The 126058-nt window shown below is 46.0% G+C and overlaps 2 protein-coding genes across 2 annotated transcripts; one reads left to right on the top strand and one right to left on the bottom strand.

The window, feature by feature from the left end:
- The first annotated feature begins 875 nt into the window (after positions 1-875).
- SLC4A5 (solute carrier family 4 member 5) lies at positions 876-84725 on the top strand. The gene is made up of 25 exons (XM_067532322.1): positions 876-906; positions 18845-18974; positions 30279-30439; positions 34085-34240; positions 38173-38268; positions 41246-41301; positions 46556-46713; positions 47878-47965; positions 48421-48575; positions 49128-49286; positions 50250-50424; positions 50955-51088; positions 51810-52081; positions 58332-58393; positions 59524-59724; positions 61320-61433; positions 64191-64352; positions 66352-66530; positions 68570-68642; positions 71130-71198; positions 73303-73476; positions 74234-74395; positions 76317-76401; positions 80451-80518; positions 84243-84725. Coding segments are annotated over exons 1-24 (3057 nt in total). The 5' UTR covers positions 876-905; the 3' UTR covers positions 80486-80518; positions 84243-84725.
- Positions 84726-88396: 3671 nt separating this feature from the next.
- Positions 88397-99423, bottom strand: MTHFD2 (methylenetetrahydrofolate dehydrogenase (NADP+ dependent) 2, methenyltetrahydrofolate cyclohydrolase). The gene is made up of 8 exons (XM_067532306.1): positions 99238-99423; positions 94474-94658; positions 93882-94004; positions 92950-93102; positions 92750-92857; positions 92265-92357; positions 90478-90603; positions 88397-89729 (listed from the first exon to the last, which is right to left on the bottom strand). The coding sequence occupies exons 1-8, from the start codon at positions 99378-99380 to the stop codon at positions 89590-89592; spliced, it is 1071 nt and encodes a 356-aa protein (XP_067388407.1). The 5' UTR covers positions 99381-99423; the 3' UTR covers positions 88397-89589.
- Positions 99424-126058: the final 26635 nt, after the last annotated feature.

Here is a 126058-nt window from a genome sequence, read left to right on the forward strand (position 1 = left end):
CACACACACAACTAAGTAACACAGACTTATCGTTGTCATAGATAAATTTTTTTACTCTTATAGTAAACGTAAGGGGGACATGAACATTTTTACTTCAAAAAAGGAGCCGCCAACCGGGGAGGGTTGAGAAACACTGCCTTAGACTTCCGACTAGATAGCTGCTGCCTGGTATTGAGCACCCACAACTCCTACTGAAGTCTGTGGAAGCTGTAGCTACTCAACATGTCTCAGAATAGGGCCTTTCAATTGTTCTGAAGGCTCCCTGGAAAGGTAATATTCTTTGGAGTAAAGGAATAGAGAAGTGATGCTAGATTTCACTCAAAATTCCAGGCCAAATGGATAAAATTTGTCATATTTCCATCTAAATAAGTAAAAGCATCCTTTGTGGAGGTGACACATGGTCCAGTGGGGAGGCGTGTAATGGTGCTAAGGGTTCCTGTGCATCTCGGGGTGCTGATGAGAGACAACCCCCTAGGTCCTGCCCTCTTGTGGCATCGATGGGTTTGGAAGTAGCCAGACATCCTTGTTAGCAAGACAGTAATGTTTGGTGTTTCAGGCATAATGGGAGATGGGAGGGGAGAGAGTAGGTGTTTCAATCACTCTGGAAGAGCTGGCTTTGATCCTCAAGTGAAAAGCACCGAGGTTTCTACGCCCATTGTGTTAAACTGGAGCTCTGCTTCTGCATGATAGATTTCTTTTTCCTCTCCATTGCAGATTACCATTCCATTTACATCGGGGTGCCAATGCCGCGAGGTTACAGAAGGAAGAGGCGCAGGCGGCGATCCGCCGCCAGCCGGGACAAAACGAGTGAGAACGAAAGACACTATGAGCACCAGGACCAATCAGATACCGACGACGGAGGGCAGGCGAGCTACGACAATGGAACAGACAATGCCAGCAGAACGAGTAAGTCCCAGTTGTGCCATCCCTTGAAGTCAAGAAGAGATGGATTTGGGTTCTGACTATATAAGGAAATTTCCTGAGGGAGCCTCTGTGGTCCTCTATAGACTGTACATTTTTTCAACACATTTTCATCAAAAATGCATTTTTTGGGGCTTGAAACTATTAATTGATTCAGGTTGAATCCAACGAATAGTTTAAAAATAGTAGAAGCATTTTCTTTTGGCTTTTTGATTCAAAATGGTGTTTTGATTCCAAATATGGCTAATTGGAGAAGAAGAAAAAAAAGACAAAGAATAGTGAAAAACACCTGAAATGGCTGAATCTAAATGAAAAATTCAAAAACAAAATCATTTCAAATTGACTGAAAACATTTTGGTTGAGTCTAAATGAATCAAAACACTGAAAAAAAATTCATTTAGAGGTAAATAGAAACATTTGTTGATTGAAAATGAAATTTTTTCAGCTTTTCAATTGGGTGAAAACTTTTGAAAAAGTTTCATTTTGGTTCAAATTGAACCAGAATTTATATATCTTATGGTCAGGAAACTTTTCTCCTGATATTGAGCATAATTTCATCCAACTGCTCATAGCTATGCCCTATGTACTAACCACACTAAATAAATTTTTCTCCATACTGTACGTTTATAAACCCACCCACTGGCTGAATGTACATTCTGTGTTTAATGTATTCCCTGTAATGGCTGGTCCACATAAGAGTACAAGAGCCTATTACTGCTAATAGCAAATGGCTGTACTCCTCTAATTCAAATGGCAGCAGTCCTTGCTTTTAGTGCTGAAGGTTCTGGGTTCTTTCTCTGCTGATGAAACCTAGTAAATGACGTAGCATTTACCACCACTAGGTACAATTGTGGTCTCTTCTAAGCTTTTCTAAATGTTACCAAAAACAGAAAGAACCTGGATTTTTCAGGTCCCATCACACCAGCAATTGGAAAACACGTCTTTTTATTTATAAGCAGAGGAGATTTGATGTGTGAGCATTTGAAAGAGAGTCAGTATGTAATGCAGCAAGGTAATTTCAGTGCTCTTTTTTCAAAGTGGGGTTGTGCTGTAAGTAATTCATGTTATTTCCTACTCCTTACTAAATAATAGAGTTAATTAATAGCTCAAATTTCTGGTCATGAAGCATGACTATATGCAGTGCCATTTTGCTGACCATTTTCTGATGGGGGTTTTTGCATTTTTTCCATCCTAACTTAATTGCAATATTGGTAAAGTGCTTTGAGATCTACTGATATAAAGCACTATATCAGAGCTAAGTATTATTATTATTTCTCCTAGTTTATTATTCCAATTGCAGTAGTATCCAGGAACCACAGCTGAGGATCCAAGGCCCCATTGTGCTATGTACTATACAGACAAATAACAAAGACAGTCCCTGTCCCAGGGAGGTCACAGACTAGATGTCAGACAGGATGCAACAGGTGAATGGAGTAGACAAGCAGGGTGGGGAGGAGGGTGAGTTAGAAGAATGATCAGAATTTAGCAGACAATGTATTCATCACTCTAATATATTCAAGGTGTCATATAATCATAGTTCTTAGAAACAGGAAAGACCCTATTGTGTCACACCTAGTCCATTTCTTGGCCAGAGTAAGATTGTTCCTTTCAGTCTATTCCCTGGAGCCTTGTCCAGTCTAGTTTTTAAAGCTCCTTAGTAAAGATTAACATTTTACATAGCAAAATAGCTGTCAATCTCTGATTTAGCCGCCAATATAGATTTTCTCTCCTTTTTTTTTTTTTGGGGTTGTTTATGAGTACACAAACCAAACCGCTATAGGAGCTGGATCACAAAAAGTGACAGGACTAGGGGGGTTGTTTTTCAATCCAGGCCTCTCTTTAGGGCACAATTTTGTACTCACAATAGATTATCCTTGCAATTCATTCATGCTTTTCACTGGCAAAGCATTCCAGCAATTCTCTGGCAAAACTGCACTTGTAAAACCAGAGTACCAGTCTGCAGATCACGCCAGTAATTCCTTATACTGAAACTATTTGTTTCCTTTCACTTGGCAAAGCATAGTGTCCCAGTTACTTGTTCAGCACGACTTACCTATCAATTCAGTGCAATAAAGCTAGATCATCACAAAACTGTAGGATAAATAAGGCAGGCTTGTCTTCTGTTTGACTGTCTCCAGTGAATGGTGCTGGAAATGGTAAAGGGGTTGTGTCCCATGTTTCTGACTGGCTGGTTCAGGGGAGTACAGTCCTTTGTAGTTGTTGTAAGTTGTTTCTGAATAAGGCAGAGTTTGCAAGGCATATGTTCACAAATATCTATTTGAAACAATCTCCAAAGCACTTAGTGGAACACTCTAAACCTGCAGAGAATCCTGAACTTACCTTCCTTACCTTGAAGGAAGTAAACCCTGTGTAATATTCCTGATGAATGTCAATATCTGAAAATGTGGCCCAGCGTGCATATGATGCAATATAAAGAAATACTAACGCATGAGGCATATGGAGAATCCAAAACATTTAGGATTTAAACCAGTTAAGGTGGGGCCTATTCAGCAGTTCCAACTCATTACTTTGGCAGAACTCCGATTGACTTCAGTGGGATTTTTGCCCGAGTAGAGAGGCATAGGGCTCTGACCAGGCTTGGAGTAAATATGTGCAGCATTTCTGAAATTGTAGGGATTATATCAAAACCTGTGCTGCTGTTCCCGTCCTCCCACCTCTTTCTCTCATTCCCCCTCTCTCATTCACTCACACACACACACACCAGTGTGCTCACCTCTTACACAGGCATCTCGGTGGATTTGGTAACTTCACGTCATGAGAGCCGCAGAGAGAGGAAAGTGCTTTATATTCTCTATAATCTGCTTATTAAGCCACGGAGTTTAACAAGCCTGAGTGGATAAAGAAGGAAGTTTGGGGTGTACATTTGTTTAGCGGGGAGTAAATGGGGGAAAGAATGCAAACCATTCCAGGTAAGGACTGTTCTCCATGCTATTTCTATTCTCTTTCCAGTCTTAAAAATCTTGGTATTCATGGGCTTTGCTGCTTCTTTACAAAAGCAATTTCTTAACTGATCTAGGGGCCAGTTAAACACAACAGCAATGTTTCTGTTTGCAAGTGTAAGAGCAATTGATTAACAATACTGTGTGGCATCTTAGAATCTGATGTGCTTGCTAAAAATAATCTTTTTGATAGCAAACACAACTTATTCACCTCTGAGGGGTCAGAAAGGTGCTTTTGACCAGGGTATCTGTCCCTTCCACCCTAACAAAGAACATACTGTGAGGGATACTGAGCCTGAAAAATGTGGCACAGCTGACCCCCAAAAATATAACAAAGGGAGTTTAGCAGTACATGCATGCTGGAGAGAGAGCCTTCCATTTTGTAGCCTGTTGCTGCCTCACAGTGTTCGGGAAGTGGGATAGAAGAGGTGAATTGCACATAGAATGGGATGTTGGTCTCTTAGAAAGAAGGATAACTTAGAGCTGTGGGCTGAGATTTTCAATGATCCTAAGAAATGTGGACATCCAGGTCCCATTAAAATTAATGGAAATTGGGCATCTAAATCTTCTAAATGGTTCTCAGTCCTGAGGTTCAATAAGTGCTACAGCTGGGATGCTTTACTGTAAAGGGCAGCTAGTTGCAAGAATTATCTCCATTGAACAACCGGTCTTGCTGCTATCTTCCTTTTAAGGGGCAAGGAATGGAAAGCAAAAGGGAAAAGGCCATTCATTGTATGTTTAGATTGTGCTGCAAAATGAGAACTACAGAAAATGAATGTTTCTTTTGAAGGAAGGGCTGGATGATTACAATAGCCAGTCACCATTAAATAGTGAGCATTTCAAACTGATGCTAGGTGCTTGTTAGTTATTTCCTATACCACGTCTAGCTGAAAACTGCAGTAACTTCAGATAACATTGTGTGCTCCCCATCGGCATGTACTGCTTTTATTCTTTTAATAGCAACCATTTTTTGTATATATGATACACAAGAAAAGTAAGACCAGACTTGGCCTTTGTTTTGCAAAACCGCATCAGCTGGGATTTTTATACTTTCAGGAAAGGTTTGGGAAGTAGTTCTGTGGGCTTGGTGCATTTCTAAAATGCATGCAATACCAATATTGCATTTTGTTGTTCCGTGCAACTATCCGTTTTAATGTAATCAACCTGTTTTATCAGTAGTATTAATTCTGAACTAAATCTTCATCTCTGGAAAGATGGGGGCCAGATTCTGATCTCACTGTGGTTTAAATTAGGGGTAACTCCACTAAAGTCAGTGGAGTTGCACCAATATAAAGCTGGTTAAGAGAGATCAAAATCTGTCATATTGACAATATCTTTAATTCTTCATGCTTTTCTTTTAAATTACATGAATGTGATCGCTATGCCTCCCAAACAGTGGATCTCTTTATGACCTTTGGTAAAGTTCCTAGCATAAGTGTATGCATTCTGGTTTAGCTTTAGTGCATTGCCTTTCAAAAATGCAAAACTCTGCAAGCATTTCTGTCACTTTTTCTCAGACAGTGCAAAAAGCTTTTATTAAATTGACCATTAGCATCTTACGTTCTCTTAACATAGCACAATGACTCCAGTAGCAAATTGAGGGAGCGTTCTAGTGACGATAGCTTTAATAAAGCTGAGCTCTCAAAGCCTTGCAAGAATCTTGCATCGGTGCTTCTTTGGTCATGCCCAGTTTGCATACTCAAAAATAAATCACCATTAAATGTCCTGCTAACTGAACATCTGGTATCTACATTGACTAAGTTAAATGATGCATCAGCTTTACCAGCTGAGAAAAATGAGTAAGCTCCAGACAAGTGCCTGAAACTCTGGCCAGGCTAAGACAGGTTTCATTTATTTCAAAGGGGGAAAAAGATCCCTCAGGTGCATAAATACCAAACATTCTCTCCAGCAGCTTCCTGCCCCCGCTGCTCAGTGAAGTCCTATCCATGTTGATTTAGCAAATGACTCTTTGTTCGGGTCAGTGACCCCGGACAGGAGAACAATGTGACTAAGAGTCTAGAGGAGGAAGAGACCTGAAAAATGATCTTAAGACCTTCCACTTGCATGATGTTGAATGACTAGGTGTGCTGTGAATGGAGGGAAGGCAGCAGCTCAAGGATCTCAGCAAACTGCACAGTCCAGAAAGTACGTGTTATGTGTAGACAGATCGGCTTAGACCTTAAGCCTGGGGGGGGGGGGGGGAACCCTCTTTTCTAGCTAAATATTCTCCTTTGTCTTTTGTTTTCTTCTGTGGCTGACCTTTTTCTTTTCACAAATGCACTCAAAATAGGAAGTTACAAAGTTAAACCACCTTTAGGTACTGATGTGGTCTCCATCACTGTCATATCTAAGCACCTCACAGTCTTTCATGCATTTATCCTCAAAGCCCCTCTGTGAGGCAGGGCAGTGCGAGTATCCCCATTGTACAGATGGGGGAACGGAGGCATAGAGAGGCTAAGTGACTTGCCTAAGGTCACACAGGAAATCTGTGGCGGAGCAGGTCTCCGAAGTCAAAGGCTAGTACTAAGAGATGAGTAGGTCCAGCCTGGAGAAAAGAAGGTGTTTAGAACTTTGTTTAGAACTTTGCAAAGGGATGTTACACAGGTAGAAAAAAATTCCTCTGTCAATAGGCACAGAAGAAAGGTGACGTGGCGAAGCTAGAGCAGGGAAAATGTAGATTAGATGATAATAAGACTAAAGTAGTTACTGTATGTGACGGGAGACGTTTCCAAGGGCAGTTGTGGATTGCCCTCAATGAAGAAATTCCAGGCTAGGGCTAGTATAGGTGCTTCTGTCAAGGATAATATAGGAATAATTAACTCTGTACTTGCACATGGTGCAAGGGACAGGCTGCAGAGTGGCTGGCAGCGGGGACTACAATACAGAATAGTTCTTGTCCATCTCTCACTTGGCGTCACAGCCTCGGTAGTGTGTGGCCCTCAAAGGGTCCCAACTAGCCAGAGCTCTGCACCCTCGGGGAAAAGGTCATCCCCCTCCAGCTGAGAGAGCTGAATAGAATTGAAGCTGCCACCCAATTCCTCCCACTTCCCAAGGGCAAAGCCTAAGAGCTCCCACCTCTCCAGCCCTTCTAGATTATGTGGCAATTGGGCCCGGGGAATGACATAAAGGGAGGCATACGCATGACGTCCCAGGGTGGGGAGGGGGGTTCTTCCCTGACTGTCAGCCAAGGAAAGACTGAATGGGTCACTCAGCTCCCTGGCTGACAGCTCTGAAATAGTGCCCAGCCAGGAAGGATAGACATTGCTAAAGATACTTTCCCTGTCACCATAGGGAGGGGAAGAAGGGATGGAGATGATATCCTCCTCCACCTTAAGGACAGGTTCCATTCCCTCTCTGTACCCTTCATGATCCCTGCAGGGCAAAATTCCCAGTTACGCAGGTCAAAGGGCCAAATTCTAGGCCTGTGTAAGTCAGCTGCAAAAACTCCTACTGAACTCAAGGGGACCCAGATGTGACCCCATACCCTGAGCAACCACAGTGAAGTCAACACATTTACACTGTGGTAACTGAGATCAGAATCTGCCCTACTGTTCACAAAGCACTTTGAAGGTGTAAATGGCTGGGGATGGGGGTTGATGTAGATTTTTATGCTTTTCAGGACAAGGACCTGTCTGGGTCGGTGGGTGTTCTGTGAAGCACCTAGCTGGCTGCCATATAATAATAATAGTTGTTATTTTTAACCTATGTAATTATTCCTCTCAGAAGGATGATGTTTCACATACAGCTTCCCCATTGATTTGGGGGAGAGGGGTCTAATCTTTTGCCTAACAGAACCTGCACTGGCCCTACTGCCATCAGGAAGTTCCATGGCCAGAGGAGGAGGGCTTTTTTTGTTTTATGCATGTACAGAGCCTAGCACAGTGGAGTCTCGAACCCTGCTTATGGTCGCTTGTTACCACAATGCAAAGAATACATAATAACAATAAGGGTGCAGAGTTAGCACCTCCTCAAATGACTGTAGAATTACAATAGAATGGGACTGATAGCATCCTTGTTCTCATGTCCATGCGCTCCCCATGCTATTGCAATGCTAAGGGATCAGATCAGAGGTTGCTACTGGCCTCTTAGATTACATCCTCAGCTTTTATCCCAGCTTTGCTTTTCTAGAGAGGTTCTGAAATGTACCTAATGTAGGTAGGTTGTGAACTCTCTGGGGTTGTCTATTCCTTTGTGTTTATGCAGCACCTAGCACGACAGACCCCCTGATTCCAGCCAGAGCCTCAGAGCACTACCATAATACACATATTAAATGATTAATAGGAATAACCAAGCCTCTGAAGTGGAATAAGTGCTTGACAATAGTGCCTTAGCCCTGGTGGTGTGGCTTAAGGTTCTTAAGCAGTAAAGCAGGCTAAACTATAATGCAATGGACATCCTATTCTTTCATGGCAGTTATGAATTCTGCTTCACCTGACTTTTATGGAAGGGAAAAACAGTATTTCTAGCTGTAACAGGAGATTTCTTTTTGCACGCGCACACACACACACACACACACACACACACGCCAATTTAATTAGCTCCTTTGACCGACTTTCTTATTCCCAAATTATAGAGCTGTGGGATTCTGTGAACAAAGACATTTTCATAAATGGATTAACTTCTGACATATTAAGAGAATGCTAAAATCCAACAGTTTATTAAAATACACTGTGTTTGAAGAGACCGATATGTGGTTGTGTTAAACCCCTGTTTAAACAACTCACCAACAACAGAGGAGGAGACAACCATCCCAACCCAAACCAGCATCTCTGCACCTTTGTGGAAGTTCCTATCCTTGTGTCCATGTTACTTAGCGAATGCCACAGTGATCAGGAGAAAAAATCGGTTCTAACAGTATAAACCCTTCTGGGCACAGGGACTGTGTCTTTATTTTGTAATGTGCCAAAAGTATTATCAGCATGTTAGAAATAATAATTGTAACATGGGCCAATCCAGGAGTCCTTACTCAGGCAAAATTTCTGCTGACTTCAGTGCAGGAGTTTTGAATCAGGATTTGGTCCTACAAGCATAGGTCTAAACTCCCCGCTTAGCTTTGCGGAGCACACTTCTCTGAAGGTTCTTCTCTTCTATGTATGTGTAACTCGGGTGCATGCGTGGAGAGGAGAATAGGCGTGAAGAGATTCTCCTCTGCAGTTTGGAGAGGAAAGTTAGCCACCAAGTTAGGGATACAAAAAAGTTCCTCCATTTGCAACAATGTCTGTTCCAAGCGTGATTCTTCATAGGCCAGTCAGAAGGGAATATTAAAGGAGCTGGAGATGGTTTCTCTTCATAACGGGAGAAAGATAATCAAAAGGTTAAAGCACAGAATCAGGAGACCTATGTTTTATTCCTGACTCTGCCCCAAATTCTGGTCCTCTGGAGATGGGAGCTGTTAGGAGAACATGGCTGGATGGATATGGACAGGCTTACTATGTAACCTTGGGCAAGTCCAGTAACCCTGATATTCTTCCATTTCCTCCCTTGTAAAACAGAGGGGCAAAGCCCTGCCTAGCTCATGGGAGCGTTGTGATGCGTAATTAACAAATAATTATAAAGTGCTTTGAGACCCTTGAGTGGGGGGCACTGTGGAAGTGCAGAGTATTATAATTACTACTGGATTGATCCCAGCTGGCATGTAGAATGTGTGCGTCGCTCTTGTTTGGGGGGGATTGTTGTCCTTTACCCAGTTTTGGAGGTGGAGTGTTTCTTTGGATAAGTGTGCCATGTAATATTAAGTGTATAAAAGGGGAAACACTAACAAGGGGGAGAGAAATGTCGGAGAGAGGATGGTCATGTCCACTAAGTATAAGTGGTGTGATCATTGTAGGATCTACAATATATACATTGATTGAAGGCTTGTCGACATGAGAGAGTTGCACTGGTAGAACTTAAATCTCTTTCTAAACCAATATAAACCAGTGCAAAAGGCTGTGTGGACATTTACTTCAGTATAGGGGTGGCTTATTTAGGACCAAAATAAGCGTATCCATGGAACTTTTTACACCAGTTTCATTCTATTGGTTTCAGTTCACACCTCAAGTTATACCGGTGCAACCTCCTCGTGTGGATGAGTCCTGAGTGAGTTTTTCTGAAATTGTCTCTTTCTCCATCTCACGTTCATTCTCTATTTTCATGAGTTATTGCTGTGGGCCAGAACCTCATTCAGTGTAAACTGGCATTGCTCCATTGGCTTCACTGAACCTGAGTAAATATCTTCAATGGAGTAACACTGATTCAGCCCAGCCAAGAATCTGGCCCTCTGTCTGATTTTTGTCCTGTATAAGGACAGGCCATTACTCCCCAGAAGGGGATATAACACATCCTGGGTAAAATTTTCAAAACCGCCTAATGAATGGGAGTTAGTCGCCTAAAACCTTTGGAGAATCTTGGCCTTAGTAGCCTACATCCCACTGCAAGAGGACGTAGGGCGTGTCTCTACTGCAGTCACGGGGTAAGATTACAGTTCAGGTAGGTCCCAGAGCAGCGACTCCCATGCTGAAGATTGCACTGCCACAGCTTCATGGATCCAGGACCCAAGCCAGATCGATTAAAACTAGCTTAGTAGATCAGCTTGATCTGCAGTCCCATCCTGTGACTGCAGTATAGACGTACCCTGTCATTGGGGGTAACGTGTGCAAAAAAGCACCTCTCTGTATGATTCCGGTGTGACCACACCTTGAGTGTTGTGTTCATTTCTGTTCATCTTGTATCTCAAAGGATACTGATGATGAACAGGAGGGAGTTCTGAAAGCAGAAAGAAAAATGATCGTGGAGGGGGCAGGTTTAAGAGAAAAGATGAAAAGAAGTAGTGACACTTGGCTAAAGTGACAACAAAGGGGCAGTCAGAATCACCTGGAAATACTTGAACAATGTAAGCACCCAGGAGCAGGGAAGGATCATCTAAAGCAGTTGAATGAATGAATGAATGAAGAGAATATTAGGCTGAATATCAGAAGGGCTTCCTGACAGTGAGATGATTGGTTTGTGGAATAGTCTCCCAAGGGAAGGGGTGGGAATTTATAAACTAGATTGGACAAAACACTAGCAAATGTGATGAAGGCAGCAATCCTGCAGTGGCAGGGAAAGAGACTGGATCTTCAGGGAAGTGTTGCTAACACTTAGGAGTGTACCCTATGTTTGTTTTCTCCATTCATTCATTCTTCCCCATCTCAATGGGATTTGGGTGCTTCAATACTTGGCCCATGTCACTTACCTTTTTTATTCCAACTGTCTATAACGGGAAAGACCAAATGTTTCCATGCCCTTTTCTCAGGTGCTGATTATTAGAAAGGAAAAAAATTTGTGACTTTTAAAGTTAGATTAGACAAGTCATATACGCTATGAGCAAACAATCCAATTCTAGAAGTACTGGAATTAAGTAGGCTGGAAATTTTCTCACAATTAACATTGTTGTTCTGCCTAAATTATATATGTTGTGGCCTATGTGCCTGTTGGTATAACCACTCGGCAGAGAGAAAAAAAGTGTCTCCATCCATTTTGACTCTCCTGTTGATGTCCCCCCCTAAACACAGCTTCAGAGCTCCTGCGTTTTCACTCCTGGTCTCCTCCTACTCAATTACATAAGTTGTTGCATCTCTGGACATGCCATGTGATAAGATACAAGTACCGCCTTGAAGTTGGCCCAAGGATCTCTCCCTTGGGAATCCCACAGTGGTATTACCTCTGAACAAAGGTGTTCCTCCGCGGCAGGCATTTTTCAGCTGTTTGGAAGCGGACCCAAATAGCACGAGTGAATGGCATTCCAACACTCGGGTACATGGCACGCTCTTCTGCCAGATTCCTAGCGAGAGTCTTGTGGCCTGCAATAACTGGTGTGTTCTGCTCAGTATAAAGTAGACCCTTAAATGAACAGATTATTAAGGAATCTTAAGAACAGGGAAAGCCTCCTGACCCAACATGACTGCCCTTATTTGGCAGATCCCACCTTCCTGCTTTTCCTACTATCTCCTGCAAATCCCCGAGAAATAGACAACGGTCTCGGATTACCGTAGCAGACCTGAGATTCAGTGCAGAATTCACAGGAAGGGAGGGATGTAGATAGTGCTGCCTCTTTCATCCCTCAGCATCTTTGTTTTCCAGCCAAGGCTCCATAGGAGACTCAGATCCCCCAGCCATATGTGGTTCCTACATAGCCCTTCGGTAGCAGCTACCTACCTGTGCTGAATCACCAACTTCCTTGACTGCCTTGACTGATAGCATGAACAGTTAAGGCTCCGTGTGGACCTCCTAGTGACAGGTAGGCTCTGGCCACTTTGTCACTGCAAGTCTGTATCAGTGGTCCACATACAGGGGATAGAACTGGGGACCTCCAAAGTTTCATAGATTTCATCAGTTCCAAGGCCGGAAGGGACCATTATGATCACTTAGTCTGACCTTTCTGGAGAACTTCCCCAGAATAATTTCTAGAGCAGATCTCTTACTAAACATCGAATCTTGATTTTAAAATTGTCGGTGATAGAGAATCCACAATGCCCCTTAGTAAATGGTTCCAATGGTTCATTACTCACAGTGTTAAAAAAGTACACCTTATTTCCAGTCTGAATTTGTCTAACTTCACTTGGATTGTGTGATACCTTTCTCTGCTAAATTGAATTAAATATTTGTTCCCTATGTAGGTACTTATAGACTAAAATCAAGTCACATTGTAGCCTTCTTTTTGTTAAGCTAAAAAGATTGAGCTCCATGTATCTATCACTATAAGGCATGTTTTCTAATCCTTTAATCATTCTTGTGGCTCTTCTCCAATTTATCAACATCCTTCTTGAATTGTGGACACCAGATTCGGACACAGTATTCCAGCAGTGGTCTCACTAATGCCAAATACAGAGGGAAAAATCACCTCTCTACTTTGACCCTGTTTGTGCATCCAAGGACTGCATTAACTCTTTTGACCACAGTGTCACACTGGGAGCTCATGTTCAGCTGATTATCCACCACAACCCCCAAATATTGTGCTAAAAGCACAGATTGCTACCATTTGAGCTAAAGAACCCACACTCCCTAGCTAGATAACAAACTCCTATCTTCTGTAAATCGGGCAGAGGGGGATCTGTAACACACTGACCAATGGATTACACCTACATGTTTAGAAGCCAGCATGGGCTCTGGTTGAATTGGTCATGATACCTGGAACTTCTTTATTTGCTAAGTTTCAGTGCCCTTCCTAGCAACTTATTCCATAGTTCATTCCTTGAGCATAGTATTTCCCCGATTAGCCCCATTTTAATTCTACTTTCCTAATTTTTAGCTTCCGGCCCTAGTTGAGAATCAGTCACCTGGAAGAATTATCTCAATCAGCTTTATCAATTGTCATTCATAACATTCAAGTTGTTATAAGTCACCTCAAGGCCATCTCTTTTGCCATGGCTCCTCCACATTGCCTCCATTTATGGAAAAGTCCTATACAGTGTAATAGGGATGGAAACAATAGGGGTTTATAGAAATGTAATAGGGCTCCCTAGAAATTATTCTGAAAAGTCTATAGAATTTCATAATGAATGTGATCCTTTGTGTAGGTTTTCTAACATTGCGTCTACACTGATACTAATTCGAATTAACAAATTCGAATTAGGCGCTACGCCATTTGCAGAGGTGGTCTTATTAAGTCGATTTTACAGGCACCTTAATTCGAATTAACAGTGGTGCCAGTGTAGATGCGGGAGTAATTCATTCGAATTAAGGGACTTTAAATCGACCTAAGTCGCCAGTGTAGACCAGGCCTGGACCATCTGATAGAATTCTACAGCAGGGAGATATAATTAGCTCTCAAATTCAATACGATAGTTCAGGTGACCTATATAAAGTTTCTCGTGTTCTATCACATTAAACAGGGTGGTACCAAAACTACAGAAACATGACCACTTTCTATTCTTCTACAAGACTTTTTCATAAATTAGAGACTAGAGAATTGTTACCATCTTGGTTACCTGTGCTAGGTCTCCTCAAACAGCTGCCTATTTTGAGCTGTGAATGTTAACTCCTAGACCTTTTCTACACTGACAATTTTATTAAAATCTCCTGCTGTGATTATTGCACCAGTTCCCTACACCAGAAATAGCGATGATGGGAAAGCTAGCATAGACCAGGCATCAGGTGGTTTTACCGCCATGTTGCCTAGTTCTGCTCTGAGCAGAGTTAGAAAAAACAGCTTTTCAACATCAGCGCTCCCACTGATGCCACTACCAGCAGAATTTAGCTGGTGTTAGCAGCAGAAGGAGAAATAATAATATCTAGCTTTTATCTAACGCTTTTCATCAGTAGATCTCAAAGTTCCTTCATTATCCCCATTTTACAGATGGGGAAACTGAGGCACAGAGAGGTGAAGTGACTTGCCAAATAGCAGAACCAGGAATAGAACCCAGGTTTCCTGAGTCCCAGTCCAGTGCTAACCACCTAGCCACACTCCTTGCAAAAGCATTTGAGGCTGTTAAGTGCTTCACTCCCTTAGCCACTGGAAAATGCCTTCTATTTACAAAAATGCTTCTAGCATAGAACAAGCTGGAGAACGTTGGCATTTTACAGACAAATGTATGCTTTGCTGTGGGGAGAAGGAATGCGTGTTGTGAAGATCCCAAAAACAAAGCTCTGGGCTTAATGCAAGGATCACTGTGTGAAATTCTACGCCCTGTGCTATGTAGGAGGTCAGACTAGTTGATCAGAATGGTCTCTCTGAAATGCCATTCAAAGAGGGAGCAGTTTCATTTCAGCTGGAATTTTAACATGGCAAAAGTTCCTGCAGCAACCACGACAGAGTAGAGAATTGTTGGGAGCATCTATTGATAGCCTGTATTCTTGGTTTTCTGTCTTAAGTTGTCATGTGGTGTTGGTAGGGGCCGTGAAACAGCTGTCATGTTCCACACCAGAAACACCTCTGTTTCGGTAGGGAGTGAATGATTCCCAGTTATGTGGTGTGGGGAAGTTTGTCAATCACTTTTGGTGTTATGACACTATGTTGGATAATACTGTACTATTATTAAAACTGATACTTTTCTAACTCCCTGAAACTTGTATGTAATGACAGCCGCTGTTAGAATTAATCTGAATGATTGTCGTGGTGGCTGCTTTTCAGAAGGGGGAAGAAGAGGCTATTTAATTGGATATTATTAACCATGCTTCTTATTTACCACTCAGACAGTGCTTTCCATCCAAGCTCCTTACAAAAAAGGAGTCTTGGTGTCTCCATTTCATAGGTGGGGAAAGTTATTTGCTCAAGATCACGCAGAGAGTCAGTGGCAGAGTCAGGGCTTAAACGCAGGTTTCCTAGGTCCTGCTCCAGTGCCCTAAACCCTGGGTTACACTGCCTCTCTATAACGCAGTTATCTAGAGCCTTTCATCTTCAAAATACCTACAGCAAACCAGGGTGGGAGGTAAGCACTCCTCCCGTTTGACAGATGGAGGCACTAAATTAATAGTTAATTCATCATCATTAGGAGTCTTTAAATCACAACTGGATGCTTTTCCAAAAAAACTGCCAATATAGCCTTGGTGTTTCCCTGTGTTCCCCTGCCTGTGTGTCTCCTTATGTTGTCTCTTCTTTTATACTTAGATTGTCAGCTCTTTGGCGCAGGGGCCATCTTTTTGTTCTGTGTTTGTATAGCACCTAGCTCAACAGGGGACTGGTCTGTGACTAGGGTGGGCTCCTAGGTGCTATGTTGATACAAATAAAAATATTAGTAATAGTTCAGGGAATAGGATTCAGTAGTGCTCACTTACACAGTGGGGATAGATAAGCCCCATCCACTTCAGGAATCGTTCGGTGAAATTATCTGGCCTGTGCTGCATGGAAAGTCAGGCTACTTTATCATAATAGGCCCGTCTGGCCTTAGAATCTAAGAAATGTTGTCTCCATAGGTAAGAGAGACCATTAGCACTCAGGAATTCATGGCTTCCAGCCCAGTATTCAGACCACTAGGCCATGTCTCTCCTAGCCTGGTTAAAATAGCATTCATTCCTAATCTCACACACATCAGCAGTGGGTTAGCATTGCGCTGGCTTTTGTCAGCCGCCTTGCACGCTGCCAAGAGATCTAAAAGCATGTGAACACAGAGATTTAAGAGAAAATCCACCAAGCTTGCTTAGCAATAGAGCAAGCAATTGGGAGGGCAAGTGTGCTCTCCCCCTCTCTGCCCCCCCTCACATGGCTACAGGGAATGCATTAGAGTCACTCAGGCTGAACAATTCAAAGGGAATGAACCGGCTGTATCGGTAATTAAAAATGTCCTGTGCCACTGAGATTTCTGTCCGCATCCTTGGGTGACATACCACAGCCAGAGGCCTAAGCTTACTCTGACGCAGCCACTCAATAGCGGAGGTTGTCTCGACTTTTCTTTTTCCCCCGATGCTTAGTGGGAACCAAAGTTAATTTGTTATGACAGGCACATTAGGCTTTGCTCCTGAGGCTTGAGCCATAAGGAAAGCAAGAAAGGGAAACTCTGAGGTAGAGAAAAAGGAATAAAGAGGAACTCTCAGATACAGAGCAAAAAACTCTGAGAAACTCTCTCTCTCTCTCTCTTGATCTCAGAGTTTCACTTTCTTTCTGAGATTGAGAGACAGAAAATGCTGAGAAATAAAAAGAAAGAAAACCCCAGAATAGATTTAGAGAGAGAGAGAGAGCCCTGAAATAGATAGATTTGAATTTGATGGGTGGACGGATAACTCCCACCTTCTTCAACATCACAGCAGAAAAAAAGACTATCACTTCCAACACAAAAACACTGGGTCAATTTCTACAGCTCTCACTCAAGCAAAACTCCCAGTGACAACCTCATGTTTCGGCTCAATGTCAGGAGGAAAATAAAGAGTGGAAAAGGAGGCAAAAAAATTTTCCCCTATGTTAGAGGCTGGGATTTCTTGTTTCTTACCAGGTTGTGTTGCTGGTAAAAGGTGCAGGTTTGGCAGTTCTGGACACTGAAGTCCTGTGTTTAGATGCAGAGCAGGCACAGCACAGCGCATAGGCAGTGACAGAGCAAGCTTCTTAACATCCCTCCCTGAGCGAGGGGTGGGAGTGTGACCCATACAATCCTTGACTTCTCAACTGAAGCCGCCAACATGATGGGATGGAAAGGGCAGTTGTGCAGTAGGACTGGACTGCACCAAACTCATTTCACGTAGTCCACCAAGCAGGTGGTGGTAACTGTCAGTCACTCCTCAACCCGGGCTGGATTCTAGCTGGTAACTTGGAGGTTAAAAGCTCTGTATCGAATTATCAATCCCCTGAACCATCCGCTGTTGCAAAGCCAGAATTTCTTACTGAAAGGGTGGAACCCCCACAGCCTTCCTAACCCAGGAACCTGCCCCCTAGAACCGAAAGGAAATACAAAGAGCATCACTGTGTATGTATAGTGTCTCATCACATTTCTCCCCCAGGTCCAAAGAGTTCAAAAGCTCAGTCTGTAAGTATTTACCTGGGGATAGCTGGGGGCCCTTCAATCTGGTGAGCAAAGGCAGAACAAGATCCAATGGCTGAAAGCTGGCGCTAGATAAATTTGTGTTAGAAATATAGCACAAATTTTAACAATGTGGGCAATTAACCATTCAAACAACTTCCCTGGGTAATGTGGTGGATTTTCCATCACTTGTTGTCTTTAAACCAAGATTGGATGTCTCTTCCTGAAAAATGTATGTGCTAGCTCAACACAAATATGGGCTTGGTGCGGGAGGTGAAATTCTATGGCCTGTGTATTGCAGGAAATCAGACTAGATGATCATAATGGTCCTTTCTGGCCTTAAATTCAATGTGTGAAATGTTGGCCCCTCTGAAATCAATGTCAAAATTCCCATTGACTTAAAAGAGGCCAGGATTTCACCCTCTGAATCTAGCTGGTGGCAATATCCACTGATGACCAAAATCAAGAGAGTGCCCTCCATTCATTACTTTTGCCAGTTGTTCCATATTTCAAGCCTTCTTTGTGTGAGGAAACTTGACCTGAATTGCTTATCGACTTGGCCTTCCCTGCTCCTCAATGGGCCTCTTGTTTCTGAACGAGTTGTTCCCTGAAATAGCTTATTGTCCTCAAAATGTCCTTTTCACTTCAGGATCTTAGATACAATCCCCTCCTCCACCGCTCTGGAGAAACAGAGTTTTGTGGGTCAGGACTGCCTAATCTTTCTGCCCCAAAAATGCTGAATCACTTTTGTTTGCCATCAGAATTTCCCCTTCAGCCTTTGCTGCGTCTTTCCTAGAAAACTAGAGCCAAGGTGGTGCAGCTTAGGCTACATGGATGAACTGCTGCAACTGCATTTTTGGCAGTGAAGAACTCTGCTGCAATCGCAGCAGTTCAAGATTCCCAATGAGGTCTCCCCAAGTCTAATTTGCAGCGTGAGCAAAACGTAAAAGAAATCCAAGATTGTTTCCCCAACAGACGGCTAGACTGATTTGGTTAAATAACTGATCTGAATCTCCACCCAAAACTCAAACTCCATCCCACAAAACGGTTTGGAAAAACAAACTCCATTTCCATTTTCTTGCTTCAGTTCCTGGTTCTGGCCAGGGGTGAGTTTGAAAGGACCAAATTATCACAAGCAAAGCTGCTCTCTTAGTATTTCTTGCCTGGCTGGGTGTATTTCACTTGATCAGTTCCTGCCATTGCATGGGCCTCGTGCATTGGTGCACCTCAGTCGCTCCTGTTCTCTACCTGTGGCACACAGTGATTTAGTCTCTTGAAGTCTATAGTACTTTGGTCTAATTCTGGTTGCTGGGCTTGCTCTGCAAATGCTGGGTGTGGTTGGTGGACTGGTCTATACAGGAGGTCAGAGTTATGATATGGTGATCCCTTCTAACCTTGAACTCTGTGAGTCCATGGCTAGAACCAGGACATACTGAGATCCCCACCAGAAAGCGCATTTCTCACAGGGTTCCTTGGGTGATTTCCAAGCCAGATTAGTGTGGGAACCGTCACCAGTTGCCCAGAGTTAAATGTACTCTTTTTACCTCCTCGCTTTAGTGTCTCCAGCTGCTGAACGCCTTCGGTACATCCTGGGTGAAGATGATGATCCTCCAAACCCCACCCTGTTCACTGAGATGGACACACTGCAGCATGATGGGGAAGAAATGGAGTGGAAAGAATCTGCCAGGTGAGGAAATGACAGGTCACCGGTGCTGGTGATTCAGTAGGCAGTAATAGTAGTATTTATATGTATTGTGTAGCGCTTCAGAGCACCCATTGTGCTAGGTGCTGTGCAAACCCAGAACAAAATGATGGTCCCTGTCCCATACAGCTTCCAGTCCAAGTAAGTCAGCACTGACCTAGTGCCCCCAGCGGAGACTTAGGAGACACTGCTGCTGGAGGTGCCGTTGATGATTCAGTAGATCACGTTTTTCCCTGAGTTAATACTTCGCCATTTCTCTCCCGCCTTGGGATAGGGCCACTCTCTTGCTAGGAATGCGTTCTTTCTGAGATGTAGTACCAATGTCTGGGCTCCTGCATTATAGATCTCAAGGTCCTTTTTGCAAAAGATTGACTGCATTAACTCTAGCCAAATTCCAGCATAGTTAATTATATTCTGCCTCCCCATTCTTCTTTTCTTCGACTGTGTCCTAAAAATTCCCACCATTGCTCCCACTAGTTCAGCTCCATCAGTGGCAGTATTGGTGAGAGCCTTAAGGTAGATGGCTTCAGGAAGTCTCTCTCATTTTAAGCATCATGTCCTCTAAACCAGCTCGGAGCAGGTATAGATGACACAGTGGTAAGCCTTGTGTATGTTAGCACTACCAATGACGGCACATTTTAAGGGGGAAAAAATCAGAGTGTAGACAAGGCAATAAGTACCCTATTGTGTAGTGTTGCTGTGCACTGTTGATCAATTCTGACATTCCACCCCAGACGGAGTTGCATTTCTGTGCTGGATGAAGTGATTCTGCTATGTGCATAGTTAGTAAAGTAACTATAGAAATGTAGTGAACCGTTATAATATGATCTCCGGTAAAATTATACAAAAGAGAGAAATTCACAAATTGCTTGCCACCATGGCGAAATAACGCATGGAGCTTTCACAGGAGACACTCAGTGTCTTCATGTCAGTGGTGGTGTTGAGACTAAACACACTGGCTACATCTATTAATCGATCCTCAAATTGAAGTGGGGTGATTTGTTTTGAAATTGATTAGAAAATAGCAAGTATGGGCAGTTCAGTGCTTGACCATGCAAAGTGACACAAATCCTGAAAGAGGGGCGATGTCAAACCTGATGGCTAGAAACACAGCAGGTGCTTGGAGCCCACTCCAGAACTGAAAAACTCTGTGATGGTTGGGAAGAGCCTACTGTGTATATTCTGGGGCAAAAGGCAATATGTCTATATTATTAGTATTTCACTAGTCCCTAGATCACTAGTCAGAGATCATAGCTCCATTGTGCTAGGCACGGCATAGACACACAACAAAAAATAATGAACCCTGCTCCCAAAGGACTCACATTCTAAAGATAAGTTAAGGGATGTGTCAATACAGTTTACAGATTTAGGAAGCACAAGGTAATAATAAGATATTTACAGCCTTGCCAACCCTGGCAGTTTTATTTTGCAATATTTGGTGCATTTCTTAAAGCCCCTGCTTCTGGAGGCATATGATTAGGTGAGAATCTCAGCTGTCATTTTTTTTGGGGGGGGTTCTTTTTTTTTAAGTAAGTTTCTAGCCCTTGAGGTTGTAAGGGCCTAATGCAGGTTGCTCTAATCAAAGACAAGTTGAAGGAAGCTTGGTTATGTTGGTATGGGCGTATCTGGCAGATACCAGAGTGCTATATCAGTAGGATAGTTCTTGCAATGACTATGGATGGAAGATGAACAAGAGGGAGACCAAAGACTAGGTACATGGACCAAATATCAGCAGACCTCAGAGAAACCAATCTGCATAACCGCCTGGCATATGATCATGAGTTTTGGAAGAAGGTTATAAAAGTTGCTGACTTCAAATAGGGATGTGGCAAGAAAGGAGTTTCTAGCCCTCATGGTTGCAGAGGAAAAAAGCAAACACTAAAGGCTCCGCCACCAGACAGCAAATAAAAAGACCCCAAGTTTTATTAATTTAATATCCTTGGTCTGGGCAAGGCTGCAGTTACAAATAGAACTGGATTAAAAATTGTTTTTTCTTTTGGTGAATAGTTTATTCACCGAAAAATGCAGTTTCAGATAAATAGCTGAGATTCTCAAGCAGAACTGTTTGCAAGTTTAAGTCAAATTCAGAGAATAGTTTCAGCCAAAAAAGGGGGGGAGAAGGGTATTCCAAAAAAGTCTAAAAAGAACATTTCAACTTTTTGTTTCAAAATGACATTTTATATGGAAATGTAGCTGGATTTTACTTTAAAAAGACAAAAAAAAGAGTATAAAAAAAACCAAAAATTAAACAGCATGTTTTGTCTCAGGTTGAAAGAAACATTTATTCGACCCGAAATGTTTTGTTTTTTTCCAGTTTATCATTTCAGTAAGAAAAAACAAAAGATTGTCATTTCAGGCTGACCTAAAGGGAACATTTTTTGGATTTTTCATTTTGACAACCAAACTGGAAAATCAATGATGTGCCTAGCTCCAACTCTGAAGAGTGTGATAGGCAGCAGTCACAGCACGTGACTCCTGGGCTGGATCTCAAGCACATGCTGGGCAGGCGGCTTCAGTTTCATTTCTCCAGCCTCTGCCTCGCATCATGAATGGATTTAAGATTTGAAGCTGTTACTATTCCTGGTAACCCGTGAAACAAGAGTGCAGTAGAATAGAATGGCATGGACATTGCATAGAATTGGCATAGCATAACATCATATGGACCTGGCATAGCATGGCATGGAACTGACATAGTATGCCATAGAAAATGGGTGCATTTGACACCCTCTGTTACACCATTTGGAAATGATTCCACCACATGTCAAGACAGTGAAAAAATCAAGCCCAACCCATCTATTATTTCTGCTTTCTCACTTTCCATGGGCAGCCGAAGAGTTAACATGCTCTACTATTCCAGATCTTTTAAAAAAAAAAAAAAAAAAAAAAGAAAAGAAAAAGCCCAAAACTTTTAATAAAAGTATTAGAGGAACCACAAATAGTGTTCGCTTTATGAATTATGAGCTTAACCAAGGAAAAAAATCTCAAATCCATTTGGAATTTTCTCTTCCTAGCATAAGTTTTGTAAGCATTATTAGTTCTTTTTTTTTTTTTCTTCTTTTTTTTTTTCCGGGTGAGCTTCATTCTTTGAAAAAGGAGTCACTATTGCGCCAGGGATTTAGATGGCTGTTTGAGCTCAGCTGAGCCCTTTCTCTTTTGTAACACAAAGGGATTTGTGTGTGTTATGCCATTTTGAATGGGATCGATGGGATGAGGTCAGGCAGTTAATAGGATAGATTTTTATTAACTCTGTCTCTCTCTCTCTCGGCCACGTGCACTGGTGGCATCCCACTTGTGCCGTATAATGACCTTGTCTAATGTGTGCTTATGGCCAGCGCAAACGGATGTACTTACTTTCTGGTGCCTAGGGATTTACGTGTGCAGCTATGGGAACAATGAGATGCGCACACAGTGTCCCACTGACCCCTTTGTTCTGTACCAACTAGTGTGGTGCCTCTCAGCCACCAGAGTGCCAAGCAGATGTGGGTGGTCCAGTGGCTCGTGTTTAGGACTCAGAAGACCTGGGTTCAAATCCATGCTCTGCCCCAGATATCCCTTGGGATTTAGGAGCCTAACCACTATTGATTTAAATGGGAGTTAAGTGCCTAAATGTTTTTAAGGATCGGGGCCCATGTGCCATAATTTGCCATCTGTAAAATGAAGATAACACTTCCCTGCCTCCTAGGGATGTGGTGAGGATAAATATATTAAAGACTGTAACATTTTCAGGTACTTCATATTGGGGATGGTATGATTTCTATCTACCTACGATAGAAAGAGGTTACTAAGGCTACGTTTACACTGACGGCAGCAAAATCGCCGCCGCCCGATTGATCTTTCAGGATCAACTGAGCGGCCAGTGACCTGCTCAATCGATCAGGAAGTCAACTGAGTAAGTCCACCCCTTCAAGTAGCGCAGCGCTGAGTCGATGGGAATGCTGTTCCCGTCGGCTCAGCACAGTGTGAACAGCACACAGAAGGGAAGCTGAGCAGTCGACGTCAGTTACGCAAACTATTCTGCATAGTTTGCGTAACTCCTGTCAACTGCCGCCGAATTGCGTGGTCAGTGTGAACCAGCCCTGAGAAATGGTCAAATCTCCCCATCACCAAGAAAACGTTCACCTTGCCAAAACCTAGTGGCATCCTAAAACCCATAGTTTCTTGACATGACCCCAGTCTTTTTTGCATGCAAAAACTTACTGGATTCAAGGTGCAGAAGGAAATCACAGTTACTGAGTGTTAAAAGTTCTTGAACCACTGGGCAAGGGGTTGTGTTCCCAGCTCTGGGGAGGGAGTGTGGTCTAGTGGTTAAAAGAGGGGACTGGGAATTGACTCCCGGTTTCTATTCCCAACTCCAGGAAGGAAGTGTTCTCTAGTGGTTAGAGGAGACAACTGGGAGTCAAGACAGAGGATCTTGCCACTGACTTGCTGTGTGACCCTTAGGCAAGACACTTCCTCTTCCTCCATCTCAGCATCTGTAACCTCAAGTAGGATTAGAGAAGTTACTTTATCTCTCTATTTGGCACTGCTGCTGGAATACTGTGTCCAGTTCTGGTGTCCACAAGAAGGATGTTGACAGGTTGGAGAGAGTTCAGAGAAGAGCCACCAGAATGAATAAAGGATTAGAAAACCTGCCTTATAGTGATAGACTCAAGGAGCTCAAATCATTTAGTTTCAGAGAAGGTTAAGGGATGACTTGATCATAGTTAATGGGCTTGTCTACATGATGCAGTGGTCCATACTATAGGGGTGTAAATTCTAATGCGCACTGGCATGGTTGCGTACTAAACTGGCATTGGACATTGTGAAGGCTGTTGTTTGGGCAACTGATTTAGTTAACTTTCCTTCTGTTTTTGGAAGCAGGTCATTTAGACCAATTGTCCTAGAGGCCAATGTGTTTACATGGCCTAAAAGTCATCAGCACGGCTGACACTAATCAGCCCTTTCATTTGGAGTCTCATTCAACAAGGAGTGAACAGGCGGTGGAGACTGGACTCGCTTCTCACCCCGTCAGAGCTGGTTCAGGCACATTAGAGAGGTAGCGTGGGGAGAACGTTACAATGCTACTGGCTGTGATGGAGATAGAGGGCTTCAGTCTCCAGGGGCAGCCCAGGACCTTAGGTGGGCATTTCCACTGCAGGTTTAGAAGCTGCCAAATTGCAGGCTCTGTGTTTCCTCTTTCCTGGAACAGGAGTTCACAGCTTCTTTAGCTGCCGGGAGCCAGCTCTGTTGCTGCATGAGCACTACCTGCAAATAAAACCTTGGCAAGCCTAAACAGGAAACTTCATCTTCAGAGCCAAGCAGCCATCAAGACACTGCAGGCTTGGCTCCGGGAGTCTAACCTGGGTAGAAAGCTGACTGTGCACAAATGCCAAGGGTGAGGCACTGGACGTTAGATTGCCACATCTGGGTTAATGATGCTTGTAAATTACACTTGCTGTGCTGATGATGACGACGATGCTTTGTCCTTCTCCCACCCCACCTCTTCCCCAGCCTGTGTCGTGTCTGTTCACATCATAAACTCTTCTTTGGGGCAGCGACTGTCTTCAGAATGTGTTTGTATAGCATCTGGCACAATGGGTCCCTGAGCTCACTTGGGTACCCTAGGTGCAACTATCACACAAACGATGAAACATAATAGGCCAAAGGCAACAAGGACTCATGCTTCATTGCAGGGGTCGGGAAGGAATCTTTCTGTCCTCAGCAAGAACTGTAGCTTGTAAAGGGGCTTTGAGGGGGGGGATCTTCTTCCTTTGAAGCCGTAGTGGGCAGATCTTTATCTGGTGTAATTCTCAAAGCTCCATTGACTTGGCCTTCCATGCCGTGCTCACCTTTGTGGAATCTGAGCAGGGAATGAAGCCATGGCAGAGCACCTGACCCAAGCCAGGTTGGCGATTTAGCCGGTTGAGTCAGATCTGCAGAATGGAGTAGCAGGTGCAGGGGGGGATGAATGCACAAGTCTTTCACCTTTGCAATCCAGAGTTGAAATCCTGCCTTGGGTGACAAGCAAAAATAAGTTTGAGCTTCTTGTGCTATTGCCTTTGGGCGCATCAAAAAATCACCATACAGTCAGGGGCAGTCCCTGCTCAGAAGGTGAAATAGCAAGGGAGTTGCAGGACAGGAATGCACAGCTGCGTGGGCTGGGGAGTCCAGCTCTAAAGCGACAGGGTGTGCTGCAGATCAGTATTAAGGAGTGTTGGCAGTGCTGGGTGAGGAGGGGCCAGTTCAGGACTTGGGAATATCAGCACTGCTGCATGAGATCACACGACTAGAACGTATAGGGGTGAGTCAGTTGAGTACAGAATTGAGGATCCCGGCACAGGACTGAGATGCATTGGTAGAGGTGGATAGCAGTGCACTTCGCAAATCTACTGTGTACGTGCTAACCTAGCTTTGTAAGAGCTTGAATATTAGCATTGCTAGCGAAACCACTTGCAACACCCCAATCAGCTTTCGTCTCGCACAATCGGAGCTTAACATTGTGGTAGTTCCTAAAGTCGAATGGCAGAGCATGCTGTGAGAGTACTTACTGAAGTACTACGGGTGGGCAGGTGTGGGCTTGCCCACATTTAAAAGCACCTCCCCTCATCCTAAGGGGTGGAGCCACCAGACCCAGGCATCAACTAAGCTCTGGGGATGACCAATGAGAGAAGCTGCTGCAATGCACAATACTGGAGCGCTGCATGATACTGGGACTGATAATTGCAACTGAGAAAATGCACGTCTCCAGGTGGCTTCATATCTTGCCATCAGTGGGCTCTCGGCCAGCCTCAGTATGGCAGGCATCTTACTCAGTGGCCATAAATCTCTTGGTCAGTACTGATGCAAATAATGTGACTGAGATGTACATACATTTAGCAATGGCTTTTGCAGCTCTTATTAAAGGGATATTGAGTGGTCTAGTGAGTAGAGCAGGGGATTTGGTGTTGGGAATACTGGATTCTAATCCTGATTTGGGGGGGAGGGAGTGTTGCCTAGTCGTTAGAGCAGGGAGGGGATACTCCTTAGTTGTATTCCCAGCTCTGGAATTAGATTTAGTGATTAGAGCACTTGGTTGCATTGTGATGTGGTGATGTTTGTGTCAGTGTCAGGATGCTATATCGTGGATGACGCAGGATAGTTTTCTGGTGTAAATGTTACAGGAGACCTAAAGCTGACCTATTGTGAGGGTTCATTAACAAATATCTGTAAAGTGCTTTGACATCACTGAGTGAAAGGTGCTATGGAGCTGCATAGGGGAGAGAAGAAAAATACAACAAACCAGGCCTTTTCCCTTTCTGAATAACAACTGCACATTGATGCTCTTTAAAACGTTTCTTGAGTTTCTCCTAAATAAAGCTCCACAATATCTCCCAACTCTGTTCCAGTATAGCACTCTCTGTTTTATGTGTTTATGTAAAATGCTATTCATTGATTAACTTTCTCTAGTTTTAATAAGCACCATTTTGCATTCATATAGCATTTTTTGTTCTAAGATCTCCAAGTGCCTTCCAAAGGTGAGTAACTATTATGGTTGCCCTCTGACAGGAGGGAAAACTGAGGCACAGGAGAGTTTAAGGGTGAAATTTTCTCTTTTTGGGGTGCTTCAGATTTCTGAGCCCTATTTGGGGCTGTTTATCAGAGGTGTTGCACTCCTGCAGCTCTCATTGTCTTGGGTGATCAGCACTTCCTAATAAAGGCCCTGTTATGTCTCAGGTTTGGCACAGAAAACTGAGGCATCCAGAGGCCATTCGTGGCTTGCCCAGATCCCACATTAATTCCATGTTAGAGCTGGGACTAGAAACCGGGTCCTTGACTCCTCTTGTGCTCTAACCACTACACTACACTGTCTCCTTCTCCTGATGCATTAATGTTTGTTAACCAGGCTTTACAATCCATCATATAGCAATAGTAGTACAGAGCGACAGCCATCATACTTTTTAATCTCTTCCTGCAAAATCCATCACCTCATCCCATGAGTGAGGTAACAGTAGCCTGATGCCTTGCCCTGAATTGGGTTTACAGCACCCAGAATCTATTTCCTTTCTTTACTGCTAGGGCCTGGTCTACACTGGCAATGGTGGTCGATGTAGCGCCGCTTATGTCGACCCTCTAAAGTATGCACCTCCACTGGCACATAAGTTCCGTCGATTTAAAGCGCGGTAAAAGTTGACCTAATAAAACCACCTCTGCAAGTGGCGTAGCGCTGAATCCGAATTCCATGGGTCGAATTTGCGTCAGTGTAGGCAGACCGCAACGTAAATGCCATTGGCCTCTGGGTGGTATCCCATAATGCCCTGTTGTGACTGCTCTGGACCTTCGCGCTCTGCTGTAACGTGGCCACGTAAACAGGAAATAGCTCCTCCCCTCAAGCCCTGGGAAATTTTGAATGTCCATTTCTGATTTAGACAGCGTGGAGAGAGCTGTGTAGCTGAACTGTTCATGGCGACTGCATGGCCCAAACGCGCTTCAGCTTGGAGTCGACCAGAGGTCTTGAATCTCATTGGCCTGTGGGGCGAAGAGTCTGTTCTGGCTCCGCTTTGAGCCAGCAAAAGAAATTTAGATATATATGAGAAGATATCTCGCAGCATGTTGGAGAAGGGGCACAACAGGGATGCGTAGCAGTGCCGTGTTAAGATCAAAGAGCTGAGGCAGGCTTATCAGAAAACTAGGGAAGCTAACAGCCATTCTGGCTCCTCACCAGAAGTATCCCTTCTGGTTTATGTACTCTGTGGCAAGGTGGTCAGGTGCTAGGATAGGGATATGTGTGCCATCTATTGCCCCACCACAGTTTGGGAACCCCATTGCGGCAAACCCGTCCACTATATCCTGCACGTTTCCCAAAGGCACTACTCTTCTTAGCAGAAGCCTATTGATGGCCCTGTACGTTTGCATCACAGCAGCTCCAACAGTGGATTTACTGACTATGAATTGATTCGCAACTGACCGGTAGCAGTCTGGGGTTGCCAGATTCTACAGAGCGATGGCCATTCACTTCTCCACCGTCAGAGCTGGTCTCAAGCAAGTATTCACACACTTCAAGGCTGGGGACAGCTCCATGCAAAGATCAAAGAAAGTGGCCTTTAGCATACGAAAGTTCTGCAGCCACTGCTCGTCATCCCACAGCTTCATAACAATGTGATCCCACCAATCTGTGCTTGTTTCCCGGGACTAAAACTGCCACTCCACGGACCGAAGACGATGCATGACAGTCTGCAGCATGCAGGAATTGTTCCACTCTATGGCTTGTAGCAGGGCGGCCTCAGTAACATCGCTATTTTCCATGCTGGGGCTCCTCTCTTGCCTTTGAAAATACTGCAGGATAAACCTTGAGGTATTTGTGATGCTCACAATGATGGTGCAGAGCTGAGCGGGCTCCATGTCTCTCCGACAACGGCGTGCACATGGCATAGGAAAACGGCGCAAAAAAGCATTTGCAGTTTGTTTGGGACAAGAAGGGAGGGGGTGGGAGCACGTTGCATCATGGGAGGACGACAGGCTTCCCGAAAGCCTCTGCAGCTAGTTGCACTGTGGAATAGCTACCCATGGTGCACTGCTTTGAATATCGACCCAAGTGTGGCGAGTGAGGACGCAAGAGCCCAGCACAAGGACCGTGGTATGATCACACTCCTGCGACTTCTAAAATTCAGCTGGTGAAAGTCGATTTAAAGTAAATCAACTTCAGGTTGCAGTGTAGATATACCCTAGGTGGACAAATGCTACTTTACTCTGTTGGTATCTAAATTAGTTTTCCTATTGGGCCAAAGGCACTGAGGTGTGTCAATCTGCCTCCCCCCTATAGTTTGGATCTCTGATCCCGGTAAATGCCAACCTCAAGGAGCTACTGGGGAGAAGGAACCACCAGATATTTCCCTGAAACTGTAGCCTGGATAATCCAGAGCTGTTTCCAGTATTTCCAGGCAGATTTAGCATATACTCTGTTGCTACTATTTTTTTTTAAAAGCCCTTGTTGTCCTCTGTTCTTTCCCTCTGTCCCCACTGCAGTGACATGAGCCAAAATCCAAGTTGTACCAATTAAAAGCTGCCAGGTTAAACCCTAGACTGACTAATCCATGAGAATCCATGGAGCTGGGAATCTGCAAACCTGATTTAAAGGAATAGCGGCTTTATTTCCAAAATAAATGCAGGCAGCTTGCCGAGAATTACTTGTGCTTAGTTGGAGCATGAGTCATATTCTCAGGGAGCCTGCAGAGATCTGCTCTGATTCATTTATTTGTTTTACTCTTCACTATGAATGTTAAGAAACTGATGCAGAACATTAAAAGCAGAACAGTTTTTTTTAAGGGAGGGAGCGTTGTCTAGTGATTGGAGCAGGAAGTCAGGACTCTGCGGTTCTCTTCTCAGGTCTGGTAGAAAAGCATGGTCTAACAGTTGGAGAAGGGACTGGAAGTCAAGACTCCTGTGGTCTGTTCCCAGATCTGGGAAGGGATAGCGGGTCTAACGGTTGGAGCAAAGGACTGGGAGAGAAAGATCCTAGATTCTTTTCTGCCACTGACTCACTGTGTGATGTCAGGTTCGCTCAGCATCCCAATTTAGTCACTGCAAAATAGTATAAGAGTGCCTGTCTCAGAGTTAATTAACAGGGGTCGCTAAAACACTCCAATCTCCGTGGGTGAGGGAGGTGTTATATAAAAGCTGCGTCCCTGGGGATGAAACTTTGCTTATTCAACATGCTGCATTCTCTCGCTTCCCATTTCTCATTTTCCTAATGCTGAAATCCTTGGCATATAATGTAGTCAAAATTTAATTAACCCTCCATTGAAATGACTAGCATGTACATGTGAAGTATTATCTCTCCTTTTTTAAAAAAGATCGTTAAAAACCATCTATGGGTTGGACTCATGAAAGGAGTGTCTTATATAACATAGTCCTAATACTGCTGGTAAATGTCTTGTAAAATTCCTCTAACTGTGCAGCTCTGCCAATGCACCACCTGACCTAGGAATCGTCTAGCTACTCCAGCACTAAACCACCCTCTGCCAATGCCCCTCAGTCCTCAGCTGTTACAGTCCTGGGCTCCTCCAGGACTCTACCAAAGCACCTCAGCTCTTGCTGAAGCAATGGTTGCTAATCCAGTTTATTACTTATAAATGTATCTAACTGTAAAATGCACACTGTATAGACCGTATAGTAGCTGCATTGCGATAGATCTGTTCTGTTCAAGTTCTTACACTGTGCCCATCACCTTGGCACTTGATCACCTGATTGATACACCATTTGGACAGATGTGCAATTTACCGGCCATGCATTTGTACGCTGTACTGATCACAACCGTGGCTATTGTTGTTTCAGGTGGATAAAGTTCGAAGAAAAGGTGGAAGAAGGAGGGGAGAGATGGAGCAAACCTCATGTGTCAACGTTATCTTTGCACAGCCTGTTTGAACTACGCACATGTCTACAGACAGGGACGGTGCTCCTAGACTTAGATGGCTACTCCTTACCACAGATCATCGGTATTAACCTCTCAACACAAATAGCGGTGGTGTTTTCTTGAAGCAGTTTCACTGAAGCTTTTAATGCCTGCTGAAGGCTGACCTAGAACTAGAGAAAGTGTCACTCATCTCAGAGTAATTTGGGGGTTTTTAATGGCATGTCAAATAACACACAATGTAACTGCCAATATAGAGCCTCATTATCCACTTGTATAGTCATTGCATTTGTAAAGAGTAAGATAACGTAATGTAAATAATAAGATGATGTGGGCAAGTGACTACGGTGATGGACAGCAAATTTAGTCCATGAGAGAGGATGTTAGGCCACTAGCATAGACCTTGAGAGATAAGAGTTTAATTCCCTGTTCTGCCACAAACTTCCTGTGTGACCTTGGGCACTCAATTCGGCCCAGACTTTTAACATTATGTATGCGTTGCTGCACTCAGCATTGCAGCACCTAACTGATTTAGGAACCTTTGTCTCATTTTCAAAAGGGATTAGGCACTTAGGAGCCAAAATCCCAACTGTTTAGGCCAAATTCCTAAATCCCATTTGAAAATGAGAGAGGCTCCTAAATCAGTTTGGCATTGCAATTCTGAGTGCAGCAATGCCTGAACACTGTTAAAAATCTGGGCCTTAGTCTCTCTGGGCCTCAGTTCCCCATCTGTAAAGTGGGTGCTGCTCTCCCTCACAGGGCTGGTGTGAGGATAAATACATTAAAGGTTGTGAAGAGCATAAACCCAGATCCTCAAAGATACTGAGCTTTCTTGGTTTCCAATGGGAGTTAAGTACTTAAACATCTTTGAGCATCTGGGAGCTAGAGGGGTACCTAAAGTAGATTGTGCACTGTAAGTGTAAATCACTACAGTTCTGATATGTTTCCATTTGACAGCCACTTTTCCTTGCACCTTGTGTACACATTTACACCTCTGCAGTCAGGTTCTTTAATATCTGTCACTCCACTGTAATATTAAATTAGGCCATGAAGGTATGTTTGTTGCTGCTGTTGGGTTAGTTTCTCTTACCTGGTGGATCTTATGCAGTGTAATTGTAGCTGTGTTGCTCCCAGGATATTAAGTAGGATATAACCTCACCCACCTTGTCTCTCTGGTGGGTCTTAGATATACAGCCCAACAAAAAACACACTCGTGTTGAGGAAGCTGTGACTACTGGTTGAAGCTGGGACTCCTGGTGTTAATAAGGCTCTAGTTAACATTTGTAAAGCATTCTGAGATTATAAAAACCTGACAAGTGAACATAAGCGGGAAAAGGGGGATGCAATATTACAGCAAAACTAACCAACAGTTTCTTATGCTGGGTTTTGATTTCCATTTTTATTCTGAATGTTAATTTTGTTATACATTAGTAATATAAGACAGAGAGGATGCACCAATTGCAAAGCAGGGTATGAGGGACAGTTGAGAAATGAAAATAATATTAATTTCTAACCTGAGTACATCCATTTATTTATTTATTTCTCCTTTGATTAAATATAGTTACACACTAGAAGTTTTAGAAAGCCTGAGCTATGAGGAAAGGTTAAAAAACTGGTCATGTTTAGTCTTCAGAAAGGAGGACTGAGGGGGAACCCAGTAACAGTCTTCAAATATGTTAACAGCTGCTATAAAGAGGACAGTGATCATTTGTTCTCCATGTCCACTTAAGGTAGGACATGAAGTAATGGGCTTAATCTGCAACAACGAAAATTTAGGTTAGATATTAGGGAAAGCTTTCTAACTCTATGGGTGGTTAAGATCTGGAATGGGCTTCCAAGGGAGGTTGTGGAATCCCATCACTGGAGGTTTTTAAAAATAGGTTGGACAAACACCTGTCAGGGATAGTCTGGGTTTACTTAGACCTACCACAGCGCAGATATCTGGACTTGATGACTTCTCTGGCATTTCTATATACACAGTAAGGGACTCATAAACTCAGTAGATTTGCACTGCAAGTTAATGAGAGAAAGCACAATACATTTAGAACTCTATGGTTTCCTTTTTATTCTCCCTTTTCAGAGTATAACTGCACTTTAAAAGACAGCATAGTAGTCAGTCTTTCAAAGTAACAACCCACTGCATGTGTTAAAATGTTATAACACATTGCTGCAATGTTACATGCTTAGTGTGGAGCTCGGTAGACTTTTGCCATTCCTATTTATTCATTAATCATCTCTGTTCTTCATTTCTTTTGTTTGCTTTATTATCGCTAGGATGGTGTGCTCATTGCACACATGTACTTTTTAATTTAACTCCATGGGCTGGAATTTACACTGGTGTAAAAAGAGAGGACAGCAAAATCTGTTTATGTGTCAGAAGAGGTCACTCTCAGTACAGATGAGGGCTGGTCTAACCACAGACTTGCACTGAAATAATAAAAGGAGAGAGTAAAAACTGATTTAGTTATTTCTGTGCAAGCCTGCGTATAGATGAAGGCCTAAGACAGCTAAATCAGCATCACCAACCCGCTCAAATTATCTTGGAATAGTAACTGCTTCTAAGATGTATATGTACTATACGCTGGGGTGGATTTTTTATCATATAATGGCATTCTAGTGCCTTCTGTGAATTGCTACTGATCTCATTGATGCCCAGATATTGTGATGCTGCGCATCTTGGAAATATGTTAATTGTGCGTCTCTCTTCCTGCTACTTTGCCATGTTGTTTGTTTTAAAAGTTTAGAGCCAAATCACAAAGCACTGAGTCTTCCATGGGTGGAGTTTTGCCTGACCGAGGAGTGCAGGAGTTGGCCCATTAAGCCGAACGGGCTTGATTGCCTTGCTTCTTGTATGTCATCATTTGACACCTATGCAAAGTTAATGCAAGACCCTCCTAAATCCAAATGGTTGCATTTTACACAGATATCATGCAGGTGTAAGTGATGACATAAGGAACACGGCAAATGGGGATCAGGCACTATACCTTTAAAAAAGGAAAGTAACAGGGCCATGGTTCAACACTCCATTACCCAGGCAAAACTCCAGGGGAAGTGAGGATATCAACTGGGATTTTTTCTGAGTAAAGAATGAGCATGATCTTATTTGTGATTAGCTGGTCCCACCATTTAGACTCTATAGACCACATAGATTCTGTACAATGAGACTAGCTACAATTTCATGTAGCTGATCTGCGACTGCTAGAAATAAATATCTCCAGTGGATGGTGATGGGACACTAGATGGGGAGGGCTCTGAGTTACTACAGAGAATTCTTTCCCAGTTGTCTGGCTGCTGGGTCTTGCCACATGCTCAGGGTCTAACTGATCGCCATATTTGGGGTCGGGAAGGAATTTTCCCCCGGGTCAGACTGGCAGACACCTTGGGGGTTTTTCACCTTTCTCTGCAGTGTGGGACACGGGTCACTTGGAGGTTTAAAACTAGTGTAAATGGTGGATTCTCTGTAACTTGAAGTCTTTAAATCATGATTTGAGAACTTCAATAACTCAGCCAGAGGTTGGGGGTCTATTAGCGGAGTGGGTGAGTGAGGTTCTGTGGCCTGCAATGTGCAGGAGGTCTAGATGTTTATGGTGGTCTCTTCTGACCTTAAACTCCGTGAGTCATTGGAGTGTGATGCAGTTCTAGAGTTTGCAAGGAAGGGGATTTCTTTGGCAACAGAAGCTGCCATGCCGCAGCCCAGTGAGTCACACACATGCTTCCAATGTTCTTTCAGATGATGTTATTGAAAAGCAAATAGAGGATGGTCTGCTCAAGCCAGAGCTGCGGGAGAAAATAAGTTACGTGCTCCTGAGGAAACACCGCCACCAGACCAAGAAGCCAATCCACCGCTCCTTGGCAGACATTGGCAAATCAGTCTCATCCAACACAAGTGAGTTCACAAGATCCAGCTCACACGTGGCTGAATCCCAACCTCCTTATTCATTTCTTTTACTCAGGTGAACCTTCTGTTGCAGTCTAGGGCAATGGTTCTCAAATGCAGCCACCGCGGCCGCATGTGGCCACCAGAGGGTTTCTGTGTGGCCATGAGGTAGCTGGGGAGGGAGGAGAAAAGGATCTACCCAGCCCAGCCAGGTTTCACCTGACCACAAGCCAGGACATGTTGAGAGCAACCCCCGCAGGGTGAATAACCCCCGGCCCTTGGCTCCCAGAAACACCTTCCATCGCCAGACTGCAGTGCCAAGGTAAGTGATAATAACAAGGCTGGTGGTTCATAGATTCATAGAGCTTAAGGCCAGAAGGGATCATGAGATCATAACTGAGAGCTATGAATGGAACCCACAGTAGCCCAGAAGATGGCACAGAGAATTAGTAATGGGATCTAGATCCTATGTCACAGAGTGACTGGCCCCTTTAAGAAGGAGCAGGGTCCAGTGCACCTGTGAGTGATTACCTGCTGCTCATTTGGGCTTAAGAGAAGGCACCTGGACCTTATGAAGAGTGAAATGGGGAGAGGAATCTGAGGGCAGAGTGAAACTGCAGAGACTTCGAGGGCTCCTAGAGAACAGAAGGCTGATATCCTCTCCTGGGTAAAGGGGAGAAGCCCCAGGGCTGAATCGAGACACCAGGGGACAACGGGTCCAGGCAGGAAGGCCTGCAAGTGACCCAGGGGAGAGAAGGAGTCTCTCCTGGGAAAAGGGGTGAAAGCCCCAGGATTGAGTGTTGTGGTGCACTGTATATAAATAAACTAGAGACGGGGGGAATGTTTAAAGGACTCAGGCCTGGCGGAGTTTATTTAAGGAGCCTTGGGGAAGGTAAACTGAGGTAGTGCATCTGCACAGCCTCACTTGCCCAGAAGCGGGCACTATAGGGTAGGGCCACCCTTTTACAGCCTGTAAAATCTAGGTTGCCAGTTCAAATCCTTCTGAGGTGGTTCATAAACAAAAATAGTTACTCCTCTGACGTCGGTTTATGCAAAACAAATTGGTGGTCTCAGTAGAGGTCCCCATCACAGTAGCATCATCCCATGGGGTGCTAAATGGCACCTTTGGTGGCAGATCCAGCAGAGGGGCCAAAGACTGAATTGAGCAATGAAAACTGATCTCCAAATCAGGTTTCTTCCAGGTCAGGGCTAAGGCATGCTGATAGGGAACTGTGCTGGAAATTTGCACTTTTGTCACTGGTTTGCTTGCTCTACAGAATGAACCCAGTCTGTTGTGTGATTAAATTTCCTGCTTTTAGCCCTTGTAAGGAAACTATTTCCATTAACTCAGGTTCAGATGAAGGCCCTTTGGTGGAATCTTGGATTTACTGACCTGAGTCCACTATAGACTAACTTAAAGTGCAAACTTCAGGCTTTACACCCACACATGAGATGTAATCTCCGATAGCCTGCTGGCCCTGTGTGCATGCTTCCATTGACTTCAGTGAGACAGCCATGTATCTAGGGAGAGCAGGGTAGCAGAACTGAGATTAAAAAGGAATTTTGCCACTAACTTTAATGGGTACATCATTGGACCCATTATTAAATTGCAGGGAAGATTGTTATCGCTGGTAATACAGCTGCCATTCTTGTTGTTATTTCAAGCTAATCAATGAGCTGGTCAAAAAAAATTTGACAGATCAGTTTTCCATTGAAAAATGCAGGTGAATCTAAATGTTTCATGGGAACATGTCGATTTCAACAATGTTTTCAATAGGAAAAACTCAAAATGCTTCATTTTGACAATGTCAAAAACATTTTGTATCAAAACATTGTTTCCTTTTTTTTTTTTTTTTTACTTTTATATATAAATATAGCTTTTTAAAAAATTTATATCTTCTGTATATTGTATGTAGAATATTATGTATACATTATATTTAATATTTAAATATAACAAAAGACAAAATGTTTTGATACTAGAAACATTTTTTGGAATTCTCATTTTGCAGGAAATTTGGGGAATTTTTGTTCTGATTCAGAATGGTTATTTTTTCAAAATGTCGGAATTTCCTGTGGAATGCAAATTTCAGTTCCTGTCCAACTCTAGTGAGGAGTTCTCTGTGGCAGGACAATATCCCATACTGGCAGCAGCATTGAATTAAACATTGGGAAGGCGCTGAATCTCCATAAACACTTGCGGCGTAGCTCTACTATAAACAGTGTCTGTGTTTAAAATGGCACCTTCTTAATCAAAAGATCTATTCTCTGGGTCTCACTCTGATCCATTTACACCAGTGTAAATCATGAGTGGCTCCAGTGAATGGATTACAAGACCGTGTGAGCAATATCAGCATTGGGCCCTTTTGTGTGCATTCAGAATTCTGTCCACTCTTTTTAGGGATGAAGACATGTTTGTACTAATTTTTGCTCGTGAGCCCCACAGAGCCAAACACTGCTATGAGAGAATGAGCTGCTATCTATTGTAAACCAAGTCCCCTTGTATACGTCACTGTTCAGGGCAACTGCCCCTGTATTTCCCCTCTGTGATCCAGTCAAGGACACCCACTCTCAGGCAATCCATCCCCTTTCTTGGGTGGACACTGCTTCTCTCTCCCTTCTGACCAGGGTATCTCCAGGCTGCACAGTTCCCTGCTTTCACCGGGTATTTCCCAGCACAGGCAGAGGACGTCTGCTTGCTTGCTCAAGGACATCTGCTTGCTTGCTCTCCAGAGATGGTTAACAGGTGTAGTTGCTACAAGGTACCACACAGCACTTCCTATGCAAGCCTACTTTATTCTTAAGGTAAAAAAGATTACAGAGCAATCATGTTAAAAACGATAAAAGAACCTGCACACCGGCTGATAAGCTTAACAGACATCACCCCCAGCCTAACATGGATTCTGGCAGGAACTTCAACCCCCAACCCACAGGGATTCCTTTGTGGTCACAAGTTCATCACAGCTTCAGCTCAGAACAAGTGCCCCACTTTCTGGGGCCTGAGTAGGCCCCAGTCCTTCCAACCCTACCATAGAAATTGGGGCCCTCCATGGACCGGTGGGTCCTGTCTGTCCATCTGCTGGATCAGGAAGCTCTGAGCCAGTTTAAAACCAAGCTCTTTATCCAAGCCCCCTTTTTTCCTCTTGGTCTCTAGAGAACCCAGTTTCAATGAGTATAATCCAGGGGTGGCTTCAAAGGGTTGATAATAGAGGAAGTACATTAGCACCCCCACCCCCACTAGAGACAGTACACACAGTGCCATAATAACAGACACACACTTGTGTTTTTAATACAAATGTGCCCCTGATTGGATAAGGTTTAAATTAATTCAACAAAGTTTATCTTAATTCCCAAATGGCTGTTCAGGATAACATAGGACAGGTCAGTCAGTCACACAGCTTGCCAGTGGAACTGGTAACCACGTTCCATTTGCTTGGTCAGTTTCTGTCCTCAGTTAGAACCAGAGTATCTGAGCACAAAGGCCAGTTTGTAGCCAACTAGCCAAGTTTGTAGCCAAGTACGTACTCACACTTTGAGATGTTCATCCTTGTTCCGAGAGAGAGCACAGGGCCAGTGCACCAGTTAAATGCCACGTAACGCCTCGAAATAGGGCCTTCTGCACAGGACTGAAATTCACCCAGCAAGGAAAAAATAAAAAATAACCTGTCAGAGGTAAGACCGTTTCTTCCTAACAGAAAAATTATTTTGCCTGGGACAAAAGTGGAAAATGATGCTGAATTCATTGTCAAAATATCAGTAGGTGTGTGACATCTAAACGATCAGTCCATGTTAAGTGCTGGATAATTAATTTTCACCCCTTGCCAAGTTTCAATACCTGAAAATGACAAGCTGTGTTCATTGTTGGTCTTACGTGATCCCAGGTGGCATTTGCTGACAGCGTCTTTATGCACATGTATATGATCTAAATGCTCTCTCCCTTTCAGATCGTAGTCCTGTCCGGAGTCCAGCAACAGGGGCCAGCTTCCACCGCTCCACCGAAGATCTTAGAATGAGACAGAATGCAAATTATGGACGTTTACGTAAGTTGAAGAACAGCTACTTCCTTGTTTAGAGAGGCAGCGGTGTCTAGCCGAATAAACACTTGGCCGGGACTCAGTACTCCGGAGTTCTAACCCCAGTTATTCATCTGACTCACATTTGGCAAATCACATAATCTCTGTGGGCCTCAGTTGTAAACAACTATTTCCCAGAGTGAGAAAGCCAGAATGGTCTGTTTGAAAATCAGTTTTCCAGCTGAAAATGTTGCTCTAAGTAAACTCTAAAATTACTGTAATTGAAAGAGATTAGAGAAAGATGGATTCCACTTTATCATGTGATTGCAATTACAGTGCAGTTACAATGCAATTACAGCATAATTACACTGTGGCTATGATTTTCAATAACTTATTACATGTAATTCAGATAAACCGGAAGGGGAACTACATTACAGACTCATTGATTGTTACACCTCTAGGTGTTAATCTTATTACATCTCTTTTTGGAGCCAAGGTTTGTTTAACTACATTTAATTTCCACTGCAGTTCTCCTCGGCCTTGTCCTTTTCCTTCCATTTTTATGAATTGGTGGTAATTATAGCTATCAAAAAGCATAGCCACAGTGTAATTGCAGTGTATTGTCAGGTGGAACTCATTCCAAAGTGTACCTTAAAAATTAAAGGTTTTTAAAATTACAAATCATGGCTTTGCAACCAGCCCTGAGCCTTTTTTGGCGGCCGTATCAACTCATATCCTCTGTAGATCATGATAGCGGAGGACTTGATACGCATGTTCACCAGTGGGTTACACTTTGTCAGGGGAAAGCATTGATGAGAAGAGTGAGAATTGAGTAATAACAGAGTAAGGAACTTTGGAATTGGCCATCTATTTCCACACTAAGTCTCCTGTTATGGATGATGGTGGAGTGACCCATGAGGTATAAAGCTTTAAAGGGGATTGCAAGGTAACAGAAAAGGAAAACAAACCAAAATGCAAATAACAACAACAATAATAATAATTTTTAACTGCTTCATCCTTGTCAATATTTAAAATTTAGATCGACCTCGCTACATTGCTCACAGGTGTGAAAAATTCACACTGCTGGTAGATTGACCCATGCATAGTTAAGTTGACCTAATTCCTGATTCTTCCATCGACCTTGCTACTGCCACTCGGGGAGGTGGATTAACTCCATAGATAGTAAAAACGCTTCTGTTGATGTAGGAAGCATCTATGCTACAACATTGCTATTATAGCACTTGTAGTGTAGACATGTCCTCAGACCAGCTTCCTGCCACCAGCTTAAAAACGGCAGCTTCCAAATTAATTGGAGAATTCCGGCTGGAAGCTAGCACCCAGCTCAATAACTTGTGTAGGCCTGAACTGGTTCTTTTAGTTTGACTAAGCTGTTCTGTTCAAGCAGTATGTGTTCAATTAATTTTTTTAAAATCATTTGGTTCCAAGATCATAACAGGAAGTAAATAAAGAGAGCCTGTCAACTTTAAACTCACACTTGTTGTTACTGTGGCTCCTCCGTGCTTCATCTGAGATCAGGACAGCATTGTGCTAGGTGCTGTATGTATCATAGAAAAAGACAATCCCTGCCTCAAAGAGCTTACTGTCTAAATGAATGAGACAAACATACAGTGAAAGAGAAGAATTATTATTTTTCAGATGGGGAATCAAAGCATGACAACACTAAGGACCAGATTTAAGAAGATATTTATCTACCTGTCTCCCTTTAAAGAGCTGGTCCTAAATAACTTATAGAATTATAGAAGATTAGGGTTGGAAGGGACCTCAGAAGGTCATCTAGTCCAACCCCTTGCAACCCTAACTTGGCCATGGTCACACAAGAACTCTGTAGCAAAACTGGAAATTGAATCCAGATTTCCGGAGTCACTATTCCAGGATCCTAGCTGTCTGAAAATGTTTTACAGGCTATTTTTACAAGTCACATTTAAAATTACTGTAACCAAAAGAGATTAGGATGGGGAAATCATTTATGGGTTGTTTTTTCCAGTTTGTTAACTTTGAATATTTGTCAGCACTGTGTCTCCATTTGAGTCAATTTCATTGTTCCCCCTGTATTTTCAAACAATTGGCTTTCCCTTTTGGGTTCGGAAGAGAAATATATTTTGAAAATTAGGAAATTGTAAAACCACAAAACTGGGCAGAAGGGACTTGGGGTGGGTTGTTGTTGAAAATCAAAACAATATAAAAAATGAGCTTAAGTTGATTATAGCCCTTTAGGAGGGAAAAAAATTAGAGTGAATAACAGAATGAATCCCTCCCCCTCCTCTTTATTGCTAGGCATTCATGGTATATGATATCTTGATTTTTGGGAGTAACGTTTCCTGGAAATTGATAGCTTGATTATATTTTGAGAGATGAGTGGCTTGTCACCATCTGTCACATTAAATAGATCCTAAAGGGGATTGTTTGGAAAGCTTTCATTATCTATCCACTGATTTTACATATATGAACTGTCCTGGAATTGCAGCTTAGCACAGACCTTGAGAAAGCCCTGATGAGAAAAGATGGAAGCTGGGGCAACATGTGTCACAGGAAGATGGTAAAGGAACCCAAAAAATGGAGCAAAGTTCTACCCCCAGACCCATCCCTACCATACCCATTAACTCAGCAGGAGTTGTAAATGCAAATGTGAGGGCAAAGGTTGGCCAATGCAGTATAGGAGATAAGTGTCAAAACATGACCAGAATCTGATCTTAGTTACACTGGTAGAAATCCAGTGAACTCTACCAGGATAACTCTGTTCAGATCACATTGATGCCATGTTAAATATGGTGTTAGTCCAGGTGTCCCACACCAGATTTATGTTAGTGTAAATGGAACCAGAATCTGCCTACTATAGAAATGAACAACCATTACTCAGTCCCCTTTTTCAGCAGCTTGTCAGGTGCACAGATGAAGGGCACAATATGGGCCTGCGAAGTTGTGCATAGAAGGTTTGTAGCCTCTAAATGTTTCTTACAATATCTTTCCCTTGTGCTTTCTTTAGGCCATGCACAAAGCAGAAGCATGAATGACATTACAGATACTCCAAGCACAGATCAGGTAGTAAGTTCTAAAAGTCTTTTGTGGACCAAGATTTTCTGTGTAAAGTAATGACCGATGGCCTCCCATTATCTGGGAGAGGGGACCTATATCTGCTGCTGTACTGTTCTTCCATCCATAAACCGTAAATATGAGCGGCCCCTAAACTGATTGTGTTCACGCAGGACAAGTGCAAATATAGATACCTCCTATGTTCAGCTGCATTCTGTGTCTAATTTTAATCCACGGTCTGTATCTGTGATGTCCTGCCCCAGCCAATCAGGACCAAATGGTTCCATACGAAGAGGTAGATAAATTGGAATGTAAGACTCATAGAGTTGACCTAGTCCAGAATTCTGTTCCCACCTAATACAAGATACTTCAGAGGCAGGAGCAAAAAATCCTGATAGTGAATGCTTACGGAGTAACCTGTTGAGAAAGATTCTTCCTATCCCCTGTCAATTAGTGGTTGGTTTATGCCCTGAAGATGGTAAGATCACATCCCTTATGGATTTTCACTCCTGTCTAATAGGATGTTCTCATCCCTGCGTAAATAATTTTACCAAGCTCTTGGCTTCAGTGAGCAAGCAGACACCCATTGGAAGTGAAACGCAGCAAATTTAAGAGGAAATTCCTGTGTACGCAACTTAGAATTATCCTGTGGAACTCATTGCCACAATACGTAATTAAGGCCAACAGCTTGGCAGAATTCTGAAGAGGATTAGACGTGTGTCAAAGGGTTTCACTGTGTAGAGCATGAGAAAAGGCCCATGTGAGTCTCGTGTCGTTATTGACGGAGTGGAAATGCACAGACTTTTGATTAACACAGTTAATACGTGTATTGATCTCTGGTAACTCGAATGACATCAGCCCTGGAAATAATACCTGTGCTGGATTCAGAGCAGCAAAAAAGCAGGTTGAGGTATGAAAATACAGCAGAAATACTTCTGCAGGGAGGAGTTTAGAGTCTTGGGATGAGGAGAAAAGCTCTTGAAAGCGTTGGGAAGAGATAGACAGAGCAAGGAACATCCAAACAGAAGAGGAAGTAGGGTATGTGGGTGAGAAGGATAGATAGGGTTGTAAAGAGATGAGGTTGTTTATAGTATATAATAGAGATGAAGAAAAGATGGAATATTTAGGAATATTACTAGTCTAGGGATGAAAAAGCAGGATATCATGAAGAAATAAGAACTTAGTAGATGTCCGTGTTTTTCCATACACAAAGAGCAACCCATCAGGCTGACTTTTATTTTAGATTAAGAGAAAGAAGCAAACAATGTCTAGATGAGAGAGTGTAGTGTGTAGGCCTTTTCCATAACATTCTGCATCAGTATGGCCCATGCTTCAACCACTCCTGGAATCCTGTGTCCAGTTCTGGGATCCACAATTCAAGAAAGATGCCGATAAATTGGAAGGCATTCAGAAAAGAGCCACAAGAATGATTAATAGACTAGAGAACATGCCTTATAAGGATAGACTCAAAGAGCGCAATCTATTTAGCTTAGCAAGGGGAAGGACAAGGGGTGACTGATTACACTATAAGTATCTACGTAAGAAACAAATATTTAACAATGGGCTCTTCAATTTACAGAGAAAGATATAAGATGATCCAATGGCTGGAAGTTGAAGCTAGACAAATTCAGATGGGAAATAAGGGGTACATTTTTAACAGTGAAAATAATTAACCATTAGAACAATTTACCAAGGATCATGGTAGATTCCCCATCAATGACCATTGGGATGTTTTTCTAAAAGATCTGCTCTAGGAATTATTTGGGGACAGTTCTCTGCCTGTGTACAGGAGGTCAGATTAGATGATCATAATTATCCCTTCTGGCCTTGGAATCTATGGTTCTAGCACACATTCCGCAGCATTTGGGAAGTCGTTCTGCCAGAACACAGCTGAGGTCATGTGGTTACTAGTTTGCAACAATTGCAACTTCTCTATTCCACCTATCTGCTTCCTATGTATACAAGCCGCCTCTGCCAGCTTTACTGACACCAACAAGTTTTTGTGGCATCGTTCCAAGTAGAGGGGAGCGAGCTAGATCCTCTTCTGTCTCTTGCGTTATCCACTGAATTTTGTCAGCCACGTTCTGATAGGCAGAATTTCTCTTACCAATGCCGATGGGAAAAGAACAACCCAGATGGATTTGCAGATCTCTTGTGACATTAGACAAACCATCCTTTGGCTTGTACCTTGACCAAATTTGAACTGGTGGCCAGTGACAGAGGATCAGTATAGAAACCCACAGTGCTATTTTTACAGCTCCTGCCCCCATTTAAGATAATAGGAATTCTTCAGTGGTGTGTTGTTACTGAGTGCATAGTGATGGTGAAAAATCCACGTGTTCCTGCATTGCGGTGGGAGCTAGGCTGCTTTCAGACCCACCTACGCATCAATTTGTCTTTTTTGCTCACATCAAATTAAAGCACAGACCTGGGGGCTGGGAAATCTGGGTTTTCTTCACAGCTCTGCCCCATGTTTTCCCTGGGCAAATCCCTTCACTTCTTTGTGTTGTGGTTTTCCCATCTGTGCACAGGCAGTGCACATACCTATCTCGCGGGGTAAGCATGAAGATTTAATGAGTTAATGCAAGGTACTATTGTTATTTACTGGCTAGACTCCTGTTGGTACAGGAGCCATAGGTTTGGGGAGGTGAAGGTGCCTTATCTAGGAAATCCTGCTCTTTTATTCACCCTGTACAATGGGAAACCTCAGATGCAAAACTCCCTCTTGGAGTACTGTGTGTGCTGCCATCCAGCAAAGAGGAAGCCATGTCACATTATGATGTCAGCACTCCTCTGACTTTATTCCAGGCTTGGCTTTCAAACAGTGTATGTATGCACGTGTGTGTGCACATGAGCATGTGTGTGTGTGTGCATGACTCACTACTCATTGGCCCCTAGTTCCCAAACTGTTTATTAAGGTGACCCCCAAACTGCATTTTGTCTTTTCTTTGCCACCCACCATGTCTGTGACAGAGGGGCGGCCAGGCCAAACCTGAGCAGCGCTGTGACCCCGTGTGCAGGTCACAACATCCAAAGCAGGGAGCTGGGACCCGGCTCACTGGGTAGTGCAAGGCGATCTCACTCTCCAACAGTCACCTGTCCAGACTTCCCATCTGCACTGGCCTGGAAGAAGTGCATATTTACTGAGGCCAGGTCCCAGGGATAGGTTAATACAGCCCTGGATGTGGTGACCCACCTGGAACCTTCCCATGAGCCACTGGTGGGCGACCCGCCCTTTGGAAAACCTTATCACAGATCCTTATTGCTGAGTGCTTAAAGAGGTGCCCTTTTAGCTCAGCTGGGGTGGGGTCTGTGGATCATGGACGCGTGGCTGTGGATCTGCACTATCCCCTGCTGTCACTGTGGAGTTCTAACCTGGCTGCAGCACGGTAGTAACCTTGAAGTCCTGGGTGGCCACGGCTTTGTTACAATAGTGCTGTAAACCTTCCTCAGGCCTGTGTTATACAGCGGTTCAGACCAGATGATCACAGTGGTCTCATCTAGCCATACAATCTGTGTGAGACAGAGCTGGAGAGAGAGTTCAGCATAGCAGGGTTGCATCCTTGGTGGTTTAGTCTACTCCAAGCGTCAGGATTGAAATGGGCGTGGAGACTCTCCCTGTGGTGAACAGAAAATTCTACGCTTGCTAAGTAATGTGTCCAGAGGGTTTCAGGCTTGGAGCCTGGATAACAGAATCACGCCTTTCCAAAGGCAGAATGGGGAGCACAGTGGAATTTAGATACATTAATGGAAGCAGAGCGTGTGGACTGTTTGGGAAAATAATTTACCTTGGGAGTTATTGCTTAAGAGCTCTCTATGGTCAGAATTAACCAGTGGTAATTAATTTAGAGCTGCTGTAATTAAAGCAAATTCCCTGATAAGAAAATCCAAACATTAAATCAAATGTTGGTGCATCGAGGGTTAGCGCTAAGATATGCAAAACATTTCGTTCCAAAGAATGTTGGTTTTTAATCAGCCTATTAGACCCACTACAAAGGGACTTTTAAAGTTTTTCATGAAGCTTAATGGTCACTGTTAACTCCTGCTCTTGCTTATTCCAACCTGCATCGGAGGAGTTGTTTTATTTATTTTATTTTTTTCATTTGGATTTAAAAGATTAAAATGGAGGGAGCTTGCTGCCTGGCTCACATGCCTCTCCTCATGCTGGCGTATAGATTATAACAACATCCTGCCTGGGTTCATATTGAACCCTTTTAGACTAATCATGAAAGGGCTGCAGGGGACAAAAGATCCAAGGATAAATCTATGAAACGAGGCCTCCTCCTACCATTATATGCTCTCTCTCCGAAGAAGAGATCTGGGGGGATGAACTACAAAATGGAAGCTCAAGCCAGTTAGCACAATGAGTTCTTCTTCCACATTATATGTGGGGAGCCAGAAGGGGCTGCTGGAAGGGAAAGAGGTTCAGACATGCTCTTTTGTCATACTTGAGTGTGAGTTTTTTGTAGATCCAATTTGGAGGTGGTGTGTTTTGTTATGTATTTATTTAGGCCCCCGTTCATCACAGCATCCCTTATTCAGGACAGCACTTAAGCATGTGCTAAACTTGCCTGAATGTGCTTAAGTCCGATTGACGTGTCTGAGATTTAAGCACATAAAGTTTTGCACATGTTGAAGGGCTGTTCCCAGTAAGAATGGACTTCAGCATTGCCAACTCTCACAATTGTATTGAGTTTCACAATATTTAGTGTGTGCCTTGAAGCCCCAGCTCCTGGAGTCATGGGGGAGAGGAGGCATGAGAATCTCAGCTTTCAGCAAGAGTCGGCTCCACTGTAAGTATGACTCCACTGCAGTCCAGAGGTGTTTTCGGCATATATGGATCAAAGCCAGCTGGGGTCTGCCCAAGTGAACTACAATCACTCTTCCTGACTGCAGTGGAGACGCACCTTGTCACAGTGCTGCATGGGATGTGAAACTTGCCAAGGAGGATTAAGTTACAGCAAACTAAGTTCACTTTACTCCTGAATGAGAAGCATCCACACTGGGGTGGGTTTAAAATGCTTTAACCCATGAGTTTTGACTTCACCCTTTTACTTGATCTGCCTTAGCTTAGTAACTTGTACCCAACAAAGTGCAATTACATGCTTAGAGGTAAGGAACAGCTTCAATTTTACGGCAGGAACTCCGCAGGTTTTAGTATCCTATATGTCCAGCAGAAATAGCTTCTCATGGTGGTGTTTAAAAAAAAAAAAGGTAAAGGAAGATCTGACCCATCATTGTACTTGTTTTTCCCCCTCAACAGCTAAAAAATAAATTCATAAAGAAGATTCCCAAAGATGCAGAAGCCTCCAATGTCCTGGTGGGAGAGGTGGACTTCCTGGATAAGCCGTTCGTGGCATTCGTGAGGCTCATTCAGTCCACCATGCTGGGCGGGGTGACGGAGGTTCCTGTCCCCACTAGGTGCGCAGCTGTTTAAACAAACAAAATGTGCTTTTGCAAGAACTGAAGAAAGGTATTGGTGGTTCAGAACTGGGGCTTTAGCTGTAAATTCTCATGGAAATCTATCTGATGCTGTATAGCACACCTTGCCTTTAGGGTGACCAGACGTCCCGATTTTATAGGGACCATCCCAATATTCAGGGCTTTAGGCATCTATAACCTCCCATCCCGATTTTTCACACTTGCTATCTGGTCACCCAACTTGCCTTCCAGATTAGGTGGGACAATATTTTCTTTCCCTGTCTCTGGACAGCTACATAGTTCTAAGGTGTCTAATTAGAACTGTGTGAATAATGGATTTTTTAATTCTCTGGCAGTTTTGAAAAATTGAGATTTGAAAAACCCCAAAACATTGCAGGTCAGCCCAAAACAAAATTTTTTTAAAATGTTCAGCGGACCAGAAAGTAAAAAGTAAAATAAAATAGTTGTAGGTCAAAAACCATGTTTCATGTAACTTGTAATTAAACATTTCATTTTGATTGCTTGCGTTTTTCAAACCATTTCAATTTTTTAAAAATAAAATTGGAGCAAATTTCAAAACTAACAGTAATTTCAGTGGAGAGAAGAATTTTTAGTATTTAGGTGAGGTTTTTTAGAACTTTTGGAGGGATGTCCATCAAATGAATAATTCAACAAAACTGACACGAATTCACAAAATGTTTCGGTGTTGCCAAATCTACATTTTTTGACACAGAAAATTTGACATGCAACTAAAGGCCTCGTCTAGCTCCCATTGGAAAAACTCCCCTTGGATTGCAGTGAGAGTTGGATTAGGCCCTTATCTGAGAGAACCAGCTGGTGAAAATCAAAGGGCCTAACCCTGCATTTCTTGAGCAGCTAAACTTAGTTTTTAGATAACTGCTTACATAGGAGCACAGGACTGGAAGGGACGTCTTGGGCCACTGAGACCAGTCCCCGCAACTTTTTGTATAATGCTGCTCATAACCTTATCAAGCTCCATCTTAAAACTGGTTAGATTGTTTGTTCCCACCCCACACACACACACTCCTATTGGAAGGCTTACCAAATATCTTTAGACCAGATCCTGCATACTGACAAGGGTTGTAATTTAAACCACAGACTACAAATATTGCCATTAGCTCATGAGTTCTGTTCTTTTACCAGGTTTCTTTTTATTCTCCTGGGTCCTTCAGGAAAAGCAAAATCCTACAATGAAATCGGCAGAGCCATTGCAACCCTCATGGTAGATGATGTAAGTAAATCTGATTACATGGCAGAGCCCTTGCTCTGTAGCACTCACTTCGTATGCGCTCCTTCTAGGGTGTCCATACGTTCACACAGTTTCCCAAAGATGAAATGATGCATCCCATCAGAGCTCTGTTACCAGAATGAAATCCGTAAGACCAGTTTGGCGGGGTCAGAGGTCTATCCCAGCTAATGTGCAACATTCCAGATAGCCACCGTGTGCCACAGAGGGACAACTATGAAGTCCTAGCTAGCCATGGATTCATTCAAATATCATTCACAAACACAAATTCCATAGTAGCGATGAGGGAGCCCCAACCAGTGGTCTGAAATCTCTGTGATCTAGAAAGCATGCTGTGAATAGAAGCCTGATGCTTCTTCTCGCTGAATTGGTTCTTCCATCTCTCCTATTTTCTAGCTAACAGTTTGCCCAAACTGTTTGTCTTCTCTGTGCATTTCCAGCTTTTCAGTGATGTTGCCTACAAAGCCAGGGACCGAGATGATCTGATTGCAGGAATAGATGAGTTTCTGGATGAAGTCATTGTCCTCCCTCCAGGAGAGTGGGATCCAAACATCAGAATAGAGCCGCCCAAAAAGGTGCCTTCTGCTGAGAAGAGGTAGGTGGTGTTAATTGCAGAGCAGTTGATGGTGCACTGGATTGGGACCTAGGAGACCTGGGTTCTATTCGTGGCTCTGCCACTGGTGTGTTTGGGTGACCTTGGGCAAGTTGCTGTGCCTCAGTTTTCTCATCTGTAAAATGGAGAGGATACTATGAAGTGCTTTGAGATGTACTAAAAAACATGCTCTATGAAAGCTAGGTATTTATACTTATTATTGGCAGCCCTAGATTATCCTAAAGGGCAGATCCAACCACATAACAAAATACAGCCCCGGACACAACTGTGCTAAAGGGAGGTCGTGTGTGTACAGCAAGGCTCTTGGGAGTCAAGACTCCTGGATTTCCTTCCTGATTCTGTGTGACCCTGGACAGGTTGCTTCACCTACATATGCCTCAATTATCCCCATCTGTAAAGGAGAGTTAATAACAATCAGGGGTGCTGGGAGGCTAAACTAATTGCTGGCTGCAAGATGCTTTGAGCCCTTCCTGGTGAGAGGGGAGATGCTGTTCAAGCACTGTGGTTCTGATTACTCCCCAATGTCTCTCTCAGGAAATCCGTGTTCTCGCTGAACGAAGCAGGGCAGATGAATGGCACCGCGGGAGGAGCAGCAGGAGGGGGCGGTGGAGGTGGAGGGGGAGGCAGTGGCAGTGACGATGGAGAAATGCCAGCTGTGCATGAAATTGGGGAAGAGCTTGTCTGGACAGGCAGGTAAGCAATGCCTCAGCCTCTGAAACTGTGCAGGACACTGGTGAGAGCACCCCACGGAGCCAGCCTTGGTCCTATGCGGTCAACTGTCAGCACTCTCCTACAGCCTCCTCCACCTTCCGGCATGCCATCTTCCCTTCCCCTTCAAGGATAAACTAAAGGTTCTGATCCTCCCCCCAAATCCCAGATACGAGGACCTCTGCCCGCCTCCCAGCACACTTTCCTAGTCCTCCCATCCCAAACTGCCTCTCCCTCCCCCCAAATGTGCACAAAGCGGCAATCGTGCTTTGTTTTACACAGATCCTTATGAAGATGAAGGCCAGCACTGATGGGTATTTGCGCAAAAGTGCGTTTGCGTGCACAAAATGGGGAGTTGCATACCCCAGTGCTCACATGCGTGCCCACTTGCCTATACTTGCAGCTGAACGCCAAGCAGCAACATTTCATTGACATAGTCTCCTGACTAAATGCTGCCAGGAAGAGTAGGAGCAAGTTTCAAGTTAGATTCAGCCCTGGGGTCAGCACATGCCACAGAAACATCCATGCCTCTGGATGCAATCCCTGATACATACAGACAACACAGGGCTCATTCGTTGCTTTTGTCCACCTTATCTGTCTGTTGCAGTCACCTGTTCTCTCATCTTATACTTGCGGTACGTCTATACTGTAGTCGTGGGGCTTGCATAGACATACCTGAGCTAGCTTTAATCTAGCTAGTACCAGCAATGGAACACAGAGCTACAGCAGCACATGCTCCCTCATAAGCTCATCAGGACAGGGGCTGTCTCCTTGTGATTCATTTACACAGTACCTAGTGCAGAGGGGTCCTGATCCATGACTGGGGCTCCCAGGTGCTACGACAATGCAAATATCATCATCATAAGTTGCCTGCTTCAGCTCAGAGCTTCTATGCGGGCTTATGGGATTGGCACACCTGGGACCCTTCTGTGTGTGTGTCTCCCCCAGGTTTTGTGGTGGCCTGTATTTGGATATCAAGAGGAAGCTGCCATGGTTCCCCAGTGACTTCTATGAAGGCTTTCATATCCAATCTATCTCTGCCATCCTCTTCATTTACCTGGGCTGCATCACAAATGCCATAACGTTTGGGGGATTGCTCGGCGATGCGACGGACAACTACCAGGTAAAGTCAAACCAAAGAGATGCCCTGGGAGTTCAAAGAAGGATCATTCGAGCTGGGCCCCAACCAGAAAGTTTGGATGCAGATGCCCTGACGTTTGCAGGGTGGCTCTCATGGCACATACCTTAGCTGTGCTGCCTGGCGAGACGCACACCGGTGCACCTCTTGCGCCTTGCTAACGCATGCGGGGGGAGACTTGAGGGATTGCAGACAGCAAACCGCCAAGTCTGCGCTCCACAGACACCTCACCGTGCTTCGAGTCTGTAATGAAATAACTGCTTCTGCCAGCATTTTTCCTGCCTCTATGTAGCACGGCACCTGTGCTAAATCCTGTATTTCAGTGGAGGATCAGCCCCAAACCACTGATGTGTGCCTTGAGGGACGGTAGCGATGCCAGTTAGAGGCAGGGAAGAATGTGCAGGAGAACTGACGTGGGCTGTGCTCTGCGCCCACGCTCTGCTGGGAGACCTCCCTACGACACAACTTCTTTCACCCTAGACCAGCCTCTCACCACCTTGTTTCTCTTCCCAAAGGGGGTCATGGAGAGCTTCCTCGGCACGGCGATGGCAGGCTCCGTTTTCTGCTTCTTTGCCGGGCAGCCGCTCATTATCCTGAGTAGCACAGGACCCATCCTTATCTTTGAGAAGCTACTCTTCGACTTCAGCAAGTAGGTGGAACTCGCCCGGACTCGCTAACACAAAAGGGGAGGATGGGGGAGTGGGACACAGAAGTGGGGCAGGTTCAGAGTCACTGTTGAGCCCCCCATAGCAGGCACTCAGGAGACCAGGGAATAAAATAATAGAGTTAGTGGGGAAGGAAGCACAGCTGCTCCTCCTTTGCTTTTAGCTGAGGGAGCTCCCCATCTTCTCCCTTGCTTGGGTAAACACTGCTCCTCCACAGTTCCTTACTGGGGTTCTTCTATTGCTTCTTTGACTCCATCCCCATCCCTGTGCCTCTCATTTGTCCGGTACGGAATTAGAGAGGAAGGATGCCGGTGGTTAGGGCACCAGCCTGGGACTTGGAGGTCTAGGTTTAAATTCCTGCTCTGCCTCAGGTTTCTTGTGCAACTTTGGGCAGCCCATGTAGCCTCTCTGTACCTCAGTTCCCTGTCTATACTGGGGATACTGGCACTGCTGTATTTCACAGGGGTGTTGCAAGGATAGATAAGGATGCTAATGGAGGCCATATAAGCATACCGACTCTGATTTCTTTTTGGCCCCAGAGGGTGGCCGTCGTCATGTGTGTGAAAGGACTCCTTTGAGGGGGTCTTCCTCCCTTCACTGGAGATCAGATACGGTGACGCTTTTCACCAGCACTCACTTCCTGTATCGCTATTTCCTGAGCAGGACTGTCTTTTTGTTCTGACCTTCTGTTGTGCACAATTCCAGAGGCAACAGCATAGACTACATGGAGTTTCGCCTCTGGATCGGCCTACACTCTGCTCTACAGTGCCTTATCCTGGTGGCTACGGATGCCAGCTTCATTATAAAGTACATCACGCGCTTTACTGAGGAGGGCTTCTCCACCCTCATCAGCTTTATATTCATCTACGATGCTATCAAGAAGATGATTGGAGCCTTTAAATATTACCCTATCAATGCAGACTTCAAACCAGACTATGTGACCATGTACAAATGCGAGTGCATCGCTCCTGACCCAGGTGAGTACAAGTCCTATTCCCTGCTGAGAATTTCACTGTGAAATTGCCGATTGCCACGCAGCTGTTGTATTGATGGCCAATGCTTGAGAGAGAGTGCTGCGCAGCTTCTTGATTGGTCCTTGCAAATAGCGACCTGGTAGAGGGGCAATTAGCTTTTGCTGTGTGAGTTTCATTTGGTGATTTACCCCAGCAGCTTGTCTTAAAGGGGGGCAGTGCTTCCTAATGGTTAGAACACTGGACTGGGAGTGGGAGACCTAGATTCTCTTCCCAGCTCTGTCACTGGCTTGGACAAGTCTCTGTGCCTGTTTTCCCCACCTGTAAAACGGGGAGAGTGAGACTGACCTGCTTTGTAAAGTGCTTTGAGATCTACTGACGATAAGATTATTAAATCTTGGCCAACTGCACTTTCAAAAGGACATTCTTGGATACAAGTTTCACACCCACGAGAGAGGTTACGACGGCAGTGCCCAGTATCACTGGGTGCATTACAGTGTCATTCCACAAAGTAGGGTCTCTGTCAAATGGCGATTTGGAGAATGACCTCCCCACCAGCATCATGCTCTCCAAACTGTTTCCCTAAAGCAATGCTCCCAAAAGGAAGCAAAAAAAAAATGTATAAACATCATCTCCTTGACAATCCCTGGTCAATGATGACACAGAGGTAGTGTAGCAAAATACCTCCTCTATAGATGGCCAGAGATAGAACAATAGGAATTAGAGATGGAGAAGACTTGTTAGATCCAACTTCCAGCCAATGCTGGATTGTTCCCGAGACTATATTCTTATATGGCTTTGTCCTCTCCAGTTTTAAGTGTGTTCAGTGACAGGACTTCCAGTGGGATATTCGGTAGGTTTCCAAAACCCTTTTGACTGGTTCACCCCTTGGTCCTTTTCTAGAAATACGTCTGTATAGGATCTGAGGTGAGAGTTTTTGTTCTGATTTTTAACAGCTTCGTACAGTATTGCACTGATTTCTACCACTGCAAAGATACAAAGCAATAGGGCAATTAAGGCAAAATGACAGTGGGTGAGAGGAAACCAAACTTTTTCCAGAGCCAAGATGTACCATTCTCTGCCAATGGCTGTATTGAAGAAGGCTGTAATTCAGGCTCATTTATATCACACCAAAATCAACCAAACAGAATTTTTTTTTTTATTTCATCATCATCATTCATATTTTCTCTTGAAAATTAATTTCCAAATTATCCAGAATTCAGATTACGCTACTCAAAAGCTTACAAGTACTCCTAGAGCTCTGAAGGGAACAGAGACTTTCATTTATTGTAGTGTTATCAGGAAATGTTTTCCCTCAAAATTGCTGATTTATTTTAGGGGGGAGTTGCTCTTTGAGATTTTAAAATAACTATGGAAGGAGAAGGTGGAAAGGTACAACAACACAACACGCACTCTGGAAACAGAAATGTAGAAATGAGAACTGGCATGCAAAATACCTCCATACATTGTACATCTATCTGATTGCACTTCATTACATGTTGGGCGCTTGTCTGATGTAATATAAGTAACGTACATCACTGTTTTTGGTATCTCATCTTGACTCATGGCTGTCACCAGTTTGCATCTGTGCTGCTGAACAACCCCAACGCTGTGTGCAATGTCACCTCAGCATCTTGGTGTCATTACGGAGCAGCTCAGGTACCATGGTGATGAGCACAATAGACAGCTCATATTGCATCATCTCATTGTGACACAGAAGGTACCTCTACACTGCAGTTGGGTGTGTGATTTGCAGCTCACGGAGACGAGCCTCTGCACTAGCTGTACTCTAGCTCCCTCTGCACAAGCCCCTGGGTACATACTCACTTGTGCAGCCCACCCCACTATTCTTTAGTGAGTTTTTTGTGTCATACATTGACATATCATGATGATTTAGCTGGGGTTGGTCCTGCTTTGAGCAGAGGGTTGGATTAGATGACCTTCTGAAGTCCCTTCCAATCCTCATCTTCTATGATTCTGTGATATCATCATGACATGAGAACACTGGGTTCTTCTTCAAGGAGTGTCCCTGTGTGTGCTCCTCTTTAGGTGATTGTGTGCTGTATCGTGAAGTCACGATTTCACTTCTGAAACTGGACTGTGTGCCACCAGCCTCATGTATCTTTTTTTTCTTTTTACGAAGAGTATCAGTGAGTTAACATGTTAATTGACAATCATCATAACAATCCTGTAGCCATTAATCTCCAAGCTAAGGGCTTGATTCTGCCATGGCTGGGCACTGGGGCCTGATCCCGGTGCAAGTTAAAAGCATGTGCTTAAAGTTACTCACACGAGTAACCCCACTGGGCTCTTGGAATTCTTCAGTGGTGTCATTATTGCATTTACTCAAGTTGATAGCATCTGCTGTGCATTGCAGTGGCTGGGCAATACACAAATGTTCCTCATATTCTTCCTACACAAAGCACCTTCTGTTCTTCTGCTCCTTAAAGAGCTGATTGACAGCCCTGCAAGCTGCAATCCACTAGACATCCAAAGGACAGGTGCAGCAGTGGCAGTGCAAGCTTCTCCCATGCCACCCTGGAGACATTACTCCATTCTGACCTGGAAAAACACCAAACATGGAGTTATATTGGTTTAAAATCAGTGTGAGAACAGAATCAGGTCCTTCATCCCTAGGGATGATTTGCTAGCATAGTCTCCATGGCCCATTCGACCCCCATCCTCTAAGACTGCCCATCTATTACAACCAGTTGAAATAGTGGCTTAGTGGGTTCATGCAAACTGCTGCGAGACCCACCCACACATTTCACACGTGTCTCCTGTGAACACCATCTGGGAGCCAGTTTGAACTAGAGGGAACTAAATCAGCTGTCTGATTTCTGAGGACTTTAGCACAAAAGAATGTTACTTTTTGGCTTCACAATAAAATTCTCTTTAGCAGGATGATCTCCTGTAGCAACAGCTTCCTTTGAACTCAAATCCATACAGGGGTGTAGTGACAGGGGTGCTATCCAGGAGCACCTGTGAGTCCCAGGGCACTTTCCACATTTGGGCTGTGTCTAACCACTGTGATCTAGCTCACAGAGAGTGAATTACTGTCCTTCCTAGCGGCAGTCCCTTCAGGACAGCATTTGAGGCACGTTGGCTAAGACTGCGTGAGGACAGCCGCCTTTTCATCCACGCAGTATCTGTTCTGTGGATAGACAAAGGATTTCAGTCTCTAGAACTGTCAAGCTGTCACCTTTCACCATCACTGAGTTAATTTAAAAATAAAATGTGTTTTAAGTGACTTAAAACAGCTAAGCAAAGCACAACCACATGTATCTCCTTTGTTACACGCAAACCCAGAAGTCCACATGGAAACTCCGTTCTCCTCTAGCAGTTTTTCTACGCCCCAAACCCTCAGTGCCCTCCCAACAGCAGCCACACTTAGACTCGATCTTTCACCCTTGTTGCTCTGGGCATCTAATAAAGTGGTATCAGATTTGGACATTTCACTCTTCCAGATATTGAGAGCATGTGTTAATCTCCTTTTGGTCCTTTTATTTATTTTTGTTAGTTTAGTTATGATTTTTGACTATTGTAACTGATTTGTACCATATTTGTCTCCACTGCACACATCTATTTGGCTGCTTTCAATCTCAAGTGAGTATCACTTTATAAATATTAAAATTATTTAATATTTGATACTCTTATCCTTTTGTTTTATTTTTATTTTTTGATGTCTCCTACTTTATCTAGAATCCAATATATCCATTTATGTAAAGCACTTTTATGGGCCTTCTCATAAAAATACAGCCAATGCTACAGTATTCTTTAAGATGGGCAATGAACAAATTAAAGCAGTAGAAATTGCAAATATGTCTGGTTCTGGAAAAGCTAAAGGTTATCGAAAGAAACCTTTAACATTGTAAAGAAGTCTGGAGTTAATCGAACCAAAAGTCTCATTAGTTCAGTTTTCCCTTCCTTTTCTCTGGTGGGAGGAGTATTGTTTTGGTAGCACCAAGGGCTCTGATTCTAACCCAGCAATCACTTCTCCTTCATTAATTCTCCTCTGTAGTTCATCAGGGGAAGGGAGTGACAGCATCTTGAGGCAGGACGTTAGACATTATGAGTTTGCCACCTTCCGAATCATAGAAATGTAGGGCTGGAAGGTACCTCGAGAGGTCATCTGGTCCAGTCCCTTGAGCTGAGACAGAAAACCTAGACCATCCCTGGCAGGTGTTTGTCCAACCTGTTCTTAAAAACCTCCAATGATGGGGATTCCACAACCACCTTTGGAAGCCTGTTTTGCTTAACGCTTCTTATAGTTAGACATTTCTTTCTATTATCTAATCTAAATCTCCCTCGCTGCAGTTTAAGACCATTACTCTTTGTCCTGCCTTCAGTGGACATGGAGAACAATTGATGACCGCCCTCTTTAAAACAATCATTAACATATGAAAAATTGTTAATGGGGACGAGCGACCCATGGAGACCACAGGTCCCATGATGAATCCATGCCTGCCAAAAGAAACCTCACAACTTTAACAAGTTCATCTGCAGCAGTGGGAAAATAGGTTCAAAATGGGTTTGTTCAATAAATTCATCCTTCTGCGGCATGTTCTTCAAGCAGGCAATGGGTGTTGCTTACAACAGGAATTCAGTTTGTGTTGAGTTCCTACGTCTGACTCACTCTACCACCTTAGGAAAGTCATTTAACCTCTCTGTGCTTCAGTTTCCCCATCTACAAAATGGAGGTAATAATAACAAAGTACCAAGGGTGTTAACACTTAGTTAAGCACTTCCAACAAAAGGCTCCAGAGAAGTGTCCTAAGTACCATCCTTCGTGCTGTAGTTTGGTTTTTCTCCACTCGGGTGTCCAACTGCGAGAAAGCGCATTCTCTCTCAGTCCATTTTCTCCTTCAGAAGGGCTGGGCGAGGATAGAAAGGGAACCCTCTTTCTTGCAGCGAGAATCCAGGAACGGCAATGGAGGCGATCTCGCTTTAGACAAAAGGTGACCTGTGGAGCGAGCGCAGCGTCTGGAGAGAGAAGGGTTTCTTTTTTTTCCAGCTTGTTTCTAAAAGGGTGGGCCCCAGTGGATACTTCCAAAAGCCAAGAAATTCTTACAGAAGGAGAGACCCTCTAAGAATGAGGGTAAGCTCCCCTCCAGGAGAAAGAGACATTAAGTTCTCTCCAGCCCCCCAAGAATGGCAATTCTTTCAGATGGACATCTTACCTTTCAAATTATGATCCCCTCCCCCATACCACCTCCAGAAAGATGAAGGCTTTGAAGAAGGGACCCCACCTACGTCATGAGTTCTTTGAATTGGTGGTAAGCACAACTGTATGCTATAAGGGCAGAGAACACAATGAACAACTGAGGGGGCATTTAGGGAGCTGGAAGAGGTCTCTTAATGGAGTGGCTGGGGGCATGGCTCGATTTGATTCGGGAGGGGGTGGGTCCCATTGATATATCTCCCTGGAAGCTACCTAGACAACAAAAACTGGCTCTGTGTATTTATATGGCACTCTTGTCTTTGAGCTGAGAGATGGCCATGTGTAACGCTTCTGATGACAGTGGTCTAGGTTCCTGCTGAATGTGGTCCATGGACCAAATATGGTCATTTAAAGTGGAGGGGAAGCCCACTGACACCACAGATCCCAAGATGCAGTCCCCCATTGGGAGCTGAGTTGGAGGTCATGTAAGTGTTGCACTATGGGAGCTGTAGTCTCCATGGGCTGCCCGTCCCTGGATAATGAAGGAAGATACAATCTGCTCCATTTTCTTACAATGAGGTGCATCCCTGGGGCTCCTGGCAAGTTGCTAATGCAGCCCTCTGGGGACCGTTCCCTGGTGTAAATGGAAGGAGACACACCGTATTAATCAGGGAGAAGTCGCTGCTGGAGTTAGAACCGGGGTTTACACTCCAGCTCCCAAAATCTGTGTTCTGCCCTTCTTGCTCGGGAAGGCGTTTCACTCCTGGGTCCCATCCCCCTTCCTTCCCAACAGGTCTGTAATAATGTGCTTGTCCTGGACTTCATTACATTCTTTCCCCTCGTGTAGACAGAGCTCTCTAAATGGCCCACAGCTACGTGTGCCACTAGATAACCCTCCTAAGGTGACCTTGCTGGGAACTGAACATAGTGTTTTTTGCTCTCTCCTGGGAATGGATGGACAGTTACTGGTTCAAGCCAGCAGGGTTCATTAGGCTTAAACAGGATTTCCATGCTGGATGAAACTTGACTATTTTTTTAAATATATACATGTGTGAATATATATATAAACCTTAATAACAAACTCCTTTTCTGCAGTGAATACAACATTGTTCAATGCTTCAGCTCCGCTGGCACCAAACAATACTAACATTTCTGTGGTAAGTACTTTTGTTTTACGTAAATTCAAGTAGGGAGTAGATGAAACTTCCAGACCCTTTCTTATCCCAGAAATAAAGTAAGTGGGACAAATGAGGACCAACCAGTTAAATCAGTCACTCAGTCTTCTTCCGGGGATACTATCAAAGCCTACAGTGATCTCTTAAGAAATCAACTTCTTCATTCTAGGATTTACCAACAAAATGAATTAAAACACAGCCTGGAATTCTTATTAGTCTTGGGGGAAGGAGCAGAATGGGAACTGTCTCTCTCCCTGCTCCATTTGCAATGGCCGGCGATGTATGCAGTACAGACATCATCAGTCAAGCACTTCTAAAGCATGTACCTCACCACTGAATGCGAGGTCTGTCCATGCACAAACTTGCACTGGCTTATTTAAGTCTGTGCAAACCTCTGTGTGGACACACTTACGTTCATTTAATAGCAGTTTATTTCACTTGTTCCTAGCTGGTTGAAATGAACCTGGGTTAAACTAAAAAAAGAGCATCCACAGCATTTTAACTCAGTCATTTTAAAATCACACCTTAAGAAGTTAAACCAGTACAACTCTGTGTGCTTTGGCTTAAGGCGCTCCCAGCCAGCTCCCCATTAAAGGGGTCTGACTTACACAGGCAGTTCAGCGCTTTCCAAAAATCAGGCCCTTTTTAGGTGTTTCAAGTTGGGGATCCGAAAATCACTAGGCACTTTTTGAAAGTCTTCTCATTCTTGGGTACCAGACAAGTGCTGAATGCCTCATTGTTGTTAAGAGACATGGTTCTTATTTGGTTTCATGCCGCTGATGTTAAACATCACTACAGTGGTCATTCTTAACAATTTACCAATTTTGCCTTTGGATACAGGGATATAGTTACTTCTATTTATTATTGTCCTTATACGTACTACAGGAAATACATTGAATACTACCAACACTGAAATAAAGTTTATTCTAAGCCAAGTTCTAAGGGTGACTGTGATGCGTTGCACTGTATATTTTATGGATCATTTTAACTTTCCTAATTATATTGGCGCTTCTAAGCAGTGCCATATGACTAATTGCATTTGCCTGCACATTAGAATTGCTCAATATATTAATAATATTTTGGTTTATTCTCTTCAATACTTCAATTCCAAGTACAATGCTATTAATATAACAGCTCTGGACTGGACCCAGCTGAGTAAGAAGGAATGTCTAAAGTATGGTGGAAGCCTAGTGGGAAAATCCTGTAAATTTGTTCCTGACTTAGCCCTCATGTCCTTCATTCTCTTCTTTGGGACTTATTCCATGACTGTAACACTGAAGAAGTTCAAGTTCAGTCGCTATTTTCCTACAAAGGTAAGAAAAAATACAGAGACCATGAAATCCATCCATATTTCAGTTTCCACCAGAAACCGTTTGCTGATGTCTTTCAAAGATAAACAGACAACTTAGAATACAGATCCTGGCCTCCAATCCTGCAGTCAGATCTGCACAGACAGACTCTTATGCTCGTGTATTGTCCCCATCAAAGTCAGGGGGCTTCTTTACAGACCCAAGGGGCCACTTGGATAGATCCAATTGCAGGATCAGGGCCTTATTGAACAAATGTTTGGGTCGGGGGGGAGAAAGGTGTATGGAAAAGGTGTAGAAGCATCCAAGATTTCTTGTTTTGGTGTTTGTTTGGCTTTCTTTTATTATGAACCTCTCTTTCGCTTGCCCCATAATTTGTAATTAGACACCTGTTTGAAGGAAATGTGTAATGCAGTATAGAAGATTAATTTTATTTTAAAGAAATCCATGAAAACATGTTTATAATATTAGCCTTTATCCTTCCCTTCCGCACACTTTATTTTACAGTACTGAAATTCTGAGCCTAACCTGTCACGCAGGAGTCCTTTAGTTTATTAAAAGTGAAAGAATTTTTAAGAGTCCCTATGGATGTTCTCTGTTAAGTTTTGCATTTCACTTTCTTTGGACAATGCAAATCAATGAAGTCAGTTTCACTTTTGTTTATGGTCCATTTCACTTTCAGATTTAGCAATGTTTGGGCTGTAAACACTGCATACTGCTTTCATTAGGATGCCTTTTTGAGTTGGGGAAACATTTTTATTGGTCTTAGCTTTTATAGTGGCAAGTTTTTAACAACATTTAAAATTCAGGGTAAATTGAAGATGCCCATATACTTCCCATTTCTGTGAAGTATGCATAGCTTTAAAAGATTCTTGAACTTTTTCTATGAATACAGTTCATTTAAAAGAAGCAGAAATCAAGCCACCACCGGCTGATATTTCTGCCAAATGCAGAGTTACAGGGAATAGAGGCTGATCTGGGTTCTGGGTTTATTTTTTCTACATTTGATAAATGCACTTTCTTCAAACTTTGCATTAACTTGCTTGCTTGAAAAGTAGAAGTTGTTGCAATTCAAAAATGCTCTTCCAGATTTCAGCTGATGATTTGATGAGTTTAATAAAGCAATGGCAGTATTGCCAACTTGAAATACAAGTATTTTTTTAGTTGTTTTTGTTTTCCTTTTATTTGGCTTCTGATGTGTGAGCTTTTAAGCTGCACTGGGGTCACATTTCCAAGTTTTTCTCCACAACCAGAAGAACTAGAACATTTTAAATGAGAGCTGAGAGTCTCTCCTATTCACATGACTCCAGGAGCTTGGGACTTAATAAAACCAGCATATATTGTGAGACGTGCAATAAAGTCACTAGACTTGGCAATGCTGATGTGGATGCTCTGACTTCAACCGGTGCAAATCAAGAGTAACTCCTTCACAGTAAACAGAGTTGCACCTATATAAGAAGGAAATCAGGCCCATGTGTCTCTTAATGTTGCAATGATAACTCCCTGTAAGAACCCTTTGATCCTAGTGGTACTGCATGCTTGGAGATCTGTAAACCGCCTTGTTTAACCAACATTTCCCTCCCAACCCCATCTGCCTCCAGGTCAGGGCCTTCATTGCTGATTTTTCCATTGTCTTCTCCATTCTGCTGTTCTGTGGAATAGATGCCTGTTTTGGCCTGGACACTCCAAAGCTGCATGTTCCCAGTATAATTAAGGTTCGACTGTAGCGGTTTTGAAGTTCTTTCCTCTCCTAATTTCTGTCCCTTCCAATTCCCTTCTAGCTATCTCTTGAGGCTGTCCTTCCAACAGCTACGTTAGTTTGATCTGTAACGTCATCGTTAGAATGGTTTTGAGACGAAATGGGATGAAAGGGATTCCGTTCCAAGACACTATATTGGCTGATCTGATTTGTTCAACGGTGAAATTATTAGCAAAAAACACTTCTTGAACATCCCTTCTCCCCCAGCCATCAAATGTATGGACATTGAACATTCAGCCTCTGTGATATACGTGCAAAGATCGCATAGAAAGTTTATCCTTTGGCACGCAAAATGCATTGATTAGAGCAAGGGCCAAGGTTGTATTAGGATGGGTCAGTGGTTAGAGAGCTAGGCTGGGACTCAGGAGACCTGTGGTCAATTCCCTGCTCTGCCACAGACTTATGTGACCTTAGGCAAGTCACTTAGCCTCAGTTCCCCCTCTGGAAGTGGGGGATAATAGCATCCCTACTAAAGACTGTGAGGTGCTCAGTTACTTAGGGTCCATACGAGTATCTTAGGTAGATGTTAATGATTCATTAGGGGATGACTCCAACTCCTCCTGGGGCAAGATGGTGTTGATATCAGTAAATATCCATTCATTTTCTCGGTTGAAATGAATTAGCTAACACTGCGTCTCAAATGAATTATTTTCATTCTCTAATTAATGCTCAAATTCTGCCACTTTTCTGCCTTTTCTTTGTGTTGATTTGTGCTCTCTCCTTCTCTCTCTAGCTACGTAAACTTATTAGTGACTTCTCTATCTTCATGTCCATACTAATGTTTGTTGGTCTCGATGTGTTGTTTGGACTGAATACTCCTAAACTACAAGTGCCTACTGATTTTAAGGTAAAAGATCTGGAGACCCTTTCAAAGTAGTCAGCTGTCTCTGACAATACGTGTGTTGTAACCAATCTGCAGCTGTGTTAGAATGTCACAGTTATTTATTATTAATTATTTGTATGACAGTAGTGCCTGGATGGGGGGTGTTGGAAGGAACGTCCGGTTCAGGGCGCCATTGTGCAAAACGTTGCACAAATCCAGAACAAAGACACCATCCGTGCCCCAAAGAGCTTACAATTTACACTGTAGAGACTATGGCGGCACAGCGAAGTCGCTGTAGTTATGCCGCTGCAACCCCCTAGGGCAGACGCATCTTACGCCAGCGGAAAGGGTTTTCCATCCCTGTAGAAGCACAACCTCCCCGAGCGATGGTAACAAATGTAGCTGGGTCTGCGCTGGGGGTTTGTCAGCGTAGCGATGGTGCTCAGGGGGTGTTTTTTCACACTCCGGATGGACATAGATATGTCGACCTAACTTTTAACTGTAGACCAGGCCTGATTGTAAAGGGGTGATTTCACTGTGCCAGTCCACAGCACAGCTTTGCTGACAGGAGCAATGTCTCTGCTAGGAGCACTTTGCCCATATATCCTACCAGTAATCTTATACTGGAAAATTGCTCTTAGTGTGGAGATGGCCTACCGCTCAGGGCTAGTCCACGCTCCCCCCAGTGGAGAGGCAGCATATTTCGGCAAAAGGACTCTTGCCGCTGCACTCTATAACTGTTCGTTTTGTCGGCGTAGCTGAGTCTGTTGGGGGTGTGCTCTTTCACACCCTAACCAACATGGCTGGACTGGAAAAACGTTTGCGGTGTAGACATGGCCATGCAATAAACAGGTGGGGGGAGCACAAGAAGCAATGAGACCACCTTTGTCACTATACTGTGCACCAGGGCCATTTGTGGTGGAACAGGGACAGAATGCAGCACGTCCGGCTGCCAAAGCAGAGGTCTCTAGCACTTGAGCTAAAAGAGGATCCCTTGAATATTAGTAGTGCTGTGCCCATGGCTGAGACACGCATTTGAACAATTCTAATTCCATCCAGTAGAGGAAAGAGATGTGCACACCTGCTAGCCAGTTCACCACACTGTGATTGTGGGCTAGAGTGGTTGTCCAATGGCTGATGTGGGTGGTGGTCAGTTCCCAATGTGAATTAGGTTCCGATTGTCCTGGAACAAGATTACATTCACAACAGACTCAGGTCCAGCTCAGGCCACATCCGGCTTTATTCGAAGTACACAGCAAATGGCAGGTAAGGAGCCAGGCAGCTGTTGCTTTGAGCAGCCACTGACTGGCACTTGCTGAGTTTTTATATAGCCAGCATGGGCAGCTTCCGGTGGGCGAGGACCAGCAGGAGGGAAAGCTATACTAATTCAGTTCCAAGCCCTGTCCAGGCTGTGTGAGTTCCTTACACAGGTTAAGATTTCAGGGTCTGGGCTCAGTGGCACCAAAAGCTTTCCAGCTCTTGTGAGATTTCAGTACCAATCTCACAAGATTTTCACCAGCTGAATGATAAGAATCTTGTGAGATAAGCTACTGCTGTGAGATTTTTAGGCTCATCCCAACTAGGAACCACTTCCTGGTTTGGGGTCTGATCCAGAACCAAAGCCCTAGAGGTGGGTTCAGATATAGGAGTCTGTCTGTCTCTGATAGAGTGGACACAGTGTATAGTCACGTGAACTTTTGGGGTTCTTCCAAAGGGTTTTGGATGGCTTTTGGGGGTAGATACAAATTTAGAGTGAATATAATGTTATGTTTTTTTCATACTCTTCCAAAATTTCATACTAATTTGCCCAAATTTTCCTGAAATGCAATTTTTATGACCTGGAATCGGGATTCAGCATTGTGTAACCCTTGCCTTCCTCTGTGTTTTTAGCCCACTCGCTTAGATCGAGGCTGGTTTGTGTTCCCATTCGGTAAGAATCCATGGTGGATCTACTTGGCCAGCGCACTTCCAGCTCTCCTGGTTACCATCTTGATCTTCATGGACCAGCAAATCACAGCCGTCATAGTCAACAGGAAGGAGCACAAACTGAGGGTATGGCTTTTACCCGTATTTGGAACTGGTGTAAACCTACTCAACGAATCATAGAGCAGACCAGAAACCAGGCCATATTCTACCCTTGATTCCACATGTGCTTCAATAGGAGTAACATGGCTCATGTAAGGGTAGAGTTTGGTGCTCTGTGGACATGGGAATTAATACTTGTTCGTTTGGGGTGATCTTCACCCCGGGCAGTAGGCTAGCACTATGCCACTTAAAATAGGGTCTAGGTAGGATTCAAGAGCTTCATAAATCCCCTGCTGCTCCTTTTACAGGGATGAATTTCACTTTTATTCAGCAAAGGCAGAGTGGCTGTGATTATTTAAGTGTGATGTGTCCTGGTGCATTCTAAAGTGTGTTTTCTAAAGAAATGGATCTTAAATCTTGGAGCAATGTGGAGAAAAAGTTGGGATCTGGGGTGTGAGCTCTGCGCTGTGCCAATCATAGAAGGGTGAACAAGCGAGGTCCTACTGCAACAGAATTCTAGCGTGTCACCCACTATATGGCCATTGAAATTATGGCTGTTTTGTTAGCCGTTTGGATCTTAATGCCAGGGATTGGTTGCAAAAACTTAGCTCTTTAACTGATTCATTTAATTAGGGGTGGGAGGGAGATAAACCATCCTGCTTTCGGGCGCAAGCCAAGCTCTGACGGGGTAAGAGAAGCAACTGCAGATTATTCCATAATTGTCCACTCGGGAACATCTTGCACCTTCCGCTGAAGCAGCGAATGCTGCCCTCTGTCAGAGATAGGACACTGAACAATGGGGACCACTAGTCTGATCTGGTTTGGCAGTCAGTTAGTGTCAGCTCTTTGGGGCAGGGATCGTGTTTATGTTCTGTTAGTACAGTGCCCGGCACAATGATCCATGACTGGGGTTCCTTGGGGCTACAGGAACACAAATAAATAACAATTCCTACGTTGGCTTTATTTTCAGGTGCAGAACCATTACATTTCATTGGGGTTTTGGGGTAAAAGTCGAGCACTTTTGAAATATCAAGGGAGAAAAGCTTGGTCTCTGTAGTTCTTTAGACCAGGATTTTCAAAGACACTGAAGGGAGTTTGGCCTCCAATTTCCACTGAAACTCAATGGGAGTCGGGTGCCTAACTCCATTGCTCTCGTCTTGAAAAGCCCAGCGCTGGAGCTGTGTTAAACATGTCATACTATGGAGTGTTGATACTGGACACTAAGTGATCAGTGTGAATACCAGTGAGACACAGTACGCCCGATTTGCAGATCATTAAGGTTTAATGTGCAAGGTTTTCTACAAATACACTAGTTAAATACAAAGCCTAAAATTAACTACAAAATATCATGCTCACTAAGCCTGGAGAGCTAAGCAGTTACTCAGAAGGCTGTATACAGGAACAGCTTTCTTCAGGGCCCCGCCAGGGAGTCAGTGGATCCTCTGGTCCAACCAGCAGCATCTTCCAAGGAATCAGGTGTTAATGGAGTGCCCCCCTTTGTCTAAGTGGTGACTACTTATACCCTTCCATAAACAACCTTCACTTAATTATCTCTCTCATTATCATATATGCTAATTACCTACATTGGGTTTCCACCCTTAACTACATTCCATTCTCACCATGATAATTGGGGTTGTCAAAACAACATTTGGTGATAGGAGGGGCGGTGTAAAAGTATGCCCCTTGGCAGTGAAGAAGCGTACCTCCAGACGTTCAAGGAGAACTTGTTGTTCCCATCACCGTTATCTATGTGCAGCTGCAAGCAGACATGTTGTGTATTTTGTCTTATTATGTGCCGTGCTATGCAGAAGCTGAGACATCTAGAAGGTTATTCAGTCTCTGCCAGCTGGAAGATGTCATGCTACGGGGGTCAGAATAGCCAAGCAAGCAACTGAAGCTGTGCTAAGCCTGTAGAACAGTGGTCAGACAACTCAAATTGTACTGGGCCTCCAACATGGAGCAGAGAGGATGGATGGGGTCAGGCCCTCCTTGTCTAATCAGAAATCTGTTGGCTGCTCTGTTGCAGAAAGCGGCAGGCTATCACCTGGACTTGTTCTGGGTGGGGATCCTGATGGTCGTGTGCTCGTTCATGGGGCTGCCTTGGTACGTGGCTGCCACCGTCATTTCCATAGCGCACATCGACAGCTTGAAGATGGAGACAGAGACCAGTGCACCGGGAGAGCAGCCGCAGTTCCTGGGAGTGAGGTGAGGACTCTCGCAATGTCATGGCTGTATCCCTCCACATCTAAGTCTAGCGTGCAGCTACTTTGATTTGGAGAGTGGACGCCAAAGGCACTATGTAGCAGCATGCGGGTCCTATAGGTCCTAGTCCCTGCAGTGCTTCTAGCTGCAAAAATGGGAGCCACTTTTCCAACACCGCAAATAGCTGATATGGGATATTGCACAGAAGAGCTGCATTTTGTAACATCTCACTGCAGGGCAGTACATTTTGGCCGCCTGCAAAGCAATTCCATGAGCCGGATGCGGCATGCATTGCAAACCCTTTTCCTCCTCACCTGCCCCAAATCTCTTTGCAGTAGGGACACACCTAAGTAACAGACCAGAGTCTCTCTGCCCTTTGTGCCTTTCAAAGCCTCTGACTCCCATGCGCAGTGGCTGTAAAACACACCCAAAGCAGAGCTCTCCACTCTGACACTTGTGTGTGGCCCCCACTTCTCATTCACTTTGCACAGGAGTAAATTACAAGGTGTAAGGCATGTGGTGAATCAGGTCCAGGGGCTGGGGTGTGTTGGCAGTGGGAGAGGAGGAAGATGGGTGGGGGGGAGTGGCCAGGGGGAATCCTGTAAAACAGGCAGGATGATAGGAACGTGTAATGTTCAACCAATTTAAAATGGAAACACCCTATTTCCCAAGCGAGTTCAAGCTGTTATCACCCCAGGGCATGCTCTCAATGCCGACCAGCTCCTGCTCCAGACCTCACAGACCATGAGTAGGAAATCTCACACTAGCATTTCAGTCTATCCCTGGTGGAGTCCCCAAGCATCTGGTCTTCCCCTGTAGCTGCAGGTGTGGCAGCATTTCCCCAGCAGCCCCGGTTGGCCTGAGAGTAGAGGTGTCAGGATGGAGCATGGCAGGGGAAAAGACCCAGGATATACCGTGTGCCAGAGTGCTCACGATTACGTTCAGTGCGAGCAGAAGACCTTGCCACAGATATGGGGTCCTGCAGCACTAGAAACAGGAAAGGCCCAGGGTTGGCTGTTTTTTATCAGATTTACCAAAGGAGTTAAGTCCCTTCTTCTCAAGGAGCCTAGGTCTCCTTGAAAGTCAGTGGGATGTAGGGGCTTTCACTCTTTGAGCTAAACTCCTGTTTGGCGATGGGATAACATTGGGAGTGTCACGAAAGCGCTTTTAAGGTGCTCTAAAATCTTGCACACTGGGGTTTTTTGGGACGTCGTCTTGTGCCAGTGGAATCGAGATAATCTCTGAACTTCTTGAGGAATCTCTGAAACATCTAGAGAATTGGTTTTGCCTAATACTGAATCCTCCCAGAAATTGTGGGTTTTAAAGTTCGACTCAGACCTCAAAGGATACCAAGTTTTATTTCTCACAAAGAAGAGAATATGAGAGGGGGAGAGAGAAAGAGAAATGCACTAAAGAAATGGGTTGGCAAACAGACCAGCATAGGGGGGGAATTAAAAACACATCGGAGAGGCTGTGCAATAGGAGCAGAGAGCAGAAGAGAGGAAAGTTGTAATGAAAACATAACTAGAGGCTATCTGTCTGTTTGTCTATCCCCATATATGTCCATCTGTCTAGATTCCTCTCTCTAGATGTGTGGCACTATAACAGAGTGGTCTTTAAAGGCCAGGAGGCCTGGGGCCAGCCCAACCTGTCCAATTATCAGACCCAGCTGGGAGGGGTCAGGTGTTTTTTATGAAGGGCTGAGAGAACTCAGTTGTGGGAGGAGAGAGCTAGAGGTGGAAATTAATGCTTGTGGCTGACGCTGGAGTAGGGGGAAAAGATGCAAAAGGAGAGGCCTCTGGGTCCTCCAGCCTGCTTGGGTTGTGAGTTTTGTGTTTGAATTAATAAACTGTGCACTGAGGCAAGGGCCTCCGAGAGACAGGGCCTGGTGTTGGTCTTTCCTAGGCTGGGGAGACAGGTCATGCACACCCATTTGATCTCTGTGTCCCAGCCATTCGTTTTATCATAGGAACATAAAGCAAACCCAAGCAATTGTCCCACCCACTGCCTCATTTCATCTGCCTGTCTCTGTGCTTTGCTAGGGAGCAGAGAGTGACCGGGATCATTGTCTTTGTCCTGACTGGGATCTCTGTCTTCTTGGCTCCAATTCTGAAGGTAAAACTTCCTGTCTTTGTTCTGCTTCACACCACACTCTTCACAATATATTTTGCAGTGAAGACCTCTGGGCCCACTCAGTGTTCAGACACCTGTAAGTCACCGAGCAGAATACAGGTCTGTGCTGAACTTAATGGCCCAGTTAAATGTGGCTGCGTTACTATTTTGCCTTCTGGATAACTGTGCCAGTGAAGGGTCTCAGGATCCCATAGAGGCCATGCCACACACTAGATCACAGCCTGGCTCCTATTCCGCTGTGATTTCATGTCTTGAAAGGGTAGGACAGGCTCTTCTTTCTTGAGAAGTTATTGAGTTCTCCTCCGAGACACCACATCGACAGGCAACTACTGGAACAAATTGTGCCATGGTCCCTCAGAACTTCATGTGGAGAGAACTCAATCCTTCCTCTCCAACCTGCAGGCCCTTGCTACTTGAGTTAAAGGAGAACCTTCGTTAGTGATATAAGGCTTATGACACACAGTTGTGCAGGTCTCTTTCTATCTCAGAGAGAGAATCGGGATGTGTACACACTAGCCAGTCCACTAAAAAGTAATCGTCTCTTTTTGATATATAAGTACCAAAGAAATACAGGAGGGCTTTGACCTATTACAGGGTTTACAAATGAGTGTTGGCCATTATTTTCCAAGTGTTTCCATCGGATTTTCTAGATCCTATACAAATAGCATCATCTATGCGAGTGATTCTCTATGTAGTAAAACATTATGGGCTGTTATGACACAGAGGCTCTTCTTGGTGGCTCTCTAAAATGTCAGCAACTCTTGTCAGGCCTGATACGCTCACTACAGCTAACACACTGTTGTCATGGCGTTTACCCAAAACGCGGCATGTAATAGATAATTAGACAACTAACAACTGACAGTCATTATCCTTAATGTATGATGTATGTATGGTAAATCCACATAGGACTTTACAAATATATGCTGAAAATATGTGACTAAAATGTCTTTAAACCAAGCATCTCAGAGATAGTTGATCAACAGGTTTTCTCCAGGCAAAGGAAAGAGACCTATACCTCAACCTTGTGGTGGCCAAATTCAGTGATCTATTAATTTGTATTGGAGGTTATAGGAAGAGAATTATTTGCATCGTAAAACTCACCAGCAGAGGGAGGAAGACAGCAGGGAGGCTACATCAGCAAGGAAAAGGAGCTTTCTCTGGGTTTACTTTTCAAAGGATACTTTTCAAAGGTTTTGTGGCCTATAAAAAAAAAGGGGAGAGAACCCTATAGTTATTCCTTTCTGGGCAGATAAAAGAGGCCAGGGCTCTGGTACATCTGAGAAAGGGGAATCCTTCGACCAAAGGGGTTGAAGTCTCTGGAAGCCGAATAAAGGTGCAGAAATCTGCTTACTCAAAGATTGTAACTGGCTGAAATTAAATTTTAGTCTTAGAAGTGTATTTTTACTTTTATTCGCTGGTAACCCCTTCTGTCTTAATTCCTTATACTTAGTATCATTTAATCCTATGTCCTTTTTGTTAAATATACTTGTTCTACTTTTACTATAAACCCATTCAGTGCTGTGACTGCAATCAATGTTTGTCAAACCCCAGTTCAATTAGGAAGCTGCGGTTACTGTCTCTTTAAAGGAGCAGCAAGCTTAATAACTTATGTGAATGATCCAGGAGGAGGTAGGACATTGCGGGGAGCTTGAGAGTCAGTTTGTTCCCTGCAAGCCAAGGTTTGGATGGGCAGAGTCCTGAAGAGTTTGCTGGCAAGGCAGATGTGTGTTGGGGAGGGTCCCAGAGCCCAGGGACCAGCCCAAACTTGAACATCTGCACTGCAGTCTTATAGCCCGGCAGTCTGAGCTGCACAAAGCCAAGTCAGTTGACCTGGGCCAGCTGCAGCTGTGCTGTGGGTCTTTTATCACAGTGTAGACGTACCCAGTAACTCGGGAACCTCAGCAGATTGTCACATTGGCAGTGGTTTGGGGGAAATCCGGGACTGGGAGGGTGTTGAGGTCACCCTGCAAAAGGTTCATGGGCAGTGGAGGCCAGGGAGTCACCTGCATGCTTGTATACTGGCTGTTGGTGTTGGGACTCTAAGCCACACCAGGATAGTACCTTAAGGCACCCAGAGTTACATGGGAAGCACAACCCCTTCCTGGTCTGGGTTGACGCCCCAAAACATCAGAGCTGCATCCTGTTTGCTTTGCTTGCAAGTGGTCCACTTGAAGTCAAGCGCTGTAGAAAACTTTGAACATTGTTACAAAAGGGAAAAAACCTCCAACTTTAGGGCTCGATTGAAGTTTTAGTGAGGAACAGCATGTGGCTGCATCTCCCCAGGGCAGCCCCGGGCATTAGTTGTGCCTCTTCTCTATGTGGTATTTGTATAGCATCTATCTGCTTGATTATGGATCAGGGTTGTTTTTCAGCCAGGATTTCCCCAGTATGTAGTCCTGGACAAATACTTTCTGCAGTAGTTCACAGGAAACAGCTAAGCACTGTGTGATTGTCTTTCTCTGCCCGCAGTATATTCCTATGCCGGTGCTATATGGAGTCTTTCTCTACATGGGAGTTGCCTCTCTGAATGGCATTCAGGTAAGAGTTTAATCTGTGCTATTGCACTTTTTCTCTTGATGTGCTGCTACCATATTCCCAGTCGTCATCTTTGTTCTCCTCATCTATTTACGCCTGTTTGATAAAACTGAATAATCTATTGATCTTACTAATGAGTTGGCTGCAGTGGAAACTGAATGGACCTGTGTGCAACACCCCATATAGCTAAGAGCGGAATTAGGACCTTCCAATTGCTAGAAAGAGAGAGATCTGTAGCCAAGGAGGGACTCGGAGCACTAAGAGTAAAGGGGACACACTTCTTGGGACCTCTGTCTGCCTTGGGTTTGTTACTGTGGCCCAGCAGCCTCATATCTGAGCACTTTTCACTTAAAGAAGGCTGGCAATACACGGTGAATTTCAGGGTGTCTCTCAGTCTCCACCCTTTCTGAGTTACAGAAAGCTCTGCGTGGGGGACAGGGAGAAGGCAATGGCTGATGCTATAAATGTCGTTCTGCTTGTGGTGGAAAAGTTTTAACAAATCCCTCTTCCCTTCCACCACATCATCCACCCTTCCCTGTCAGCGGCAGACATGCTTTGCATTGGGAAACTGACACAGAACCGTGAGCCCGAGTGGAGGTCCTAGGCGGTTCGGGAGATTGATTCCCCCAGATGCATGGTTTTTTGGCTGGCTGATTAAGGGTTGTTCCTGGAAGGGAGAGGCTGAAATGTAATCAGACCATACTTGAAATTACTGAAACGTTGAGGTTGTAAAGAGCCTTTGGCTCAGCACCAAGGATTGGCCATGCTCCCATCATTCTGTGAGCACTGCTGGGTTTAGCTGGTTATGGAGTCACGGATACGGCAAAACCCTCCATGGGAATCAGGCCCACTTGCTTCACTGTGAGCGTTGCAGGGTTGGCCCCTGTCATCCAGATATTTCATCTGATCTCAGTAATCCCCAGGTATCATTAACGCCATCTGAACGCAAACGTTTCAGCTCTTGTGATGCTCGCATATTGCAGTGATGAAGGGTGGGTGAGATCAGCTGGGGAAGTTGGACAGGAGCTGCGCTCCGGATATATGATATACAGCAATTTCTTAAATGGTAACCAGGATTTTTTGACATCCAATTCATGTTAACCTAAAGGATAATTTCAGTTTAAACGTAGCGTGTCAGAGTTTATCCCTTGTGTAATGTCACTGGCTGTAATGGAGTTACTGGGAAGGAATTTGACCCATTGAGTCTTAAGTACTTGTTTTGTTTGTTTGTTTGTGTTTTGAAATGGAGGTTAAAGCTATATTTAAGCTAAAATTAGGCTCCAGGTTAATATGGTCTGAACTTCAGAAACTATTTTAAGGCGGATGCAGTAGCTTTAGCCCCTGGGAGCATAAATCCTAACTGAAGGGTTTGTTTGTGGAAACCACAGCTGAATATTAGCAGTGTGCAAACAAGGAAAGATCATTTTCCTGGCTAATGCTTTATATGATTAGAACAGGTCCAGCTCATGCCTCCATCGGTGACCAATATCCGAGGCTTCAGAGGAAGATAATCCCCCACACACACAACTCACTTGGACATGCAGACATGCAGTGGTACATTTGGCAGGGAGGTAGACAGGGCTGGGATTCCTTCTTGGCTTCTAGCAACAATCAGTATATACCCTGAAGCATGAGGTCTAATCACATAGTCTTAACACATGTAACCACAACTGGATTGTAACGACCCTTTGTGGGGTTCTTTCCTTTCTGCCAGTTGAGAGCAAAGCGTGTAAAAGATAAAAAGAGCTGATCTAGTTCAAAGGGCCTTGTTCTGCGGGAAATTCTGTGGCCTGTGTGATTCAGGAGGTCAGACTAGATGATCCACAATGGTCCTTTCTGGCCTTGGAATCCATGAATCTGTGTGTAACAGCCTATTTGGACAGGTCTGAAGTCCTCATGCAGGCAAATCTCCCATTGGACTTGGTGGGAAATTTGCCTAATTATGGGCGAAGAAAGGACCATTCTGAGCCAAAACCTTCCACGGGTGTCTGTGCAGCTCTCTCCTCTCCAGCCAGTACAGAGCACATGACACTTGCTCATTTCAGTACCCAGCCCAGCTCAGCCTTTACTCAGGGACAGAGAATAACATGCTCTTTTTCCCTGGCAGTTCTGGGACCGCTGCAAGCTCTTCCTGATGCCAGCCAAGCACCAGCCTGACTACGTCTTCCTTCGCCATGTGCCCCTGCGGCGGATTCACCTGTTCACCCTGGTGCAAATCATCTGCCTAGCCATCCTCTGGATCCTGAAGTCCACCGTGGCGGCTATCATCTTCCCTGTGATGGTAGGGCCACCACGTTCCCTTGGGGGTTGCTTGGGACAGCTGGTGGGCAGGGTGCAGGTGCGAGCAGCTGGAATCCTCAAACAGTCCCCTCTGCCCCTTCGCCTAGGGGTAACAACCACTGGCCTTTGTCCTGGGCTTTGTCTTTATTTTTAACTAGAGACGGAAGCCTTAAGGCCGCAGGTCAGTATTTGAGTGTCAAATGCAGCTGGTCTTCCTTCTAGCTTCCTGTCCATCGCAGAGAGCAGCTCAGCCTTGCATCATGTCCTGGCGTTACAACTAAAGAGACGCGCTCGTCTGCCTGGAATGCCATGAGCACACCACGAGGTGTGACCGGCATTCACAAGTGGTCACGCTGCCTTGTCCAAAGACACAAGGCGTGAGCCTCGGGTTTGACGTACCGCGAATCCCTGGGTTCAAGTCCAAGCAGAGTTCATTCAGCCCTTCTGAGGCAGATACATTACGTTCCAGAAAGTTTCCTGTGTGGGGAGTACTTCATATGAGAACTAAGCAGCCCCGGTCCTCTCTGGGGCCTCCAAGGTTCCACAGTGCTTCCTGCCTTGGTTCCATCAGCCAGAATCTCTGTGCCCCCTTCTCTGTTCTGCACTGCTCATCCAGGCAGCTGCTGCTCTCCTGCTGTGTTTCGTTGCTGTAGCTCAATTCAGAGTCTGGCCTGTCTTCTTCACTGGAATCTTGTCGCATCTCTGAACCTACTCTGTGTGTTGGCCGTTGTTTAAATCTCTCTCCTTGTCCCCCTTAGATTTTAGCCTTAATCTTAGTGAGGAAGATGCTGGATTTAGTCTTTTCCCAACACGACCTGGCCTGGATTGATAACATCATCCCTGAGAGGGAGAAAAAGAAGGAAGACGACAAGAAGAAGAAGAAAAAAGACAACAAAGGGGAGGACGAGAGCGAGGATGAGGTGTGTCCTTGTGATTGGGAGGAAGAGCGAGGGGTTTATGATCCTTTAGTGTCATGGACGCTCAGTCCTGCTCTCCAGGGGAGGGGATTTTACCATCACTCCCTGGTGCCAGTGCTCAGATAAGTCCCTTGGGGTTCTTTCACTTGCACTACTGTTCTGTTCTGAAAAGTAGCTCTGTCAAAATGGTATTGTGAGGTTCCATGTTTATCAGCACTGCTCTGTGCCTCAGTTTCCCCATCTATAAAATGGGGAGAACAATACTGAAAGGCACTTTGAAATCTACTGATGAAAGGCATTTGATAAGAGGTAGGTATTATTATTATTATTATTATTGTCTCCTTGATTTTCAGATTCAGTGTGCTTAGTTTCCAAGTTGAGAAGTTGTGGGTGGTTTTTCATCCTGCCAACCTTTGCAACTGGAAACTGAGAGTCAAGTAGGGTCTTCCTTGCACATCTCCCAGAAATAAAACTTCTGCGAGTCACATTCTGCCCTCAGTGACACCTGTGCAGTCCTTCAGCGTAGAAACCCAGATGCAACTGATTGCAATTTAGTAAGCAATTCTGTGGATGATGCAGAAGAAGCAATATAATCCAGTTCGGCACCCCGCTTTGGGCACCCAGTGTCCCATTTGTGGCTGTCCCTCAGCACATTAAGAAAGGGTGAGGGGGAGCACTTAAATGGGGCCCCAATTCAGGGAAGCACTGGAGCATGTGCTTAAATCCTATTGACGTCAGTGGGACTTAAGCGCTGTCTTGAACAGGGGCCTAGGCAAGCAATTTAGGGATAAAGGATGATTCCAAATATGTTTTGAATGCTGTGTTCAGGTTTGGTCACCTCATCCCCAAAAGACCTAGCAACTAAGATTATTAGAAGCCTGAAGGGAAGGATTTTAGTCAGGTGGGGGAGACAAAAGGCTAGGATAATGCATTCAAAAGCAACACACTTAAAATGAATAGAAGGACATGCTTTGTTAATGCAACACATAATTAACTTGTGGAACTCACCTCTGCAGGGTAGTATTGAAGCAACTGTCTTAGTACGAGTCAAAGGAATAGGCATTTATATGACTAAAAGTAGCAATGACAATTGGACTAGCTGAGGTAAAGGTTACCAGGGCCATTAGGGCTTATGCTTTTGGACATAAACTGATCACTAAGCTCCTTGAGTTTTTTGTTAAGTGTCTGAGTAATATGTTATAGACACGTCAGAACTTTACAAACTCCATGATTTATTTCCCCATTGATTCTACCTGTGTCTCCCTTTGCAGTTTGAATTGGATACAATGGTTCTCTTCACTGTCTGTCTTAAACTGATGCATAGCATTCGCTGTTAGAGCTGCCACATTTGCCCCCCAGAGCTGGCTGTATTTTAGTGGAGGGTGACTTCTGTGTCGGAGGCTCTCATTTATCCAAATACCTCTGACCCAGAAATCCTGCTTATTCTAATCTTAGTTATATTCCCCTGATGTGAATTATTTACCAAGTAATTTAACCCTCTTAGTCAACCCCCTTGTTTAGCCAGATGTTTCTGATGTTCCCAGAACATTTCAGGTAAATGGCTTTTACTGTAATTTATGAAGACCTGTGAGATCCTTTAGCAAGAAAGGTGTGTTAGAAATGTAAGCTACTGTTATGGGCAGGCACATGTTAACCTGATTCATGTTAATTGGTGTTACTGATACTGATCTTTCCACCATGCAAATAGATACAGAGACATCTGGGATGGGGTTTTCAATGGGAACTCCAATCCCTTAGACTCCTCTGACAATCCTGGACTTCTGCCATATGTATGAAGATAATTCATTTAATGCTGCAGGGCATCTGTATTTTCATCAGCATGAGTATGTTTTCAGGCATGCTGAACCCAAAGGTGTCTGTATAAATCAATGTATTCACTGGCTCTTACCACTTTTTTCCCCAGCCTCAGTTCCCAACTCCCTCAGTTATAAAGATCCCAATGGAACCCGTCCAATCAGATCCCCAAAACGGTATCCATTGCATTTCCAGTAAGTAAAGTGCCTAGATTCTGTCTCGTGTTATTACCATTTACTAACCCTCAACAACTTGGTCTGTTTTGTGCCTAATCAAACTAACCCACTGCAGGTGCTTGGCTTGGTTCGAAGCTCTAGGTATGTGTAGAGCAGAGATTCGCAGACAGACTTGAGGAAAAGAGAACGCACACATGTTCACACACATGGATCTTCCAGCTGCTTTTTAGAACTGAACTTGGTTTAAAAATTGTTTGGCTGCCTGAAAATTCCACATTCTGGCCTAGGAAGGCCAGAAACCTCTCACAAGAACCTGTTCCTCTGGGGTTACCAGCCCACAGGCGGATCAAGAACTAGGAAATCTGTAGTACTAATCCTGGCTTTGCTACGGACATACTTCATGCCCTTGGGCAAATCACTTTAAGCCATTTGATACCATAGTGATGGGTGGATTTATCAGAACCCGGATAGAGAATGAACCCTCTCATGCCTATTTCCCCATATGCAAATATATGGAGGATAAAGCTTTAGCTACCACGCAGGGAGGGGTGAGGATCTGTTAGGTAATGCGTGTTGAGTGCATTTGTAAAGTGGAAATGCTGCTCGTTGTTAAAGATTCAAAAATGCCAGATGGTTTGGGATTCCGGAGACCTGGATTCTGTTCTCAGCTTTGTCCCTGCCTCCCCGTGTGACCTTGGGCAAGGGCCTGGCAGCCAAAGGGATCTCTGATTTTGGCTGCCTAATTTCAGGCACTTTGGACGTAGTTTTCAGGGGTTCTGAGCTCTGTTGGAGCTGCAGGTGCTCAGCACCTGAAATGACAAGTCTCTTTTGGGAAACATTGACTCCTTCTTCTCTGGGCCTCTGCCATCACAGCGTCATACAGGAAACAGTGATGGTACAACCAAAGCTGCATTTGTTCATGATAGACACTGGATTCATATGCATTTGCTTGGGGAGGGGGCCGGGAGCTTTGTTGGACTCAAGTGAATCCCTTGCATTCTTGAAAGACAGCTGCGCTAATAGCCCTTCCTTTCTGTCATCTTTCCTGCCCCAGGCTACAGCAAGTCCTTCAGTAAAACCTCATCCTGGTAAGGGGGCCGGGGTATCTGGAGTGTGCTTTTTTTCTTGGGGAGCCTGGTGGAGAAGGTTCTCCATTTTGGCTCCACTCCAAGAGTCTGAAAGGTCCAACCTCAGCAATGCTGATAACTGCATCCGTCTGTCTTGTATGCGAGTGGGCTGGAGGCACAGCACATGCATCCAGTTACTAGCAGTGCCCGTAATGGGAATTTGCAGCTCAGCTGCCACGCGAGGGGAAGGGCTAGGCCAAAATTCAATGAGCTGGATTCCGCAGTGGAGTCTGAAGAGTTAAAGCTAGTGTAATTTACTGTGTGGTCTCCTCGGTGTTTGATCTACACCGTCTTTGATTCATCCTCTTAGAATCCCTCCGGCACAGTGAGCAAAATCCAGATGTGGTGTTGTCTAGGGCAGCAGTTCCCAAACTGCGGGTCATGACCCCAAGTGGGGTCGCTTCATCAGCAGATGCGGTCATGGCAATCCCAAGTGTGCAAAGGACACCATTTTATAAAATGGCCTCCTCCGCACAGTGTGACCTCACATGCACCGTATGCACAAGGTCACCTCAGACGGGGGAAGCTATTTTGCTCTACAAAATGGCGCCCTCCATGCAGCATGACCTCGCACGCACCATATGTGTGTGAGGTCATGCAGTCCAGAGGACGCCATTTTGTAAAGCAAAATGGCATCCTCCTTGCGGCATGATCTTGCATGTACAATGTGTGTGAGGTCACACTGCAGGGAGGACACCATTTTTAAATGGCAACTTCCATGCTGTCTGGGGTAGTGGGAAACACCACATCTGAAAATGGGGTCATGCAGGGAAAATGTTTGGGAACTGTCACATTATCCACAAACATGTCTGAGTATATGAGTCTAAACTGCTGTAGGTTGGGCACTGAGGGGCACACCGACTTAAAATTCAGTGACTATCCTGCCTGGGGCCCCTCGTGTCCATCTGATCCACCTTTTCCCATGAGATTCCTCTGCCGTCAGCCATGTGAGGACTGAATTTCTTAGAACCGAACAGTTGTTCCACACCATGGTATCCTGGCACAGGAGCTGTCCCGGCTTTTGTCGAGATATTGGGGGAAAGGCCTTTACTTCTCCTGGAAGAGGCACAAATGGTCTGCGTGTCACATCGAGTTCTCGGTAGCCCTCGCTGTCCTTGTTTATGGTTCCTTCTCTCTTTCCTCGTGGTCACTCTATGGGACAATCTCCTAGGGGTTTTCAGAGGGACTAAAGTACTTAAGCACACCACTCCCAGTGGGATTTGGGCACCTGTTTGCCTTAAGCTGCTTTGAAAATCCTAACCATAAAGTTTCATCCTCTGCGGAAGGTGAATTTGGATTTCCCATTCCCTGCAACTAATGCCGACTCCAGGGTTTATCCAAATGGCACTCCATTTATGGCTTCCGATTCCTATATAGATGGAGCTTCAGGATGTGTTTTGTCACTGTAAATAGTCCTGCAAGGAGTAGTCCCCCAAACCCGTTCTCCAAGGATGAAACTCCTTTCAGTATCAATCCTCTGATCCATTATCCTTCGAGTGTCACCGAGGCAATAGGCCACCATTTTTGTTGTAAGCCTTGTAGAGACCAATTCTACTGATCAGTGGATTGGCGATAGGATACAGGGCCTTTCAGCTCGTCAGAGGACAGGTTTGACTCCAGCCTGGCTAGATGGTGATATAAAGTTGATATCATCTGAGGGGTGTTTTGTTGCTTATGAGAGAGAAGTTCAGAGTCTCATTTCTGTTCCCTGTGTCTAGATGCCAGCATCATCTTTGACACTAGCTAGCACCCTTACTGGCAATTTCAGCAGGAAGGCCAGCCATTGAATTGCACCGTGCGCATTCAATGTCTCTTCCCTTTTGTCTGATAAACATGCCTTTCCTTTGCGGTTCTTCATCAAAGGGATCCCCGCAGCCCTGAACTTGGGAGCAGTTTGCATCTGGATTGAGCTGCCGAACCTCAGGCCTACAGAGTGTGAAGTTTGTGGTTAGCTGGTGGACTTATTTTTCCTGTTTGTGGGAAAACCAATGCAAATGTTTTTAACAGAATCCTGCTTCCATTGCCGAGGGGGAGAGTTTTGCCATGGATTTCAATAGGATCAAGACTGGTCCCCAAAGAATAAGCTCTTAAGTGATTTAGGAGGCTAACTCCCATTGACTCGCAATACAATTGAGGCTCCCAACTACAAAGGCACTTTTGAAAATTGTTCCATTTGACCCTACATTTAGTCATTCACAGAAATTTTCACTTTTTCTCTAGTTTTTTGTGTTTGTTATTTTTGTACTCCCGGTTCACAATTTTCAAAGCTGGGTGCCTCGAGAGGTCCCTGAATCCATGTTTTGCCACCTAAATAAAAGCGGCTGGACTTTCAGAGTTTCTGAGCACCCACAAATCCCACTGAAATCCCTGGGTGCTAGAGGCGCTCAGCAAAATTTAGGCAAAATTTAGGCAATATTTAGGCACCTAACTTTAGGCTCCCATGCTCAAAAATGTTGGTCTAGAAATTTAAACGCAAAACCTAGTCAGGTGAATCAGGAACCAAAGACCTCATGAGAGCTAAAAGCAGCAGATCTCTGAATTCAGGTCTTCCTTTTTATTTCGTCAAATAGGGAATGATTTCCAAAGACACAATTGGGAGTTAGGCACCTAAACTTTCACGGGAGAGTTGGATGCTTAGCTCCTATTTGTGCTTTTTACACTTCCTCCCCTTAGTTGACACGTTCATTTAAAAATACAGTCTTTTCCATTCTTTTTTTTTTCCTCCCACCAATTAGTGGATGGAGAGAGATGACCGTGCAAGTTCACTGAACTTTATGGTTGAGGTGTCAGGGCTGATTCCTTGATGCCACCAGCTGTGGAGTGGAGCATGAGCCTTTTTCCTCTAAATGGGATGGTGTTGGGGGATTTCTCTTTTTTTTAATTTTTTGGTTCCTTCCTCACCCTGAAACGGTTTCATATGCAATCTGTGTTTCCCTCCAGGAAAGAGGTCCTCCAGCTGGAGCTTTGCGTTCTGATTCCTCTCCTAACGGTTCAGACCTGGATCGCAGGTAAATGACATTTAACAGGCTCATCATCCCTCCCCAGTTAGAACCCCCACCCAAAACTCGGCGGAGTCTGACACCTCCGTGGTGTGTGAACACCAAACAAGGAGAGGAATTAGTTAAGGCAACAGGAGAGTGTATAGTTAGGAGCGATGGGATGAAGGGAAGGGAAGGAAAATTCAGGCTGATCAGGAGGACGAATCGTTCTAACCGAGGCTCTGTACGTGAAATTCACCCTTTGTGGAAGGGGGCCAGCACAAGAGCTTATGGGCCACTTACTTGGCAAGGGTTTAAATGGTGCGGGGAAGGCCTGTGCTTGCCTTCTGCAAAGCACGATTTATGAGCGTGTCTCCGTTGCAATCATGGTGTGACTGCAGCTCGTGCAGACATCCCCGAGCTAACTTGACTACGGGTGCAGTGAAGTAGCAGCAGCCTGGGCTGCACAAGCCCATCTGGAATCCTGGAAAACTCCGGCGGCCAGCCCACGCTGAAGCCAGTGTTGTTGCAGCTCCGTTGCTCTAGTACACGGCCTGCAATGACACCCCTGTTGCTGTGTGGACATCCCTGAAAGGGTATAAATATTCTCCCAAGGGCAGTGGTGTCATCCCATTGCTTGGAAGATTGAGAACAAAGCTAGATAAAAGCACTGTCGAACTTGCTGTAGGAAGTCCTGCATTGGCATGGGGATTAGGCCACAAAACAGACGGTCTTTAAAGATCTATGATTCTTTCCAAGCTCTTCTACTGTGGGGCCCATACCGTGCCTGATGGTGTTTGAATGAGCCAACGAGCTGTTACAGTCTGTTGGAGAAATGATGTCTGAGTTCAGTGAGCGACTTAGATGTGTGTGTGTCTGTAAATAACATCTGTTGGTAATCAGGAGGAGGAAATTGAAGACTCTGGGTCCCCTGTATCATCCCATCACTTGTAATCAGACCAAGTGTATGATGCAAACTGACAGAAGCCAAAGTGGAAGTTGACCCTATCACTGGTTCAAATTCAGAGCAGGTGGTTGCTACCTGTTGGCTCCGCGGTGCCTGTATGGGGAGCGGAGCTGGGAGCTCCCTCCGTCTAATTTCTAAGATGTCCACGGCAGGAAAACTGTCAACAGAATTGGCATGAACTGGCCCCTCTCTTGCCTAGCGAGTCCATCCATTGCAGAGTGAGAAAAGCTTTTCAGTGATATACCTGTTCTGCAGATAATGAGGGCTTTAGCCTCCAGGGCTGTGGCCTGACCCTTGACCTGCACACCAGCCTGTTTTCATTTTTTTGGCCCCTATGATCTGTTGATTTCTACGTTCCCTTCCTCAGTGAAGGGGGCAGAGCGTTGATGGACTCTGCTCACCAGTCCCGGTTATCAAATACACTGGCATGTACCCACCAGCATGAATTCATGATGCCCACAAAGAAACCAGAGACTGATGTTCCTGTGCGTACTGCATTTGTAGTACCGGCTGTCAGGATCTTCTTTCTCTGCACAGGGCTTTGCAAAGCTTTCCCATTCCCATAGGTAATGTGATATATTGGCTGTCATGGTTTATGGAAATGGATTTGGGGAGCTCATTTTGGGAAAGCCGTAAGTGTTGCGTGTGTTGTGTCTTGCCTAATTGCCTGGCTTGCCATAGCACTAGAGCTAGGCTATTAGGGGATAGCTCAGCCAGTCCTGGCTGGTTGTTGTATTAGTTCAATAAAGATGCTCCCTGTGTTGCATCTCTCTGTGACCTGTGCTGGTTTATCTCTCTGAATACAAGCAATTAAAAGGAATTCAACAGCACAGTAAGGTACTTGACTGAGTAACCTGTGCCCCACTTTGAATTCATGGGATTGTCAACCTTCCGGTGGTTGTGTCTCCTCCTTCCCTCTTCTCCTGTCTTTCTCCTTATTCACATGAAGGTTTTGACCCTGGTATTGAAGCCCCTTCACATTAGAGCACCTTCGTCTACATGATGGCAGTACTGCCAGCCCCAGGCATTTGAAATCATGAATTAGGCTTGAAAATCATGAGTTTTTTAAAAATAATTTGGGGTTTGTTTTTCATTCTGCTTTTGGAGTCTTTAGGGTTCATATTTTCTTGCTTTTCTCCTCAGCCGTGAGCGCTAGAAGCCGACTCTCTATTTTTAATGAAAGCTGAACTTCTCACCTACTCCCGAGAGTTGAAACACTGAAATAGGGAGAAATGGGCCTGAGCTGCAACATTTAGGTCCAGATCCCCCAACGTTCACATCCAGGGTTTTGGTTGGGTCTACAATAAATATGGAGGGCCATTCCCAGAATTTGGCTCTGCACTTCCCCAGGACTGTTTTGCCCTGGTGCAGGTGCTGACTGGCTGGGTCACAGGCCAAGATGCCCAGCAAGCATTAGATACAGTGATCATGCAAGAGTGTAAACTGAACAGTCGATTCCTAGAGTCTGAAATCTCTAGCACTCCAAAGCTAGTACACCCCCTGTAGTGCGCTGGTCAGCTGGCATTCCCAGACGTACAGTCAGGGTGTATAGCATGAGTTTCTAGGGCTAGTGATTCAAGAGAGATTGTACCATGAAATGTTTACTGATGCCTTGGCCTTTTTTTTTTTTTTTTTTGGTCTAATTCATTTGCCAGCCAGGATAGGATGCTTTCAGCATTCATGCCTCCCCTGGTGTCTGGGGTTTTGGTTTGGGTTTAGTTCTAGTAGTGTAATCTGGTTCGTGTGCACATGCCTAGTTGACATTATGAGACCCCAATGAGACTCGTTTCTAGTATCTCCGGTTCACCTGTGCCCTTGTCTAAATGCTGAGGTTTTGTTCACCTTGGTAAAATTTTGCCAGCCAATGAGATTTACATTGTTTGATTGTTCTAGTGCATACGAAAGCTTAAAGCTTGTTGGTCTAGGGTGGAGTTTCAAAGGTAGCTACGTGATTTAGGAGCACAAGCCCCATTGACCGTAGCCTCATGACGCCTTAGTCCTGTACTTGCCTGTCTTTGAGGTATGTTGTGAAAAATAGGCCAAAATTTTCAGAGGTGCCCAATAATTTTGGAAGCCTTCATTTTTGGGTCCCAATGTGAGACACATAGGACTTGATTGACAGAGGGGCTGAGCACTATTCTTACATGAGGAAATGTCTTCCTAGGCCTGATTCATAATCAGCCGGTGCCCTATTGTAAAAGAATCAGTAGCCCTTGAAATGCTAATCATATTTTGTTTCACATCAGGCGTGTATATCATTTTTTAACACCTTGCTACATTATATGTTAGTCATACCCTGCAGCTGTGAGTTCCACAGATTAAGTGTGAAAAAACATGGGGAAAGCATTTCTTTCCTACTTATTAGGTTTCTATCCTTTTATTCTGCCTCCCGAGCTCAGAAAACATGGTGCAACTGAGGGGGTGTTTTGGAAAAGATTCGAACATGAAGAACTGGGAAGTCCTTAGATCTAGTCCCACCTTTGACACTGGCTGCCTATAGCTTTGGACAAGTTCTTTGTGGCTCATTTTCCCCATCTGTATAGCGAGGATCTTTTGGGGAAACCTGGATCCAGATGTCAGACTATGCAGCCATCTCTCCTGCCGATAATACCTACCTATCTCGGGGGGTCTTGAGAGGATTCGTTAAGGTTTATAAAGTACTTAAAAGAGGAAAAGGCCCACATAATTTTTCTTAGAGCTCTCCCCTAACCCTATTAGATAAAGGCTTTGTGGCCTTAATCCAGCCTCACGGTTTGTAACCCCTTTTTTTGCCTGCCTCTGTTCCAGTATTACGCTTCACCTGAAGATTTCCTGCCCGTCGTCTCCTGCGTTTAACTACTCCCGAAACCCTCTCTGCGCCGTGCCCCAGGTGAAGATAGAGATGGAGTCGGACTATGAAGACAGTGACACGGAAAAGCACCCTCGGGACATGGGCAGCGAGACCACACTATAGTCCCCCACGGCCCTTCCTTTGTGATAAATAAGAGAATTGGGCATATATTTCTATGTGACGGACTGAGGAGATCATTGGTCCCCAGGACCCATTTCTCCATTAGCTTTTACCACAGTAAATTAGAACTGCTGTGGACTTCCACCCTCTTCAGTTGGGCCAAGAAACCACCTCCAGCTTCAGAGCAATGCTAGGAACGTGGAAAGAGTACGTTAGGACTCCAGCTCCCGCAGTAATAGGGGACATCAGACACTGGGCTGTTGCTGCTAATTGAATGAAGAAGCTGAAGATAGCAGGGCCACTTTCATTCAGCATTTGGACACTGACATCACCGGCTTTGGAGGGTCAAGCCCTTTCCAGTGCAAGCTTCAACGCCACAGTTCTCTTGTCGTCCGTGTCCCTGTTAGCATTAGTTTTCCAAGGAGGCATTCGCAGATAAGATGACCACCACCCTCCCCAACGCTTTATTCAATGCCTGAGCAGTAACCTGTGACATTCCACTTGGAGGGGGAAGATTTCAGGGCTGTAGACTGCCATTTATTGCATCTTGTTTTATACACTGTATGCAGCAAATAATGCAACCCCCAAAAAAGCATACAAAGCAGAGGTAAGAAAAATTCCCTGTTTGGGAAGTTACTGAATGTTTAGAACCAAGGAAAGAGTTTAAAAGGAGAAAGGTTCCCTGGCTGCTGCTTAACAATACAGCAAGAGCCCTTTAAAACTGTTTCTGTCCTGCAGGAAGGGAGTGTGTGTTTTCTGTAGGAACTCTGTTACCTAGTGGAATTCACCCTCTGGAGGCAGGAGCAATTCTAAAGGGTCAGGATTGTAAGAATCTAAATTTAGTCACATCCCCCACACTCTCATGCTAACCTCTCTCTGCTGAAAATTGTAATTATACTGTTATATGCAGACTTGGTCCGTGTAACGCCTATTTTCAGTGGAGAAATTGGTAAGAAGTCGACACGCACAAACCAACCATTGTCCAGGCCAGTCAGATTGAAACAATTTATAATTGTTCACTGTAGCCCAGCAAAAACCATAGAAGCTGGCCCCACCCAGGTCAGCTGCTATACTGGAAAGTCGTGGTGTAACCATTACAGGTACAATGGCAATAACCTGCTAGCCTTTATCTTGCAGCGGGAGAGCATGTTCTACCCCAGCAACAGTCTCCCTCGAAAGGACACGCCAATACTTTTGCAACATACAAAATAACTGTTCGGAAGGTAAGAAGCACTTATGGGCTGTGAAATGTTGGGTTAATCCCAGAGTTAGAGATCTATCTGCTCTAATCCATTCCTTTCCAGCACAGGTGTTACCTAAAGAATAGTGGAGACATTCAGAGCCAGCAGGATTTTTCTGATACATGCCAGAGCCAGCTAGATTGCAGCCCTTCCTGCTCTGCAAGCGCACGGTCCTTCCACTTGAGCTAAAGGGTGAGTCGCTGTTAAAACCAGCCCTCTGACACCTGATGATTCCATGCATTAGTCATTTAGTGGCAACAACAGTCCTGCTGGAAAGTGACTTACAGGCCCTTGTCAGTTTCCAACTTGCTTTAAACATTAATGCCTCAAAAAAAATAATTAGAATAAATGGGTTTATTGAAGTGAATCTGAGAGATTGAATTGCTCCTCTGATGTGCTGAAAAGCAGTAGTGACTTTGGGGCTCCAGGCAGCTCAGTTAACTGTGGGGATTAGATTCCATAATTTGAGTGAAAGGAAAATGTCCACCACTAAGCATCAATGTAAGTGAAAAGTAGGATCCTGACTGTATTTTAGCTAACTATACTCAAACCCTGCCTAAAAGGAGCAGTGATAAACACACACCAGAGTATTTGTGCCAGTTTTAATTAATCAAACCAACCGATTTATTCAGGGGAAGAAGTGGTTCTTCCCTTTTAAGGCTACTGGGCTCAGAAAGTTTTCAACCCCAACTTTTAGTGCAACAACTCCACACCAGTCTCATTTTTTGGTTGAGTGACTTGAAACATGTTCATAGTTTTTTCTTAGCTGTCAAATTATGTGCAGCCTTTGGCAATAGTCCCTTGCCTCTTGGGTGCTGGTTACTGATAAGCAATGGCTTCCTTTTTTTTTTTTTTTTAGGAGACTGTTGATTTTCAGTCCCCCTTTGCATTCAAAAAAAAAAAAAAAAAAATTAACAGGCAGGAAATTTAGGTCTAAAATCAGCTCAGTTACGGGTATGTAAATACAGATAACCTGTCTGTATTTGCATCCAGATTTTGGTTCATAGCACTTTAGATTGTATCTTTATACATACACCTCAGCCCTTGAATCCAGGCATCTTCCTTATGGTCTCCTTTGCCAACCATTTCCACAGCTGGCAAACATGGCTCTTGCACATAACTGCCTGATGGTGTGAGCCTGCTTTACCGCCTGGTGAACTGACTTTTAGAAGTCTGTTTCCAGATAAGAGTTTGCTCTGGGTGGCCTGGTACTATTTAATCCTTTCAAAACCGGCCCCTGGATACTGTTTGGAAAGTCCTGGAAAGGGTAATATGTTGCTCTACTTATCCATCCAATGTTGCACTTTTAGAAAGGAAAGCAGCAGAAGTTCCTTGGGATTAATTTGCCTTGAGGGATTTGTTGAATAAAACTGGAACTTTTTTCAGATAGGAAAAAAATGCACTTTTAAAGTAAGTTCAGAAAGACATGGGAAAAAAATAGGCCCACACAGATTGCTGCAGAGACAAATCCCTCAGTACTATGTTATATATTCCACTTACATATATTTGCAGGCTTCAACTTTGTCAAACAGGACTCTTTCTCCTAAAAAATGTCCACTCTACAGGGGTTTCTGGAATGTGGGTTAAATATTGCAACTGGTTTGAACCTTAGAATGAAACAGAGGCTGGTTCTTTATAAAGAAAAGTCAAAAGAAAACTTGAATTCAGTTTCCTATTTATAGTATCTTTTAGTTTGAACACCCAACAACTTTTTTGAATGTGATGAGATTAATAAAACACTATTAGTCCCGTTGACACTTAAGTGACAGCAACTTAATTCCTATGTTAATGTAAAACTCTTTGAATTTGAAAGGGGTTCTGTATATTTTCTAGTTTATTTTGTACCAGTCTTGTCTGTGGTAGCTCAGCATGATAGGCTTACAATCTTAATTGTTTTTAAAAAGGTTAATCTACTTTATGCACTACTTCCACTCAATTTTAATGCACAAAGCAAACTGAAAAAAGCTTTGACAACTCAGCTAAGTGCTCTACGTAGCATAAGAATATGCTTGACTTTTAAATCAAGGAACTCTAAAGTACCCTGTTTTAATTAAATTATGTCCATGCAGTTTTCAATGTCACATGGTGTTTACACATTTTTGTATATATGCAAAGTGATTTGATAAGTAACAGACTTGTAGCTTACTTAGCTACTAATACAGTAGCTATTTTATATTTCATAAACAGTCCAATAAATCTCATTGAATTCTCTTCATTGTATAGTATGTTCATGATAAACCTGTCTCTTAACTGCCAGGCTTTCACTCAAAGCAGTTTGTTGTGGAGGGATGCAGTTTTGGCAGGATCACTCTGTTTAGCAGACAAGGTGGTGAAATGCAGGTAACACTTGCTTACCTCTGACTCATGGTGTTCTTGGATCTAGCAGCATAAGGTGTAGTGAGACTAGCTTTCAGTTGTGGGAGGCACTCAAGCTAGCAGCAGGTATGGCAGCAAATGTTTTTTGCTCACACTGAAGGTCAGATTTGGAAGCAGATTTTATTTTCAACTACTTTCCAGGGCAGGTATGTTTCTTCTGAAAGCTTTATGCCTTGCTATAGAGGGAAGTCTCACTCTAGTTTGTTCATCCTAGTTAACAGGTAGGCCCCTCTCCAAGATTGATACTTTAGAAATCTCATGTGTATGGATGGTATTAAAGAAGCTAGAGCAGCTCTAACTACAGCAGACCTTGTATTTTGTTTCAAAGTTGAAAGGTAGCAGTCTGCCTTCAGCTTCTTTGAAGAAAGTGGAAGTGAGTTTAGGCATTTCAGTTTAGTCTGACTTGCTCAGACTAGAAGACCAAACCATCTGGTACCATTAGTCTCTGACCAGAACAGCAGTGCAGTGATGGAGCTTAGTAAAAAAGGAGCTCGTATCCCAGCTTTTCAGAGGTGGGGTATGACATAGTTTAGAAGTAGATTGTAGATAGCTGCGTGGGGTAACTTTGGTTCAGTGATTACTCAGAGTAGAAGGCCCTGCTGTGTGGTAATTTAATTAACAGGCTATATGGTGAAGCATGTATCAGGTGAACTGTTACAATCCTTAGGAGGAGTTAGTAAGAGACCAAGCAATTTTTTCAATATTTTTTAATCAAAGTTAGCCTGCGTTATTCACTAAGTATTTCTATGCCTCACACTGTAGTCCAGAAAAACATCACATGTCCAGTGCAGAACCAAGATTCCCCCTCTGTTCTTTGGGTAAAGAAAAAGAAGTCACGTTGTGCCCCAGGACTGGATCTTGGTCTAGCTACATACCCATAGCTGGGAAAACGTTAGCTTTCAATGCGTTTGCTCTTTATGATGTCCTAGCAGGATTCACAGCTAGCTGCATGTGAATAAATAGCTAGTGACTTACAGACAGGTTTTAAAAAAGACCTAACAGCTTTTCCAAGTAACTCTTTGTAGAAAAATAATGTTGAGCTAAACACCTGACCTACTATTTTGGACACCTTAGTGTCCAACACTACTAGTAGACAATCCTGTATGTGTAGTCAGATTTGAGAACCTCTGAAAACACTACACCATGAAGACCATTAGTCTCACTGTGGAATGCTAGTTTACCCTTTCACAGGATTTCAAGCTTGCTAGCTTTGCACATCCTCTACTGTAAATTCCTGTATAAGCACAGCAACAAGATCACTTGCAGCTGATTTTCTCTAGCAGAAGGGTGCATCCTGCACGTTTGACTTCAGAATTTAACTAGTTTACATGTTCAGAAAAGCAACTTTGCTAGGAATCGTTACACACTTAGATGGAGTGACCCACATATTTAGATGCTTAAAGCCTTTGTACACAAGTGATTGTATACTTATGCTTTAAATAAATATCTAGCGACTTCAAAGTCTCATTGAATTCACTTCTATACAATAAATAAAAAATATTGCATTTCTATCGGCCTGTTTTTGGGAATTGATATGGAATGTTATTTTCAAATTAGAAGTCCACCATTAAACAGTTAAGGCTTCAAGCTCTTTAGGTTTCAGCAACTTCTTTGCCGCAATAATCGTGTTCTTCATCAGCATAGCAACTGTCATAGGCCCAACTCCCCCAGGGACTGGAGTGATGTAACTGGCTTTCTTCTTTACTCCTAGAGGAAAGAAAATTAAAACTAAGGATAACACATCACAAAATTTATAGACAGGCTCACCTATTAAGAAGCTGTACTAAAACAGAAATGTTGATAAGTCATAAAGGGCTACAGTGAGAAAAAACACACAAGTTTCTGAAAACTGATGTGTAACTTAATTTTTGTTGAACTAGATTTAAATGTCAGCTGAATGTTCTAAACCAGCAGACCATCTGTAAAAGCCCCATACATGGCTTGTGTAGATAAGTTTAAACAGCCTGAACATTTGCCTCTTCTAGGACAGGATCACAGGCAGCATAAAGCATTAATAAATGCCTCTACCTATCTTTACAGGCAACTCCTCACAAAAGGGTTTGGTTGCATGATCAGATAATAAGGGGTCAGTAAACTCAAAGGCACAACACGTAATCAGAAGGTGGCACTCCTCCACACTGTCAAGTGAAGGACTGAGAAAGGTTTCTCGGTGCAGCTGTGAAATCAAGTGACTGGAAATTGCAGATGTTTATGGCATGTCAATTGCCCTGTGGTCCATGGTTTAACAGTGGTATGTAACAGGAAGCACTGGTCCCAAAGTATTTTCCAAGGATGGTACGAGATCAGATTCATGATCTATCCTACAAAGTAGGAAAGAACTTCTCGATGTCAGTCTAAATCGGTTCAGTCATATGCATGGAGTTTCTCTGCCCTTCTAAATACCCAAGACATTTAATACTCTCAAAGCAATAGATACAAAAAACAGTCTCTGTACCTTCGAAATCCACATCTCCAACTAATTTTGATTTGGCAGTAACAGGATCCTGCACTCTGTTTATCCCAACATCAATAACTGCTGCTCCTTCTTTAATCATATCAGCTGTGATCAGATTAGGAATACCTGAAATTTAAAAAACACACCAACTAGTTGCACCATGTTAAGAGTTGCTACTGAAAATTGACCGCTGTAAAACTATATAATCAAGAGAGAGGAAGAGAGGAAAAGCTAGTGTGCACATCCAAGCCATCATGCATAACCACCAGAAGCTTAGAGAGTTTCTCTGCTGAAAGCTTTTTGCAAGCCAGCTTGTCATTTCTACTCCAATTTATGGATTAACGATCAACAGCTTGATTTGTTTTAAAGTCCCTTATTATATCCAAGCTTACAGAATTATGGGTAAGTAATTTTCAAGAGTAAAAAATACAAATAGTAAGAGTTAAATGTGCTCCAAAAAGCCATCCAGTATCTTAGAACCAATTTAAAAAAAAAAAAGGGGACACAAGTACTTCCAAGAACTAAATTTCAATGAAGTTTCTGAAAGATGTTCTTCTGCAGCAGTACACCTTTGCACTGTGCTAATTCAAGAGTGTGTCAAAGTTAGCAAGTGACTAATGCAAGACCACTACATCAAGAGGCCGAAGTAAAATTGGGAAAATTGTTTTAGTGACAGAAGGTAGTGCTGCAAGAGCAGGTAGAGCCCAGAGCTATCAGTGCCAAAAATGTGGGTAAATAGCAGCTGGCGGGGTGGGGCCACCTTTATCAGGTTCTACCCGACATTTCGGATGGCTTGTTACCAACTTATGTAACTAAAGTCACAAGTATCCCAAAGAAAAAATAGTTCATTCTTTACTGACTACTATTTGGTTTTAGTAACATGGCCACTGAATGACCTCTGCTGTATCTGTTTTTCCTCATGTCACATTACAGAGCTACATTAAAAATGCATGTGTCTTAAAATGAACTCTCTCCTTCAGTGCCTCCACTTTCAGCACAATCACCTTCTTGTTCAGTCCCTTCACTCTTTTCTTTAGTGATTTTTTCCTCAGTGATCTTTTCCTCCGTGATCTCATGGCTCCCACACACACTTATGCCAAAGTTTTGCTGATGGGCCCCATGCTTGTAGAGTGGGCTGCCACCACATGCATGGTTCTATGGCTAAGCAGAGACCCATCCAAGCTCCTCTGCATATGTACTGTTCATGACTTCAATAGACAAAGAGGAGCAGGGACAGGTCCCACATGGTGAGCTGCTCCTGGATGTAACTAGGTAGCATCACAGATCATTAGATTGCAGCTGAGCCCCCCTCTCCTGCATAAACAACTCAATTATATGTAAACAGGTCCCCTAGTCTTAAGGATTTTCCCCAATACAATTTCTCAATTTGATTGTGAAAATTTAACTGGAAAGTATGTACGGCTGCCTTTTCTGATTCAGTCCAATACATTTGGGAACAGGCAAGTCATTTTATCAGAATTATTCTTTCCTGTTCATTTAAAAATTAACCTGGGTTGGCTGCAACAGCTCTGTTGTATAGGAGAGCAGAATGGGAGTCCTGCACTCTCAAAAAGCCTCCCTCTGGCTGCTGCTTGTGGCAGCATGGAATGACTGTCGAAGTGCCGTCCAGCTTCACAGAGCACACAGCACAAGGACTGCAGACAGAGGACACTGCCACCAAGACCTGAAGGCATTCTCAATATACCGATTCCTATATAAAGCAGCATTATAGCAAGTTTCTCCTTCTGGGCCTCTTGCCTTAGTGCAAAAAGTTTAAATGGTCTTACCTGCAGCTGCTACCACAATATCAGCCAGAATTGTGTGTTGCTTGAGCTGTTCCTTAGGAGTGTAGCGGTGTGATATTGTTACTGTTGCATCACCTGCAAGATTAGTCACAATGAGCATATTAATGACTTCAGAAGAAAAATTTCCAGCTTTTCACTCTGAAGGATCCCCCACTGACTTTACAATCTGTAAAGATCATTTGTTCTCAGTGTGTGGCTCACGACTGCTTTTCCTGTATTGCTAAGTGGGATGAGATCCTTGTATTGAACTGATAGAAGGGGGGCGGGGGGGGGGAAGAATCACTTCACATCAATAAGTCTGTGTGCCACACATTTATTCAAAGACAATGCAGTTAATGTGTTTACCCTTACAAGTGCCATGGCCTGCATTACATACCACCACCCTTACTACAATGATGAGCAGAGATCCAGTAATCAAGGAAACGGAACTCTGACAAGAGCAGAGCACAATCTGGTAGACCCGTTACCTCCAGGGCGCTCATGTCTGCCATCGGTATGCAGCAACATTGCAATGGGCATGCCAACGTTCTTCGATCTGCCAGCCACTACTACGTTCTTTCCCAGAGTTGGGATTCCTATGGGATTGGAAAAGAAGTTTAAGCTCAGTCTTAAATTTAAACTGCAATGGAAATGAACAGCCCTCAAATGTTGCTCTTATTATCCCTACCAGTTCTTTTGATGATTTCCCACACACCCCAAGGTGTAGCCGGCAGCATTGAATATTGGTCCAGACACATACGCCCCACGTTCACTACATGAAAGCCATCGACATCTTTCTCTGGAGTCACAGCATTGCAGATCTTTCGCTCGTCAATATGCTCTGGAAAAAGAAACGGTGTCAACATTAGGCTCCAGCCAGGGACCTTTAGTCAGCTGAGACTGATCACGTTAGCCTCTTTTGACTTACAGTGCAAGTTCTTCCACACATCCCCAGGTAGTAGAAAACAATGAGCCTGTATTCTAAAGCAATACGGCAAACTTGATGCTATCCCATGTAACCCAGCTCCCAGATATTCGTGTGTGTAAATATTTCTATTGTAATCTCAAGTGGCTGTATTAGCCCTACAGCTATATGGATTTGACAGCCTTTCCATAGTTCCTCTGAATACAAGTAGGGAATTAACTATTTAAGACTCTACATTTACCCATACATTCAGTATTTGCTGCAATGAATGGGGAAAAAAGGAATTTTCATGTGAAAATTCAGGACTACAAAATACCCCTTTAAAATTTGGCCATCGTATTTTTAGACAGCCTAGATTGCAGTTGTAGTTGATACACCACAGTCCCAACAAGCAGCCACTACTCCAGAAAGGTGGAAACATACCTACCTACGCCCATGTGGACTTCACGTGCACATTCAACAGCATACTACAAAGGAAGTCAAAACGCCAACTTGCCTTCATTAACTGAATCATGGCAGAATGCCATTTCCTTCATGGGCTTCACACACAAGAGCCACCGAAGCAGCAACATCACAGCAGATTCAGGGACAGGCCATACTGTAACCTGATCTCTCACCGTACACAAGGTATTTGAAGGTTTTCTAGGTAAAGATGCCAGCACAGTAAGCGCTCCCCAAAAATCCCACCAACTCACCAGGTAAGGGAAGTTGCACTAATAGGCCATCCACATTGGTGTCATCATTTAACTTGCTAATCAAATCAAGCAGCTCCTCTTCAGTGATGGAGGCTGGTTTCAGGATTGTTTCACTGCTGATTCCTACAGTCATTGAAAACACCACATTACCGGAGAGGGTCAAATGCAGATTAAGACTGGAAACTAAAGTTCTTAATTCATGCTGATTTGTTAACAAGTTTAGAAATCTCAATCTTCCTATAGCAGATATTACATACCATGGACTCAACTATCTTATATTCCAAAAGCAAGATGCAGGCCACAATGCTCCATCTCGGTCCATCACTTAGATGGAGTGAAGCATTGCACACAGGACTATATCCAAATGTTAGATGAAGGCAGCCAGAGACTGCACTGGAAGATGTGGGGGGAGGGGTGCGCCATGGCCATTACTAAGTTAAGTAGGTAAGAGTTTCCATAGGGGGCAAGCTGAAAAATGCATATCCTCACTCAGCATATGAGATGCCCAATTTAAATAAGGGTCTGAGTTAAGGATACCTTTTGTTAAACATCCTGTTAGTCAGAACACAAAAACAGGAGTGCAAGAACATACCTACATCAGCAGCTGCTTTGGTTTTGTTAAGTACATAGGAGTGACTTGCAGGATTTTCTCCAACTAGAACCACACTGAGATGGGGTCTCTTGTTACCAGCTGCCACCCACTGTTCAACCTCATGGCGGGCTTCCTGTCTGATCTGCCGAGCCAGTTTTCTTCCAGAAATTATGACTGCATCATTTCTGCAACAAAGAAAGAAAATGTTATCTAAGCAGGTAAGATTTTTTTTTTTTTTTTTTTTAAATTCACTCATTGAGTTTTCTACCCAAGACTAAGATGTTGGGAGGGGGGCAAGAAATTCAGCTAATGTAGGTCATTATAGCATTTGCTCTTGTACTGAGTTAGACCTATGCAAAAATATTACAATTATATTCCATACTTAACATTTGTATAAAACCCAGTTCAAGTGGCCAATAAAATTAATCAATCCTGCTGCTAGCAGCAAAGTTAGAAGATGACAGATTGAGGAAAATCTAATGACTCATACTCAACCCAATAAATTAAATTCCATTCTGCAATTTTGCTCTGAGAAGCCATGAAATTTGAAGACAACCCCTAGACCAGTATGTTTTATATTCGTGACAGTTCATGTAATTTGAGAGGGATCGTGGATTGCTCTCTTCTGGAAGACCATGTTCTGGTCATGCTTTCCTCCAGAGTACATTTTACATTCTAACTTAGCAATCAAGCAAACATTCATATAGCTAAATAATCCCCTTCACCTCCCCAAACACAAAGGTGATAATTGCACATTAGCAGTGTTTTCATTATAACCAAAATTCTTCAAAACCATGTGCATCTTTCAGTTTGCTTCATTATAAAGGGATCTTCAGTATAGCCAAGTTCTACTGAATCATTTTTAACCTCTTCAATTTAACACTTAGATTTTGTTAACGTGGAGAGAGTTTGTGCAAGCTAAAACAAAAGCCTGTATTAATTTCCTGTCAAAGCACATTTGGAATAACGTACATAACTATGCAAGTATATTTTGTTTCTCCTTGATTCAGCTTTCATATTCCTTTACTAAACACTTTCTACTGATGTTTTTTTCATCTTTCTACCAGAAGCATTTGATACATTCTCTTATGCAAAAACTAATATCAGTGTCATGAGTACAGCTTTAAAAACAGGCTACTGACATTTGATCAATATAGGACATTTTGCTGAAGCAGGGAGAATAAAATACAAGTGTTTATCTTTGACATTTGAGTCATACTAAAAGCGCCTCCTACATACATTCCTGGTCTATATTGGTATCAGGAATACATACCTATTGCCAATGTATTCCAGGAAACTGGATAACCACACAGTATGGAAAGTGGACAGAAAGATGACTAGCTGAAGGGAATACACAGCTGCCAATTTACACTAACCAAGGCTACATACCAACTTTTTAAATCTGAACTTCAGGAAATGTATTATCATAGCTTGAATAAGAAGCAGTTACTCCTACCAAGAGAAAACTTACAAAAATATCACTCTTGTTCTTGCAAGGCTTTATGATGATCAGCAGCAGGAATAAGGGGCAGTGGATAATGAATTTTTCCACTCAATGACAACTACAACACTTGGCCAGTGCTTGTGAAGCAATGCAAATACTGCTTGTTACACAGTCAGTGGGGGAGGGATCCAAACAGAAAGCTTGTCCAAATTTTGTAAACTCTACAAGTTAGTCATTCTGACTGCTCCACTACATCACCATCACATGCAAATGAATATGAAGGAAGGCACGAAACACACGATCTATGGTCAAATAAGTCTCATCCACAACTGGGAAAAAATACCATACAGGAAGACAGTACGATTTCCATTTTTTAAATCAAGCCTCTTACAAGACCAACTCAAATTCAAGCTTCAGATACTATTTTTAACTAGCTTTAAGCTGAGGAACCTAACATTGGTTCTCAAAACCATTTGATTTGGTATCGTCGAGACCTGCTCTGGGCTTCTTTCCAAAATTATTCACCGTGTAGCTCTAAATTTAGCAAAATACTTCAGTCAGATAGCCAAAATACACCAAACTCTAGGAAGGAAAGCCAGGGGTCTACTCAATTTCAATCCCCCCTCTTTTGATAGTGCTAGCTTAAAGGGTCTCTTAGTTTGCATTATGGACCTCCTAACATCACACTTTCACCTTTCAATAGAAGTTGTCAAAGTACTTCACAAACATGCGTTAAGACTAGCACCCACCTATGGCAGATTTACACCCATTTTTGTAGACTTACTTAAATCTTCTTTTAGCACTTTCCCCTCCAAGGTCATACAGCAAGTCCTGTTCTCCACTCCCCTTGGTTTAACCAAATGACAAAACACTGTCCTTTGAGGTTTCAGAGTATAATCCCAGGCCCGAAGCATTAACCATGCATGGACCCTTCTCTCATTAGGGCCCCAAGGAGAGAAAGTACGCCACAGGAAACATCATACAAATTGTGTCTGGTTGAAGGGAGTCCAAGGCAGAAATTGATGCCTACACAAAGTAGCACTGAGTGTGAATGAACTTTTCTGGGGGACAGTCTGTACTCTAATACTGCTGCCTCAGACATGTTAGTTGGAGATTTTTAAATGTTTCTCTTTAGCTTCTTTTGGGGCCACAAACCTCATGTAAGTACCTAGGTTATCCATCTAGCCAGTACATTTATTGTGAAAGGATTAAGTTACATCTAGCGGACAGTCCCAAAAACTGATCACTAAGTCAGATAATTTTGTAGCTATTCCCAAATGTACTTGAGCTATTCCCTCTAACAGGGAAGTCAACCTACCGGTACCATTTCAGATGCTACATTTTTTTTAACCTCAGAACTAAACTCTGATTAATATCACACATTTACTTAGTCACCAAATGACTTTTGGGGAGTGCAGCAAGCTCTCTTCTATGAAGAGAGCCAGGAGTTCATGAAAGAATCTAAGTTTCAGTCAGAGCCTCAATATACCACTTGTCAGTGAGTCCACAGGAATGCCAAGGCAGGACCTTGCCAGCAGCTTTTCATTATGTAACCCCTTGACTGGATACTGGGATTGAACAAAAGGGAGAGAGAGTGGCAAATAGGAGCAAGAAGAGAGATAACTGGATGTAAGAGGTATAGAAGAGCTATAGCCTCCCAAAATATTTGGCCACCTATTACAAACTTTGCATACAAGAAACCAGAATCGGATTACAGTTATGCAAGTTGACAGTGTTCACATAAAACCAAAATATAGCTCCATATGTAGTGGAAGGTACATTAACCTGCCTGCCTCCTCCTTCTCCCCCCCAAGAGTCAAGCCCTAAGATATCAAAGAGCATAAGGGTGAAGAAAAGTTGGAAGTACTTAAAGTCTGAAAAACACAAGTGAGGTACTTTGCATCTTGAGCATGCCAGAAACAAGTTTCAAAATACTTGACAGCACCTCTCAATAGAAGGCAGTTTTACCCAGTTACAGCACATAGCCACAATTTTCTGTATGAGTGGGGGAGGAGCAGCCGAAAGATCTCAAAACTAGTCTGACGTAAGTACTGTACCATAATGTATTTCTTGAGTGATAAGGGAAACCACAGAAAAAGAAAGGAGGAAGAAAATGCATTTCTTGCTACCAGGAAATGACCAAACAGTCACAGCTGGGAAACAGTCTGAGTAAGAAATTTGGCTCCCACTCACATACCAATAATTTACTTAATATTTACAATTTTACTTCTTAAATTATACAAATTCATTCACCCTTACAAAACGCTACTTTCCTATCAAGTGATTTTTTGACAACCAAGTTAAGATTTCTCATCAGGGGGAGAGCAGGCAAGACGTGCGTCTCTAAGCTTGTAAATTTTCATGGCTGAACTAATTAATCCTAATAATTCTGTAGACCGGACAATTATAACTGTCATGAATTAGGTTCTCAGATTTGCCAACAAATTTGTATTACCTAAAGACCCTCTTCTGCTGGGACAATGGTCTTTGACCTGAAATGAAAGGGCTTATGATTTGTAAAGAGAATCCACACACACACACCCCTTTTAGATTTTTCCTTGGCACTAAATTACTCTTCAGCCCCGGAAAATGTATTCTCCCCATTTAATACAATGCATTTAGTTCCATTACACCTGTGCCCCACAGACACAACATGAGCGTGACAGCATAAGGATGGATCCCCCTACAAAGGGAGACCAGAAGGGCAGCGCATACTTGGCCTGCACCAAGGTCAGGGTGTGCCCTGGATCTTGAGCAGCACGAGCAGCTGTTCCATGCAAGCTGCGAGCAGAATTTCATCAGCCTGCAGCTCCGCTGGCTGCCGCTGGGCGTACCCCACCAGGGCCGAGTGCCCGGCAGAGCCGAAACTCCCATTCATTGCAGGGACTGCACCGTCCCTGCACCACCAGTGAGTGCAGAGCAGCGAAGCCCGGCTCTCTCTGCGGGCAGAGAGACGTGCCCGCCTGCCAGGAAGAGTCTCGGTGGCTGGGGTGTACCACCCACCACTCCCAGGCAGCCAGGCTCCGCAAGCGACGGCTTCGCAGCGTGTCTGGGTTTCAGCCCCGCTGCAGCCTGTTGCAACCCCCCCCCCCCCCCCCATCACCGCATTGCTCAGCTCTCGCAGGCTCCTGCTCCCTGCCGCAGTCAGGATCGACTCTGCACGCGGCCTCAGTACTTGGGTTGGATCCCCCTACCGCCACCCGCTGTGTCTCCCCAACCCCGTGCGTCCCCTCACGGGGATCCCCCCAGCGCAGCCCCGCCCTCGCTTCAGACAGGACCCCCCCCCCGGAGGAGACCCACTCTCCGCTGCCGCCTCGTACCTGGGCGCGCTGAGGTGCAGCCGACGGGAGCTCAAGGCGCAGCAGCTGCCTCGGGGGCCCAAGGCGCAGCAGCTGCCTCGGGGGCCGTGGCCCGCCCGGCCCAGGGCTCGGAGCAGCAGGCGCGGGGACAGCGCGGTTACCATGGTTGCGTTGAGGTAAAGCAAGACGCACGGGTAGAGCCGTTGGTGATTCGCGCGAGGAACAACGGATACGCTAATCCCCTTATATAGCTTCTCCAGTGCGCGCCAGCCCCACCCCGTTAAGTGGAGCAGCGCCTATCAGACGGCGTGGAATTTACCGGCGCCACGCCGATTGGCGGTTCCCTGGAATGACTCGAGACGGGACAAACAGGGAGGGGTTACGGGGAAATAACCTAACGGGCCTATCATTAGTTGCGATGGTGATGACGCAAGAGATAAAGGGCTCTGATTCGTGGATACAATGACGGGGCGGGATTTAACACTGATACCGGTTTATGATTGGGTCGGATAAGTGAGGCACTATGATTAGTGCAAAGCTGAAGGGGGGGGCGGGACAGAACACATGTGCTGGCTGATTGGTGAAGCTCGGGAGCGCAGGGCGCGGCTATTGGGCCAGCGGCGTGTCTGTGCTAAATTGGGGGGGCGTGGCTACAACCGGATGTGAGTGTTGCGTAAACCAGAGGCTGTTGGTATAAAGGGTGGGAGGGGACGGGCGGCGCCGCCCCTAGGGGGGGGGCCTGTCTGAGCTCAGTCAGGCTGGGGTGAATAGGAACCTTCCCCAGCCCGCCCCAGGCCCGGGAGCCAGCAGAGCGAAGAGCCGGCAGGTGGCCGTGCCGTTGCCGTAGCAGAAGGCAGCGCTGTTACCCTCCCCCCCTCCCCCATTCCTGACCCAAAGGGGTTTGTCTGACGCGTAGAAGCGGCAGCCAGGGGCTCCGCGCGGGGGGGCAGCGAGCGCTCTCCTCTCGCGAGACTTCGCGCCGGCTCGGCTCTGAGGGAAGGAGTCAGCGCCTCAGTGCGGCCGTTGGTGGCTCGCGGCCGTTGCGCAGCGCGCGGGGCCGGCCGCAGCCCGCGGCCTCTCCGTCCTCCCTCCGGCCGCGACGGGACTACGCCTTCCCCGCCACTCCTTCGCAGCCGCCGCCTGACGGGGAGATGAGCTGCCCTTGTGAGTGGCCGGGGGCGCCCTGCGGGGTAGGGCCGGGTCCTGGCGGCTGGAGACGGGCGGGAACCCGCCTCGGGACGGGACGGCGTGAGGGGGATGGGCGCTAGGCGGTGTGGGACCCGGGAAGAGGTTACCCTGAGCTGGGCAGGGGACAGTCCGTGCGGGGGAGGGTGGCGGGCTCGGCGGCCGTTGGGCGGGAGGGGTGGAGATGGGTGGGCCTTGGCCCTGGCCGGGGGGAAGGGCACCTGTGAGCTGGGGAGCGGTGGGTTGCCCTTCGGCCCTGGGATGTAGAGCGGGGGCTGTCTGCGCGCGTGCAGGGATGAGGAAAAGATTGCCGCCTCCAGCCCCAAACCCATGTGGCAGTAACAGGGCTGGGACTTCTGGCCGGGGTGGACGTCCCGTGCAGTCCAGGTTTGGCCCTGCTGCTCCAGGGCAGTGTTTGGCAGCCTTTGGAGTAGCGAGTACCCCCTCCCTTGTGAGAATGTTAATAAGCGCCCCACCACTCCGTTTTCCGCTCTGAGAAACCCAGTCTTTTCCCCCTTTACCCCTGGAGGACTGTATTTATCATAAAGCAGGAGAGTTCTGAGTTGTGCGGTGCTGTGTGGCTGGGGCAGATCACAAAACCCCCTGCTTCCTGCTCCCCTTCCTCCATAGAGGGGCCAAGTTCAGCGCCGGCCAATCACTATGGCCTGATGGCGGGATGATGCGACGTTCTCACGCAGGTGGGAACTTGTGGGGTCTGAGCGGGCACTAGCAGCCCAGAGTGGATAGCAGCACTCCCCATGGCCGTCCCTAGGGGGGATGCGGGCCTGGGGCAAATCACACTGTGGGGGCTCCTCTTCGGATTTTTGTACTGGTAAAATCTGGGGGTGTCAGTTGTCAGTTTCACTGCTCAGCTAGTAAGCTTGCAGGTAGAGCCCGGCTCCAGGACTGGGCAAGCCGCTGGGCTCTCCACGTGGCTTTGGGCTTTGAGCTGGGGAGGGGAACTGCCACCTGGGCAAGTTGGAGGCGGCTGCCGTCTGGCTGTGAGCCCGGGAGGTGGGCGATTGCCATCTGCTTCGTGCTGGGGCGAAGGAGGTTTCCGTGCAGCCTGAGACCCAGGAATGTGGGCAGGTGGCAGGCAGCTGCTACCCATCTTCAAGCCAGGATGTGGGAGGCTGTCTCTTGGCTCAGAGCCCGGGTACAGGTGGCAGCCACCCACCTGCGAACCCAGCTTGCAAGGTGTGGGAGGCTGCCGCCAGGCTCCCACCTGGGAGCTGGGACCGGGTGGGACATGGGTGGCTTGCCACCCAGTTTCCCGAAAAGCCAGCAGCTGCCACCCAGCATCCCAAAAGACTGGCAGCTGCCACCCAGCTTCCCAGGACTGGAGTGGCTGCCGTCTACCTCCCAGCTAGGAGGTGGGACTGGGTGGGAAGCCGGCGGCTGCTGCTGCCTGAGTTCCTCAGAAGTCAGCAGCTGCTGTTCGCTTCCCTTCACCGGGTTTTTTGCCACGTACCCTCAGGGAAACTATGCTCTAGGGGAAGTGCTGGTGGTTTGAAAGCTAGATGTGTTCAAGACACAGGCCTCTATCATCGCAGGATGAACTCCACTAAGTGCAGAATCTGCAAAGTTAGCATCTCTCTGTTGGCGAAGGCTGTACCAGGCAGCCAGCATGACACATACGATGCAAACATGCTTGGGTGTATATGATTTACCAATGTATTGCTAGTTATACCAAAGCATGTGTACCAAACTAGTGTGTTTATTTCCACCAAAGCATTAACAGGTAAAGCTTCAGGCCTGATTCTCCTGTCTCGTGCACTGGTGTAAGTAAGAGAAGAATTAGGCCCCCGTTCATGGTCGACAAAGGCGAGAGGTTATTAGTTGCTGTTTAAGGATAGCTGGATGCAGCATGTTACATTCTGATAACTTGTTTTTTCTGGCTACATGTGTTGTTATTGCTGCTACTTGTTGGTTGTATTGTAATGGCACCTTTGAGGCCCCACTCAGGATCTGCACGCCACTGTGATAGGCCCTCTTTGTACAAAGAATATGATTGTATATTTAAATACAAATATTGTTTTCCTTTGTGTCCTTTCTGCTCACACAGAGCCTGATTCTGCAACGCTAACTTGGGTTGAGTAACACACGTGCACAAATAGATTCATTGACTTCAATGGGACTGTTCTCATAGGTACTATCAAATAAGAGAAAAACTTCTACTGTCCAGCCCAAAAGTGTAATTGGCTGGTAGTTCTGTAAAATGTACTGCAGTCTGAAATATCATGTAGATGTCCAGGAAAATATAGCTTTTAACATGGTTAAGAGAATAGTTTGGGCGGTTTGTTTTTGTTTTTTCTTTGTTTTCTTTTGGTCTCTTGATATGATTTTTTTTTTGGATTGTCTGCATGATTTTTTTTGATTGCTGAATAGTGCTCTGATCTTTTGAAGGTAATGTTCATGATTGTTTAAAAATAGGATGTAAAGGAGGGGTAACTATGCTGGTAGTCAGGGTGATCACTATAGAAGCCTTGAATCCTAGGTAAAGGATTCCTGTATGATTATTGGGGTTTTTGCAGTGTGGTCTATAACAACACTTGTATTTTGGCATATACATATTCAATGAGATGTGCTCCTGTAGATAATTATAGAAAATTGTTATACGAGTTTAATCTCTTCATGAGCAAATCTGTTGTGCTGGTGAACGTTGTATCACGTGAAGCAGTTGCTATGAGAGAAGGAATGTCTAAAGCGGGCCGGGGGGAAGTCAAGGTAGCCAGACTGTGACAATGACCTGAAATATATGACCTTAGACATGAGTTAACCTGTCTCTTCCTTCATTTCCGTATTTGTAAAATGGGAAGAATATTTACCTGCCTCACGGGTTGTTGTGAGAATAAATTGTTGGTAACGCACTCTGAGCTCCTTGGCTGAAAGGTTCTATAAAAGTAAAAAATGATATTGCCCTGCAGAATATTCAGTCATACTTTAAACGCACTGCCGATGAATTGACTGATGTAAATAATTGCAAGGGGCAAAGCTCCTGTAATCCTTACTCACATGAGGAGTGTCACTGAAATATTTTCATGATTAAGGCTATGTGCATAAGCATTTCAGGATCAGGCCCCAAACTTGAAACGAAAGCTAATTGGTTAAAGATCAACCACATTCTATTCAGTGTTTCTCATGCTAATTCATGTCATGTGGTTGTACAGTATGGTCTCGTCATGAAAATGTATCAGCCCAGGGCCAGGCACAAAATCTGCTCACCCTGTTCTTTTATCAGAAAGATCATGAAAAAGCTTGCAATTTCCAAGCATAATTCAGGCTATTATAGTACACAGTTAAAAGTCACTATAATTGACAATATAGAACAGAAGTAGATTTTCAATTATCAGTGGCAGTCGGTCCTCTAAAACATTCAAACCCAAGAAGAATATTCCTGAAGGCTCCCATCAGTATGAGCTCTTGAATCATGCAGAAGCAACTTGGGGAAGTGGTAACCTTAGACAAGCGGTTAAGGAGAGGACCTCAATGAGTGGATTGCAGTTAAAAGTAAGTCCTTAGAAAAAATAACTGGCCTGCATACTTGAAAAAACTGTGTGTGTGTGTGTTTTATAGCATTTTTTTTTTACACTTACACATATTGAATGCATACTTCTTTTTTAGATTTAACCACTGACAGTGGGATTTTGGCTTCTAAGTGCCTAAATTCCTTTTGAAAATGATATTTAGGCTCCTAAATCAGTTAGGCATTTTGAGGCTGAGTGGAGCAATGCCTACCTACCTGAAGAATCTGAGCCTAATTCTTTTGAGAGGAAAGGGATATTTCCAAACAAATACTTCTCTTCCTGTTATTTTTGTGTTTTATTATATTGGGTTATTAAGAAAAGAGTAACTGTCACAGGCTGTTTAAAAAAAAAAAAGTTGGTGCACAGAACAGGTGTCAAGTTAATCTCATTCTCACAGTTTAACTCTTGGTTTATGCTCGGACGCCATTCTGTCACACAGGAAGATGTGATGGTAGTTTATAGACACACTCCGTATTCTCCAGTATATGCATAATATGAACACTGGGTCAATTCTGATAATTAAAAACTATTAATGATTTTTATTTAATTGCAGATTGTCTAGGAATCAACATTGGGTTGTATTGGTATTTTCCAAAATTTTCTTTTTCTGGACTGCTGTGAAATCTTGGTCTCTTTTGCACCTGTTTCTCCCAGGGATGAGGTTGCGGTAAAGCCCCCACTGATACCAAATAATTTTCAACACTGCATGAATGCTAAATGTGTTGATTTTTTAAGAAAGTAAAAACCTCTTTTCCAACATTTGTCTGCTTTGGTTTCACTGAGCTTAACCTAAAACAAAAAATATGCCTCAGGAAGGAATATGCAAACTGGAGGTGTCCCGTAGAGCTGAGAGCACGGAATTCCGGTGCATTCTATCCCACTTCTGCCACGGACCGACCGACTTTGTATGCAGCGTGGTTGTAGCCGTGTCGGTCCCGGGATATCGGAGAGACACGGTGGGTGAGGTAATTGCTTGTACTGGACCATCTTCCATCGGTGAGAGAGAGGAGCTTTTGAGCTACACCGAGCTCTTCCTCATATCTGGGAAAGGTACTCACTGTCACGGCTTAATACAAGGTCAAACAGATCGTTTTAGCATAAGTCATTAGCACACATTTTAAGATGAGTTTTCACACTGGGAATGTTCAGCGGTGACGCCAGGCGGCTTGGGCCTAACCCCACGCGGTGGGGCTCGGTGAGGGTTCTCGTTTGTTCTTTAACATGTCATACGGAAAGGGATTAAAAGGACTTGAAAAAAACCACCTTTTATTTCCTTCCTAGAACTGAAAAGAACTCCCTCCTCATCCAGATTTCGGTTCTCTTTGAGCCATTTACCTTCATGTTCACACCTGCCTGCATTCGCTCTTGCTGAGTTGATTCATTCGCATAATCTAATAACATTTTAGCGCCGCTATAGAGCCTCTTGTTCAAGGGCCTCACAGCAAATATTAAGCCTCACAGCACCCTTCGAGGAAGGTGCCGCTATGCCCATTTTACTGAATGGCAAATGGGGGTGCAGGGAAGTTGTGTGACATGCCCAGTGCTGTGCAGTGATTTGGGATTGAAATCCAGGATTCCTGACTCCCAGACCACCTGGTTTAATAAGTAGACCACACGTCTCTCCAAAGTAGGGAATAGAACCCAAACCAATGGCTATGGTGAAGAGTTCACTCACAGATGACGATTATCTATATAGCACCAGCCCCCCACCGCCCCCCAATATAAAGCATCTAACACGGGTAGGAAGACAAGGACCCTCCTCCAAAGAGCAATGAGTGGGGATTAGACTTGCTGTCAGCTGGGAGGGAGGGAGGCTCGGGACCAAAGACAGGCTGTGACTTTCATTTCTTTGTTTTAACAAAGCGCCATGAGCTGCAGGAGCGTAGCCTCTCGGCATGTCCACGGCATGCTAGTTAAGATAGGATTTCTGGGCCACATAAGGCACAGAGGGTGCACGTTGCATTGCACAGAATCGGTCGTGTGGGCTCCACCGTAAAAGTACCATCCCTAGTTTGGCCGGTACTAGCTCCTTTGCGGAAAGGTGCGAGATGCTCTGCAATAGGCGATTTTAAAATAACTTGGTCCCAAGGAAAGTTTCCTCCTGACCCCTCCTTAGTTAGAGGTTAGCGTGTGCCCTGAAGCATGGGGGTTTGTAGCCTTTCTGCAACTTGTGCGTGTAACTTTTGTCATCGTTCATCCTGCACGAACAAACAGAGGGTTGTTTGGGGACAGAGTTCACCTGGAAAGCTCCTTCTGCTTAGTGTTTTTTACACTTAGGAAATGAATTTTCCATTTATTTTCAAGCCCAGCTGACATGGAAACACTTTATTCACAGGGAAAAAAGAGAGACCAAATCCCCATCTAAGATTAGATGTCAGATAACTGACAGTGGCGTGTACTGAAGCCAAATCAACATAAATCATTTATTACCGGGGACAAAATAACACATCAGCTGCAATGTTGCTTTGAAAAAACGGCTGGGTTTCCATTAAAACGGAAATTAGATTTCAGAGGCAGAGTTCTGAATGTTTGTGGCGTGCAGGACTTGGGTGCGTAGATGTGGCCTGATGGTAGGTGCAGGGAAGCAAAAAGGTGGGGGGGGGAGGAGTGAAGTAGTTTCAGAAGGACGGCCTTGTGGGGGTAAAGCCCTGGACAGGGGAGATTGGGGTTCGATTCCCGGCTCGCTTTGTGGAATTCAGAGTGAGTATGTTTACACAGCATTTTGGAATGAGCCTCTGAAGCCCACCCCCCTCCCTAGACTTCAGAGCCCAAGCCCTAACTTCAGAGCACTGATTGTTTTTAGAGCACCACTGAGAGTCCTGCTAGCCCGTCTGTCCACCCAGGCGGGAAGGGTCACTCCAAAATGCTGTCGACATACCTTCAAGGACTCTGTGCCTAAGTTTCCCCATCTATACGACGAGCATGAGAATGCTTTTGTAGTGCACGGGAGGGTGGCGAAGGTGACCCCGCTAATGTTTGTCAGGTGCTCAGATGCCGTGCTGGTGACGGCCATAAATATCTAGACAAAGAGTAAAAGAAAGAGTCCGGATCCTGCATTTCGCTTGTCCCCACAGAAGGGGAGGAGGATGTCGTATTAGAGGCACGGGCCTGAGCGATCCGGGTCTTGGCTCGGCTACAGATCATAGACACATTACAGGGCTTTGCTTTCTGACGTGTGGAGTGTGCCCCGCTCTCGCTGTGTTCAACAGCGGTCGTGGGTGCCTTGCGTACACGCCAGCGATGAAGCGACCCTGTTCACGGAGAGGGGCGGGGCCTCCATGGCGAGGGGGGACGCTGCTGCCACAATTTTCTGTTTACCCCTGGCTCTTAGCACAGAGGAGACCCCTGGCGAGATCACGTAAGAGAGGCAGACATTATACAGCAGGAGCAGATCCATCCCACTATTGAGCTAACTGAACCCTTACAAATAAAATAATCCTGTTACCTCCATAGTGAACCTTACAAAGAAAAAGCCTGTTTTAACTAAACATGATTTTGCTGTTAATATGAAGGCCAATGTTAAGACTTGTAATTAATTTGTTGCTAATGCCAGGAACTGTAAAAAATGAACCACGTGCCTGATATTGCGTAAAACCCTTGAAACGTGTTAGAAATTGTATTAACACAGAAGCAAACATGGAAAGTTCCTGTGATGCATTCGGCAGTGTCTAGGGACGTGCTTTTCTGCATCAATTTTGTGTGGGCTGGATTGGGGGGCCCTTGAGTTGTATGTGGGAGCTCTGATCACTCCCTCCTACACCAATCTCGCATCGGGGGTGTGAAAATCATAATAGTTCATATGAGATAGGCCGTGTCAGGTACCGTTAGAAAGGCTATAATGTGCTAAGTGAGATGATGATGTTCATGTGAGCAATGGACGTGCTGGATACGTTTGTATCTGTATTTCATATTGTGCTGCGTTTCCGGGCGACACCTGAGACGGGATGGCTGCGGCACTGGCTTGCCTCAGGGCCCATTAAGGAAACTCACAGGTACAAGAAGTGCCCTGCGTGGGACTCCATAGTCAATTTAGCCAAGAGCTTCTAGTCACGTCCCTGAGGACCGAATGCTTTCTGGGCCGCATAACCTCTAGCCTGTAGGTGTACATGGCGGTCCTAGCCTACGTCCATGCACAGTTGCAGGCAGCCCCTTTACATACCGAATAAGTTGCCCCCATTGGCACCCCAGCTAGACCATCTTCCCCCCGCCACACGGTGCTCAGGGCGTCTCCTGGGATTGCTAATCACCAGCTGAATTGCGAAGGGAGGGTTGAGCCGCTCCCAGGCAGCGGCTGACTCCAGCCCTCCTGGCCCGGGAAGGACCCGCTCGCCCCGGCCCAGAGCCACTAACCCAGCGCCTGGGCTCGGGCCGGAGGCCCTCAACCGGCAACACGGAGCGAGCGGGGAGCTACCGCCACTCTAACCGTTAGGGCCCCACCCAGTGCGTACGCGTCTACTTCCGGGTGTCGGGGCCCGGCCGCTCATTGGCAGGCTCTGGACCCACGCGGATTGGGCGGGGAAGAAAGCCGGAAGCGGCGGTTGCTGCTGCATCCATAGCAACGAGAAGAGGGAGGGGCGGACAGCTGCTGCTGCCCTGGGGTTAGAGCAACAATCAATAAACATCTCCTCTCGGGATGAGAAAGAGCCACACAGCAATACATGCTTTTATTTCCCGTCCTGCTCATCTGTACAACAGCGGGACAGGGTTACCTGCAGTTAGACAGCGCCCCCTGTCTGTGTTAGTGGATAACAACACAGGAACTGCAATATGTCACCCGAGGGTGAGAGTGTAGTGAGCTGTCATGGGTAGCATCACAGAGATTGGGGAGGGATGACAGGCAACAACCACTACTGCTGTGTGCGTGTCTTTCTTTCTGTTCGGGGCCAGGCAGGATGGAACTCTCACCCCTATCAGAAGAGGGGTGACAGTCTAGTGAGACAACAGGGGCAACATCATATTGGTTCAGAGAGCAGCAGGAGGAGCCACAAGCCTTGTTGCCCTCTTTGTGTGTGCCATCCTCTCTATCTGCTTGCGCGTTGGGGGGAGGAAACTCTCACCCCTATCAGAAGAGGGGTGAGAGTCTAGAGAGACAACAGGGGTAACATCATACTGGTTCAGGGGGGCTGTGTGTGTGTGTGTCATCTTCTCTGTCTGCTTGCGGGTTGGGGGGAGGAAACTCTCACCCCTATCAGAAGAGGGGTGAGAGTCTAGAGAGACAATGGGGCAATATCATACTAGTTCAGGGGGGCAGCAGGAGGAGGGAAAGGGGAGCTGTGTGTGGGTTGGGGGAGGAAACTCTCACCCCTATCAGAAGAGGGGTGAGAGTCTAGTGAGACAACAGGGGCAACATCATACTGGGTCAGGCGGGCGGTGGGTCTGTCATCTTCTCTGACTGGTTGGGGGGAGGAAACTCTCACCCCTATCAGAAGAGGGGTGAGAGTCTAGTGAGACAACAGGGGCAACATCATTCTGGTTCAGGGGGCCTGTGTGTGTGTGTGTCATCCTCTCTTTCTGATTGCGGGTTGGGGGAGGAAACTCTCACCCCTATCAGAAGAGGGGTGAGAGTCTAGAGAGACAATGGGGCAATATCATACTAGTTCAGGGGGCAGCAGGAGGAGGGGAAGGGGAGCTGTGTGTGGGTTGGGGGGAGGAAACTCTCACCCCTATCAGAAGAGGGGTGAGAGTCTAGTGAGACAACAGGGGCAACATCATTCTGGTTCAGGGGGGCTGTGTGTGTGTGTGTGTGTTTGCCATCCTCTCTGTCTGATTGCGGGTTGGGGGGAGGAAACTCTCACCCCTATCAGAAGAGGGGTGAGAGTCTAGTGAGACAACAGGGGCAACATCATACTGGTTCAGGGGGCTGTGTGTCTGTCATCTTCTCTGTCTGGTTGTGGGTTGGGGGGAGGAAACTCTCACCCCTATCAGAAGAGGGGTGAGAGTCTAGAGAGACAACAGGGGCAACATCATACTGATTCAGGGGGCCTCTATGTGTGTGTGTGTCTGCCATCCTCTCTGTCTGCTTGCGGGTTGGGGGGAGGAAACTCTCACCCCTATCAGAAGAGGGGTGAGAGTCTAGTGAGACAACAGGGGCAACATCATTCTGGTTCAGGGGGGCTGTGTGTGTGTGTGTGTGTTTGCCATCCTCTCTGTCTGATTGCGGGTTGGGGGGAGGAAACTCTCACCCCTATCAGAAGAGGGGTGAGAGTCTAGAGAGACAATGGGGCAATATCATACTAGTTCAGGGGGGCAACAGGAGGAGGGGAAGGGGAGCTGTGAGTGGGTTGTGGGGAGGAAACTATCACACCTATCAGAAGAGGGGTGAGAGTCTAGTGAGACAACAGGGGCAACATCATACTGGTTCAGGGGGGCTGTGTGTCTGTCATCTTCTCTGTCTGGTTGGGGGTTGGGGGAGGAAACTCTCACCCCTATCAGAAGAGGGGTGAGAGTCTAGAGAGACAACAGGGGCAACATCATACTGGTTCAGGGGGCCTGTATGTGTGTGTGTGTGTGTGTGTGTCTGTCTGTCTGCCATCCTCTCTGTCTGCTTGCGGGTTGGGGGGAGGAACCTCTCACCCCTATCAGAAGAGGGGTGAGAGTCTAGTGAGACAACAGGGGCAACATCATACTGGTTCAGGGGGGCTGTGTGTCTGTCATCTTCTCTGTCTGGTTGTGGGTTGGGGGGAGGAAACTCTCACCCCTATCAGAAGAGGGGTGAGAGTCTAGAGAGACAACAGGGGCAACATCATACTGATTCAGGGGGCCTCTATGTGTGTGTGTGTCTGCCATCCTCTCTGTCTGCTTGCGGGTTGGGGGAGGAAACTCTCACCCCTATCAGAAGAGGGGTGAGAGTCTAGTGAGACAACAGGGGCAACATCATACTGGTTCAGGGGGCCTGTATGTGTGTGTGTGTGTGTGTGTGTGTGTGTGTGTCTGCCATCCTCTCTGTCTGCTTGCGGGTTGTGGGGAGGAAACTCTCACCCCTATCAGAAGAGGGGTGAGAGTCTAGAGAGACAATGGGGCAATATCATACTAGTTCAGGGGGGCAACAGGAGGAGGGGAAGGGGAGCTGTGTGTGGGTTGGGGGGAGGAAACTCTCACCCCTATCAGAAGAGGGGTGAGAGTCTAGTGAGACAACAGGGGCAACATCATACTGGTTCAGGGGGGCTGTGTGTCTGTCATCTTCTCTGTCTGGTTGGGGGTTGGGGGGAGGAAACTCTCACCCCTATCAGAAGAGGGGTGAGAGTCTAGAGAGACAACAGGGGCAACATCATACTGGTTCAGGGGGCCTGTGTGTGTGTGTGTGTGTGTGTGTGTGTGTGTGTGTGTGTGTGTGTGTCTGCCATCCTCTCTGTCTGCTTGCGGGTTGGGGGGAGGAAGCTCTCACCCCTATCAGAAGAGGGGTGAGAGTCTAGTGAGACAACAGGGGCAACATCATACTGGTTCAGGGGGGCTGTGTGTCTGTCATCTTCTCTGTCTGGTTGTGGGTTGGGGGAGGAAACTCTCACCCCTATCAGAAGAGGGGTGAGAGTCTAGAGAGACAACAGGGGCAACATCATACTGATTCAGGGGGCCTCTATGTGTGTGTGTGTGCCATCCTCTCTGTCTGCTTGCGGGTTGAAACTCTCACCCCTATGTGAGAGTCTAGTGAGACAACAGGGGCAACATCATTCTGGTTCAGGGGGCTGCTGTGTGTGTGTGTGTGTGTTTGCCATCCTCTCTGTCTGATTGCGGGTTGGGGGGAGGAAACTCTCACCCCTATCAGAAGAGGGGTGAGAGTCTAGTGAGACAACAGGGGCAACATCATACTGGTTCAGGGGGGCTGTGTGTCTGTCATCTTCTCTGTCTGGTTGTGGGTTGGGGGGAGGAAACTCTCACCCCTATCAGAAGAGGGGTGAGAGTCTAGAGAGACAACAGGGGCAACATCATACTGATTCAGGGGGCCTCTATGTGTGTGTGTGTCTGCCATCCTCTCTGTCTGCTTGCGGGTTGGGGGGAGGAAACTCTCACCCCTATCAGAAGAGGGGTGAGAGTCTAGTGAGACAACAGGGGCAACATCATTCTGGTTCAGGGGGCTGTGTGTGTGTGTGTGTGTTTGCCATCCTCTCTGTCTGATTGCGGGTTGGGGGGAGGAAACTCTCACCCCTATCAGAAGAGGGGTGAGAGTCTAGAGAGACAATGGGGCAATATCATACTAGTTCAGGGGGGCAACAGGAGGAGGGGAAGGGGAGCTGTGTGTGGGTTGGGGGGAGGAAACTCTCACCCCTATCAGAAGAGGGGTGAGAGTCTAGTGAGACAACAGGGGCAACATCATACTAGTTCAGGGGGGCTGTGTGTCTGTCATCTTCTCTGTCTGGTTGGGGGTTGGGGGAGGAAACTCTCACCCCTATCAGAAGAGGGGTGAGAGTCTAGAGAGACAACAGGGGCAACATCATACTGGTTCAGGGGGCCTGTATGTGTGTGTGTGTGTGTGTGTGTGTGTGTGTGTGTCTGCCATCCTCTCTGTCTGCTTGCGGGTTGGGGGGAGGAAGCTCTCACCCCTATCAGAAGAGGGGTGAGAGTCTAGTGAGACAACAGGGGCAACATCATACTGGTTCAGGGGGCTGTGTGTCTGTCATCTTCTCTGTCTGGTTGTGGGTTGGGGGAGGAAACTCTCACCCCTATCAGAAGAGGGGTGAGAGTCTAGAGAGACAACAGGGGCAACATCATACTGATTCAGGGGGCCTCTATGTGTGTGTGTGTCTGCCATCCTCTCTGTCTGCTTGCGGGTTGGGGGGAGGAAACTCTCACCCCTATCAGAAGAGGGGTGAGAGTCTAGTGAGACAACAGGGGCAACATCATTCTGGTTCAGGGGGGCTGTGTGTGTGTGTGTGTGTTTGCCATCCTCTCTGTCTGATTGCGGGTTGGGGGAGGAAACTCTCACCCCTATCAGAAGAGGGGTGAGAGTCTAGTGAGACAACAGGGGCAACATCATACTGGTTCAGGGGGGCTGTGTGTCTGTCATCTTCTCTGTCTGGTTGTGGGTTGGGGGAGGAAACTCTCACCCCTATCAGAAGAGGGGTGAGAGTCTAGAGAGACAACAGGGGCAACATCATACTGATTCAGGGGGCCTCTATGTGTGTGTGTGTCTGCCATCCTCTCTGTCTGCTTGCGGGTTGGGGGGAGGAAACTCTCACCCCTATCAGAAGAGGGGTGAGAGTCTAGTGAGACAACAGGGGCAACATCATTCTGGTTCAGGGGGCTGTGTGTGTGTGTGTGTGTTTGCCATCCTCTCTGTCTGATTGCGGGTTGGGGGGAGGAAACTCTCACCCCTATCAGAAGAGGGGTGAGAGTCTAGAGAGACAATGGGGCAATATCATACTAGTTCAGGGGGGCAACAGGAGGAGGGGAAGGGGAGCTGTGTGTGGGTTGGGGGGAGGAAACTCTCACCCCTATCAGAAGAGGGGTGAGAGTCTAGTGAGACAACAGGGGCAACATCATACTGGTTCAGGGGGGCTGTGTGTCTGTCATCTTCTCTGTCTGGTTGGGGGTTGGGGGAGGAAACTCTCACCCCTATCAGAAGAGGGGTGAGAGTCTAGAGACACAACAGGGGCAACATGATAGTGGGTCCGGGGGCCTGTGTGTGTGTGTGTGTGTGTGTGTGTGTGTGTGTGTGTCTGCCATCCTCTCTGTCTGCTTGCGGGTTGGGGGAGGAAGCTCTCACCCCTATCAGAAGAGGGGTGAGAGTCTAGTGAGACAACAGGGGCAACATCATACTGGTTCAGGGGGCCTGTATGTGTGTGTGTGTGTGTGTGTGTGTCTGCCATCCTCTCTGTCTGCTTGCGGGTTGTGGGGAGGAAACTCTCACCCCTATCAGAAGAGGGGTGAGAGTCTAGAGAGACAATGGGGCAATATCATACTAGTTCAGGGGGGCAGCAGGAGGAGGGGAAGGGGAGCTGTGTGTGGGTTGGGGGGAGGAAACTCTCACCCCTATCAGAAGAGGGGTGAGAGTCTAGTGAGACAACAGGGGCAACATCATTCTGGTTCAGGGGGCCTGTGTGTCTGTGTGTGTGTGGGTTGTGTCAGAAGAGGGGTGAGAGTCTAGTGAGACAACAGGGGCAACATCATACTGGTTCAGGGGGGCTGTGTGTCTGCCATGCTCTCTGTCTGCTTGTGCGTTGGGGGGAGGAAACTCTCACCCCTATCAGAAGAGGGGTGAGAGTCTAGTGAGACAACAGGGGCAACATCATACTGGTTCAGGGGGGCAGCAGGAGGAGGGGAAGGGGAGCTGTGTCTGGGTTGGGGGGAGGAAACTCTCACCCCTATCAGAAGAGGGGTGAGAGTTTAGAGAGACAACAGGGGCAACATCATACTGGTTCAGGGGGCAGCAGGAGGAGGGGAAGGGGAGCTGTGTGTGGGTTGGGGGAGGAAACTCTCACCCCTATCAGAAGAGGGGTGAGAGTCTAGTGAGACCACAGGGGCAACATCATACTGGTTCAGGGGGGCTGTGTGTGTGTGTGTCTGCCATCCTCTCTGTCTGCTTGTGGGTTGGGGGAGGAAACTCTCACCCCTATCAGAAGAGGGGTGAGAGTCTAGTGAGACAACAGGGGCAACATCATACTGGTTCAGGGGGGCTGTGTGTCTGCCATCCTCTCTGTCTGCTTGTGGGTTGGGGGGAGGAAACTCTCACCCCTATCAGAAGAGGGGTGAGAGTCTAGTGAGACAACAGGGGCAACATCATTCTGGTTCAGGGGGCTGTGTGTGTGTGTGTGTGTGTTTGCCATCCTCTCTGTCTGATTGCGGGTTGGGGGGAGGAAACTCTCACCCCTATCAGAAGAGGGGTGAGAGTCTAGTGAGACAACAGGGGCAACATCATACTGGTTCAGCGGGGCTGTGTGTCTGTCATCTTCTCTGTCTGGTTGTGGGTTGGGGGGAGGAAACTCTCACCCCTATCAGAAGAGGGGTGAGAGTCTAGTGAGACAACAGGGGCAACATCATACTGATTCAGGGGGCCTGTATGTGTGTGTGTGTCTGCCATCCTCTCTGTCTGCTTGTGGGTTGGGGGGAGGAAACTCTCACCCCTATCAGAAGAGGGGTGAGAGTCTAGTGAGACAACAGGGGCAACATCATACTGGTTCAGGGGGGCTGTGTGTCTGTCATCTTCTCTGTCTGGTTGGGGGAGGAAACTCTCACCCCTATCAGAAGAGGGGTGAGAGTCTAGAGAGACAACAGGGGCAACATCATTCTGGTTCAGGGGGCCTGTGTGTGTGTGTGTCATCCTCTCTTTCTGATTGCGGGTTGGGGGAGGAAACTCTCACCCCTATCAGAAGAGGGGTGAGAGTCTAGAGAGACAATGGGGCAATATCATACTAGTTCAGGGGGGCAGCAGGAGGAGGGGAAGGGGAGCTGTGTGTGGGTTGGGGGGAGGAAACTCTCACCCCTATCAGAAGAGGGGTGAGAGTCTAGTGAGACAACAGGGGCAACATCATTCTGGTTCAGGGGGGCTGTGTGTGTGTGTGTGTGTGTTTGCCATCCTCTCTGTCTGATTGCGGGTTGGGGGGAGGAAACTCTCACCCCTATCAGAAGAGGGGTGAGAGTCTAGTGAGACAACAGGGGCAACATCATACTGGTTCAGGGGGGGTGTGTGTGTGTCATCTTCTCTGTCTGATTGTGGGTTGGGGGGAGGAAACTCTCACCCCTATCAGAAGAGGGGTGAGAGTCTAGAGAGACAACAGAGCAACATCATACTGGTTCAGGGGGCCTGTATGTGTGTGTGTGTCTGCCATCCTCTCTGTCTGATTGTGGGTTGGGGGGAGGAAACTCTCACCCCTATCAGAAGAGGGGTGAGAGTCTAGTGAGACAACAGGGGCAACATCATTCTGGTTCAGGGGGGCTGTGTGTGTGTGTGTGTGTTTGCCATCCTCTCTGTCTGATTGCGGGTTGGGGGAGGAAACTCTCACCCCTATCAGAAGAGGGGTGAGAGTCTAGAGAGACAATGGGGCAATATCATACTAGTTCAGGGGGGCAACAGGAGGAGGGGAAGGGGAGCTGTGTGTGGGTTGGGGGGAGGAAACTCTCACCCCTATCAGAAGAGGGGTGAGAGTCTAGTGAGACAACAGGGGCAACATCATACTGGTTCAGGGGGGCTGTGTGTCTGTCATCTTCTCTGTCTGGTTGGGGGTTGGGGGGAGGAAACTCTCACCCCTATCAGAAGAGGGGTGAGAGTCTAGAGAGACAACAGGGGCAACATCATACTGGTTCAGGGGGCCTGTATGTGTGTGTGTGTGTGTGTGTGTCTGCCATCCTCTCTGTCTGCTTGCGGGTTGGGGGGAGGAAGCTCTCACCCCTATCAGAAGAGGGGTGAGAGTCTAGTGAGACAACAGGGGCAACATCATACTGGTTCAGGGGGGCTGTGTGTCTGTCATCTTCTCTGTCTGGTTGTGGGTTGGGGGGAGGAAACTCTCACCCCTATCAGAAGAGGGGTGAGAGTCTAGAGAGACAACAGGGGCAACATCATACTGATTCAGGGGGCCTCTATGTGTGTGTGTGTCTGCCATCCTCTCTGTCTGTGTGAAACTCTCACCCCTATCAGAAGAGGGGTGAGAGTCTAGTGAGACAACAGGGGCAACATCATACTGGTTCAGGGGGCCTGTATGTGTGTGTGTGTGTGTGTGTGTGTGTGTGTGTCTGCCATCCTCTCTGTCTGCTTGCGGGTTGTGGGGAGGAAACTCTCACCCCTATCAGAAGAGGGGTGAGAGTCTAGAGAGACAATGGGGCAATATCATACTAGTTCAGGGGGGCAGCAGGAGGAGGGGAAGGGGAGCTGTGTGTGGGTTGGGGGGAGGAAACTCTCACCCCTATCAGAAGAGGGGTGAGAGTCTAGTGAGACAACAGGGGCAACATCATTCTGGTTCAGGGGGGCTGTGTGTGTGTGTGTGTATTTGCCATCCTCTCTGTCTGCTTGCGGGTTGGGGGAGGAAGCTCTCACCCCTATCAGAAGAGGGGTGAGAGTCTAGTGAGACAACAGGGGCAACATCATACTGGTTCAGGGGGCTGTGTGTCTGTCATCTTCTCTGTCTGGTTGTGGGTTGGGGGGAGGAAACTCTCACCCCTATCAGAAGAGGGGTGAGAGTCTAGAGCGACCACAGGGGCAACATCAGACTGATTCAGGGGGCCTCTATGTGGGTGTGTGTCTGCCATCCTCTCTGTCTGCTTGCGGGTTGGGGGGAGGAAACTCTCACCCCTATCAGAAGAGGGGTGAGAGTCTAGTGAGACAACAGGGGCAACATCATACTGGTTCAGGGGGCCTGTATGTGTGTGTGTGTGTGTGTGTGTGTGTGTCTGCCATCCTCTCTGTCTGCTTGCGGGTTGTGGGGAGGAAACTCTCACCCCTATCAGAAGAGGGGTGAGAGTCTAGAGAGACAATGGGGCAATATCATACTAGTTCAGGGGGCAGCAGGAGGAGGGGAAGGGGAGCTGTGTGTGGGTTGGGGGGAGGAAACTCTCACCCCTATCAGAAGAGGGGTGAGAGTCTAGTGAGACAACAGGGGCAACATCATTCTGGTTCAGGGGGGCTGTGTGTGTGTGTGTGTATTTGCCATCCTCTCTGTCTGCTTGCGGGTTGGGGGGAGGAAGCTCTCACCCCTATCAGAAGAGGGGTGAGAGTCTAGTGAGACAACAGGGGCAACATCATACTGGTTCAGGGGGCTGTGTGTCTGTCATCTTCTCTGTCTGGTTGTGGGTTGGGGGAGGAAACTCTCACCCCTATCAGAAGAGGGTGAGAGTCTAGAGAGACAACAGGGGCAACATCATACTGATTCAGGGGGCCTCTATGTGTGTGTGTGTGTCTGCCATCCTCTCTGTCTGCTTGCGGGTTGGGGGGAGGAAACTCTCACCCCTATCAGAAGAGGGGTGAGAGTCTAGTGAGACAACAGGGGCAACATCATACTGGTTCAGGGGGGCTGTGTGTCTGTCATCTTCTCTGTCTGGTTGTGGGTTGGGGGGAGGAAGCTCTCACCCCTATCAGAAGAGGGGTGAGAGTCTAGTGAGACAACAGGGGCAACATCATACTGGTTCAGGGGGCCTATATGTGTGTGTGTGTGTGTGTGTGTGTGTGTGTGTGTCTGCCATCCTCTCTGTCTGCTTGCGGGTTGTGGGGAGGAAACTCTCACCCCTATCAGAAGAGGGGTGAGAGTCTAGAGAGACAATGGGGCAATATCATACTAGTTCAGGGGGGCAGCAGGAGGAGGGGAAGGGGAGCTGTGTGTGGGTTGGGGGAGGAAACTCTCACCCCTATCAGAAGAGGGGTGAGAGTCTAGTGAGACAACAGGGGCAACATCATTCTGGTTCAGCTGTGTGTGTGGGCCTGTGTGTCTGCCATGTTCTCTGTCTGGTTGTGGGTTCGGGGGAGGAAACTCTCACCCCTATCAGAAGAGGGGTGAGAGTCTAGTGAGACAACAGGGGCAACATCATACTGGTTCAGGGGGGCTGTGTGTCTGCCATGCTCTCTGTCTGCTTGTGCGTTGGGGGGAGGAAACTCTCACCCCTATCAGAAGAGGGGTGAGAGTCTAGTGAGACAACAGGGGCAACATCATACTGGTTCAGGGGGGCAGCAGGAGGAGGGGAAGGGGAGCTGTGTCTGGGTTGGGGGGAGGAAACTCTCACCCCTATCAGAAGAGGGGTGAGAGTTTAGAGAGACAACAGGGGCAACATCATACTGGTTCAGGGGGGCAGCAGGAGGAGGGGAAGGGGAGCTGTGTGTGGGTTGGGGGGAGGAAACTCTCACCCCTATCAGAAGAGGGGTGAGAGTCTAGTGAGACAACAGGGGCAACATCATACTGGTTCAGGGGGGCTGTGTGTCTGCCATCCTCTCTGTCTGCTTGTGGGTTGGGGGGAGGAAACTCTCACCCCTATCAGAAGAGGGGTGAGAGTCTAGTGAGACAACAGGGGCAACATCATACTGGTTCAGGGGGGCTGTGTGTCTGCCATCCTCTCTGTCTGCTTGTGGGTTGGGGGGAGGAAACTCTCACCCCTATCAGAAGAGGGGTGAGAGTCTAGTGAGACAACAGGGGCAACATCATACTGGTTCAGCGGGGCTGTGTGTCTGTCATCTTCTCTGTCTGGTGTGTGCTCTCACCCCTATCAGAAGAGGGGTGAGAGTCTAGTGAGACAACAGGGGCAACATCATACTGATTCAGGGGGCCTCTGTGTGTGTGTGTGTCTGCCATCCTCTCTGTCTGCTTGCGGGTTGGGGGAGGAAACTCTCACCCCTATCAGAAGAGGGGTGAGAGTCTAGTGAGACAACAGGGGCAACATCATACTGGTTCAGGGGGGCTGTGTGTCTGTCATCTTCTCTGTCTCGTTGGGGGGAGGAAACTCTCACCCCTATCAGAAGAGGGGTGAGAGTCTAGAGAGACAACAGGGGCAACATCATTCTGGTTCAGGGGGCCTGTGTGTGTGTGTGTCATCTTCTCTTTCTGATTGCGGGTTGGGCGCACGAAACTCTCACCCCTATCAGAAGAGGGGTGAGAGTCTAGTGAGACAACAGGGGCAACATCATTCTGGTTCAGGGGGGCTGTGTGTGTGTGTGTGTTTGCCATCCTCTCTGTCTGATTGCGGGTGGGGGGGAGGAAACTCTCACCCCTATCAGAAGAGGGGTGAGAGTCTAGGGAGACAACAGGGGCACCATCATCCTGGTTCAGGGGGGCTGTGTGTGTGTCATCTTCTCTGTCTGCTTGTGGGTTGGGGGGAGGAAACTCTCACCCCTATCAGAAGAGGGGTGAGAGTCTAGAGAGACAACAGGGGCAACATCATAGTGGTTCAGGGGGGCTGTGTGTGTGTCATCTTCTCTGTCTGCTTGTGGGTTGGGGGGAGGAAACTCTCACCCCTATCAGAAGAGGGGTGAGAGTCTAGAGAGACAACATCATAGTGGTTCAGGGGGGCAGCAGGAGGAGGGGAAGGGGAGCTGTGTGTGGGTTGGGGGGAGGAAACTCTCACCCCTATCAGAAGAGGGGTGAGAGTCTAGTGAGACAACAGGGGCAACATCATTCTGGTTCAGGGGGGCTGTGTGTCTGTCATCCTCTCTGTCTGATTGTGGGTTGGGGGAGGAAACTCTCACCCCTATCAGAAGAGGGGTGAGAGTCTAGTGAGACAACAGGGGCAAGATCATACTGGTTCAGGGGGGCAGCAGGAGGAGGGAAAGGGGAGCTGTGTCTGGGTTGGGGGGAGGAAACTCTCACCCCTATCAGAAGAGGGGTGAGAGTCTAGTGAGACAACAGGGGCAACATCATACTGGTTCAGGGGGCCTGTGTGTCTGCCATGTTCTCTGTCTGGTTGTGGGTTGGGGGAGGAAACTCTCACCCCTATCAGAAGAGGGGTGAGAGTCTAGAGAGACAACAGGGCAACATCATAGTGGTTCAGGGGGGCAGTAGGAGGAGGGGAAGGGGAGCTGTGTGTGGGTTGGGGGGAGGAAACTCTCACCCCTATCAGAAGAGGGGTGAGAGTCTAGTGAGATAACAGGGGCAACATCATACTGGTTCAGGGGGCCTGTGTGTCTGCCATGTTCTCTGTCTGGTTGTGGGTTGGGGGGAGGAAACTCTCACCCCTATCAGAAGAGGGGTGAGAGTCTAGTGAGACAACAGGGGCAACATCATACTGGTTCAGGGGGGCTGTGTGTCTGCCATGCTCTCTGTCTGCTTGTGCGTTGGGGGAGGAAACTCTCACCCCTATCAGAAGAGGGGTGAGAGTCTAGTGAGACAACAGGGGCAACATCATACTGGTTCAGGGGGGCTGTGTGTCTGCCATGCTCTCTGTCTGCTTGTGGGTTGGGGGAGGAAACTCTCACCCCTATCAGAAGAGGGGTGAGAGTCTAGTGAGACAACAGGGGCAACATCATACTGGTTCAGGGGGGCTGTGTGTCTGCCATGCTCTCTGTCTGCTTGTGGGTTGGGGGGAGGAAACTCTCACCCCTATCAGAAGAGGGGTGAGAGTCTAGTGAGACAACAGGGGCAACATCATACTGGTTCAGGGGGCAGCAGGAGGAGGGGAAGGGGAGCTGTGTGTGGGTTGGGGGGAGGAAACTCTCACCCCTATCAGAAGAGGGGTGAGAGTCTAGAGAGACAACAGGGGCAACATCATACTGGTTCAGGGGGGCAGCAGGAGGAGGGGAAGGGGAGCTGTGTGTGGGTTGGGGGGAGGAAACTCTCACCCCTATCAGAAGAGGGGTGAGAGTCTAGTGAGACAACAGGGGCAACATCATACTGGTTCAGGGGGGCTGTGTGTCTGTCATCTTCTCTGTCTGGTTGGGGGAGGAAACTCTCACCCCTATCCGAAGAGGGGTGAGAGTCTAGTGAGACAACAGGGGCAACATCATAGTGGGTCAGGGGGGCTGTGTGTGTGTGTGTTTGCCATCCTCTCTGTCTGATTGCAGGTTGGGGGGAGGAAACTCTCACCCCTATCAGAAGAGGGGTGAGAGTCTAGTGAGACAACAGGGGCAACATCGTACTGGTTCAGGGGGGCTGTGTGTCTGTCTTCTTCTCTGTCTGCTTGTGGGTTGGGGGGAGGAAACTCTCACCCCTATCAGAAGAGGGGTGAGAGTCTAGTGAGACAACAGGGGCAACATCGTACTGGTTCAGGGGGCCTGTGTGTCTGCCATGTTCTCTGTCTGGTTGTGGGTTGGGGGAGGAAACTCTCACCCCTATCAGAAGAGGGGTGAGAGTCTAGAGAGACAACAGGGGCAACATCATACTGGTTCAGGGGGCCTGTATGTGTGTGTGTGGGGGTGTGTGTCTGCCATCCTCTCTGTCTGCTTGCGGGTGGGGGGGAGGAAGCTCTCACCCCTATCAGAAGAGGGGTGAGAGTCTAGTGAGACAACAGGGGCAACATCATACTGGTTCAGGGGGGCTGTGTGTCTGTCATCTTCTCTGTCTGGTTGTGGGTTGGGGGAGGAAACTCTCACCCCTATCAGAAGAGGGGTGAGAGTCTAGAGAGACAACAGGGGCAACATCATACTGATTCAGGGGGCCTCTATGTGTGTGTGTGTCTGCCATCCTCTCTGTCTGCTTGCGGGTTGGGGGGAGGAAACTCTCACCCCTATCAGAAGAGGGGTGAGAGTCTAGTGAGACAACAGGGGCAACATCATACTGGTTCAGGGGGCCTGTATGTGTGTGTGTGTGTGTGTGTGTCTGCCATCCTCTCTGTCTGCTTGCGGGTTGTGGGGAGGAAACTCTCACCCCTATCAGAAGAGGGGTGAGAGTCTAGAGAGACAATGGGGCAATATCATACTAGTTCAGGGGGCAGCAGGAGGAGGGGAAGGGGAGCTGTGTGTGGGTTGGGGGGAGGAAACTCTCACCCCTATCAGAAGAGGGGTGAGAGTCTAGTGAGACAACAGGGGCAACATCATTCTGGTTCAGGGGGGCTGTGTGTGTGTATTTGCCATCCTCTCTGTCTGCTTGCGGGTTGGGGGGAGGAAGCTCTCACCCCTATCAGAAGAGGGGTGAGAGTCTAGTGAGACAACAGGGGCAACATCATACTGGTTCAGGGGGGCTGTGTGTCTGTCATCTTCTCTGTCTGGTTGTGGGTTGGGGGAGGAAACTCTCACCCCTATCAGAAGAGGGGTGAGAGTCTAGAGAGACAACAGGGGCAACATCATACTGATTCAGGGGGCCTCTATGTGTGTGTGTGTCTGCCATCCTCTCTGTCTGCTTGCGGGTTGGGGGAGGAAACTCTCACCCCTATCAGAAGAGGGGTGAGAGTCTAGTGAGACAACAGGGGCAACATCATACTGGTTCAGGGGGCCTGTATGTGTGTGTGTGTCTGCCATCCTCTCTGTCTGATTGTGGGTTGGGGGGAGGAAACTCTCACCCCTATCAGAAGAGGGGTGAGAGTCTAGAGAGACAACAGAGCAACATCATACTAGTTCAGGGGGGCAGCAGGAGGAGGGGAAGGGGAGCTGTGTGTGGGTTGGGGGGAGGAAACTCTCACCCCTATCAGAAGAGGGGTGAGAGTCTAGTGAGACAACAGGGGCAACATCATTCTGGTTCAGGGGGGCTGTGTGTGTGTGTGTGTATTTGCCATCCTCTCTGTCTGCTTGCGGGTTGGGGGAGGAAGCTCTCACCCCTCTCAGACGAGGGGTGAGAGACTAGAGAGACACCAGGGGCAACATCATACTGGTTCAGGGGGGCTGTGTGTCTGTCATCTTCTCTGTCTGGTTGTGGGTTGGGGGGAGGAAACTCTCACCCCTATCAGAAGAGGGGTGAGAGTCTAGAGAGACAACAGGGGCAACATCATACTGATTCAGGGGGCCTCTGTGTGTGTGTGTGTCTGCCATCCTCTCTGTCTGCTTGCGGGTTGGGGGGAGGAAACTCTCACCCCTATCAGAAGAGGGGTGAGAGTCTAGTGAGACAACAGGGGCAACATCATACTGGTTCAGGGGGGCTGTGTGTCTGTCATCTTCTCTGTCTGGTTGTGGGTTGGGGGAGGAAGCTCTCACCCCTATCAGAAGAGGGGTGAGAGTCTAGTGAGACAACAGGGGCAACATCATACTGGTTCAGGGGGCCTGTATGTGTGTGTGTGTGTGTGTGTCTGCCATCCTCTCTGTCTGCTTGCGGGTTGTGGGGAGGAAACTCTCACCCCTATCAGAAGAGGGGTGAGAGTCTAGTGAGACAACAGGGGCAACATCATACTGGTTCAGGGGGGCTGTGTGTCTGTCATCTTCTCTGTCTGGTTGTGGGTTGGGGGAGGAAACTCTCACCCCTATCAGAAGAGGGGTGAGAGTCTAGAGAGACAACAGGGGCAACATCATTCTGGTTCAGGGGGGCTGTGTGTGTGTGTGTGTGTCTGCCATCCTCTCTGTCTGCTTGCGGGTTGGGGGGAGGAAACTCTCACCCCTATCAGAAGAGGGGTGAGAGTCTAGTGAGACAACAGGGGCAACATCATACTGGTTCAGGGGGGCTGTGTGTCTGTCATCTTCTCTGTCTGGTTGGGGGGAGGAAACTCTCACCCCTATCAGAAGAGGGGTGAGAGTCTCGAGAGACAACAGGGGCAACATCATTCTGGTTCAGGGGGCCTGTGTGTGTGTGTGTCATCCTCTCTTTCTGATTGCGGGTTGGGGGAGGAAACTCTCACCCCTATCAGAAGAGGGGTGAGAGTCTAGAGAGACAATGGGGCAATATCATACTAGTTCAGGGGGGCAGCAGGAGGAGGGGAAGGGGAGCTGTGTGTGGGTTGGGGGGAGGAAACTCTCACCCCTATCAGAAGAGGGGTGAGAGTCTAGTGAGACAACAGGGGCAACATCATTCTGGTTCAGGGGGGCTGTGTGTGTGTGTGTGTTTGCCATCCTCTCTGTCTGATTGTGGGTTGGGGGGAGGAAACTCTCACCCCTATCAGAAGAGGGGTGAGAGTCTAGAGAGACAACAGGGGCAACATCATAGTGGTTCAGGGGGGCTGTGTGTGTGTCATCTTCTCTGTCTGCTTGAGGGTTGGGGGGAGGAAACTCTAACCCCTATCAGAAGAGGGGTGAGAGTCTAGAGAGACAACAGGGGCAACATCATAGTGGTTCAGGGGGGCAGCAGGAGGAGGGGAAGGGGAGCTGTGTGTGGGTTGGGGGGAGGAAACTCTCACCCCTATCAGAAGAGGGGTGAGAGTCTAGTGAGACAACAGGGGCAACATCATACTGGTTCAGGGGGCCTGTATGTGTGTGTGTGTGTGTGTGTGTCTGCCATCCTCTCTGTCTGCTTGCGGGTTGTGGGGAGGAAACTCTCACCCCTATCAGAAGAGGGGTGAGAGTCTAGAGAGACAATGGGGCAATATCATACTAGTTCAGGGGGGCAGCAGGAGGAGGGGAAGGGGAGCTGTGTGTGGGTTGGGGGGAGGAAACTCTCACCCCTATCAGAAGAGGGGTGAGAGTCTAGTGAGACAACAGGGGCAACATCATTCTGGTTCAGGGGGGCTGTGTGTGTGTGTGTGTATTTGCCATCCTCTCTGTCTGCTTGCGGGTTGGGGGGAGGAAGCTCTCACCCCTATCAGAAGAGGGGTGAGAGTCTAGTGAGACAACAGGGGCAACATCATACTGGTTCAGGGGGGCTGTGTGTCTGTCATCTTCTCTGTCTGGTTGTGGGTTGGGGGGAGGAAACTCTCACCCCTATCAGAAGAGGGGTGAGAGTCTAGAGAGACAACAGGGGCAACATCATACTGATTCAGGGGGCCTCTATGTGTGTGTGTGTCTGCCATCCTCTCTGTCTGCTTGCGGGTTGGGGGGAGGAAACTCTCACCCCTATCAGAAGAGGGGTGAGAGTCTAGTGAGACAACAGGGGCAACATCATACTGTTTCAGGGGGGCTGTGTGTCTGTCATCTTCTCTGTCTGGTTGTGGGTTGGGGGAGGAAGCTCTCACCCCTATCAGAAGAGGGGTGAGAGTCTAGTGAGACAACAGGGGCAACATCATACTGGTTCAGGGGGCCTGTATGTGTGTGTGTGTGTGTGTCTGCCATCCTCTCTGTCTGCTTGCGGGTTGTGGGGAGGAAACTCTCACCCCTATCAGAAGAGGGGTGAGAGTCTAGTGAGACAACAGGGGCAACATCATACTGGTTCAGGGGGGCTGTGTGTCTGTCATCTTCTCTGTCTGGTTGTGGGTTGGGGGAGGAAACTCTCACCCCTATCAGAAGAGGGGTGAGAGTCTAGAGAGACAACAGGGGCAACATCATTCTGGTTCAGGGGGGCTGTGTGTGTGTGTGTGTGTCTGCCATCCTCTCTGTCTGCTTGCGGGTTGGGGGGAGGAAACTCTCACCCCTATCAGAAGAGGGGTGAGAGTCTAGTGAGACAACAGGGGCAACATCATACTGGTTCAGGGGGGCTGTGTGTCTGTCATCTTCTCTGTCTGGTTGGGGGAGGAAACTCTCACCCCTATCAGAAGAGGGGTGAGAGTCTAGAGAGACAACAGGGGCAACATCATTCTGGTTCAGGGGGCCTGTGTGTGTGTGTGTCATCCTCTCTTTCTGATTGCGGGTTGGGGGGAGGAAACTCTCACCCCTATCAGAAGAGGGGTGAGAGTCTAGAGAGACAATGGGGCAATATCATACTAGTTCAGGGGGGCAGCAGGAGGAGGGGAAGGGGAGCTGTGTGGGGGTTGGGGGGAGGAAACTCTCACCCCTGTCAGAA

The sequence above is a fragment of the Emydura macquarii genome, unplaced genomic scaffold, assembly GCF_026122565.2.
Source record: "Emydura macquarii macquarii isolate MOO-44397 ecotype Brisbane River unplaced genomic scaffold, CSIRO-AGI_Emac_v2 contig_3257, whole genome shotgun sequence".
In the NCBI taxonomy this organism is placed as follows: domain Eukaryota; kingdom Metazoa; phylum Chordata; order Testudines; family Chelidae; genus Emydura; species Emydura macquarii.

Coding starts and splice junctions, on each gene's coding strand:
- SLC4A5 (XM_067532322.1), top strand. Junction 47,966..48,420: donor CAACCCTCATGGTAGATGAT/GTAAGTAAATCT, acceptor GTGCATTTCCAG/CTTTTCAGTGATGTTGCCTA. Junction 49,287..50,249: donor GAGCTTGTCTGGACAGGCAG/GTAAGCAATGCC, acceptor TGTCTCCCCCAG/GTTTTGTGGTGGCCTGTATT.
- MTHFD2 (XM_067532306.1), bottom strand. CDS start 99,380: ATGGTAACCGCGCTGTCCCCGCGCCTGCTGCTCCGAGCCCTGGGCCGG. Junction 92,358..92,749: donor CAGACATGAGCGCCCTGGAG/GTAACGGGTCTA, acceptor CTAATCTTGCAG/GTGATGCAACAGTAACAATA. Junction 89,730..90,477: donor TGGAGATGTGGATTTCGAAG/GTACAGAGACTG, acceptor TCTTTCCTCTAG/GAGTAAAGAAGAAAGCCAGT.